Source organism: Mercurialis annua, linkage group LG7, assembly GCF_937616625.2.
Source record: "Mercurialis annua linkage group LG7, ddMerAnnu1.2, whole genome shotgun sequence".
In the NCBI taxonomy this organism is placed as follows: Eukaryota; Viridiplantae; Streptophyta; class Magnoliopsida; order Malpighiales; family Euphorbiaceae; genus Mercurialis; species Mercurialis annua.
In genome coordinates this window covers 47,872,601-48,014,269 of record NC_065576.1, presented here as the reverse complement: position 1 = coordinate 48,014,269, position 141,669 = coordinate 47,872,601, and the positions used below count along the sequence as shown (strand labels likewise).

At 32.9% G+C, this 141,669-nt stretch overlaps 15 protein-coding genes, 1 non-coding gene and 2 pseudogenes across 26 annotated transcripts; 8 read left to right on the top strand and 10 right to left on the bottom strand.

The window, feature by feature from the left end:
• The first annotated feature begins 200 nt into the window (after window positions 1-200).
• LOC126655234 (uncharacterized) lies at window positions 201-3,653 on the top strand. Its single transcript, XM_050349306.2, has 4 exons — window positions 201-831; window positions 1,476-1,907; window positions 2,311-2,617; window positions 3,283-3,653. Exons 1-4 carry the CDS (start codon window positions 331-333, stop codon window positions 3,423-3,425), a joined length of 1,383 nt encoding a protein of 460 aa, XP_050205263.1. The 5' UTR covers window positions 201-330; the 3' UTR covers window positions 3,426-3,653.
• LOC126655233 (serine/threonine protein phosphatase 2A 57 kDa regulatory subunit B' theta isoform-like) lies at window positions 3,645-7,139 on the bottom strand. 4 transcript variants are annotated; one of them, XM_056106488.1, is made up of 3 exons: window positions 7,071-7,139; window positions 5,338-6,843; window positions 3,645-4,284 (listed from the first exon to the last, which is right to left on the bottom strand). In XM_056106488.1, exons 2-3 carry the CDS (start codon window positions 6,556-6,558, stop codon window positions 3,853-3,855), a joined length of 1,653 nt encoding a protein of 550 aa, XP_055962463.1. In that variant the 5' UTR covers window positions 6,559-6,843; window positions 7,071-7,139; the 3' UTR covers window positions 3,645-3,852. The 4 variants fall into 4 exon arrangements, with proteins under 4 accessions (XP_055962463.1, XP_050205262.1, XP_050205259.1 ...); XM_050349305.2 differs by having other exon boundaries at window positions 5,338-6,857; window positions 7,018-7,130; XM_050349302.2 differs by having other exon boundaries at window positions 7,018-7,130.
• Window positions 7,140-10,011: 2,872 nt separating this feature from the next.
• Window positions 10,012-14,623, bottom strand: LOC126655787 (serine/threonine protein phosphatase 2A 57 kDa regulatory subunit B' theta isoform-like). Of its 2 annotated transcripts, none has more exons than XM_050350085.2 (3): window positions 14,386-14,623; window positions 12,541-14,216; window positions 10,012-10,870 (listed from the first exon to the last, which is right to left on the bottom strand). In XM_050350085.2, exons 2-3 carry the CDS (start codon window positions 13,756-13,758, stop codon window positions 10,511-10,513), a joined length of 1,578 nt encoding a protein of 525 aa, XP_050206042.1. In that variant the 5' UTR covers window positions 13,759-14,216; window positions 14,386-14,623; the 3' UTR covers window positions 10,012-10,510. The 2 variants fall into 2 exon arrangements, with proteins under 2 accessions (XP_050206042.1, XP_050206044.1); XM_050350087.2 differs by having other exon boundaries at window positions 12,541-14,204.
• A 2,670-nt stretch (window positions 14,624-17,293) lies between these two features.
• Window positions 17,294-26,591, bottom strand: LOC126656372 (probable thimet oligopeptidase). Of its 2 annotated transcripts, none has more exons than XM_050350926.2 (20): window positions 26,297-26,591; window positions 26,069-26,190; window positions 25,705-25,868; window positions 24,728-24,818; window positions 24,421-24,600; window positions 23,753-23,833; window positions 22,900-22,980; window positions 22,061-22,153; window positions 21,560-21,640; window positions 21,306-21,468; window positions 21,052-21,172; window positions 20,882-20,963; window positions 19,804-19,911; window positions 19,423-19,520; window positions 19,298-19,343; window positions 18,918-19,014; window positions 18,625-18,698; window positions 18,409-18,513; window positions 18,155-18,235; window positions 17,294-17,668 (listed from the first exon to the last, which is right to left on the bottom strand). In XM_050350926.2, exons 1-20 carry the CDS (start codon window positions 26,457-26,459, stop codon window positions 17,558-17,560), a joined length of 2,142 nt encoding a protein of 713 aa, XP_050206883.1. In that variant the 5' UTR covers window positions 26,460-26,591; the 3' UTR covers window positions 17,294-17,557. The 2 variants fall into 2 exon arrangements, with proteins under 2 accessions (XP_050206883.1, XP_050206884.1); XM_050350927.2 differs by having other exon boundaries at window positions 20,891-20,963; window positions 26,297-26,590.
• Window positions 26,592-38,789: 12,198 nt separating this feature from the next.
• LOC126655965 (uncharacterized) lies at window positions 38,790-42,241 on the top strand. Its single transcript, XM_050350386.2, has 6 exons — window positions 38,790-39,001; window positions 39,090-39,226; window positions 39,760-40,112; window positions 40,468-40,564; window positions 40,656-40,934; window positions 41,061-42,241. The coding sequence occupies exons 1-6, from the start codon at window positions 38,866-38,868 to the stop codon at window positions 42,045-42,047; spliced, it is 1,989 nt and encodes a 662-aa protein (XP_050206343.1). The 5' UTR covers window positions 38,790-38,865; the 3' UTR covers window positions 42,048-42,241.
• Window positions 42,242-48,889: 6,648 nt separating this feature from the next.
• Window positions 48,890-52,147, top strand: LOC126655820 (F-box protein SKIP14). The gene is made up of 2 exons (XM_050350129.2): window positions 48,890-50,475; window positions 50,944-52,147. Exons 1-2 carry the CDS (start codon window positions 49,594-49,596, stop codon window positions 51,484-51,486), a joined length of 1,425 nt encoding a protein of 474 aa, XP_050206086.1. The 5' UTR covers window positions 48,890-49,593; the 3' UTR covers window positions 51,487-52,147.
• A 495-nt stretch (window positions 52,148-52,642) lies between these two features.
• LOC126656588 (probable pre-mRNA-splicing factor ATP-dependent RNA helicase DEAH4) lies at window positions 52,643-60,791 on the bottom strand. The gene is made up of 17 exons (XM_050351184.2): window positions 60,527-60,791; window positions 60,339-60,431; window positions 60,129-60,233; window positions 59,563-59,780; window positions 59,042-59,094; window positions 58,821-58,937; window positions 58,401-58,492; window positions 58,143-58,229; window positions 57,074-57,288; window positions 56,760-56,852; window positions 55,755-55,878; window positions 55,167-55,314; window positions 54,779-54,848; window positions 54,031-54,185; window positions 53,412-53,587; window positions 53,057-53,335; window positions 52,643-52,923 (listed from the first exon to the last, which is right to left on the bottom strand). The coding sequence occupies exons 1-16, from the start codon at window positions 60,724-60,726 to the stop codon at window positions 53,179-53,181; spliced, it is 2,103 nt and encodes a 700-aa protein (XP_050207141.1). The 5' UTR covers window positions 60,727-60,791; the 3' UTR covers window positions 52,643-52,923; window positions 53,057-53,178.
• A 591-nt stretch (window positions 60,792-61,382) lies between these two features.
• Window positions 61,383-65,435, bottom strand: LOC126654765 (uncharacterized). Its single transcript, XM_050348737.2, has 4 exons — window positions 64,991-65,435; window positions 63,770-64,045; window positions 63,397-63,534; window positions 61,383-63,302 (listed from the first exon to the last, which is right to left on the bottom strand). Exons 1-4 carry the CDS (start codon window positions 65,300-65,302, stop codon window positions 61,740-61,742), a joined length of 2,289 nt encoding a protein of 762 aa, XP_050204694.1. The 5' UTR covers window positions 65,303-65,435; the 3' UTR covers window positions 61,383-61,739.
• A 3,933-nt stretch (window positions 65,436-69,368) lies between these two features.
• On the top strand, window positions 69,369-72,329 carry LOC126657765 (NADH dehydrogenase [ubiquinone] flavoprotein 1, mitochondrial). Its single transcript, XM_050352534.2, has 3 exons — window positions 69,369-69,536; window positions 69,850-71,313; window positions 72,032-72,329. Exons 1-2 carry the CDS (start codon window positions 69,534-69,536, stop codon window positions 71,299-71,301), a joined length of 1,455 nt encoding a protein of 484 aa, XP_050208491.1. The 5' UTR covers window positions 69,369-69,533; the 3' UTR covers window positions 71,302-71,313; window positions 72,032-72,329.
• Window positions 72,330-75,216: 2,887 nt separating this feature from the next.
• Window positions 75,217-78,357, bottom strand: LOC126657766 (GDP-mannose transporter GONST3-like). Of its 2 annotated transcripts, XM_050352535.2 has the most exons (3): window positions 78,154-78,357; window positions 77,186-77,407; window positions 75,217-76,742 (listed from the first exon to the last, which is right to left on the bottom strand). In XM_050352535.2, the coding sequence occupies exon 3, from the start codon at window positions 76,740-76,742 to the stop codon at window positions 75,636-75,638; it is 1,107 nt and encodes a 368-aa protein (XP_050208492.1). In that variant the 5' UTR covers window positions 77,186-77,407; window positions 78,154-78,357; the 3' UTR covers window positions 75,217-75,635. The 2 variants fall into 2 exon arrangements, with proteins under 2 accessions (XP_050208492.1, XP_050208493.1); XM_050352536.2 differs by lacking the exon at window positions 78,154-78,357 and having other exon boundaries at window positions 77,186-78,140.
• Window positions 78,358-83,500: 5,143 nt separating this feature from the next.
• Window positions 83,501-84,461, bottom strand: LOC126657771 (60S ribosomal protein L9). The gene is made up of 3 exons (XM_050352539.2): window positions 84,028-84,461; window positions 83,815-83,937; window positions 83,501-83,728 (listed from the first exon to the last, which is right to left on the bottom strand). Exons 1-3 carry the CDS (start codon window positions 84,400-84,402, stop codon window positions 83,642-83,644), a joined length of 585 nt encoding a protein of 194 aa, XP_050208496.1. The 5' UTR covers window positions 84,403-84,461; the 3' UTR covers window positions 83,501-83,641.
• A 7,987-nt stretch (window positions 84,462-92,448) lies between these two features.
• On the bottom strand, window positions 92,449-93,370 carry LOC126657772 (60S ribosomal protein L9-like; annotated as a pseudogene).
• Window positions 93,371-93,637: 267 nt separating this feature from the next.
• On the top strand, window positions 93,638-99,706 carry LOC126657762 (uncharacterized). Of its 2 annotated transcripts, XM_050352528.2 has the most exons (9): window positions 93,638-93,982; window positions 94,474-95,241; window positions 95,629-96,848; window positions 97,072-97,333; window positions 97,441-97,647; window positions 97,860-98,033; window positions 98,354-98,536; window positions 98,807-98,920; window positions 99,240-99,706. In XM_050352528.2, exons 2-9 carry the CDS (start codon window positions 94,555-94,557, stop codon window positions 99,570-99,572), a joined length of 3,180 nt encoding a protein of 1,059 aa, XP_050208485.1. In that variant the 5' UTR covers window positions 93,638-93,982; window positions 94,474-94,554; the 3' UTR covers window positions 99,573-99,706. The 2 variants fall into 2 exon arrangements, with proteins under 2 accessions (XP_050208485.1, XP_050208486.1); XM_050352529.2 differs by lacking the exon at window positions 93,638-93,982 and having other exon boundaries at window positions 94,338-95,241.
• Window positions 99,707-99,840: 134 nt separating this feature from the next.
• LOC126657773 (OVARIAN TUMOR DOMAIN-containing deubiquitinating enzyme 4-like) lies at window positions 99,841-102,224 on the bottom strand. Of its 3 annotated transcripts, none has more exons than XM_050352540.2 (6): window positions 102,096-102,203; window positions 101,235-101,356; window positions 100,840-100,880; window positions 100,608-100,706; window positions 100,297-100,461; window positions 99,841-100,119 (listed from the first exon to the last, which is right to left on the bottom strand). In XM_050352540.2, the coding sequence occupies exons 1-6, from the start codon at window positions 102,151-102,153 to the stop codon at window positions 100,104-100,106; spliced, it is 501 nt and encodes a 166-aa protein (XP_050208497.1). In that variant the 5' UTR covers window positions 102,154-102,203; the 3' UTR covers window positions 99,841-100,103. The 3 variants fall into 3 exon arrangements, with proteins under 3 accessions (XP_050208497.1, XP_050208499.1, XP_050208500.1); XM_050352542.2 differs by having other exon boundaries at window positions 99,844-100,119; window positions 102,126-102,224; XM_050352543.2 differs by lacking the exon at window positions 102,096-102,203 and adding an exon at window positions 101,878-101,911 and having other exon boundaries at window positions 99,921-100,119.
• A 2,103-nt stretch (window positions 102,225-104,327) lies between these two features.
• LOC126657767 (uncharacterized) lies at window positions 104,328-106,138 on the top strand. The gene is made up of 2 exons (XM_050352537.2): window positions 104,328-104,437; window positions 104,793-106,138. The coding sequence occupies exons 1-2, from the start codon at window positions 104,435-104,437 to the stop codon at window positions 105,822-105,824; spliced, it is 1,035 nt and encodes a 344-aa protein (XP_050208494.1). The 5' UTR covers window positions 104,328-104,434; the 3' UTR covers window positions 105,825-106,138.
• Window positions 106,139-106,655: 517 nt separating this feature from the next.
• Window positions 106,656-110,961, bottom strand: LOC126657763 (U-box domain-containing protein 6-like). 2 transcript variants are annotated; one of them, XM_050352530.2, is made up of 6 exons: window positions 110,688-110,961; window positions 109,915-110,010; window positions 109,381-109,566; window positions 109,182-109,289; window positions 107,875-109,052; window positions 106,656-107,703 (listed from the first exon to the last, which is right to left on the bottom strand). In XM_050352530.2, exons 2-6 carry the CDS (start codon window positions 109,972-109,974, stop codon window positions 106,905-106,907), a joined length of 2,331 nt encoding a protein of 776 aa, XP_050208487.1. In that variant the 5' UTR covers window positions 109,975-110,010; window positions 110,688-110,961; the 3' UTR covers window positions 106,656-106,904. The 2 variants fall into 2 exon arrangements, with proteins under 2 accessions (XP_050208487.1, XP_050208488.1); XM_050352531.2 differs by having other exon boundaries at window positions 109,915-110,001.
• Window positions 110,962-132,776: 21,815 nt separating this feature from the next.
• TRNAL-UAA (transfer RNA leucine (anticodon UAA)) lies at window positions 132,777-132,859 on the top strand. The gene has a single exon. It is a non-coding gene; the product is annotated as a tRNA-Leu (tRNA).
• A 3,108-nt stretch (window positions 132,860-135,967) lies between these two features.
• On the top strand, window positions 135,968-138,872 carry LOC126657768 (proteasome subunit beta type-5-like; annotated as a pseudogene).
• Window positions 138,873-141,669: the final 2,797 nt, after the last annotated feature.

The following is a 141,669-nucleotide window of genomic DNA, read 5'->3' as shown; positions in this document are numbered from 1 at the left end:
TCGTTTAATTTTCAAACAAGAGGTATCAAACTGTGAATTATGACATACGAGGCCCTTATAATAATTTTAATTTATTCTTTTATTTACAATTATTTTAAAATTTTAAAATATTTATTTATCAAAATATTAAATTATTTCCTTTGAAGCTAACCATAAAGCAATTATTCACATAATGATTAAATTATTGAAGACAGATGGAGAGACAAGAAGGTTGCCACTGAGAATTATTTGATTAGCTTTTGAACCACAATTATTAACCAAACATCATCTCCCACTTTCAAATAATTTTCCATTCTTCATTTAAACACAAACCAACAAACATTATTTTTTATGGCAGATTCTCACACTCAAACACCACACCAACAACCTCAAATTCAGACACCGCTCCTTCCTCCTCCGCCGTCTCCTCCGCCGCCTCCACCACTTCAAAACAACACCAACCACCTCAACCACCACCACAACCACCACCTCCCAGACCAAGAAGCCGACGTTGATCAGTCAATAGCAGGGCTAGAGCTACTGCTTACATTTCTTGGTTTCAGTCAATCTTCTGTCCCAAGTTATCTTATTTCTTGGACAGTTTTTGTTTTGATCGGAGTGTTGCTTCCGGTGATCATTCTAGAGCTGCCGAAATGTTCTGGGTGTGATAAGTATCAGATTAAAGATTTTGAGCTGGAAATTGTTGCATCGCAGGCTTGTTTAGCTGCGGTTTCTTTGGGTTGTATTTCTCGTAATATCCGCAAGTATGGTGTTAGAAAATTTATATTTGTGGACCGCCGTAATTCTCTTATATTGGGGCGGTTTAGTCATCAATATGCTCAGCAAATTAAGGTTTGTTTCTTGGTTTTTCTCTGTTTAAATTTTTAGAATAGTCAATTGATATTAAGAATTAATTACAATAATTGTGCATTTAATTACCTAAATTTAGCTTTTCAAAAGAAAAAATTACCTAAATTTAGAAGTGTAAATAGTCAATATAATAAGATTTAATAAATCTTAGAGGAAACGTGAGCTTTTGTATTTGATAATGAAGTTCGGCTCGAGATTAAATTCGAGTAAGCTTGAGCTCCACTCGAATTTTTTAAGTTGATTATGAATAACTCGCGAGTAACTCAGCTCGTTTACACTCCTATAAATATTGAATGCACTCGAATTTGAATTATATATGCAAACTCCACTAGAAGTAGAATTGGGCCTATTTGCCATTTTTAGTATTATTTGCTTGATTTGATTGCAATATGCTATTTTGGGTAAATTATTTGAACTTTTGGACACCTTATCCTTGAAATTTTGGAATTGAACTGTCTGAATTCAAAACAATGAAGGGAAATCTTACTTTAATGAAGTAAATTAATAACAGTTCAAAAGTGCCTATTATGTAGCTGATATAGATCTCTGAATCAGTTCCGATTATTAAAATTGGTTTCATTCCATCTTTCTGATGCGAAACATTGCTGTTTGGATTTATTTTTCAGAATTCTTTACGTTTACTGATCGTCTGGTCACTGCCATGTTTCATCCTCAAAGTTGTGCGAGAGGTGATTCGTATATCGTACGTAAAACACGAGTCTCGGTGGTTATCTGCTGCTATTTTGTTCGGTTTGATTGTTTCATGGAGTTATGTGAGTACTATAACTTTAACAGCCAGCATTATCTTTCATCTGGTCTGCAATTTGCAAATTATTCACTTCGATGACTATGAAAAGCTCTTGGAAAGAGAATCCGATGTTTTACTATTTATAGAGGAGCATATTCGTCTTCGTTATCACCTGTCAAAGATAAGCCATAGGTTCCGCATTTTTCTTCTTCTGCAGTTCTGTTCTGTCACAGCTAGTCAAATTGTGACTCTTTTTCAAACTACAGGGTATAGCGGAATTATTACCGTGATCAATGGAGGCGATTTTGCAGTTAAGTCTTGCATTTTGTAGCTAATTCTGACAATGTTTTCTTAGTTTTTTTGCAAAACTAAATTTGTGCATTTTAATGATTAAGGTTTACATTTTGCACGAATGTTCCATTGCAGGTTTTAGTTCCTTATGTTGCATGAAACTAGTCGAGTACTAGGTTTCAAAGTTTCTGTTTCCGTTTTGGGAAATGCTTTCGAGGCTCTGAAACTTTATATTTATAACTTATTCTTGTAAAAATGGCATTTCATTGTTTTCCATTTCAGCATTTTCTTGTTTCAATATTTCTGTTTCCGTACAATACAGTTTTAGCATTTTCTTATTTCAGCATTTCCATTAACGTGCAACATATTTGCCTCCTAATGATCTCAATTTCGCTAACTTGGTAATGCCTTGAACTTTTCAGGTATCTTCAGTCGTCCAAGTAGTTGGCATTAGTCTGTGTCTCCATGCTGCTACTAAAATATCGCATAGAGCACAAAGAATCGCTTCAGTAGTTAGTAGATGGCACGCATTAGCGACATGTGGTTCAGGTGATTCATCGCATTTACGAGTTTCATACAGTTCAGGGAGCTTGGAAACTGTAAATTCGCACAACTCGCTAAGCACAACTTATTCTGAAAGTGATTTGGAGTCTATGGATTATGTTGCAATGCCTACTAACACTCAATTGGTATCCTATATGTCATCTTACCACAGAAGACAATCCTTTGGTACGGTTACGTATGATCTTATTTCTACTATTTTTCTAAATCAAACATCAAGAAACAGTGTCGTATATATTAGTTAGATGTCATCTAGTGAACTTCACATGCCGCTCATTCATGTCTAAAGAGAAATGCGGTTATAGGTAGAATTAGGGTTCTGCAATGAAACTTGCTCAAATGCTGTTTAGACAATCACTAGGCATAACCTCTTGCCGAGGGTGGAACTAGGTGGGGGCAGGGTGAGCGGCCATCTCCCGCTATCGGCTTCCTCCTAAGTATTACAGACACTTCATTTAATTAATGTTTCCCGTTTCAGAAATGTGTCGGTCACTTAGCATCTCGGATAAAAGCTTCATTTTTAACATAGGAAACTTTAACATAATATGGTGAGAAGTGCCTGTGTCCAAGTGTCCGTGCTACATATTCCCCTTACGCCTCTCTCGACTATTGACAATATGATATTTTGTTTCTTTTATCTGTCTTAATCTGCCTCCAAACAGTCATTGATCTTTTTTTTTCTCCTCCATCCCACTTCCCAACTAATATTTTTCTATAAGTTTGTCCTCTCTCTTGATTTTATGGTTCCGCCAAATATTGCTAATATTCTGTTAATTATTAGTTTTCATGTTGACCATTTTTTTAATTGTTAGATTTCATGTTGATCTATGCAGTGATGTACTTGCAAAACAATCCTGGAGGAATCACCATATTTGGTTGGACTGTTGATCGTGGCTTAATTAACACAATCTTTTTCATCCAACTCACTCTCATCACTTTCGTGCTCGGAAAGACTATAGTCTTTGCTTCTAAATGAGAGTTTCCGAACAAAAAGTTTTTCTATACGCTCGGCAGTTGCAAGAGCTTAGAGAGCAACAGTCTTTCTACAGAATCATTGTAATGAAAATGAGTTTAGGCACAGCAACTGTGAATATATACAATCTGTAACAGAGAATGAAGAAACCGAGAGTTCTATTTACTTCTACGATACAAATTTATAGATCGGAATAACATTTTCTAAATTAATCTCAATGTATTTGCACAAGCATTAATCTTTTTTATTCACTAAACCATAAATATCACACCAACAAGAGTTTTGCTATCTTTTTGTACAATGCGTATCAAACACATGAGAAATGAAGTCAAAACTAGCATCTTCAATGATGAGCGCTTAAAGGCACCACTAATTTATAGTTCCTTTTGAGACATTACACTATCAACTACAAAGTGACCAAACTGACTAATTATAAATCCGGAATGTCTCCTGCTCCAACTGTATCATTGTTGTTCTCGCGGGCAAACGTCTCTGATGCTATCGGAAGTTTACGTTGATTGTCAGGACTTCGACAAGGTACTTCTTCAAGATCCGAGTTGGAAGCTTTAGTTGCTGCCATTTCTTCTAAGCGCTTCCATGTGGCTTCGTGTTGCATTTTCACATCCTCTGCCTTCGCTTCATTGTCTTGAAATTTCTTTAAACAGTCTTCGAACAGTTCAGGATCGACATCACCGGATATTTTGCGAACGCTAAGAGTTAGGGTCTGTACAGCCTGATTCCAGTGGTTTCTTCCGTTCTTTTCCAAGGCAGGAAAGATTACGGGCAGTATAACTTTCTGGTTTTGTCTGATTAGGTTCTCAATGTGATCATTGTTCCACAAGTACAAAGCCCTTTCTGCAACCTGAATAACAGTTAAGTGGAACTTTGTAACTACTAAATGGAATCACATGGATGATACATTAGAAATAGTGCAATTACATAGCAATAACTTCACTATCTCAATCACATCCCCTTTTTTTGTATGACACCGTATGCGGTATGACACCAACTACACACCATGTAGTCAATGCCAGGTCTTTAACAAGAATAATAACCTCTATGATCAACAATCAACTATAATTCACTTCAATATCCATGTCTACATATCAATTGCACAATGGAAACACTTAACACGATTTCTACGGTATAAATGACTAAAGTTACTTCATGCACGATCTTTTAAAATCCAAGAATTAACCAGCCAATGGATTCCAACTTTCTAAATACAGCACAATAAAGTCGGTTTCGTCATGCTAATTACACAAATCTAGACATTTATAGCTACATAATCTGCCGTAATCCATGTCGTCTCAGATCGTAATCAAGTAAAACTAACAGTTTTATCCTCTCAGCATGCAGTTCATCCAATAAATGTTTCACAATTTGCCACCAAAGAATCGACATTTTCACACTAGCTAATTTTTTAATATTAGAATAGTAAAAAGTAGGACGACCATAGGGCAGCCTAAGTTTTTTCCAGTCATTCCAAACTCAGGATCCATATTTATATGAACCTCCAAGCCAGACAAAGGTATATTTTTCTTGCTTTATTTACATTTCAGACATGCTGCATCAAATGTAAATATCAATATATCTATTTAAGTCGGTGAACCAATCCAAGAAAAAATGACTAAGCCAAGTCTTTTTAATCATACTGACTCAACATATCCAATTGCCAATAGCTAGATAAAAACTGAAAATATTATCAAAAACTTCCGTTGGCTGATGAGACTCAGCATCTCAGCAATATTAAGTGTAACATATAACAGCTACACAGAGAAGCTGAACTGAAAATCTGGTTTTCAATTTCTAATATGCGAGAAATTCAAAAAGGAACCAACCAAGACGATACATGGTAAAATTTTGATGCATGCAACTCGAGATTAAATTTTGCTGAATCTGTATGGTTTATTACCTGGAAATGCGAACTGCTCAAGCAACGAGCTATCTGATGGAACAGTGGTACCATACATCTTTGAAATTCTGCTGGCTGGGTTGCTTCCAAAACCTCCTCCAACTCACTTAAGAGCATCACTTCCTTAGAACTATTAGTAATTGACCAGTACTTTAATAGACCCCTAATAACAGTATCAGCAAGCCTGCAGTCCTTCTCCACAAACTGTGTTATACAGAATGATAACTGCTGATGGTACATTGGTAAGCATTTTGGTTTGTGCAGGGGGATTAGTGCCCGAATGAGGAATAATTTATGTTCTTCTTTTAGCGGCACAGCAAACCCGTTGATTATACTCCCTAAAACCTCTAAAAGCTCTGGAATACCATTATGTTTCTCTGTTTCAAAAATAAATCGGAAGAAGATGTTATTGATAGCTTTCCGGATAAATGGACGATGCACCATAAATTTTCCATAGACGCGGTGTAGAACTGTTTTAAGATACTCCCTCTCCCTCGGATCCTCAGAGTCAAAAAGATCTAACAACTTGAGAATAAAAGAATGATCAATATACCTCTTAGCCAACTTTGCATCTGTCTCAGGAGATGCGACAAATCTCAAAAAGAATTCATAAACAATTTGCAAGTGAGGCCACGCTAGATCCATCAGAGGTTCATCCTCCTCCAAATCAAAGGCTTCTAAAACTTTATTCTCACGGGGCTGCGGAATAAGTGGCCTAAACAAATTCACTGACAACATCTTTATAGCTTCTTTCATGACAGTTTCCGTAAATTTCCCATTTGCAGAAGCAACATAATCCACAAGCTCAACCAACGTTTTCCGCTTGATTTCCTTTTCTTTCAAATGCTCAGTTGGATTAGTGAAATCAAACATGACACAGCACATGTTCACCTTTCTAATAAACAAATTCTGCTTCTCCGAGCTGGGAACATCCCTAAACCCCGGTAAAGCCTCGTAAGAAGCAACCCCTGAATCTCCATTCAGTTCCGAGTTTACTATCTGGTTAGTGTTACTTCCATAACTATAACCTAAACCCGAAACACACGTATCAAACACCGGAACGGACGTATTGCTTAAACTTACAGGACTATTAATCACAAGATCACTACTCCTAGAACTAGTATAAGTATCCGAAGAAGGCGGAGACGAATCACCAGATTCGCGATTATCCGATGATTTCGACGGCTTCCGAGGAAGCCTACCGAGTATTTGTTTAATCATAACTCAATCTCTATACATACAATGATTAAAACTCCTACAAAAATCAGTTGTGCTTATTTCTAAACCACAGTTTAGTCCATTAAAAGGACAACTACTCTTACAAACCATATAAACAAATCCAATCCAATACTGTGAATCAAACACAGTTATACACATAAATCACTACCTGGCTAGAACTAAGAGAACACAGAAAGATTCTGTCTTTTGAAGAGCCCAGATGCAGAAACAGCAGAAAGATTCTATCTTTTGAGTTACAGATAGAAATAGGATCTGGGTGGGTGTAATCTGAAACAATAAAACTGTGTTATTATCAGACAATATCTGACACCAAAATTACATGAAATTTATTAAAATGAACACACAAATAAAATTACTTGAAATAAAAGAAACAATTGAAATGATATGAAACAAATCTAAGAAAAGATTTAAAAAGGAAATAAGAATGTTTGATATACTAACATAAACAGACTTGAAACACAAGCACACAGATATAAAGTGGCTAAAGCAGACACCTTTTTCACTCTTCACACTAAGTAAATGGAACCCATTAGAAGAGTTTTACACCAGAAAAGCCGACAACAAAAAATTAAGAGTGTTTATCCCACACAACGGATGTGCCGCGTCAATTTTACAACAAGCCAATAATCATTTGCGATAGGGAATCTTTATTTATTACTTACTCCCTCCGTCCCGTTTAAGAAGTCCCATATTCCATTTTGGGATGTCCCATTTAAAAAGTCTCATTATTATTTTTAGGATATTTTTCCATTGAATATCCTATTTTACCCTTATTTTAGTTATCTTAAAAGAGTTCTATGGAAAATTCCACTATCATTAATAGGGGCAAAACATGAAAAAACATGAAAAGACAAGAATAATTAATGTTTTCTTAATCTGTGTGTAAAGTCAAATGGGACTTCTAAAGTGGGACGGAGGGAGTATTTTTTTTATCATTAAACATTTGCACATGACTAACGCCTTATTGGTTTGTTGCACGAATGACGTGGCGCAACCGTTGCGTTGTATAATTATTCAAAAATTAAACATCAGCTTATGAACTTGGAGAAAGGTTCTACACGACCCGCAAACTTGTATATCGGGTTCAAATAAGTTCATTTTAATTTTTCTAAGGTCAATTAAATTTTTAAATTTGTGCTTTTCTGGTCAATAAGTCACCTTTTATTTTATCAGTTAATTAGATCCAAAATAAATCACGCATATGAAGAAATTGCTTGATTTAAATTAAGAGATTTTGAGGATCTAACTGAGAAAAAAAGTTTGAATAATAAATTGACCTAAAAAAGTTAATATAAATTTATTTTATTTCGAGATATAAATTTAAGAGGCGCGTCATTTTTTATTCTTAAAAATTTTGTTTGTTGAAAGAATTTTTTTTTATTATTGTGTCCTTTTCCTTATCTTCTTTAACTATTTTTTGGATAGGTACAGTGCAATAATTCAAAACTTCAAATTGTGCTTAAAAAGGGTATATTTTGATTTGGTTTAATGTTTTTATCTAGTGTTAATTACTAAAAATTTCAGAAAAGGTCAAGCTAATTAAATCTCTCATAACTTTGACAAATATAGATTTTATTAAATTTAGTAATTTACTAATAGCTTTTCCATTAGTTGACTCTTTTAATTGATTTACCAATAAACTATAATTTAAATGGTGTAAAAATTGGATAATTTTCTACTAAACTGGGGAGTTCATTTTTTTCTACAAGCGCTTAAATAAAATTTTATTAATTGTATTTTTATTAAAAATTTATCATATAAATAAAAAAATTATTTATACAAATATCATGCTAATTGTAATCATTTTTTATTCATTACATTTTAGAAGAAATGTTTTAATTTTCATTTAATTTTGGAAGAAATTTCATGAAAAATTAGTTCATAAGTTAGACTGAATTTTATTTTTACCAATTAAACCTCTTATAGTGTTAATATATTTAATTTTGGACGATTTTTCATAAAAAATTAGTTCATAAGTTATTTCTATCAATTATCTTATAAAAATGGATAAGTTGAAGGATCGAATAAATAGAAAAGTTCTTTCAAAAAAAAAAAGAATTAATGGAAAAGTTAAAATTGAGTTAATTGTCATGCTTGCAAATTGAATGGCAAATTTCTACTTATGGGATATACTACAATCGAGCAATTTTGGTAAGTCGTACAGTATTACATAGAAAATGCCCCAAACTAATTTATTTTTGCTGTATAAATTTTGGAATTATTTAAAAGACTTTATGTTGTCTTTTGCAAGGTCAACTAGACATTTAGAACAATTAAAGTATTTTATGTAATATCCATCAAATTTATCTAATTAGTACATTTGAAAACATTTCAAATATTAACCATCATATTAATTTGACTTTATTCACAAGAATTTAAAAAAAAAAAAGCTTAATGATCTCTGGATTATATCCAAAATCATATTGTATTATTTCAATTTAATGTAACTCTTGAAATTGAATTAAAGATGAGATATTTTATATAAGGACATGGATCGATTTGATTAAATATAATCATGTAGTCGATGTTAATTACAATCGAGATTTTTTGACTCGCCACCTCATCATAAACATGCATTTTAAATCATTTTCAGGGATTGATTAAAATGGAAATGATATAATGCGATATTAATTATATTTGATTTTAAAAAAAAACATAGTTTTTTTTATCAAAGATGGAAATCGACTCTTTTTATTTTTATGGTAGCCCCCAATCCAGCCATGCTAGGCAGGTGAAGTTGGTGCTAAGCTTGTGTAGGAATAGACAATAAAGCATGGACATCATCATTGGAAGTGAAATAATCCCCAAATCCAATCATCACTTAAATCACACAACTTTTTGAACATATAGTAGAAGCACAATCATACTACTTATGTAGATTGAGTAATTTTCAACCACAATCGCCGAACTTTCATTTTTTTTCAATTTGTAGCCGTTAAATCCATGACTTTTAAATGATATAACAAAAAAAATCAGTATCATCCATTTTATAGCTTTTATATCAAAAAAAATATTGACCTACACATCTATAATATAGCCGGTCTGATAAATGGAAGTCACGGATACAAAAAAAATATACTTAGCGACCATCAATGGTGTTTGGTAACAAAAACAATATCACCAGCGTACATGTTTTTTACATTCGTGACTTCCATTGGCTAGACGGTTGCATTGTAGACGTCCATGTCTTTTTTTTTTTGGACGGAAAAGCTATACAATAGGCAACATGGAACTTTTTTTTCTTCATATCATTGAAAAATGAAATTTTTTACGATTACAAATTGAAATAAAAAGACATGGTGGAAAAAAAGACGAAAGTTCAGGGACTGTAGATGAAAATTACCCATGTATAAGCTGACATCAAGCACCTTCATGAGGAACCCTTTTGCAATAAAACTTATCTATATGAGAGCAATAAACCAAGTAAGTCCACAATTTCATCATAGAGAAGTAATTTGATATTAAAACTCCAAGCCATAATATTTCAATCTACATTTCCAGGCTGCCTTTTTGATCCAAAACACAAACATCGGTTTACAATAAAACTTACGCAAATTTACACCCCAAGGAGATCGAAACAAAAGGAACATACCAATCATGGAAGAAGATTTTGTAAATTTGATCCTTCTGCAAAAAGAAACTAAGATTTCGGCAACATTAACTAATGCTCGACTTCAACCATTTGATTTCTAGTTTACTTAACGCTCTGAAATCATTCGCCCTCATTGAACTATATAATAGAGAGATTGTCTATGAAATTCTTTCTAAAAACTGAAAAGCATCTCTCTATGTAGAAATATAGCACGGGGATCCATTTACAAAATGCTTATTGGGATCTAGTAATCGGCCCAGGACTGAACATAGGGTGTGCGCATTCAAGCACCTTAATAAATTTGCGGTCCATGGTAATACAAATAAAAGCATCCACTTTTTGCTAACCTGAAGAGGCTAGAGAGGCTGATTTGTTAGGAATAAAGACCGGTTTGTTGCTCGGAGCTTTCTGGGCAGCAAGCTCTTCTAAACGTCGCCATCTGGCTTCACCTCTTGCTTTAGTTTCATCCTCTTTCTTTTCTGCTTCTTGAAACTTAAGCAAGCATTCGTTGAACAACTCAGCATCAAGATCATCAAAAATCTTGCGGACATTCAAAGTCAAGCTACGGACGGCTTGATTCCAGTGATTTCTAGCGTTTTTTTCCAAAGAAGGGAAGATAATAGGCAGAATAACCTTACGGTTCTGTACAATTAAGCTCTCAATATGATCATTATTCCACAAGAATAATGCTCTCTCTGCCACCTGAAATAGCAACCATCAATTACATATGTGGTTTAGACATTGAGAAGGTAAAAGAAGAAAGCTATCATCTAATGATATAACCAAGTAAATACCACAGTGAAAACAAAATATTAGCTGCATAAAGTAGGGAACTTCTCATTCATATGGGAGATATTTCCATAATAATTACTTCACATCTCAAAGTAGCGAACATAAAATCTAAAAATTCATCTGAATATAGAAAAATATGTGATTATATTCTACTTGCCTTTATTTTGGCCTTTATGGTCCACCATATAGCACAGACACGGACACGGCAAAACGATGTTATTTTAAGGTTTCCATGTAAATAATGAAGTTTCGTGTCCAAAACATTTCTGAAACGGGACACGTTGATTTAACAAAGTGTCCGTGCTACCTAACATACGGGACAAAAAAAGTCTCATTTGGTTTCTTGGAAATGTAATTATCAAGATTTCTGTTTTAGTTTCAACCATCTAGCGAATATAAACCAAAAAACTTGTACAGAAAAAGCAAAAGCCATTTAAGTCTTTGCACGCCATATAGCCTCTTTCTGTTCCACCAGAAAGGCCTATATTCTCGACTTTGTCATATAGTTGTTCTTACTACTGGTAGTGCCACACATATATTACCAGGAATAAAAAGAAAAGGAAAAAGATGACAACTGGATGTGAATATAAACAGGATATGTCTCCAGTTCTGACTACCATGTAAAGAATTTTCAAGTTCCCTTACCATTTAATGGCAGCCTAAACTATAGCTTCAGTGAGAAGCTCATTTTTTTGGTCTCTATGTATGTTCCTAAGAAGACATTCTTATAAATATAGCTTCAAGACTCATGAACCAAGACCATCATTTTGCCCGTAGATCAATTTAGCTTGATACTAAAGCATTTCTCCTCTGGGCTTTGTAGCACGAGATCGCAATCAATGAGTAGCTCAACATGATGACACATCTTTTTTAAATTCTATACAAAGAGAAGCATCAAAATATTCAGCTTTGAACTATTCTGATGCTCTCCAACAATGTGATAATGAAGCTTTCCACCAGTCGACTTCACTGATGATATAGAAAATTGTATATGGAATACTTGTATTTATTCAAGAACTCCATTGCTGTTTCAAGAGAGAAAAACATAGATAACTTTGTGCTTTCGTCTCTCTTCCACGAGAACTCAATAAACATGAATTCCCGCACAAGAATGCTAATATGGAGACTTGAATGTACACCAAACACATAAATGCACACACGCACAAAAATAATCTTGCAAATCCCAAATATTTAAGACTTAGTAATAATACTTTCACATGACTTAAAATCAATCATCCATATAGATAAAAATAAGTGCAGGATTAGGAAGAACATATCAGATCACGACAGACATACAAGAGCAAGCATACATTACAAATTTGTCAAAACTTCAGACGTACAGAAAAGAGAGGAAAAAATGTAGTAATAAAAAGATGTCGGACTTAAAATTGCAGACTTCTCTTTGCAGTCAGAACAAGTGAACAAGAATAGCAATTTCAAATAATATTATCAATTAAGTACGGTTCTAAGATAGTTTACTTTACATAAGAGTTTAACTTTAAGTTTAAACAAGTTAAGGCAGAGAAATGTCTCAAGTGCAAACTTTAAAGCAAAAGTAGCTAATTTTTTTAAAACAATACCTGAAAATGTGAACTGTTCAAACACCGAGCAATTTGCTGAAACAGGGGCACCATACAACGTTGAAATTCTGATGGCTGGGTTGCTTCCAATACTTCCTCCAGCTCATTTAGGAACATGACTTCCTTTGAGCTATTAGTGAGAGGCCAGTACTTTAACAGACCCCTTATGACTGTATCGGCAAGCTTGCAGTCTTTCTCCACAAACTGCGTAATACAGTATGACAATGGCTGATGGTACATTGCCAAGCATCTCGGTTTATGCAAGGGGATTAGAGAACGAACCAGGAACATTTTGTGTTCCTCTTTCAGCGGCAAAGCAAACCCATTAATAATGCTACCCAAAATCTCTAAAAATTCAGCAATACCATTATGCTTTTCTGTCTCAAAAACAAATTGATAGAAAATGTTATTGATTGCTTTCCTAATAAATGGGCGATGCACCATAAATTTTCCATAGATGCGATGGAGAATCGTTTTCACATACTCTCTTTCCCTGGGATCTTCAGAGTCAAATAAATCCAGCAATTTGATAATGAAAAACTGATCAATAAATCTTTTAGCTGGTTTTACATCCGTCTCAGATGATGCAATAAACCTCAAGAAAAGCTCATACACAAGCTGTAAATGTGGCCATGCAAGATCCATAGAAGGTTCCTCCTCCTCCAAATCAACACCATCTACAACTTTATTATCACGCTGTTGAGGAGTAAGAACCCTAAATAAATTGAGAGATACCATTTTTATAACCTCTTGCATGACAATTTCTGTAAATTTCCCATTTGCAGAAGTTACATAATCAACCAGCTCTAGCAACGTCTGACGCTTGATATCCTTTTCTTTGAGATTCTTCGTAGGATCAGTGAAGTCAAACACAAAACAACACAGGTTCAGCTTTCTTATAAACAGATTCTGCTTCTCGGAATTCGGAACATCCTTGAATCCAGGCAATCCTTCAAACGAAGAAAACCCAAGATTCCCATTCACCTTAGAGTTCACACCCTGTTGAATCTTGCTGCCATTAACATTTCCTACATCTGAAGCCGAATTAGCTGGTACAGAAGCGACATTCAACTTTCCTGCCTTATTACCTCCTAAACCACTGCTTTTCGCGCCAGCAGCAGCATTCACAGTCGCTACGAGATTTCCATTTCGACCATTTTCACGACTTTCAGTCGATTTTGACTTTTTCGGTAGCTTACTAAGAATCTGTTTTAACATAATTTATCCAAACAAACAAAAATCCACAACCGATCCTGATTTTATACGCTTCCACTTCCTAATCCGACAATATTCACAATTTCATCAAGAGAAACTGAATTCCAACTTCCCCATGTCCATAAAATCACCTTGAAGTAAAGTACTTTAGCAAAACAAGGATCAAAATCTATGCCTTCACTCCACACAAAGTCAAAATCAAACAGAAAACCCTAATTTCTCCAATCTCAGTCAACCCAAAAAGCAAAACTTTTCTCACTCTTCAGCAACAAAGAAAAATACCCAACATTAAAAATCCAAACTTTTCAACAAGAATCAAAAACCCAATTACAAGATCAACCAAAAACTTGCTAAATCAAATTCCAAAAACCAAAATCAAAAATTTCTTCCCCACTTCAACTTAAATTTTCCAATCACCACATTGAATTAATTCCCTTTACCAAATGGTCCTGCAAACAAGACTGACAGAACATAACAATCCAATCAGAAAATTAAAATTAAAATTAAAAAATCAGAAAAAAAACACATGCAAGTTGAATTGAAAATTCGTGAGAAATTAAAAAAAATTAAGCAAACCCAGAGATCAAATAAGTAAAATTAAAGCATAATTGAAGATGGGTATGGACTTACATGGTCAAATTTTCAAATTTGCTGTTCTTGTTTTTCTCGTTGGTGTTTGTTGACTGAGAAAGTTTTTTTATTTTGTTTTAATTATCTGTGAGATGGTTTATATCATTGTCTTGTTGAGGATGATTAATTACTAAACAGAGAGAGAGCTGATTCAAATATGCGAAATAATGTTAAAATTATGGCCGGTAGATTTATTAATGAACTTCAATTTTTTGATCTCATAACTCGATTACGAGTAAAATAATCGTTTATACTCGTCATCTCCGGTAGACTTGTTAATTTGAAATACAATTACTGAATTTAATCTATTTTATAATAATGATGTTAATTTTTAATTTTAATAGTTTTAAATATTAATTTTTAATGTTTATTAATTTGAAACACGTATTAAATTTAGATATATTTTTGCTAATATAAATGTTAGTAACATGAAAATATGTGAATATTAGTCCCTAAAAAAGATATTAGAGTTAATTACGAATAATTACTGAATTTGATGTATTTTGCAATTCCATTAACAATTTTTAGTTTTAATAATTTCAAATGCTAATTTTTAAAATATATTAATTCAAAATATATATATTAAATTTCGAAGTTTTTTTTTGTGCTAATATGGATGTCGAAATATGTTAAGAAAATATATTTTTGATTTACACATCAGCAAAATATATTAAACATTTAATTTGTATTTTAAACTATCAAAAATTAAAAATTAGTGTTTGAAATCTTTAAAATTAAACGTTGGTGCTTTTTTAAATGTAATACACACTAAACTTTGTAAATTTTTCTACAATTAATGTCAAAACTTTACGTCTTGTGTCAGTTATAGTCAAATCTTTCGATCTCACCAAATTTAGCTAATTTTGCTATATTCTGTTTCTTTTTCAGCTATTTTTAAATAGAACCGGATTTGTTGTCTACGTGTCATCCATGTCACTTCCAACTCAGCAAACATCCCAAAAAAATGCCAAATTAGCTATAATTTTTAATATATATATAGTAAATAAAATATCAATTAATAAATAAAAAATGAGTGTTTGATATGTTAAACATCATAAAAGTTAAACTCTTAGTTTACATATTTTTTATTTAACTCGGCTTTAAAATCAAATAAAAATATATATTCATCACCCATGTGCCCAGATAGTTTATCAAATGAAATGATATTAAAAAATTATTTTACATCAATACCAAGTTTTGAAATGATCAAAGTATATATTTTGAAGGAAATGTCAATTTATGTGACCACACACAATTTATATAAAAACCAATTGATAAGTTAAACATTAATTTAAGGCTAAGACAATGGTGGTGGAAGACATATTCATGATAGTCCATATCTGAAACCTACTTTGATGATGGTCCACGATTCCACATCAGCAGCCTCTACTAACCAAGTAGAATTAACTCGTGAACTATTTGAAATCAATTTAAAAATTACTCAAGATCGACTCGTTTAATATCGAGTAAAACTCGAGTTTATACTCCTCAACTTAATTGTCAAATTAAATTCAGCTTTAATCAACTTACTTTTTTATCCTAAAAATATTTGTATTTCAACTAATAATTTTACTTTTATTTTGAAACCTATTTTATAAATACAAATAATAGAAGTGAGCAGAGTTCTAATTTTAAGCATATCAAGTTCGAGTCGAGTTCTAGACTTTAAAGTCCGAATTGATCTCGGTTTTGACATCATTTTGACTCAATTCGAGTACACTCCTATCCTCTTACTTTACTCTGTTCCTTTTGTAATATACATTTCTTGCCATTACAGATATGCATCTTTTTAGGAATTGTTCAAAATCTGCCAACAAGCATAAACAGCGGATGTAGAAAAAACTTTACTTCTCAGTCCTCATTCAATAACGCTTAACTACAGCAACCCCGTCATTCTAGGAAGTAAAACATTTTACAAGAAGTTTATTAAGATTGTTAATGAACCGAGTCCCTCACAAGCGGTTTAGTATTCAGCTCGATAAAAGCTCGATTCAAGTTCGTTCGTTAGTTAGACTAACGAGCTCGAATTTTAAATTTGTTTGTTATTATATTTTGAATAATAAGTATGCATTTGAAAAATGAATTATTATGTATTATTCTTCTTTATTTGTTAACAAATTTACATAAATTTAAATTTAGCTCATATCTGTTATTTTAATGCTAAACGAGCTTTACTCATGTACTTTTTATATGTTTAACGAGTTTGGATCATGTTTGTTCATTTAAGTGCTAAATGAGCTGAGTTCGAACTCACTTTATTTCAACACTTAAATGGACAATCTCAAACTCGAATCATTTTGCACCTAAATGAATGAACAAAAATAGGACATGAATATTGTAAATTTAAATGAACCAAGCTCAATCCAAACATGAACACCTCAAAATTCAATTCAATTCGGGTTTTTTATAGCCCCAAAGTTTATAGACCAGAATCAATATTGAAACGCACTGCCAATTCAACCAATTTGAACATGAACCGATAGTTCAAACTATTTAAACCGTAAAACACTGCAAAACTCAAATTAATATATCATATAAAAATCACCTTATTCGATTTACTAGTTAGAATAAAATCCGCTTAGCAGTTTTTCAATCCATTTGCAAGTTAAAATTATATGTTTAAATGTTAAATATGTAAAAACTTATTCTAAGAAAAGAATATGACATTTATTATACGTTATATAAATACATTTATTTTTTATTAGACTATTTGAACTAATAGTTGAATCAGTCAAACCAATTGAATCAATGATCGGTTCGGCCACCGGTTCACTTCTTAAAAAACTGACCGGAATGACTGGAAATAACATAGATATATATAAAGAGTCGAACCATCGAAGCAATCAGAATGAAACAATGTCCCCAAATAAGAAATCAGAGTCAACCACCAAACACGGTAAATCAGACATTTGATTTTGAAAACTAGCAAATTAATGATGGCAAATCGAACAAAATAGCAACAGCTTCTTGCAAGTTTCAAACCGCTAGTGTTTGTCAGGAAATGTTAGCTGCAAATTTGACCCTCATAACTACCAAAATTTTATATACAAGTGATAGCAAGAAAGAACATCAATAGAAGACTAGATTTCTTTTTGCAGGCAACTAAAAAAACAGAAGCCGTGAAATGTTTTTGATTGCAAACCTTAGCTCATTTTACTATGAACATTTAAAATCACAAACCGTAGTCCGCTCTGCTGTCAAGAAAAGCTTGAGTTGATGGTTCTCTTCCAAGAAAATCCGATAAAATTTCAATGGGGTCTTTAGTTCCTCCTGGAGACAATACCTGCCATAAATTAAGATGAAGGTAGAAAGAAACAAAATAGAGGGATCAAATATTATTCATCCATAAAAGACTTCTTTAGTAATTAGAGGAAGAGCTCATTTGTACATAATAAAGAAAAAACAAATAAATCTGCATATATTTTATTGTGAATATGAAATATTTATATCATAGAAAAAAGTACTCAAATTATTACACGAATAAATACAAAACAAATAAAAATATGGTGATAAAACAAGACCTAAGATTTGATAACAATAACAAGTTTTCGTGCAGAATTGACTATGTTGCATGGAAACTCAGTGAGTCCTAGTATAGGCATTTCTTGTCCATTTCTGAAAACACTTCTGAAATTCCAAACTTTATATTTATAACCTATTTTTGAAAATAATATCATCGCTTCCATTTCAACATTACCATTTCTGTGCAGCACAAAGAAAATGGCTCTATGTAAAGGATACATAAAAGTGGACATAAAAAAGTATTTACCTTGTCTCTAAACTGCATGCCGACATTGTGGTTCAAGAGATCACTACGAAATTTTGAGGTAAATAGATCAGCTGCAAAGACCTAAAAAAGCATTTAAAGGATCAGCAATAATTTTATGAAGATCATAGCTGATGAGAAAATGAAGTAAAGGTAGCACTCAGTACGTGAATGAGTAATTTAAGAATCAGTGGTTAGCTAGTTACAGATGAGAAATTTTACGGTCACTGTAGGAAAATCACAGAAGAGTTACAAACCTCACTCCAAATACGACTATAACAAGCAGCTTCATATCCGATGACACTACGTGGGAAACATGAAGCTGGGTTGACCCCTTCTAACTTTGGCAGACCTAACATCACCTGGAGAAACAGAGTTAAAAAGGTTCTAATTTGATTTACACTGGATCCATTTAAGAGAGGAATAAATAGAAAATTTTCTGTGTATTGTGGTAACAACCATGTTGCTTTTACCTTCGGATGGAGATGCTTGAATAACTCGACAATATCAACATTGTCAACAGAATGTATAATCTGATCAAAAAGACCTAATAAGAAAACACTTTTCAGCTACACTGAACAACACGAAGGAAAAATGTACATAATGCATAAAATCACTTTGGCAATAGTGGTTAAATAATAACAGTAGTTCAAAAACCTTGACTTTACAGAACTTTTAGATGATCTAAATGAAAATTTCAAGCATGATTTGTTAGGGAATTTTGTAGAATCACTATTTCACAAAAGAATGAAGTAGTGAGACTTACAGTAAAGAATTTCCTGCTTTATTTTAAGTGCAGAAAAGAAATATCGCCATCTTTTGAGTGACTTGCAAATTTCATCATTAATGGGCTTTGTTATGTCCTGTGGACAATAAACATCTCGTGAATTTCAAAACTGTACCGATAAAAAGATGAGATCCGTCTGGAGAGAACATTTCTAATAATTTAATAGCATATTTCAATGTCTTTGCATAGAAATCATAAAACATTTCATTTCTCTCATGCACTCATGAGAGTGAGGGAGGGAATGAGGGCGTGAGGGGACCATATGCCCACTACCCTGCTATATAGAACCTTTTTTTATTGGTATAAGGAAGACCATCCTATGTCTAGTTAGGAAAGAGAATGAGAAAAGCATGCAATACCTGATGGAAACCGGATATCAACTTTAGAGAGAGGCTCTCATAGCACCTAAAGAACAGAACAAGCATAACAAGGTAAGGTTGCATGTAATTAATAAGAAAAAAGTGAGCTATTATAAATTACTTGCCAGTTTTCTAGCACCAGAGCAGGGATCTCCACAAAGTCAGGATCAACACGCAACCCAGAGAATCTGGCAAAGCATGCCCGGTTGCATATGTGTTGTACCTAAGAGATCATTTTATTAATGATAATTTGAGTGATTTATCCCAATGATACCTTAATAACCAGAACTGTTTATCAGTTCACCTCAGTCAGTTCTTTTGAAAAGTAGCCAAAACCAAATTTACAAAAGCACTCAAAAATAGTAACCTAGTAAAACCAAACTGTAAACCAACAGCAAAAATAGACTAAATTGACCCTAGTCAACCCTATTATTAACTACTATAAAATGGCATCACAATTGCTCATAAACAATGACATGAATCAACATCAACTGAACAAAACATACCACATGGCCAAACTCGTGGAAAAGGCTGACCACTTCAGAGAATCTCAATAAACTAGGACAGCCGCCAATATCCTTTTTCAACTGAGAAATAAGTAATGCCACCGGAACCTAGTTATAGAAAATCAAACATTAGTCAATTAGCAAAGAAACCAGAAATTACAGTGTCAAGTCAAGACACATGAAGCAGGGGGCGACCCTTACTGATCAAATTGGAAACACAGATAAAACAACAAAAGAACTGGTCCTGCTACATGTGAAGTGTTATATAACTCCTTTGGTTACTATGATAAACAGAAGACAGGCCGATAGGAGACGAAGAGGGGCAAGGGTAGCAAACTAAAAGTAGACTGTAATTATTGTCAATAAGCCTTGATGAATTAAATTAAATTAAGGCTTAATCACCAAAAAAAAACCACCTTTTAGCCCCTTTTCAAATGCACCCTGACGTTGCAATTTTGTCAGTTGCACTCTAATTTGCACTTTTGGTTTTCAATTCCACCCTCTAGTATTAAATTGATCTCTTTTTCATTTGAAAAAAGTTAAAATAAGTCATCCATTTTTAACTTTTTATGTGGAAAAGAGTTCAAACAAGTACTTTATAAGGGTTTTTATGAATTTTTCCCGAGTGAAAAAGAGTCCAATTTGATTTTGAGGGTGGAATTGAAACCCAAAGGTGCGAATTAGGGTACAACTGACAAAATTGCAACGTCAGGGTGCAACTGAAAAGGGGTTAAAAGGTGAGGGTTTTTTGATGATTAAGCCTTATTAAACTAATGCTCCTATTTTTCAAAACCAGAAAATGTACTAGTAATGAGTGTTTGTCCACACAAGAGGATTTACACATGTATTGCAAATATTGAGTTGGTCAAACTCAAACCAACAAGAAGAAGATTTATTGCCTCAAAGAATCAAAAGAACAATTTTGAAGAGCTAGCAATATTGAGTTGGTCAAACCAACAAGAAGAAGATTTATCCTCCAGGAAACAACATGAAATGTCCCATATGGAGATTGGAGCTCCATGCAGCAACAAAAGTAAGATAATTATGTTGAGGAATAGGTCCAGCAATTAAGATATACCAAAGTTACCTTCCGTGCACCATTACTTGATAATGCACAATTTTGAAGAGCTAGCACACAAGTATGGCCATATTTCCCTTCCCTGTTATGTAACAAAAATAGCATAAATATCATGCTTTCAAGTAGAAAAAAAACTCAGACAACTGAAGTTTTCAATGACAAGTACATACCTTTTGTATAAATCAAGGTAGAAATAGCCCAAGAGTTCAGCAGATTTCAAGTCAAATACTGAAATGACGGAAACATCATTATGCCAAACCTCAGCTTCTGCAATTACCTGAAATCTTAATCCTGTTGGAAGCCAACATAGGTTGATAATTCTGATCATTAGTCACATATTTATAATTACTTAACAATAAACCAACAATTCAGAAACAAAAATATAAGTTCTATCATGAAATAATTAACGGACATGATTGATTACCAAAAAGATCTTGCACTATTTTGAAGATCCCAGATAGAACTAAATCAACTGGGAAGTATTGCTTAAGAGCACCAAAGTCCAGATCAAACTGCTTTTCTTCAGCCCTTTTCACATAGTATTGTAGGTCCTCAATTCCAAATGGGAGCTCTCCTTCCTCTTTCGTCTGATGTATCATGACAAAAGAAATTACATGCAAGAAAGATAAGAAACATGAATATTCCTTTCAGGGGAAAATAGGCCAGGCATAATCAAACCTTCAAGTCTTTCAACATGGTGAGTTCCCTAGACGCCGTGTCAGTTAAACTGGCAGAGATATCCTCCAAGAACTCAAATACCTGATTTAAAAGGACAATGAGTATTTAAAAAGAAAATCACAGCATAAAGCATATAACCAGACAAGATGCTTTATTTATCCTCATAGAAAGACTTGCACGTACTAAGACTCTATTCAAACTAAGAACAATTCATCAAGCCACAATTTTATGCGAAGAAGATTTAGCATGTAGGCCTGACTTGATGAAAAGCCTTAGGGTTTGCCTCATTTTCAACTTCAGAAAGCTTAATTACTTATTTAATCGAGAATTTTATTATTACTGTGATTTTTTTTTTTTGGTCAAATTATTATTGTGATTTGATCCTAGCTAGATAAAAAGTAACTGGAGGATAAACATAACTTGTAAAATTGCTCTTAACCTTTACATCTTACCTTAATATGGAAAAGCATAAATAAACTGCTTTGATTAAAATGAACGAACCTTAGAGGATGTCTTTGCCATTCTGAGATCAACAGCATAGTCTGCGTAGTTAGAATAGCCAAATAAGCGAGCATATTTGTGGCGCAAGTCAACCTACAATCCATTAAGCCAACTGGTTAAATTATGCTTGTAGCATACGAACAATGTTTAGTAAAAAAAACCTCCATAGAATGAGTCTAACATCTTGCAGAAATCAGTTTGAAGATTAATATGACCAAAATGGAAGTATAGCCAGTAGTTTGAGCCACTAAGTGATTGCATACTTGACATCTTTTGTGAGATGCATGAGGTTTTGCTGGCCTTAACTTATTTTAGTGCCGCTTGGTAACCCATTATATAAATCTTTGGGGATTTGATGAAAGTAGTACCTTTTCTTAAGGAGAGAGTATCTCTCTTGAGCTTGTCTATCAAGCATTCTCTGCATTACGATACTTTTTTTTCAAGCTCATATGAAAGGTGATTCTAAGATACTGACCCTAGGAATTATCAAACATGATTGCAGGATACAGTTAATAGTTTTTTTGGTTTTCTCGTCATATTTTCATCTGTTTCATGCTTTGACTTTGCAGGATATCCTTATACTCCATCACCAATTAATAATATTAATATTATAGCTGTTCAAACTTGTCGAAATGTGGTGCATTTAAAGTAGCTATAATCATCACAGTTAAACATGAAATATCAAAAGGAAGCAAGACAGGTGATTTAATAATTATCTCTAAGAAAATTTGACATCAAGACAAAGGGCTCAGTCCTAACTTACTGGACCAAGTCAGTCATCTTTTGGTAACAATTAACATTATTAAACATTTCTAAATATCAAAAGGGACAATGATTACCAAACGTTCTAAGACAGAAAGATTCACTTCACCACACCTCTTCCCATATGCTGTTGCAACAATCTTCCTTGTTGTTCCCACCTTCACAAGCTCAAATAAATAGCATACTTATAAATTTATCTTATACTGTAACCAGGTTAAAACTGCATTGGAGGGAAAAAATAAAAGGCAGAAAGTACAGTTGCAAGGCTCTCCTTATGCCATGGCTATCAGTCAAAAATATGAAACCTGTATATGGTTCTAGTTAGTGTATCTATTTATTTATCCAGTGCTAAATGCATGTAGTAGATTCTAAGTGCACTAGTCTTGCAGCTCTTCCGCTTCTATTATTCCCACTATAATTATGCAACAGGTTTATGAAGAGTGAGTAGAATTTCACTCTTGGTTATATGTCATTTTACACTTTAAAAGCTAAAGCAACTTAGATCATGTTTGGTTCGTGTAATTGAATACACATGGAAAAGAATATGTGTTTCTAAAAAATAGAATAGCTATTCTTTACTTTTTTGAGCGGATATTTATTCCACAAAATCGTGGAATAACAACTCCATGGAACTACTATTACTTATTTAAATATGAACCAAAGCAATGAATAACCATTCCATTTGAAATAGCTATTCTATTCCTTACATATCCTATGCATCAAACATTCCATGATGCCATTGTTTCCCTTCCTACATCAATAAATATTGACTTATTAATAATCCATGAATTAAGGCCTTTCTGTTTTCAAAAGTATGCCAACAAATATTCTCCTAATCCAAACTTATATAGCATGCAGCAGGACATGCACCGAGTAATAACAAGTCAGACCCATCTCAAGGTGCAAATCCAAAAAATGGAAAAAGTGTACCTTGCAAAGCTCCAGAAGTGCCTGAACATGATGACTTTTCATAGTAACCTTAAATTTACCATCTTCAGCCTTATCCAAACTCTGCAAAAAAGAAAATTCATTCCAGCAAAAGAAAACAATATAAATCAAAAGTCAACAGTACATATAGAAAATATAAATAAACATCAACAGCTTTTCTCTGACATTTCCTTTGGTAATTATAAAACACATGTATACAGTATTCAATACTAATCAAACTAAAATAGCAAGTCTTCAAAGAGGAATGTTTGACCACTTCAACTATGGATCAGTTTAAAAAGCATCATCCCACTCAGGAACTCATACTGTATCTGGGCTTTTTTAGTTTGAGAACTTTGTTTGAAGCACATGTCTGATCTATCATAATCTACAAGTAATTAATTAAAATCTCCAAATCAAATTTCCAGAATATTCATTATTCAAATGGACTAAATCATAAAATAAGAAGAAGAGAAGAACAATCTGACCAGCATCCTGAACACTCAACATGCAGGAATAGAGATAATGTTTCCCAAGAAAAAGTTTTCCCATAAAGAAAATGAGGTTTTACTATCCGGAATTGGCAGAAGATAAACAAGGAGCAATTACATTTTATAAGAATAGCAAAGAAACTTCAAGTTAGGGTCGGCATAAAGAGACTGAAAACTTACTTTCAGGTACTCTGGTGGCAATCCAACCAGCTCTGTTTCACTAAAAAGAACAAAAGTGCTGTCATCATTCAAATTTTGGACATATCGCAAACTTAGCTCATCAATTTGAGCTCTCAGCCGCTGAGCTTCTTCTCTCTTGGTAATAGTAAGGTTTAGACCATTTCGCTCAAACTCTGTGACCTGTCACTGATTATGAAAAGAATTAACACTTGAACTAATTGATCTTTTCACATATACAAGCAAGCGTAATAGTAGATAGTAAACCATGTTCCGAACAAGGAAAAGGTTGAAACCACAATTTCCTTACCAGGCACTTAACATAGTGTTTAGCTTCAGAGTTCATCCACTCTCCTTTGACAGAAAAAGCTTTAACCACGCGATATACATCTTCCCTTTTACTGATCAGCTTGTATGAATTAAGAACTAGTCAGTTGCATATTTCATGAGGCCATTGGACATTCTATCTTCAATTCAGTAATAAGTGGAATTGCAATAGACAAAAGATGTTTACGATAATGTTGACTGCATATAGCATATTAGCATGAAAGTTAAAAAGGAAGTTCCTTAGGTAACCAAGCATCACATTCATTCATTTCCATCCTTCCCTTATTTTTGAGCATTTAGCTATTAGATATTCCCATGTGGAAGAGCTTGCTCCATGTAAAACACCATTGTAGTTAAACTTGCTCCATTTTAAACACTATTGTAGTTTTCCTACAAACTTCAATCGCATATTTACCTACGCTGGATTCAGAACAGAGCTTAGCAGCCCTTAGATATCTTTCGCCCATAAAAGGGCTTAGCCTGCCTTTCACCCGCTATCAAACTAAACTGACTTGTTTTACACCATCATAACTTTTACAACTCCTTTTCTTTTAATAGTTTTCAAGGAAAGAAATGTTATCTTTCAAACAATTAGTATTACTGCCATGTAATGTTATCTATCTGTCGCAATAGCCTAACCATCGCGCAATTGCACTTTATCACTCAATGGTTATAACATTATTTGGGTACTATAACTCAGTTCCACAAATGGAATCCATGTGTAAAAAGTTTTATGCATCATTTTTTATTCACTTTCTCAAACTATGTTTCAAACTAAAGAATTCTATCTACTAATCAACCACCTAATAATCTCCCAATTAAATGCTGCAATCTCTAAATGCTAAATTAACCAAGTAGGGACAAGGTATTCATAGATTGTTTCTATTCAATATTTAAAAAAATGCTAAATGTACCGTATATAAGCACATCAAACTCGAAAAAGTAAATAATTAATACAACCTGCACGTTGCAATGTGAGCATCAATTCTCCGCTCAGCTTCTATGCTTGCTTTCCTTGCATCTTCTGATGTAGACACAAGCTTCGGTATCACACAAGTCTGGATTAACGGGAACTGTTCTGCCTCTAAATCCGCTAGAGGCGCAATAACATTTGCATAACTAACCTACATTTATCATTTAAACCACAAATTAATTACAATAAAAATATCAAGACAACAATAAACAATTATTTACGCCTTTTTCGGAAACTCTAAAATTACAAGAATAAACTAAATTTGTAATTAAGTAAATCAACTCTTATAATTAACCTAAGGACTTCAATTTCACAGTAAAAATTCAAAATGCAGAATGCGCTCAAAATTACCTTATCAATAGGAACAGAAGCAATTGAATCATGAACCTCCTTAGACTTCGCAATGATTCGATTAGCTAATTTGAGAATCTCATTGGGAGAAATATTAATGCGAACAGTGGAACCTTCAATACCTAATTTCAAGACAAATGCACACAAAAATCTAGTGAGATATTAGGTTAGATTATTAAAAAAGTACAGCAGTGTTTGACCGGAGTTAATAATACAGATAAACAAAACCTTTGTTCTTTGACTTTCTCCGGCGAGAATTGAAGGCGGAGATAGCAAAAGAAGCGGTGAGAGCAATAATAGCAGCAGCTCCGGTCAAGGTGACTAAATTCCGGTCCCTTTTCTTGTGTGTTCTGACCGTCATTCTCTCGGCGGTTGCTTCACTTTCCGCCATAATTTTTAGAGGAATTGGATTTTGGGAGGGAAAATGAAATTAAATTAAAATTGATGCTTACGATAAAAATCATAACCGGATTTTTAATTTTCAATTTTGAACTAGTACGATCCCTTGCTTAGCTTTGGAATTAACAGTTTTCAATTTTAAAAAGTTAGAATAAATAAATAAAAAAATTAAATTAAATATTTTAATGTAGTATTAAAATATCGCTTTAATACCCCAACCAAACGCAAAAGTACGGATGCAGATTCAAGCCGTATTCATGTATGCAATCAATTAAAATTGGAGTTAGAACTTTACCTTTCGCAAATGAGCTATCTGGCTCCCATGAAAATTTATTTGTTTGTGCAATATTTAAAAATGTCATTTCATAATTGAATTCATTCAGGGCATTTTATATACTAAAAATATATATTGATTAATTTTTTAAATATTATGTAATTTTGTTATTAACAATAAAAGTAGCATTTTAAAAAGGTTTAAATGTAACAAAAATCACCAACTTATGCGTGTTTTTGATATTTAACATAATCTTTTAATTTTGGCAAAAAAGTACATGAACTTTCAAAATTTTGCAATTAAAGACACGGGCACCATTTTGGATGTAAAACGACACCGTTTTAAATTAAAACGGAGCCGTTTTTGATGTAAAAATACACTATTTTTCAAAGAAAACACACACGTGCTCTTAATTGCAAAATTTTAAAAGTTCATGTACCTTTTTGCCAAAATTAAAAGATTATGTTAAATATCCAAAACACGCGAAAGTTTGTGATTTTTGGTGCATTTAAACCTTTTAAAAAAAAGGTACAAAAGGAAATGCTATTTTAGCTTTTTTTTTTAATCTAATTATTTGCATATATTTATATACATAATATTTAATCGCATTTGATAAAAAAATTATTAAAAATATTTATCACTTTATAATATTACAAGAGCATTAATAGTTTATTTTTTAAATTTGTTCTCTATTAATTTATTAAAAAATACAATAAAAATGGTAATAATGTTAATCAAAATTCAAAGTAGGATTAACTTAGTAAAGTTGTTTATAAATTTAGGCTTACTGATTATTTTCATCTTTTGTCAAATCCAAATACGATAAATACTATGGACCATACACAAGGAGTAAATTTTTTATTTAATTTCTCTGTCTGTCTAGTCGATGCCTAATTATGTTGTTTCACACTCCATACCGAAAATAGTCCATACAAAAAAATAATGATAAAAATACAATAAATTTTATGGGTGTCAAAATAGATCATGACACGATAATGCAATTCGCATATATAATACGTAAATTTGGCGAATTCAAATTGATGCTTAGCGGGTTAGTGTCGAAAACGTATCAACCCGTTTATGACATGAAATAAATAGATCGTGTCAAAAATTGACTCATAAATCCATTTAACCAGTTTACAAATTATATAATTTATATACTATACAAATAAAACACTTATACTTTCATAAAATAAAAACTGATATTATTACATTAATTCAATATAATTTTATTGTCGTATAAATTAAATAAATTATATACTTGTTTTATAATTTGAGTATTAATTGATAAATTAAAGTTAAAATTATATTTATATAGTTTAAATATTTTTAAATGTTAATTGGGTTGTGATTAAGGCTGAGCAGAAACCAAACCATACCGAAAAACCGGACCGAATCGAACCGAAGTTCAAAGTGTGGGGCGGTTTTTCGGTTGAAATGGTTTGGTTTGGTTTTTAAATATTAAAAAAGTATGTAGTTTGGTGTTTGGTTTGGATTTGATGGTTTATAAATCGAACCAACCGAAAAACCGATGTAACCGAAGTTACAAAACCGTGTCGTTTTGGTAGGCACGTGTGGTACGTATGGAGGCTCTAACCCTGGGTGCATCCGACACCGTTTTGTAAGACTTTATAAACTCCCTTAACTTTTTTTAACCTAATTTCCTAACCCTAAACACTCGCCTCTCTTCCATAATTTTCTTCACTCCTCTCTCTGACCCTCTCTCTCATCAAAAACCTCTACCCTCTCTCTAAAAGTGCAAATGTTCTTCGCTCAAACTATAATTTATCTACTCTTTCTTTCTGATTTACTCTAGATAATACTATAACTAAGCCACTTACTCAGTTTAGTGCTCTGAATATGAGTCGATAGAGATCCAACCTGTCGTTTGATGGTAATCATGCGATTAATCGCTCAACTTCTTTTGTAATTCGTGAGTTTGGTTCTTTTTCTGTGTTTTCCATCTTCTATGAGTTATGTGGTTGTATTATTTCTTTTTGATGTTGGTTTTTCTACCTTGCATGTGTTCTCTGTGTTTGAAAATGGAGGCTTATGAAGGATGTGGAAGCATGGTTTGATTTCTAAAAAGGTAAAAATAAAGGGTTCTTCGATCTATTATTGTTTATGTGTTCTGATTTCTATCCTTTCGTTTCGTATTCTTATTTGTCCTTCTATGTTTGATGGTTTTTTGTTTCTCCTTTTCATGATTTACATTTGCAAATGGAGGCTTGGTGGAAGCCCTAAACTAGATCTCTATCATACGAGGTGAATATTGTGTCCTTCATTTTTGTGTTCTGATTCGTTGTTTCTTTATTTACTTTCTGTGTTTGATGGTTTGTTGGTTCTGCTTTTCATGCTTGGTGTGTTGGACTGGAAGCCCTAAACAGGATCTTTAAGATTCATAATCATTTAAACAAGGTAATTATGGATCTCTAAACTTTCTGTGTTTTATTGATGGTTTTTGTGACTGAGTCTGTGATTTTGTGAGTTTATGACTCTGTCTGTATGGCAACCTAATCACGAATGTATGTTTTTTTGTCATGTATCATTTGGTTGGAGAAGATTCACAGTCTTTGTGAATCATTGGTGGGAGCTTTAAGGACCCTTTTGTTGATCAGTTCATTTATTTTGATCTGATAATCACTAATCTGCTTTTAATTTTGGAAGTTTGTTGCATCATTTCCCTTGGTGAGTTCCTTTTCCTTGTGTTTGTAGTTTGTGTTTAGTTCATTAGTTGATTGAGTAGCATTTGATTCTGTTTTGTTTTGTCTTACACTTTGCAGATGTCTGACTCTGGACAACTTGGTGCTCCTGCTACTGGTGCTAATGATCCACTCTTTGGCCTGCTTGATCCATTGCCCTTCCCTAGTGAGCCGCAACCTGTTGTTGTTGATGATGATGATGAGGGCTCACCTCAGCCCAGTTTGCAGCAGGAGAAGGATGTAGCTGTGACTGGCAACAAGCCAGTGGATAAAAAACGAAAGCAGATAGTGGTAAGATCAAAGTTATGGGAGCATTATGAGCATATTGTTGATGAATCAACTGGAAAATTGCTTATGGTTAAGTGTTTATACTGTGCTAGAGTATATCATTCTGACACTAAACTTAATGGTACTTCAACACTTAGAGCACATAATGTTGCATGTCTTAAAAAACCACATAGTAAAGAAACTAGGCAAGCTTTGCTTACTTTGCAACCTGTGATTAAATGTGAGGAGGGGGATGAGGGAAAGGGGCAGTTAAGAACATGGAATTTTTCACAAGCAGATGTTAGGAATGCACGTGCTTATATGATTATAATTAATGAACTTCCATTTATATTTGTGGAAGGAAAGGGTTTTAGAAAACTGATGAATATGGCTTGCCCTATATTTAACATCCCCTCTAGCTGGACTGTTAACATAGATTGTTATCAAATGTATCTAGATGAGAGGTTAAAGCTAAAAACTTTTTTAAAAAATCAAAGCCAAAGGGTATGCATAACCACTGATACTTGGACCAGTATTCAAAGGGTTAATTATATGTGTGTAACCTGTCATTGGATTGACAAAGAGTGGAAGCTACATAAGAGAATTTTATCCCTTGTTCCTGTTTGTGGTCACAAAGGTGATTATATTAGCAAAATTTTAGAAAATTGTTTGCTTGCTTGGGGTTTAAAGAATATTTTCACTGTGACTATGGATAATGCTGGAAATAATAATACTGCCATTGCTACATTTAAGAAAAAAATGATTTCATGGGGCATTGATGTTTCTAAGTGTCAGTATTTGCATATGATGTGTATTGCTCACGTAATTAATTTGGTAGTTTCTGATGGATTGAAAGAAATGAATTCATATGTAAAAAAGATTAGGGACTGCATAAGATATATAAGAAATAATCCATCTAGGCTTAAACAATTTATAGATCTTGCTTTAGAGACCAAACTTGGGACCAAAAAATCTCTTTGTCTTGATGTTGCTACCAGATGGAATTCCACCTATCTTATGTTGGATACTGCATGTTTATTCAAGTCTATGTTTGATTCTTATGAGGAAGTAAATGAGAAATCTAGGAATGACCTGATAGATAACATTCCTAACATTCTTGATCGGCAAACTGCAAAGAAGTTTACCACTTGCTTATCTTATTTTTACATCACTACTTTACAGATATCTAGATGCTTATATGTTACCTCTAACATGCATTATTTAGAGATTTGTGATCTGTCTATTATGTTGGATGAAATGATTGCTAGTGAGGATGTGAAGATTAAACAGATGGGTAAGAAAATGAGAGAAAAGTTTAACAAGTACTGGGGTGATCCTTTAAAAATGAACAAATCATATTTTTGATCCTACTTCTAAACTCAATGATCTTTTTTTTTTCTCTATGCAATTTGTTTGGTAAGGAGCATGGTTCTGTGTTGTTTGATAGTGTTAAGTTTGAGCTGAATATGTTATTTGATAAGTACCAAAGTGCATATTTGAGTGGGTTATCTGGAAGTGGAAGTTTTCAGTTCAGCTTCAGTCAACCTGAGGGGCTTGTTTCTAATCATGTGTCAATCCTATTTGTGCCTCCTGCTGCTAAGAGGCATACATCATTGATGAAAGCCAAATCAGCTGAGCACAATAAAGAGCAAGCAGAAACTGGGCCAAGGAAATCTGGGCTGGAAACATATTTGAGTGAGGCATGTGTTGAGAATGATGATGCCTTTGATATATTAAAATGGTGGAAGCTCAATTGTGCAAGATTTCTAATCCTTTTAAGGATGGCTCGTGATATCCTTGCAGTCCTAATTTCTACAGTTGCTTATGAATCTTCCTTCAGTACCTCAGGCAAAGTGCTTGATTGTTTTAGGAGTTCTTTAACTCCAAAAATTGTCGAAGCTTTGGTGTGCACTCAGATTTGGCTCAGAGCAGAAACCAGCCCTCTTGTGGTTGAGGAATGCCTTGATGAGTTAGAACCTTTTGAGCAAGGTTATGCACTCTACTATGTTTTTTAATTTTTAATATTTTCAGTTGTTTAGTTTGTGTTTGTGTGGTTGCTAATCTGTATCTATTTTTTGATCCAGACTTGCCAAATTGAGGGAGTCTCTTGGACTCTTCATGAGTTCCATTTTAGTTTTGATGGTGGAAGCAAATGACCATTTGTGCATGTGCTGTTTTGTCCCTTCTAAAGTATCTTTGTCCCTTCTGAAGTCTTTGTCCCTTCTGAAGTATCATTTTGAGAGACTATTGAGTACTGGCAAACTGAAAAAGGTGAAAGCTAAAATCTTTTCTATTCCTACTCTTTTTGTTCAATCTTTTTACCTTATCTTTTTTTTTTCCTGTTTTAATAGTTCATTAAAACTTTTAATAGTTGTTTTTCAATCATTTTCAAACTTCTCTTTATTATGATTTCTTTAATAATTCATTAAAACATATCATTGTTGCTATTAATTCTGGTTGGTTATAATACATCATTAAAAACTTCATGTTGTTGTTTTCAATTCAATTTGAAACTCATTGCTTGCTTTGCTATTTATCCTCTGCAATTTTTTGCCAATTTGAACAGCTTCATGTAAATTTTAACATCTCCTTTTCAATTTTAAGATCTTCTTTTGAGCTATGATGATGCTTCCACCTTAACTAACACATAAGGCCTTTTGATTTGCATGATGAGGCTAATTGCAACCATGCAAATCAGATCACCTTATATTGATTAGAAAAAACTATATCTGAGCCCCATTTTTCAAATTGTTGTAGTGGTAAATAGTAAAACATAGTAGATATTAAACCTGAAAAGGGACATATTTAAATTTCAGGACTTAAGTCTTGTATTTAGCTGCTGCTGATGGTTGCCTAATGCCTACATTTTGGATGGCAATGCTTGATTTCTGCAAGCAATGAAACTGTTGGATATTTTAGTATTCAGTTTCAGTATTTTTTTTACATATAAGTTAACTTATTAACTTGTAAATTTCAGGACACAAATTGTATGTAATAGTAATTATAGATTATTATTTTTTGTATACAAGTTCATTTTTGAGACTTGTATTCCATTTGCTTCCTCGGGTCTGTAATTTGTTAATAGATATTCAGATTAGATATCATTACTGTTATTTAATTGCTTAAATCAAGTCTGTAATTTATTAAGTAGCAGGTTTATACTTGTTATATTTAGTGTATCATATTGTTTTTATATACTCAATTCAAGTTGATTTAAAATCTTAAAAGACTTTTTTTACAATTTGGGCTTTTATAAAATGGGCTTCGGTATAAGCCCAAACCGAGATAAAAAAACCGACACCGAACCGAACCGACAAATTATTTCAGTGAAAATTATTTTCGGTTTTTGGTCAATTTTAAAACGGTTTGGTTTCAAATATAATATAGTATGGCATCGTCGGTTTTGGACTTTTGAAAACCGAACCGAACCGAACAATTGATGCTCTCCCCTAGTCGTGATAATCGTGTAATTGTGTTACTTTGTTACCAATATATCTTAACGTGTTAATCGTGTTGGGTCACGTCCTGCTACTCGTTTAAAATTCATGTTGTGCTAGAGTTAAAGATTTTGACATGACTAGTTAAATGGGTCCTGTTCGTATTGACCCTAATCGTGTTAGCATAGCGGATCTACACGATACGAACACGATGCCACTCGAAAATATAAAATATCCATGAATATGATAAAATGATACAAATAAAAATGATCAAAAAATCCACTTCTACTACTTCTTTCACTTATAGAATTGTTACGAATATTTACGGAGCTAATTAGGTGATTTTACTGTTTTTTATTAACTCGTGCGAGAGATGGATGACTCGTGGTGACAATGGAATTAATTTAAGATATCGAATTATGATTAATAAGTCCCCAACGTCTAGAAATAAAGAGTCATCAAAATTCGATATGTTTACCAATTAACATTTATTGATATTTAGAATTTAAGAATTTACACAAAACAATATTCTAAATTATTTGTCATTATTTTTTTATTTTTTTATGATTTTATTAGTTTGCAACTAAAATACAAATTAAAATATAAAAATTATTTACTTAAATACTGTGTAATAATAAATTCAATTCCCATAGGATCGAACTAATATTAAGACAAGTGTGTAAATGCAATAACTTTATTTATTTTGCATTTTTTGTAAACTCATCTCGAGAAAAAAATGCATTGATCATGAGAGATCTTCTTCACTGACTTCAGTTTTTTTGTTGGTTTCAAATTTATTTTCGTTACTTTTTATTTACATGTAATGCATTTGTAATCTGCATTGGACTTGCAAATATTTTCAAATTCGAGTCATAACTGAGTTTAAAACTGGAAACTTGTCACGACCCAATTTATTGAGCCGAGACCGGCGCTAGGGAATGGGAGTGGTAGCTCCGAAACCCGTAGCAAGCCTAAAACTACTAATAAATTTTCGCATTTAAAAATACAATATTATATATAAAACATTTTCGGAAAAACTCTTTCGGATAAAGCATTTATAAATATTAAAATATTATACTAGCGTTTACAATATAAAATATTGTTTGAAGTCAAAATGTCTATCTAATACCGACACCTACTGACTACTGCAGCTTTAGGAACCTATACTTGTGCAAGTCCAATGACTTCTGGCACAGTGGAGATGGTTTGTCTGATCCGACTCTGTCTACCTGCAAACATCAGAGTGAGGGGTCAGTATTTGAAAAATACTGAGTGAGTATGCAACTTATTATCGGTATTATGAAAATACACATCGCATACTCAACATATGCATAATTATTCCAATATAATATGAAAATAATATAATATTCGCAAGTGGCACACCCGACCGAAATCCTAATCTTAAACTCTTAATTTATCTTACTCGGAATATTCAAATCAAACTGATCCAAATGGTCCGACCCGGGAGTGTTCACACTCAACCACGTCAGCCGCGACCAATCTCTTAATCTCCAAGTGTGAGTCCAACTCACTGGTGGGTCCAACCCACTAGATACGGGGTTCAGGTTACACCGTAACCGAGTTCTCACGCGTATCGCATTCATAACATATGCGCATCTCATAATCTCATAGACAATCTAGACACGCTAGACTGACTCAAATACTGGTGATCACACAGCCTATTGACACCCAATAGGTAGTTGATTTCTTCGGATCGCACACTAGATATTTATATTCAAAACAATGAATATAACAGCATTCATATAATCAAATTCACCAAACATAACATCTTATACGAGCAAATCATTTAAATGCGATAGATTAATAATAATATTCATAATATATGAAAATAGCTTTAATAATTATAACACGCGAAAGTAAATTGCCACTCACTGTGACCGCTATCCGAAGCTGCACTATTATAATCCCGCAAGCGTAAGCTCCATGCGTTGTCCAATTACGTAACCACTCCAGCTAACTGGCTTGGTAGCTTGTCGGTACGTCAGTTACTTAATCAAGTTACCTATACGTTAAATCTGTAAACGTAGGTTTAGTATCAAAACCCTAAGTTATAAACTTAGGTTATCACGATCGTATCTCAAATACGACTCTCAACTTTCTCTTAATCACACCTCTCTTTTAAACGTCCTAGTTTAAGTTTTGATATTCAATCGAATCGTGATTGTTTATGCGACTTGAAACTGTTTGAAATCAAGTTTTCGCGTCGCGTCGGGGCCCAGAAGGCTCGATTCGAAAATCCCCCCTTTTGGCGAAGGACTGCACGTTCGTGCAGCAGGGTACTGCACGTTCGTGCAGTACGCTGCACGTTCGTGCAGTGTACTACACGTTCGTGTGCTGCACGTTCGTGCAGTGTACTACACGTTCGTGTGCTGCACGTTCGTGCAGTGTACTACACGTTCGTGTGCTGCACGTTCGTGCAGTGTACTACACGTTCGTGTGCTGCACGTACGTGCAGTCTGCTACACGAACGTGTGCTGCACGTACGTGCAGTCTGCTACACGAACGTGTGCTGCACGTACGTGCAGTCTGCTACACGAACGTGTGCTGCACGTACGTGCAGTCTGCTACACGAACGTGTGCTGCACGTACGTGCAGTCTGCTACACGAACGTGTGCTGCACGTACGTGCAGTCTGCTACACGAACGTGTACTGCACGTTCGTGCAGCAAATGGCTGCCGATGTGCAGCCCCGGGGTTCATTCCCCGGGCCAATTCCGACGTGCTTAAACGTCCAAAGTCGATTCTAACATGATTTCCATTAATAACCACTTCAAATATCATCAAAAACGCCAATAGAAACGCGATTACGATTCGTTTAATTCGTTAAAACGAAATAACCCTTATTTATCAATTCTCATATTAAAAACGTCAAGCTTACCTCGATTTGAAGCTTAGCGATGATAGAGAATCGAATTTTGAACGAATCGATATAAAGAACTCGCGATTTGAGCGAGAAACGGCTAAACGGCGACGGAACGTATCGATCGCCATTTCCTTCTGCTCCTTCCCCTTTCATCTGGAATCATCTGATTCCTTGGCTAATTGTCCATTTTGATCCTTCATTTCATTAGCTTAAACCAATTCTCCTTTTAACTTTCTAATTTAACCCAATGGTTAAATTATCCTTTTAACTTAATTACTTATGTATTATTTATATTCAAATAAATAATACTAACCCAAAATTATTATTATTCCGTCAATAATCCTTTAATTGCTATTCTCGAAGCTTAATTGGCTAATTTACACTTTCGCCCTTAAACTTCTCAAAAGTTGCAATTTAGCCCAAAACGCACCCGCGTCCAAATTTTAAAAGGTCTCCGATTGACCCGAAACTTTTACCACATATACTATACAACATTTCGCAGATCTAGGAAAAATAATTTCCCTTCGGAATTTATATGGCTGAATTACCACTTTAGTCCCTATACTTTATTTTGCAACTTTCTTAGCATTCTTCCTTTTCTAATTCCAATTCCAACTTTAGAATTGGAATATAACATTAAATTCTTTGCTATAATCTCTTTCAAACCGATCTACTAAAACTTATTTATTTTACTTTTATCGGAAGACTTTCCGATATTGCCACTCTGACGACTCAAAACTGGACACGTGGCCCAATTAGATAATTAAATATTTTGGGGTATTACAAAACTGTTTCAAACCGATTAAGAATTTAATAACTGATGGATACCGAACCTCTATATCCGGACTCGGATTCATAAGTCTGAACCTTATCACACACAACAAAGTACTGATCAAATTGAAGACCGAATCCCTAAAAATTCGCATGTTTAGGCTAAACTTTTATTATCCGTCACTAGTATTTTCTGAATAACTAAGTATATTCTAGTCAAACTTATCTTATCCAACTAGAAACTCCTTATCTTAATATGACTCGTACCTAGAAAGTGATCTAGATCTAGAAAATTCTTACATCTTCCAGAAAATAATACAAGAAGGATTTCTAATCATATTCAACTACAAATCCTCTATGAAACATAAATTTTATTCCTATTAAAATTCTACTGAATATACCCTAAACTCACCACAATATAAAGAGTTTGTAATCTATTTGTAAAGTTTAAATTGATTTTATTATTAAAAGTGTATGTTAGAAAACCACCGTCCGATTAACGTTCTAATTCTCGTTTTATACCGAAATACCGAATCCAACTGTAACTCATTACCATGACGTTTCCGACCAAATTAAATGTCTACCCTATATGCCTTCTGCTTACATTATTTCTAAAAGAAATTACACCATATACCATAAAAGTACAAAATAACTACCAAAATACTATTTTTAATTTTTATTCACATTTTAACTTTTCAAATTTACAAAAATATAAAATCTTTCTTTTTATTTACACAAATACAATATTTGATTAAAAAGATGTTTCTTCATCGTGCTGTTAGTCTGAACCAAAACTGCATCTAAAAATAAAATAAAAATAGCCTCTTCTTTTCATCTTCTCCCTTTTCCATGGCTTCCTTCAATATCATTAATTGCTTGAATCTTCCATATTTCTTTCCTCTGCACAAACCTCCATTTCACACTACTTCCATTTTCTCTCCACTCGCCAAGAGTTGCAAAGTTAACTTGCACTTTTAAAACGGCGGCAACAAAAAACCGCCGTGTTACTCTTCTAAGAACGAACAACAGCAATAGGGCTCCCTCGCCTTAAAGAGCGACCACCAGCAGATTCGATCGCGCCGCCGCCGCCGCCGCCCTCACTCGTCGCCATTGTTGAATTTTCTCGGAGTAAGTTGAGAACGCCTGTTCTTCTTTGTGGGAATTGTTGTGTTTCTCAGAATCAAAACAGTCATAACACCTCTGGCTGTTTCTAGACCCTGCGAAAGAGGGGTGACATCCAAAAGCAAGAGATTTTGCACCTTCTCATTACCCTCACCACTCAAGATTGCAGCTCCTCCCCGTTGAAGAAATCCTGCAACAACTGATCTAATTTTTAGATCTATTTTTTCTTTAAAAAACGTATATAAATTATATGTGAATTATATACGAAATTAATAAATTGTATATATTATTTGATAATAGACGAAATTTGTATTAAATGTATATACGAATTATATATTATAAGTATATTCTAGTGTTTTTACTGAAAGGTTGTCATATTTGGTTTGCAAATTTATCATTTCCACTTGCAGCGTTAACTTTTGTCGAATAATCAGTGTGTTATTTGAAAATTATAGTGTTTTTCTCATTAATTTTATGGTATATACTGTGTTTTATATATAATTTTTGGTATGTTCCGAAAAATTATGAGGTGGTGTGAGTTTCCAGGAAAAAAAATCCGGATCTACAATTTTAATGAACTGTTTTGTTTTAAAGAGATATATCATACATGTAGTATATTTAAATAAGTTTAAATGTGCGGTACTTTTGCAAATAAGTTTATGTTTAATATTGTAATGTTGTAAATATTTTAAGCGTTCCTGATATTTATGTAAAAATCTCTTATCTCTATTCTTTTTGTCTAACGTTACTTCTACTAATACGACGTCGTTTCCATTCAGCGACGTGGAATTAAATAAAGGCCCACGTTTGGCCCAAATAAGACATAGGCCCATAATAGATGAGGAAAACTACCCAGATCGTATCATCTCTCTCCTCTTCTCTCACTATTTTTCGATTTTCCCCGTTTTTCTCGTTTGTGTTTGGTTACTGAGAAAATCAACAATGGCTCCGAAGCCTAAAGGAAAACCGGCTGCGGCACCGTCACAACCTCCTCCGGCGATTGAAGATCTCTTCACTACCCTCAATAAACACATCCAGCGATCTGACTACGAGCAAGCCGTCAAAGCCGCAAATCAAGGTTTAGTTTGGAACTTTTAATTCAATTTTTTGTTTATTTTTGCCCTTGAAAAATTAATCAATGTGTTGTTGTAATTGCTGTTTTGAAGTTCTGACGGTTGCTCCCGGTGACGAAGACGCGCTTCGATGTAAACTGGTTGCGTTAATCAAGGCTGATAATATTGATGCTGCTCTTACTACAATTCAGTCAACTCAAAAACTGAACTTCAATTTCAGTTTCTACAAGGTAATTGAAGCGCCTATTTTATGGTAATTTGTTTGTGTTGGTGATTGCCGGTGACGGAGCCATGATTTTAATATTAGGGGCTAAATTGCAATATGTAATATATGGAGAGGCAATTTTTACAAAGAGTTGGGGCCAAATCGTAAAACATAAAGATTTATGTACTAATTCTAATATTTTTGGAAAGTTTCCGTCAATGGTGATTGCTAGACATTATATTTGATTAAATAAATGTAATGTAGCTTTCAAATTGTGTTTTTGTCAGTGATGGAGCTAGGATTTTAATATTAGGGGCCGAATTGCAATATGTATCAGATGGAGGAGGCAATTTTTACAAATAGGAGGGGCCAAATCGTAAAACATAAAAGATTTATGTACTAATTTTAATATTTTTGGCAAGTTGGAGCGGACCATGGCCATCCCATGCCCCCCTCTCCCTTTATTGCTAGACATTTTCTTTGATTAAATAACTGTAATGTAGTTCTCAAATTGTGTTTTTAATCGAAGTGAACGGCTTATTTTTTTTATCTGGATAGGCATACTGTTATTACAGACAGAACAAGTTGGATGAAGCTTTGGAGTTGTTGAAAGGCCCCGAGAAAAACTCTGAAGCAATGCTGTTAGAATCTCAGATTCATTATCGTCTTGGAAATATGGATGCTTGTATAGATATTTATCAGAAGCTTCAAAAGTCCAACATTGAGTCGCTGGAAATTAACCTTGTTGCTAGTTTGATTTTGGCTGGAAGGGTTTCTGAAGTTCAAGGTATGATTGATGCTAACCGAATTAAAGCAACAGGCACCTTTGAGTTGGCATACAACGTTGCGTGCTCTTTAATTGAAATGAATAAGTACAATGAAGCTGAACAACTTTTGCTGACAGCCCGAAGGTGATGTACAGTTTTTTTGCTTGCTTATTGAATGGTATTATTTTTGTCCTTCATGTTTGCTTTGGTGCATTTTTTCACCACACTTTGATCATTAGTTAGTGGTGCTGATTAATTGCTTGCTTAGAAGTAAGAAATAGTGCGATGTTGCTATGGTGAAGACTCGAGGGTCCACAAGCTAGTCATAGGTTTTTCAATACTTTTGATTTCTGTCGTATGAAATATATTTGTTCATTTGCGACAAGCTGCTGCATAGAAACTGCTTCTATTTGTAGAAGTTGTTCTTTGAGATATTAATTATTCTCCTTTGATGTGATTATGGTGAATTAACATGACATTTCTTTCCATATTGTATCAGAGTTGGTCAGGAAACATTGATGGAGGATAACTTGGCTGAGGATGATATCGAGATAGAATTAGCTCCTATATATGTGCAATTGGCATATGTTCAGCAGGTAACGATATTGATGTTATGCAATTAGCTTATCATCTTTTAGTGATTTTGTTTAATTAATTGCCAATAATGCACATAGCTTATTGCATCAGCTATTAGGAAGACCACAAGAAGCAACGGTGGCCTACACAGATTTCATTAACCGAAATCAGGCAGACGAGTCATCTCTTGCTGTTGCGGTTAACAACCTTGTTGCTGCGAAGGGAACAAAGGATGTTTCTGATAACTTGAGGAAACTTGATCGGCTCAAAGATAAAGATGCTCAAGGTTTCCAGCTTTCTCGTGGACTTGAAAAGCTTTCTCTAAAGCAAAGGGAGACAATATATGCAAATCGTGTGCTTTTACTTCTCCATGCTAATAAGATGGAGCAGGTTCTACTGATATTTTTTGCATTTTGTAGTTTGCAACTGTATCCCCATCTTCGTGTTTTATGAAGAATGAGTTTATAGTTTCTCAGCATTTGCTTATGACTGGTGTTTTTTGTTAATGTCAACCAGGCACGGGAAATTGTTGCTACTCTGCCAGACATGTTTGCTGACAGTGTGATGCCAGTGCTGTTTCAATCTGCAGTCTTGGTCAGGGAAAATAAGGCTAATAGAGCAGAAGAATTAATGGGACAGTTTGCTGAAAAGTACCCCGAGAAGTCCAAGATTGTTCTTCTTTTAAGGGCACAAGTTGCTGCTGCTGCCGGCCATCCTCAAGTTGCAGCCGACTCCCTTTCTAAGATTACTGATATTCAGCACAAGCCTGCCACTGTTGCTACTATTGTAGCTCTTAAAGAACGAGCTGGAGATATCGACGGTGCCTCCGCTGTATTCGATGCCGCTATTACATGGTGGTCAAACGCCATGAACGAAGACAACTACAAAAACAAGCTGGATGTCATAATGCATCAAGCTGCTTCCTTCAAAATCAGGCATGGACGGGATGAAGAGGCAGCCCATCTATACGAGCAGCTTGTTAAAACCCATGGGACCATTGAGGCATTTGCCGGGTTGGTAAGTACTGTCGCGCACATTGATGTTGACAAGGCAGAAACTTACGAGAAGCGGCTGAAACCTTTACCAGGTTTGAAAGGGATCGATGTGGATAGTTTGGAGAAGACTTCCGGAGCGAAACATGTTGAAGGTCCACATGTGTCCGTTGCTGAGGATGGCAAGAAAGAGAAACCAAAGAAAAAGAGAAAGAGAAAGCCAAGGTACCCTAAAGGATTTGATCCTGCTAATCCGGGTCCTCTTCCAGACCCGGAAAGGTGGCTGCCCAAGAGAGAGAGATCAAGTTACAGACCAAAGCGAAAAGATAAGAGAGCAGCTCAGGTGAGAGGATCTCAGGGTGCTGTATCTAGAGAAAAGCAGGAAGCTGGTTCTAGCGCCACCACTTCTAACACAGCCAATTCGAAATCAAGCCAAGCTACTACTTCCAAAGCATCTGCAGAACAGTCGAAGCCTTCATCCAAGTCGTCGAGAAAGAAGTCAAGGAATTGATACGAAGGCACAGGTCTATCTCTCGTGTTATAGAATTAATTAATACAAATTAAAACAAAGAGATCCTTTTTGGCTTAATTTTTCCAATTGTTTGTTATTTTGCTTTTAGTTAGAGCTGAGATTTTGGTTGTTTATTGTTGGCGGGTAGATTTAAATTTAAAGTAATTGCAAAATTCAGTAGGTGTTGTTCTTTTAAGTTTTTACATTATTTTTCTCATGAACTAGTTTATTTCTGTTGTAGCATTGATGTTGTGTTCTTGCTATTGCTTGTAGGCGCGTATAAAAAAACAAATCAAACCGCTATGACTGAATTTAACTGTTTTCGGTTCAGTTTCAGAAAAAAAGTTACATATTTTAGAGCTGGTTTGTTTCTGTTTCTGTCCGAACCTGTGGGAACTAGACAGGTCTAATTAAAATGTGCTAGAAAAATTTGATGCAAAGCCGTTTTCTTTTTTATCACGTCGACTTTTAATTCTATATTTATACATAAATTATTGTTACATATATTCGAGCTGGTTGCTTCTGCTACAAAAAAATTGGTTTGTAAATTTTCTGCAGTTTTTTGGGGTAGCAACACATCTTTAATGGTGATTTTTTTCTTCTGATCCCTATACTTTTTCTTTCGCGTCAAATTTGATGCGAAATTTATGGGCTAAATCTGAATGGCATTGAATTGATGAGTCTTCTGCAGTTTTTTATAGTTTTCTTCTTCACTGCAATTTTCTGAGATACTGTTAGTTGTATGCAAAGCAGTTTTTTTTTTATATACTAGAAAGTATATGGCTTATTAAGGGAATAAGCATGCGATACATAAAGTGTTTTTCTGATTCTAGTTTGAGATGGTTATATCATTTTCTTTTTCAAATATTTTTAATTATGACAAAAAAATATTGAAAAATTTAGGCCTCACTTGATTCGTTTACTAGCAATTTTCGGGAAGTTAACTTTCCGAAAAGTATAATTCCTGAAAAGTTGACTTTCCAGGAAGTTGATAGAGGTTGCTTGTTTTGATTTTTATTTTTTAGTAAGTATGAAATTGATTTTAATATGATATACTATAATTTTAATTAAAAGATAAAAACGTCCTTTGATAATTTTTATATTGTTAAACAAACAAGTATTGTCTTTTTTAAATAGAGCAATAAATATTTTAATTATCGTTTATTAGCTCGTCTCTTATGATTCAATTACTATTTAAAAGAGTTTTAAATATTAAAATTAAAAAAATTAAAATTTTATAATTTAATTTCACATAATATAAAGATTATCGATAATAATATTAAATAATTTTTTTAATTTGATTATAAATAGTAATTATAAACTAAGACAAGTATATTTTTTGAACAAATACAAATATCTTTTATACGAGTTTTAGAAAAAAAAAGGAATAGCTAAGGATAAATTAGAAAAATACTATAAAAATGCTAGGAAAATTATATTTACCTAGGTTTTGCTAGGGAAGTTACTTTTCTATTTAAAAAGAAGTCAAATATCCAACTTTCCGAAAAGTAAAGTTCATAATTAGAACCAAGTAAAAAAATTGATACTTCCCGACAATTGCAACTTCACTAATTTATTTACCCCCAACCAGGCCTAAGTTTTATAAAGTCAAAACAACATTAAAAGATACTCCCTCCATTTTTTTTAATTGTCACTTTTGAATAAATTGTTAGGATTAAGAAAGTGAGTTTTTGTCTTAAATTATAAGCATAAAGACTAGTTTAACCCTATTTATAAACTCCACTATTGAAAAATTTAATTTTAAAAATAAAATTCTTAATTACACAATTGGATGATTTAGTTTTGAAAATTGAACTTACATTTAATGAAGTGATTTAATAAGAAGGTTAGACTTGGAAGATTATTGTAAAAGTCACATAGAAAACCTAAAGTGACAACTATTAATGGATAAATATATTAGTCTAAAGTGACAACTAAAAATGGATTGCAGCCGTTTAAAACTTGGGGACAGAGTTTACCTCCCGCAAGGGACCTACACAGCTCGAGTGGGGATTAGTCCGAATGTAGAAGGTTTAAAGGTGTCGTCTCATAGTTGAGATCCGTTCAGAACACCTTATGTATCCTGTACCAAAAAAAAATGGATGGATGGAGGGAGTAGATGTTTTCAAATTTACTATTTCAGTGCGACTTTTATTTATTTTATACAGTATTAAAGTTTTACCTTTTAAAAAATAAATCAAGAGAGTGACTTTGACCATTTTTAGATCACCGTACTACAAGTAAAGTTAAAAATAAATTTTAAATTTATTGATATAATTTGTCAATTTAATTTTTATGTATATAAATGTATCATTGCACACACATAAGCACCATTTTTTTTACTAACATCACTCATAAATTTAAATAAAAATGGGAATTATTTTGCATTTTAGCATATATAACTTTTTGCCGAAAAATGAGATTTCATTAAAAAAAATGACTTAAAAAAGGCTCGATTCTAGCCACAAACGTTGAGCTAGAGGATTATATCAATGATTAAAAAATGACTAATAATATTGTTCGATACATTTTAAAAAAGCTAGAACACTGATATTAACAAAATAAAAAAAAAACACAAACACTAAAACAGAAAAATTAGAAATATTAAGACACCAATAATGTAGTTTTTCCTTTTTATAAACTTAGTTTGGCTGTTTGTTTGAGTTGCTAAGGTGTCAAATATAGGAAGAGAAATTTGCCACTCATCACAAAAAGATAGAAGCTGGGTGCTTTGGCATAGCTATGGTGCTTATACCAATCCACTTGTACCATAGTTTCAATTTGGTTGCATATTAGTTTCTTCTGGTCTTGTCTTTTTTTGGAGTAGGGGGAAATCACATGGACACTTCGACCAAGGGGCCCTCACCTTTGTATTTTGATGTTTTCCATCTCGACGATACTCAAATTCCAACACAATTTCTATGGGGTTAATTTTATAAAAAATCATGAAATTTATACGAAGTTTCATTTTAATCATGACTTTTAAAAGTTGTCAATATAAAACCATAACTTTTTTTTTTAAAATCTATCACCGATTATTTTCCGGTATATTTTTACCTTTCAATTTTTTTTCAAATCAGCCGGATTCCGGTTGCCACGTCAGCAAATATACACTGAAAATTAATTTGGTGATAGATTTGAAAAAAAAAATGAAAGTTTATAGTTTTATATGACAACTTTTAAAATTCGTGATTAAAATGAAATTTCGTGTAAAAGTTATGATTTTTTTATGGAATTAACCCATTTATATATTACTAAATGGTAAACTAGCTAGAGCTAACATATTTCTCATTAAATTGAGAATATTTTAGTTGTGATATTTTCTTTTTGAAAATATATCATATTTAGATAAACATCAATGTATAACAAAAAAGCAATAAGTGACATAAATGTACACTAAATTATGAATTTTACAAAACACTTTAAATCTTAGCAATGTCTGACACGGATTATTAATTATTTGCGATTTGAAACACAAATAATTTTTTGATAAAAATATGTTGACATGGACACAAAAAAATACATAAAATATTGTCCAATGTTTCGAATTGTAAAAAAACAACAGTTCAAATTTTACATTGTCAAAATTTAAAATTTATATATAATTATTAAATACACTGAAATTTATAAATATTTTCTAACTAATCCTAATTTACAATTACAAATTTAACCGAAAGAGAGAAGAAAATTCTGATATCCTTATAAATTAAATCAATTTAGTTGAAATGTTGTATTGATAATCCAAGGTTTGGTCAGGATAGTTATTGATTAGTCTGAATGCTTATTTGTCTCATTATCATTTCTTGTCAACCACACCCAACAAACAAATAACAGTCATTTAAAAATATGAAGCAAATTCTTTATATATGTCGGAGAATCAATGGATGGTAAAGTACATAATAAAAAATAATTTATATTTAAGCATATATAAATATAATCTTCTGAAATATTAAATTTAACTTTATAACCTTTTTTTTTATATATATATATATATATATATATATATATATATATATATATATATATATATATATATATATATATATATGAAAAAAAGCTCGTTCTTGCTTCCATATGTAACAATTAAAGATAAAACTATCTTAAATTAGAATAGATAGCCCAAACTGACAACTAATTTTTCTAATAGATATTTTTTTTAATAATATAAGCAAATTTATAGTAAATTTAGTGCTGGGTAGATATTAAGTTTGAAATGCCGGAAAATCACATGTGACTCAAAAGTTTAAACTTGACAAAATTATTATTTCGCGACTAATTAAAATACTAAGGATATTGTAGCAGCTTATTTTATTATATAAATACAATATTGACCAATGTTAATTTAATTAGGGTTAATTCCTTAAAAAACCCCCACCTTGCACTTTTTCTTCGTTTATACCCTGACCTTGTAAAAACACCATTTGTACCCAATTTTGGGTTTTTATGTTTCATCTCTACCCAAAAGCATTAAATTGTACTTTTTTCATTTGGAAAAGAGTTTAAAACATACTTTTTTCTATTTTAAAATATACAAATAAATCCTTAAACTTAAAAAATAATCAAATACATCCAAATAATTAATTAATTTTTTTAATTTGATAAAATAATAAAAAAATTAAAAAAATTATTATTATTTTTAATTTTTTTTTGTCGGAAATATTTTTAAAAAAGTTGAAAAAATTAAAAAAAAATCGAAATATTTTTTAAAAAAACTAAAAAAAATTATTATTATTTTTAATTTTTTTTGTCGGAAATATTTTTAAAAAAGTTGAAAAAATTAAAAAAAAATCGAAATATTTTTTAAAAAAACTAAAAAAAATTATTATTATTTTTAATTTTTTGAAAAAGATGGTATTTTTGTACTATTAATAACATTAATATCTAATTCGTATATAAGTTAAAAATGAAGGATTGTTTTAAACTTTTTTCAAATGAAAAGAGTACAATTTAATGCTTTTGGGTAGAGATGAAACATAAAAACTCAAAATTGGGTACAAATGGTGTTTTTACAAGGTCAGGGTATAAACGAAAAAAAAATGTAAGGTGGGTATTTTTTAAGAAATTAAGCCATTTAATTATTATGCAACTAATTAGTTTATTTAAGTAGTTAAGTATGTAATTATGATAGAAAAGCTAAATATTTTAGCATTTTTTATGAGTGTCATGAAGCCACGTAAAAGGGTGACAGTAACTCTAAGAATGGATGCTTACCTTTACGTACAAGGAGATCTAACTTCTTAATCAAGGAGTTTACTTGAATGTTCAGCCAAACATTTTTCCAATTTTTAATGTGATGGAATATTTTTTTTAATTGTTTTGATAACTTCCTGGAGAAGTAGTTGTTTTTACTTTTACTATTTATTTTAATAATTGATCATATTTTTAAAAGAAATTAAGGTTTAACAGTGGTTTAAAATAACTGTTTGGCGAATATTAAACTTAGGAGGATACTAAACTATGCGGAAGTTTTAAAATAGGCATTAAACTTTTTTTTTTGGTTATAAAATAAGTATTAAACTAAACGAAACGTTAAAAAATGGATTCTCAACCACTTTTTACTGACGTGACTTCTTTTTTCGTCCAATCAATAATGAACACATGGCTGAAAGTATTTATTTTATAACGTTTCGTATAATTAAGTATCCATTATATAAAAAAAAATCATTATCCATTTTAAAATTTTCATATAGTGCAGTACTCTCATATTAATATCCATTGTTTGGCTAAGCAAATTGTTTAATCGTAAAATTTCATCTCAATGGATAAGTTTATTGACATGTAGGAAAAAAAAAATTTAAACAATTTAAGCAATGTTTATTAGCTACCGAATCCAAAAGATTCCATAATCAAGAGCATCATTGAGTTGTTAATCAACTTTCGAATTATTTTATATATAATCTTTGAATTCAAAGTTTGATGCTATATCAACAATTAATAAAAAAAGGAGAAGAAAGGGAACGATAATTAAACTCTCCAGTTAGGAAGGAAATAAATTTGAATAGAATGAACGCATTTTCTGAATTTGCAACATATGATTACTGAATTTATTTTTTATTTTTTTTGAACGACTAACCTTAAAACTCTTTATTTTTAGGTCATGTTACCCCATAATTTATATTTTGATTGCAAAAAACATTTAGAAAATTTTTTAATTTATTTTTCGCATCCCTCACCTCCGATTTGTATTTCACGCGTTTTAAAGTACAATTATGAGATAATCTGACAAAAAATAAAAAATTTTGGAATTAATTGCTAAAAAAATAAAAAATGGATTAAATGACCCTAATCATAAATTTAAGAGCGCGTTAATTTTTTGTTCAAATAAATTTAACATCGGTGGAAACCTTTACAGTTTTTTTTTAAGTTTGTATGCTGAAGATTTTCCGTTGCTTGTATGGAGTAAAATTTTATTTTTTTTAATTAAATTGAGGGATTTTAATCAACGTTTTATAATTATTCTTGCATATAGTAGATTCTTGAACAAGTTTGGATAAACTAATGAGCTTTTCTTAAAATATCTAAGTTTTTTTATTAAAAGTATTCAATATGCAACGTCCCTAAAAGATGATTTAAAATTTATTCCTATTATTTAATTTTTTTTATAACAAATATTTTTGACATAAAAAAAAGGAGGGAAGTGAGAAGAGAGAGAAGATCTCCCGCCACAGTTTCCTGCGCAAAGAAAGACTTTCAAAGACAACCGAAAATTCACACCTGACACGTGTCATAGTAAAAAATTATCCCATTAAAGCCACAAATTTATTTTTCACCGTTACTTTTAATATTTACCCTTCTCAAAATTTTAACCCTCCTTTTTATTATTTATTACAATTCTTATTATTATTAATCTTTTATTTCTCCCTCAAAGATTTGTTCTTGTTTCTATTTTCTCGCGTTTTTTCTCATTCGTCTCTCTTTTTTCCAATCTTGGATCGAATTCCTTCCAATTTTTCACAACCCATTATCCCCAATCACCTCCCAATCCAAACCCAGATTTTAGTTTCTTTCAATTCCCACTAATTTTCGTTTTCTAATTCAAGAATTCGATTCCAAGAAGAGCATAATTTGTTCTTGTTCTTGACGTTATCTGTCGATTTCAGTCGGTAAATTCAATTAGGGTTTCTTTAATTTTGCTCTGTTATCGCTTTCTTTGATTACCCAGATTCTAATTTTTTTTGTTTCGATCTTTGTTTGGTTTTTTCTTGTTTTTACAAACCCTAAAAAATTATCCAAAATTTGATATCGAGCCTGTTCTGTTCTTATATTGTATAGATGGAAAATTAAAAAAAAAGTGTAATTTGTATCTTTAATTTTTTGTTGTTAGCTGATTTTTTTAGGGTTTTGTTTTAGATAGAATTGGAATTGAACAAGAAAGAAACTCTGTGAAATTTTTGGTTGCGTTGTTTTAGTTTGCTAATCTTAAATTGAGGGCTTTCTTGTTTAGATTAATTAGATCTCGTCGAATTTTTTCGAAATCTTTTTACCCTTATCCGGGTTTTGTTGCTGTGTATATATGTAGGAATTTTTTTTTAGAAAAATCTTAGGAATGGCCTTGAATTTTTCTCGTCGACCCCTGTTTTCGCGGCATTTACCTGAGGAAAATTTGGTTTCTCCAATGAGGATTGCCAATGGTTACCTTGTTGATGACAAGGTTGAGAATTGCTTTGACTATGGCTGTGGCTCACAGGAGTCTGTGCATAAGGACATTCTTGATCTTTTGCCATCAGATCCTTTCGGAATGGATATAAGCACAACGTTTACTGCTATTACGGGTTGGCTTGAGGATTTGGAGGTAGATTATGGTGGGTATAGTAATGATCATGTTGGTTCTAGTGACACGAGTTATCAGTTGTTTGCAGGTTTGAATTATATCTGGAACAATGCAATGCGGTTTCAGACGTTCCCTGGGAACGCGAAGTTTGATTATGGCTTGAATGCAGCTGGTGGTAGATTTGGTGATGAGAATGTAGAGTTCGGGGGTGCTTGTGCATCTGGCCATGGTGCTTTTGATTTGGCCTCTAACATGGAGGACAATTTTAGTATGGGTAATGAATTAATGGCCAGTAACGATGTAGGTAATGATATTTGTGAGAGGAATGGAGGGTCTCATGAGAGTTGTAGTAGTGTTTGTTCTGATGGAGTTGACCATCGACCTTTTGGTTTTGCTCTTCGTTTTCTTGATGTGCAAGATCTTCTTGCTGTGGAATCAGTTTGTAAATCGTGGCGATTAATGGTTCAAACTGATACACTTTTATGGAGGAATTTTCATATAGATAAACCATTGAATGATAAGATTACAGATGATATTCTTTTGCAATTAACTAATAGGGCTCAAGGTACCTTGCAATCTTTGAGCCTGGTAAAGTGTTCACGGATCACGGATGAAGGTTTGAAGCACGTGCTTCAAAATAATCCTACGTTGACCAAGGTGAGTTAATTGTTTTTCATTTGGATATTTAAGAATGTGCTGACTATTCTTGATACTTGTTCTTGAACTGTTTTAACATGCTGTAGAATGAGTTGTAGGTTAATTTTGAATTACACTAATTTACTGTTGGCGTCCTAGTACTCTACAAGCGTTGGGGAGTTTGAAATGTAGTTAGGAGTCTAAAAATCTCATATGTTGTGTTAGTGCAATAAACAGTGCAGCAAACAATTATGAAAGCCGGTTTTAGCATCTTGTCCTTTAGGCTTTATGTTGATTTTGCCTTTGTTACTTACAACATAACAATAATGACAGCCGGTTTTAGAATCTTGTCTTGTAGGCTTTACATTGATAGTTGGATGTGTAAATCATTCTATCTTGTATCTCATTTTGTTTTTATTGAGTTGAATTTGTGATTGTTGCAGTGATTTTTCTATATGATTTGATGCTAATATGTTATCCCATATGCAGCTAAGTCTACCGGCATGTACTAGACTCAGTATTGATGGAATCATAACCAACTTAAAGGAGTTTAAGCCACTGGGCACGGTAGGGGTGAAGCAGTTAAAAATTGGTGAAATCAAGAGTGTGTCAAAGGAGCAGTTTGAAGAACTAAAGTTCTTGTTAGGCACAGATGGCCAGGTGCGGCAGAGTGTCCACAAGCCGCGTTTTTATCACAAAGGGTATTTTTCATGTGAGGATGATCGTGCTATTGATATTGAAATGTGCCCTAGATGCGAGCACTTCAGATTAGTATTTGATTGTCCTGCTGAGGGCTGTCAAAAAAAGGAAAATTCCCCTCAGGCATGCAGAGCATGCATGATTTGTTTATCTCGGTGTGCGCAGTGTGGCTGTTGCATCAATGACGGTGACTTTTTTGAAGAAACATTCTGCCTTCAGTTACTCTGTTCACGTTGCTCACCCAAATATCAAGAGAAGCACGACAACAAGATTTCCCCTCCGAAGTCTGTCGCTCTCCATGAATCTAGCTGCAGCATGCGTCTTCACGGCTAGAGTGAAATACCTGTATGTTTTCTGGTTTCTTATTATGGGGAGAAGATGTGAAGAATCATTATATAGTGGCCATCTAGTATTTTGGTTTCCTTTTGGTTCTCCTTTTTACCTTTACCTTCTGAGATTACTTACTGACTGGGATGCGCATTATTTGTGTAATTCGAGTTCAATTCTTCTAGTTGGCATGTGTCGAGAACGTGTTAGTTGGCCTGTAATGTTCAGAGTGGGATCTGAATCATTTAGTGGTGTGCTAGAGAGAAGTTCATTGGTGACTCGTTCTGGTGTTCCAGAGATGAGTCATTGTCGTAAATGAGCTTGTATGCTGCCCCCGATCTGTTCCTGTATGTTATCTTTGTTTGTGTTCCTGCTTGGGGAGCTGCTTGTGCAATGCGGCTTGAATCATTATCGCTGATGGTTATGGATGAAGCTTTGGGAAGCATGGATTCCTTGCTTCATTGACAGTGAATAAAATTCTTCTAGCTTACTTATAGAAGAGATTACGTGCCGTTATTGTTTGTATTATCTGTTAAAATGTAGAGGCATGTGTTTAGGTTGCTTGTTCCATTTTATGGAAGGTTTTTATGAGCGTCCTTCGGGGCGTTAAGTTTAACTTTTTTTTTCTTCTTTCGAATAAAGAAATAAATAAACTAGCCCTTTAATATGTGCTATTGGTTTGAATCTCTTTGAATATTGATTATGTATATTACAGGTTTGCTAAACTCAAATTATATTTGACAGAACTTGTATTAAGAAAGCATGCATGTACATATTCAGAGAACATGAGTATAGAAGACCATGGTGAATTCAACAGCATTACAAATTTCAATCTTATAATGTGTCAAGTTAATACATTATCACATTAATATTTTTATAAATGCATGAAAATATAATAAGTATTAAACTTGTTCATGTGCACAGTTGTATATTTAATATTCTCGGTTTTGTAAACAGGCAAATAATTAAATTTTCAAAAATTATTAAATAATTGAATTCGTTATACCGAGTTCTAATCGAGTACAATACTTGATGTTTAATTTCAAAAACTCAATTTGAAATCAAACGAGTCAATAATGAGTTGCCAAATTTCATTGGATTCTAATCCTTTGACACTCCCGGCAAATAAAGGAGAGCTGCAAAATTTGAAAAGACAGTCAAGAAACCAAATTATGTACATACTATTGAACATAAGAAACTTTATGGAAACTTTAAACAAACTCAATATTGTGGCCATGAAAACAACAGACTAATTAAGACTTCAGTGATTTTGTTTGCTTCATCTACTGGTAAGCTTGCAGAACTTAATGTAGATTTTTGAAATGTTAATGTTTGGCTCTTTCCTTTAGATACGAGTCAACAAGCATCGCAGCCCGAGTATCGATAATGCGCTTTAAGACCAAACTCCGGCAGAAAACTTCATACCATTTCATATTCCATGACCTGTTTTAAGTAAAAAAATCATACATGTAGCTGAGATCAGGATTCAGGAGTGCCAAAACCCAATCAAACTGAATAACCAAACCGCCAAATTCGGTGAGAGACAACTAGAGAGGGAAATGAAAGAGTCACTGACCCCAAGTTCTGTTTTGGCAGTTCCCTTTCAAGACGTAATTCCAGACGAAGAGGAAACTCAACCCAGAATTTGACAAGCAAATGCTGTCAATCTCTTGTATAAATAACAGATGACGGCCGTGCTCATTTCGTCGCTTTACGTGCAAGAAACCGATTCCTAGCTTCCTGGATTCTACGATCAGCATCATCGGGAACTCCAGAACGAGCAAGATCCTCTACCAATGGCAAGTCTGAGATCTTTCTCTCCGTTCCTTCTGTGACATTTTGGCCAAGACCACCACTGCACAACAAAAAGTGCAATGAGCCTCTGTTGTTCTATGCGCTTTTGACAATAATTAGTCAGTAGGAAAATTTACCTCAACTTGACAACATTTAGTTTCTTCAGCTTTTCCAGGATAGGATAAACCCATGAATTCTCCACAGCGCACACGTTGCGTAAGTATGGACGTGATGTAGCAATGAGCTCATGGTACAAAATGAAATTCGGAAACATTCCATAATCATCAGCTCTCAGAACAGAAGATGGATGCACCTGATACCATGAATAATAAGCTTTTGACTTATTTAAAGACGAAAAGAAAAAAAACTGGACTGCGGAACATTATGATGATGCAATGAACTTCCATTGGCTAATTGGCCACTGTATTAACTAAAATTTAAATGTTCATTTGACTAATTATTTTGTAGTCATATACCTAAAATGACATGCACCTACAAAACCGAAAACGTAGAGACCCGGAAAGCAGATGCAGGAATATAAGTTCTTTACCAGAGTCTCAACTATATATTCTCTAGGCCAAATAAATATTTATAATTATTTTCTCAACATATCTTTAACCGACAGTCCTCCAATCATTCCCTTCTGCAGACCAGCAGATAAGTTCTCTTATTAAAAAAATCAAATCAAACCGTCTGAATTATATTGATGTCCTACAAATAAGATCTTGAGATCAATATAATACAAATTTGTAATACCTGAACCAGTTGATGCTTGAATCCTATAGTTCTATAGCCATTATGATGAACCATCCTCTCAGCAAGTTTATTAGCATAGCCCACACACAAGGCTTTTCTCAAATTCGTATACTCTTTTTCGCCTTTCTTGTAGCCTGCCCTTACGTCTGATGATCCTGCTTGCGTATATAGAAAGAATCATTAGGGAAGTGAACAGAAATGGAAAAATATTGCCAGCAGCTGGAGAAAGCTGAAAATAGAAGGAAAAATTAAAGGAAAGAATACTGTAAACTGTCACAATGAATAAAGAATTCCCGAATCATCTGTTATTTTCACTACAAAGGTCCATAATTAATAATTGATACATCTGAGATGAACATATGAAAAAAAATTAAACTGCGCTGTTCCTGTCATGAAATTAGATATACATGAGGGCGGTAAAACTAAAAGTATTGCCTGGCAAAGAGATTGCTGTGACAAGGAATCAAAAACTCAATAAACATATGGACAAAGATTAAATCACAGTTAAATACCATAGAGGGAAATAAACAAGGGCAAAGCTATAAGGCCATAATATATTATGATCGGAAAATGAAAATACAAGGGGAAAAAAGTTAGATTACATTTGTTTTCTGATGACAAATACCGAAATATAAAACAACAGCACGTGAAAGAGGTTGACAAAAGAAATCAAAGTGGTTCCACTTTGCAAAGTATAAAATACCAGAACTACTTTTTTATAAACTATAAATACAAATAAAATACTGACCTTTAGCTATTTTCTGCATTATCTGACACAACTGTTTCCGAACGTCTTTGACAAACTTCATTCCTCGCCCCTGAAGATGGAAACTGCAATTGAAATTATAGCAGCCAAAAAAGTAGACATCCTATGGATAAAAAAAGGTAATGAGCATGTTTCTTGTCCTCTCCATCACCACCCTAGCAAAATCCTTAATTATCACATTGCTTAACCTTTTGGTCCATAAACAACAAACATCTGGGCTATATGTATCAAATTCATCTAGAATGATGGAGAAGATAGAGCAGCTCATACCATGTTTTGTTTAATTTCACTTTATAAGCTTAATGTAAAATTCCGTTAATGCTAGTGACTAAACTATTTTATATTCTCATGTTGCAAACCAGAAGGTTACCTGCAAACCGATCCTTTTGCACCAATCAATTTCATAGTCATTCAGATCCCAGTTCAGAAAAATCTGCAGCAGTTGGATGTGATCACCCAAACCATAGCCATCGGGAAGATCTAAGGAAGTGTGTTTGCGCTTCTTTTCGGTACTTCGGCTGCAAGAGGAAATGTAAGACTATGCCAAAGGATAATCCTTATAGGAAAAATAATCAGCTGGAAGGGTTCAGAGACAAAATGGAAGATTAAGTTGACCAATGCATGACATTTTGGGTTGCTACAAGAAGCTTTAAATACTAAGAGTCAGCATCAATACTTATTAATAAACAGCATGTGATTCTAGAGACCTGCATATCAGAATTTGGATGATGAAGTTCAAGAAATAGTCAAGACAGAAACCAAAGAACTAAAATGTGAAATATGGGAAACGGAACATCTAAATATTCAATTAGGACTTTACAGACTTGCAATTTTACAGAGATGAAATATTTCATGTCCTAACATTAGAATACATCACACGCAGTTGATCAAATTAGAAAAAGAAACATAAATAGTATCAAATTAAATCCTTCTCACCCTTATTTATGTTTGAACCAACCTTTGACCAGGAAGTAATGACGTTTCTGCTGATAACATCGCAGCCACAGTTAATGCCTGAGACAAGCAACCTTTATCATTTGCCTCCATCAAGGTTCTCGAAAGTGATGGCTCTAATGGAAGTTCTGCATATCGTAGAAAAGAATCAGTGATCTCAGGAAGTGTATTTGTGTATGCCATACAAAAGTTAGAAAGGTACAGCTTAGTCATGTGGTTATTGTTAGGAGACTTTTCAAGTCCCCACAGAAGTAATGGGAGAAAAAGATGAAAAATCATGAAGAACTTCAAGAAAATTAAGTAGAATGATGGTGGGTTGTAGTCTGGTCCTGAAACAGCAGTGCATATATTTTTCTGTGCTCATTATTTTACAATCATGGTTGTCATGGCCGACATAACAGTCTTGGCACGGAAGAAAAAAATCCACATGGCTGCCTCAAGTAGTATGGGAATAACATCTAGTTGATTGAGTCCATTAAACAGCCAGAACAAATTTCCCTAATTAGCTATCAAAGGAATTGTTTGAGAAAAATAAATTTCCATGAATATTTATCTTCAAAGCATGTTTGCTTCTAGTTGATGGGAGGAGATACAGTGTAGCTGAACATGGTGAAGATATTACGAATTGTCCAGCGCCACCAAAAACATAGATTTTTGGAGTATAGTAAGTGGAAATACAGATACATATAGACAAACTGTTTATTCTCATCATGGAAACCTGTTTCACAAGCTTTATGGTGCTTCAAAAGGTTAATGGCCACAACCAGCAAATATTTTAAATGTGAACCATTCAAACAGAAAATCTGCTAAAATGAATGAGATGTGAAGATGAAACATGACTGCTTTGCATACTGATAGTCTGATACAACTAATGGTAGTATCTCGGACCATTAACCAGAAAAGCTTAATTGCTACGATTGGTCTAAGTCACGCTTGAAAGAAGCACACGGTTTCCCTTCAAAATAATAGAGTTTAGGAGCATTATTAGTAAATCAAAGGGGGTGATTACCAGCCATTGTCCGCCCAACACTAGTAATTGATCCATTTTCATCAATAGCATCTATCAGATATAGTTGTTTCAAAGCATCTTCTAGAGATTCATCTGCAATTCAATGCCATTCAGATTTAGCCAATAAATGTCGCATCACATTTGATGATAATGAAAAAGTCTAGGGATCAGAGAACAGATGCATTAAAACAAATTGATCCAGCACATTATATTTAGGTGGTTCGAGAACTTAAGAAACTCATAGTGCAACAGGAAAGGACATGTATTTGATTCTCCACATAAAAAGTAAATAAACACAGAAAAGAAATCCTCACATGAAGGGGCATCAAGAAAATCAAACTTGAGAATATCAATATCCGGAAGATCTAATGACTTCAAGTAAAGGACACAGCCAGCAAGTGAAGATCGCTGTATTTCAGGAACAGTCACATCAAGGAAATCATCTTCGTAAACAAGAGAAGGGTATAATCTGTAGCATTTTCCAGGACGTGTTCTTCCAGCTCGTCCTGCACGCTGATTGGCTTGCACTCTGCACCGATCCAGAATGTAATCCAAAAAATTAAAAATAAAGAAATTGATTTGCATGACAAGTTCTTGTGTTTTATTACTGATAGAGAAAAATGGGAAAGTGATCACTCAACAAAAATTCTATTTTATTCTTTCTCTTTTATTTGCAAATTGTATCACGGAAGAACAATGTGATGGACATCCTAAAACCAAGCTTCCAGGACTTCAATAAATTCAAGTTAAAGAAAAAAAGAGGTCCTCCATTATTCTGAAAAAAAATGTCACCATTAAAGCTGTGTTTCTACCCAAAAATGCAGTATAATCAATAATGATGCCCCTGAAAAATTACTTCATAATTTCTTCCAGTCAAGGGCCTAGAAAATTTGCAAACCTATTTTTTTGTTGCAGAAGAAACCAGCTCGAAAATATGTACTAATGATTTCTGTATAAACCTAGAATTTAAAGTCGACGTGATAAAAAAGAAGGTTTAGCATCAACATTTTCTAGCACATTTTAAGATTTGTCCATTCCTACAGGTTCAAGAAACAGAAACAAAGAAGAGAAGAATATTATTGTTCCAAAGTGAAAATCCCTCTTTATATTTAAGCTAATATTTGGAAGAAAAACACAACGTGCATGCAGGAAGGGTTTCATTAACTTTTTGTCAAACACGGTTAATTCTGTTTGCACATGCTTAATAAGATTGCCCGAAGCTCCATTAAAATAAGGAAACAAAACATTGACTTTATACAAGATAGAGGGATAGCTTGAAATATGACAGCATAAGGATCAACAATAACCAAATATTAGAGCAGCAACGAACATAACATGTATGCCATGTCAAAAACATACATTATGGAAGTACTGAATACTTACTTGCTGATCTGTACAACATCAAGGGAGTACATGCCTGTTGATGGGTTGTACTGCCGCTGCTTCACATACCCAGAATCAATAACATACCTGTTGATCACATATAAAAGAACATAATATAGGATTTCAAAAGGCAAAAGAAGACAAACAAATTAGTAGAACTATCATATTGACATGAAGTTGCAATGATGTAAAACAAATTTTACATGCAAAAGACAATAAATAAAAACACAGCTTTTAAGCAATTACAGGTTTCCTTACACAACGCCATCAACAGTCAAAGAAGTTTCAGCAATATTTGTTGCAACAATTATTCGCCTACAATTAGGAGGTGGAGGAGTAAACACACGCACCTGTTGTGTCATAGGAAAGGTTAAGCCATCAATTAGAAAACTGAAAAAGTATAGAAAAAGTTGAAGGCGTCATGGTTACTTCGTCATGCTCACAGAGCATGGGAAGATAATTCAAGACAGATACAAAAAGTACCAGACTACAATAACATGTCTTCAGAATATTTCCATAAAGCATGTTTTCATCTGAACTTAGTCTATAGGATGTGAAAAAAATGCAACTTGGAACAACCCAAACATCGGATATCTTCGTAGCATGCATTTAATTGTAGAAACAAGCTCATTCTATCACAGCATGGAAAATGTATAAGAAAAGAAAAGGGCGACATGCCTGATGTTCAGGTGGCAAGGAACCATGGAGTGGAAGGATTATTGCATCCATGCAGGACCCTTCCTCTAGGCTTCGGACTCTATCCTCCAGCTTTGCCACCAACTTCTCTATATCATCCTGCAATTGCACCAAGTCCACTTTAAGAGTCCCTTAAGCATCAAGTGATCCGCATTTAAACTCAATACGCAAACAGAAGTTCAGATAGGCAAACTTGACATCACCTGTCCAGTCATGAATATCAAAATGTCACCTTCAGGTTCACGAGCCTGTATATCTGCAAGGAACAGCAAACAAAAACAATCTCATAAACAAATTGAGTCATGTTAACGTATCGGAGAACAGATGGAATATGCTTACATCAATTTCAATCCTTGAAAAGGTGTTCAAAAGTTCATAATGAAATAGAACATAGCATGCATGTAGAAGAAGTGCTTCAACTATTTCAGTATATTCCATTTGATGTACAAATACTGACAGCCAAAGGTAAAAAAAGCACAAACTAAATCCCGTTGGACAAACATAAACATCCACCCAAACAGACAATTGATTAAAAAGGAACTCAATGTTTATCTGAACTTAAAAGTAAATTTCACCTTCGGTCCCTAATGCATGATAAAAGTTTCCAGCTCAAAAGAATATTGTTCAGCATTGGTTTGATATTCCAAATGAACAGCTAGAGATTATAGGACTGAAACATGATACTTATTTGAAGCCAAACACTTAAAATGATATTAAATCATACCAATAGCTGTTTTCAAACAAGACTCAATGTAGTTTGTAGGACGCTCATTGCTGTACTTTATCTCCACAGGGTATAACTTTCCAGGAACATTCAGTACGGGGCAACCCGAAAAGAATTCTGATACTTTTACACCATCTAGAGTAGCTGATGTTATGAGAACCTTTAAATTGGAGGCACGCAATTTAACCAAGCGTTTCATCAATCCCAACAAAATGTCCCTGATAAACGAGATACCAAAGCAAATCAATAAACTTAAAACATCAAAAGGCACATGTTAAAGTTCCCAAACTCTTAAACTCGATAACATCACTCTAGAATATAGAAACATTACATGTTGTAGATAATGACAACGTAAAAGACATAGAATCAAGCCTTAGTTTTAAATTTGATTGAGCTATCGCGAAATTGCAAAATCGTGTAGCGTGGATTCATTTAAGTTTAAAAACAATCCAAGAAATGAATTCAACAAACTATAACTTGTAACCTCCAACATATTTATCAAATAGAAATCAATTAACTTAGGTTATTGCATATCTAGACTTTTCTCGATATAATCCCAATCTTACGTGTTCAGACTCCTCTCATGAGCTTCATCCAATATAATGACAGAATACTGATTAAGCTCCGGATTCGACAAACTTTCTCGAAGAAGAACTCCATCAGTTAGATACCTAAACAATTAAAAACCCTAAAATAAGAACCAATGAACTTCCAACACATTATAAACATAAGCAAGCATAATAACAGCAAATGATCACTAAAGACGGCAGTATTACTTAATTCGAGTTAAATCCGACGTTCTATCTTCAAACCGAATCGCATAACCTACTTCCTCTCCAAGTGTAACCCCAAGCTCTTGCGCAACTCGTCTATAAGAACAAAATTAAGCAATAAGTTAGTAATCCAGTCATAATTCATTTAATCGAAGCAAAAAATAAATAGTATAATTGAAAAACTTGTTGACCTAGCAACAGTGACGGCAGCAACTCGGCGCGGTTGAGTGACGCCGATGACTCCGGCTTTGCTGTAGCCTCGGCGGTGAAGCATTTGCGAGAGCTGTGTGCTCTTGCCGGAGCCGGTTTCGCCGACGATAACGACTACTGGATTGTCTTCGATAGTTTTCAGAATCAGATCTTCGAATTGAACAATTGGAAGTTTAGCCATTGCTATTACAGAGCAAATTGCAGAGAGAGTGTTGATATACAACTGATTCACTGAAAGTCTGTTAATTAAAATTTTAGGCGGCTTCTGTAGACTGTAGCTAATTTCACATAAAACGGGGTCGTTTATGTAAGTAGAGCTTTTTTTTTGTGATGAAAATGTTTCTATTCAATTGGACTAGAAATATAATTGCATGACTATAATTCTTACAATATAATCGCACAAAAGTGAATACTCGATCATTTTATCTTTCTAATCAAATATGCTCGAATGATGGATTTTAACCGAAATGAATTTAGCTAAATTGATCAAAATTGTAAAAACATAAAGCCAAACTGACTATATAGTCAGTTAATTTAATTTAATCAATAAAAATATAAAAAATGTAAAAATGTAAACTGAACTTTTAAAACTATTAACCATCAAACATAGTTTTTATATTAATTGAACCGAATTAATCAAATTTAACCAAAATATATTGATTGAACAGGTTAATTCAGTTTCACTAGCCATTTGCTCTTTCAAAAAAAAAAATAGCCATTTGCTCACTCCTAAGTACAACTAGACACGGGGGGTGAATTCGTTTCAAATCGAGCCGAACAACATTATAGTTTTAGTTTTCTTAAAATCAAACTGTATAAAAAATAAAAAATCAAATCAAACTGAACCAAATTAGTAAGCTCGGTATGCACAAAAAGTGAACTAATATTTTTCTACTGCCAAATCAAACCAAACCGAGAAATATAATTTGTTCGATAATCTTTTTGTCAGTTAAATTTGATTTGGCTTTTCGCACACCTCTATAACTAAATGGAGTATTAACTTAAGTATCGCCTTCTTTGCATAAATTACTAGTACACTGCAAACAAACTGATTTTCTATCCTATATTTTTGGTATAGATACTGCCAGATGTGTCCGGAGCCATTGCCTGGACTAATCCGGACCGAGCCGGATAGGATCCGTTAAGATGACAAAGCTCTCCTCGAAGGTTTATCCTATTATTATTATTAACCATTCACCAATCCTTCTGTTTCTTGCCAAAGATAGCTTCTCTAGTCACTAGCTTGATTCCTCTTACCCACAATTCAGCCATTTCAACTCCACCTTCACACACAAAATGCACTTCCTTATTTTTCATAGTAATAACATGAAACATTCCCGGATCTTCAACATCGTATTTCCTCCGTCGATTCCAACCAAATTTCTCGGTTGGACCGACCTCAGCCCCTTTGCAAATCACATTTCGTTTTCTCGACTTACCCCACCGCAACACTCCAGCACCACCTATCATCTTCAGTAGTTTATAATGAGGAGATCCTTTACCGCGTTTTGTATGCTTCTTTACCCGAGTTCCTTGCAGAACAAGCTGTCTAGCTAGCTCGTCGAGGATCACATTTTCCGCTTCATTTGAATCACGTCCACACCCGTTATACTTTCTTGCAAGTGACAATGCAGTTTCATTTCTTGAATTTTCAATCTCACAGCTTGCTCCATGTGAGATTAGTAGCTGACATACTGAACTATGACCTCCTCTTGCAGCTAACATTAATGGAGTATATCCATCATTGTCAAATTCATTCACATCATAATCTCTTTTAGTTAGCATGAAAACTAAATTTAAGTCTCCGCGACGCGCTACGCGATGTAGAGCATGAATTCCAGCTGAATAATTGTAGCCTTCTTCAAGTGCATATTCTAGCATTACCTTTTCAATTACTTCATCATGTTGGTTTAATTCGGATAAACTTATCGCTGTTTCGCCGTATTTGTTCTGTAGCTTTATGTTAGCTCCTGCGTAAACGAGTAGTCTGAATGCTTCGACATGACCACCTGCTGCAGCTATCATAGCAGCAGAGAATCCATCATCGTCCTGTTCGTCAAGATCAATATCAGGTCGCTCGATGAGTTTCTTCAAGGCCTCGTTATCATTTGCTTGTATTACGAACATTACCGGCGAAAAAACCGAGGCATTGCTGGATTTTATGCTCTTGCCAGCTTGAATCACACTTACCACAACTTCTTGGAAGCTAAGTGCCCATCTGTTTGACATTGCAATTGAGCTAGCAGACTGACCGGCTGAATCAACTAAACCAAAATCAGCACCAGAAGCTGTCAGGATTTTTAGACATTCTTTTTGCTTATATCTGGCACATAGCATTACAGCAGTTTCTCCAGAATTCGTCCTAGAGTCGAGATTGCAGCCGGAAACTATCAGTTTTTCGAGAACTTTATCTGATCCGAGCCGCGCGGCCAAATGAATCGGGTGAGTGCCATTTCTTGAAGCTGTTTGAATTGGTAATTCTTTATCTGCACCCCAATTTAGTAACACATCTGCTGCTCTAGGATTGTTACATAAGATAGCATGATGTATAAGAGTTCTTCCGAAGTGAAGCGTATTAGGAGAGAAATTCTTTAGGAGCATCCGCAGTATTGCACCACTAGCTTCGAAATACTCTACAGCACACCAGACAATAAAGTAGGCCTCGGCTAAGCCAGCACCAACTCGAAATTCTTCGCCTGTATCCATGTCCCAAGACCAGGCTCCCAGCCTCACCTTGATGTCCATCCTGACACCGACCTGTTTCAGATTCCGATATGTAAATGGCATAGTAATAGCTAATGCTTACACCACATCTAAAGAATCATTTCTAAATCAGACAAGATATATTTACCTGAAGCAGCAATTTAACGACAGATATCTGTCTGCTAACGACGGCTGCAGCAAGTGCATTGCAGTCAACATTGGCATGTAAAGATGGCTTGGAAGAACGAAGAAGGACTCTGTCAATTGCATTGGCATCTACACCACACTGCATCAGTTGACATGGTCAAACCCAATCAGCAATACAAATCAATGCTCTTTAAATCTCTTATTAGTAAAAATCTATATTGCACGGGAACTTATCGAGTCCTACATTTCTTCATTTCCGTTTTTCTGAAAACTCTTCTGAGAAACTCATTTTTTTTAATCTATTTTTATCATTTTTCATTTATATTTTTCAAACGGAAAGAGAACACGTGTCGTTAAAAATATTGAGAACTTACCTTAATCAGAGTATCTACTAAATTGACAAACCCTCTGCAGCAAGCAGAGACCAAAGCATGCACAGCAACTTGAGGGCGAATCAAGTCGGACCCAATGAGCACCTCTGCATGCCTCGCTTGTCCGAAATAACTTGCCTCCAATAAAGCTTCCTCACATGCCTCCTGAGATGCTCCAGATTTTACAAGCACTTCTAATACATCTAAATGCCCCTCCCTTACTGCTGCTGTGGTGGCATATCCTCTAAACAGCTTCTGATTCACATTTGCTCCAACACTCTGCCAAACAAATATAAAAATTACTAATCGCTAATTCCACGCCCAGTAAAGTTACACGGAAACTTCTCGAGTCCTACATTTAGGAGTTTTATTTTCTTTACTAGAAACACTCCGAAATTCTATATTTTTAACCTATACTTGCAAAAACACGTTGTTTTGCCTAATTTTTAATTTTGTATTTACTACAAAAACATGTCAGGTCGGCATGATAATAATTGAACCCAAATTTTAGATAACTAAAATTTTGATTTTTTGATGCTATTGAGCAGTTATATTCAGAGAGATACTACTATATATAGAAATAATTAATAAACTTCAATTGAAAAGGGGGAAAATAACAAAATCTGAATTGTCACGTATTATCTCTCATTTTATCTGTCAGATTCCGTGTTGGCAAGTATCACGCTGGCTGGCGTACAAAAACTGTACTGGGCAAAAGATATTAAGAAAATATTTTCTTTCAGTTACATAATCATTTCAATATAACACCAGATGATACTAATCAAACTTCTACATTAAATCTACTCAATTATAGCACGAAAACAGAACAGAATGAGAAATTTTTGGATAAACTCAGTCCACCTGCCGTGAACCGAATCTATCATATTATAACATGTCGTCAAAATTATTGAGTATTGTAATATTACTACTAAAATTTGTATAAAATAATTTAAGGACGTGTTATTATATAATCGGCTCAGTACACACAGATGGCGTGGCAGACTGAAATAAATATAACAGTTATGAAATTTCAGAATTGTTCTAATACAACATATAATTAAATTATCTTTGATCACATTACTTTCAAATTAAAAAAAAATCAAATTGAAGCATCCTAACAAGACTCTATTAGACCGTTCATTTTCATTTCTTCAAGCTGAGAAAATTTCAAATTCTCGCAATTAACCAAAAATAATTCAAAAACGACGATCAGTTACTACGTACCAGTAATTTTCTGACGAGTGTTAAATTTCCATTATGAGAAGCAAGAAACAGAGCAGTAACATCAGTTTTAAACTCCTCATACTCAACTCGAACTTCACTCGGCGATTCATCGCGCAACAAAATCTCAGTCTTCTTCGCTTTCAAGCTCACCGTGCCAATAAAATTAACGTCCAGAAACGGCTCGCCGAGTAATTCACTCGCCACCTTCAAGTCATTTGCATGTGAGGCGTCAACTAGACGCTGTGAAGCTTCTGCCTGATAATCAATCGGAAAAACCTGTTTTCCGGTACCGGAGTTGCTAAACACCGTCATTTTGTTGTTGTGTAAGAGAGGAAGGGAGAACAGAGAGACAGAGGAGGGAAAATTTAGTTGAGGAGCGGTTTATTTAGCTGAGGAAAATGAAAGTTGACCCGGTCTGGTTGGCGTTAGGATTCAAGAAAAATAAAATAAAAGAGAAGGAGCTTAAGATTTGGGGGCCACTTTTAAAACGTCTTAATATGATCGTTGGGTATTTTCGGATAATAATAATAAAGATATTGATTTTGTAATTATTGGACGTGAAAGATTTTATCCAAAATATTTAAATTGCAAGTGAATTTATAAAACGCTTTTCTAACTTAAATGAGATCTCGCGTTCAAACTATATCATATATATATATATGACCGTTTAAAATTTGAGATTTCGACTTTGCATTCCGTAAAGGATTTATTCAGCTCGAATAAAATAAGTTTGTATGAGAAGACTTAAAAATGTCTTATTATAGTTGAGATCAGTTATAACACCTCATGTACTGTGCGTAAAGAAAAAAATTATTTAAAAATTAATTTAACTAAACGTCGTTATGATTTCTGAATTTAAATATCATAATCAACTATTTCATATTTATTTAATTTAATCAACTATGACGATTTTTTTTTAAATTTTAGATCAATTAATTTTTAAATTAAAATATGGCGTTTGTAAATGGGGTTTTTTCCCAAATAATTCCTACTTAAAAAACAATTTCCCATTTAGTGCCTCCCGCTTGAATCCGCAAGTCATACTTGCGGATTCAAGCAAAAACCTCCTTAATTACAATTAAGGAGGTCATTAACTGATTCCCGCATGGGAATCAGACTAAATGTATCCGCAAGTTTGACTTGCGGATACATTTAGCTATATAAGCACTCCGGGTACCAATCATTAATTCCAATCATTGGTGTCAGCCCTTAATCACTCGATTAAGGGTTAATCACCCTTAATCGGGTGATTAAGGGTTTCTTGCTTGAATCCGCAAGTGTGACTTGCGGATTCATGGGTCAATCCGCAAGTATGACTTGCGAATTCAAGCAAGAGACACCATTTGGGAATTTTGTTTTTATAGGGCAATTATTTGGGAAAAAACCCTTGTAAATGCGTTCATTTTAAATTGGGGGTTGGTTGTGAAATGTGAAAAAATTACTCTCTTGATTCTTAAAACAGAAAATGTGAAATAATTTAAGCAAGAATCTCTTCATATTGGCTATTATTAGCAAGTTAAACCCAAGGATTTTGTGTACTTACCATGCAAGGATCACGGCCATAATTGACATGAGACAAATTATACTTTTGGTGCGTTAACCAACTTATATAAAATTAAATCTTATTTATAAATGAGTTTATGTGCATCAAAAGAGCTTCTTAAACATTTTCTATAAAAAAAAAAGTGCTGCTTATATATGTGAAATTGGCCAAATAAATAAATATAGAGATTCAAAATTTAATGATAAAATTCTTTTTTATTCTGTTGTAATAAATTGAACATGCGAAACTTTGGATTATGCAATGTGAATTCAAAATAATGTATAAAATTGTGCATGCGGTTGTAATCGAATTAATTTTGTTCTTAAAAATGGACTAAACCGAATTACTTATTAAGGTCTAAAATTTCTCATACCGAAAAATTCATTTGATTCAGTTGATATTTTTGATTTGGTTTAATTTTTTAGTTCAAACTTGTATTAAAACTAACTAAATTTTGTTTATTTTAAAATCAAACTGTACCAAAAGTTAATAAAAAATAATTTATGTCAAACTACATTTAACCAAATTTATCGATTTAATTTGGTTAGGTGTGTATGTTATAAAGGAATAAATTTTATCAGTAATTTATTCTGAATAATTAAAAGAAGACAAAGTTAGTTAATTAATTAAATTGACTGATTTTGCTATGTTGGTCGGAGTAGGACAAATAAATTTCTCCAGTTAATTATATCAACCGGATTTGGCCTGCATTTTTATTTCTTTTAGATAATGTTGAGCCTGACACTGAATTAGATTAATATATAATTCATCATTATTGAATATTGACAAGCCGAAATACTTAGACCAAGATATAATTAGTCTATCATTTAGCTGTCAGCTTATTTAAGTGAACTTTTTTTTTCTTTGCCAAATTTAAGTGAACGTTTTGATACAATATAAATTTTAGTTTTGAACCTTCATTTTCTTTATAATAAATGAATAATATATATGATCATGATAAATTAACATTTTCACATTAAATTACCGAGCTTTTCATTTTAATGAAGAGGAGAAAAATGTTTGAAATACGCTCCAGATCTTTCTACATTAGTTACTCCTCCCGTATTTTATTAAAAAATGTTATTTTCAAGTACATTCATTTCAAATTATAAAGCACTCCATTATTATTTTAATAAATAATTGTTGCATATACTTTCACTTATTATAATAAAATAAATTAAAAGATAAAATTATTACGTAAATGTGATGTTTTTTTTTTATAAATTAACTCATTTTTCCTTAAAAATATATATTTTTTTATATTTAAAATGTCTATCAATTTGGAACGAAAGATGTATTTGCTAATGCAAGATATATGTATAGTTGGTTGCCAAAAATAAAAAAAGATGAATGTAAAAGGAAGAAAATTATGGTAATTAAAGAAGTGGCGAAATGGAATTTATGGTATAATACTAACTACATGATTTATAATTCATGATTTTGATAAGGATTTATAAACAATCGGTTAAATTAAGAATTACTAATTTAACTAAAATCATATTAGTAATATTATATTATTACTTAATTTAAAGCAACATAATAATCAACTTAAATTAAATTAATTTTATCATATTAACTAATATTTAAAATGCAAAATCAAACAAAGTGAATTAGTCGATTTAATCAGTAAAAATATCAATTGATATGTGAAAAAACAATAATTAAAATATGTAAATATTATATTAAATTGGTTAATTAAAGCTTTAAAACTTTCAAATGTAATCGAACTATGTTTTATCGATCAAATTAAATTAATTCAATTAAATTAGTTTAATTAACTAACTTAATCAAATGTTTGATCACCCCTTAATTGGAGGATATGAAAACATATAAAAAAACAAGTAGGGACAACAATTTTTTGTTATATTGTAAAACTTAATTGGAGGGGCCTTTCTCTTTATTGCATGTAACCATTGAAACAAGACCAACAAACTCAAAGTTGAGAATTTAAGAAACTAAAATGGCCATAGACTAACATACCAAGTTAGATTTGAGTCTCATTGTTCAAATTTTGGACATTGGATCCTTATCTATGGCCAATTTCTTAGGGAAAATAAGTAGGTCCACTATTATTATGTTATGGGAATTATATCAACAAAAATAATACATAAAAAACCATACAACAATTCAAACACATTACATGTTCCTAAAACACATATAATTTGTCAATATGCTCCAAATAATGCCACCACATTCCATGTATTTTCAATTATTTGTGCATCATTTTTCACCAATGTTTTTGTTTCATAGAGTTAAAGTAGAGTGTAAACTTTTGATTTTAGAGTTTGCATAAATTCCGTAAAAAATTAAATTAATATAGGTTTTAGTCTTTTCATATACAAAAATAACATTTATATAAAATTCAATGGCTTAAAAAATCAAATTTATTTTTTTTATTTTTTTACATTCAGTTTTTTTATTTTTTATTTTTTAAAATTATCTTACTTCATTTACTTTTTAAAACTTAAAAATTTTAAAATTATTTTTTCCAAACAAATTAAAATGTTAATAATATTTTAAAAGTAAACTTTATGAAGACAATGACTAACTCATTAATGGAAATGAAAAATGAAAGTATATATTATTTAATTTTTAAATAAAAATAATAAAAGTGTACATTATATATGCGAAATTCGAAAATAATTTACTCTAAAATAAATGATAAAAATAAGAAAAAATTGTTACAGGCTCGAGCCCACAGTTAAGCTAATGCAAGTATGCAACTTAGTCCGGCCCAATAACTAAAACGCATAGCACAGCATCGATATCGCGGCACCATAGTAGAATCTTAACGTGTTCTCATGATAATCACAACCATTAATCAATCATCACCGTTCATTTAGCATACCATCACCCAATCGCCTGAAGAACTTACCATACACCTTACTCCAATCTCTACATTCCCAGTTCTCTCTGTTTCTCTCACATTTCTCCTTTTGCCTGTCCCGATTCAGCTCAAAATCGCCGATTCATAGAAGCTAATCGGCCATCTGATCGCCAATGGTACGCTCTCACTTGCCTAGGGTTTTCGCAAAATTTCCCGTTCAATTATGCTGTTTATGATCCACTTTTTATTCATTCATTTACAAATCTACGTCGTTTTAGGTTAAATGATTATATTAGCTGAATAGGTATCTAGGCAATTAATTGTATTCTTTGCAATTTTTTTATTTGTAAGTTTATTTCAATTTTTAGGGTTTTGCATTGATTGAAGTGAAAATTTTACCCTAATGATAGGTTGATTTCGAATTGAATAATTGATAGTTTTGTTTAATGTAATTAGTAACTAATTGTTATTGTTTTGCGGTTTTTATAGGCACCCATTAGGGGTATTTTAAACTTGCAAAGAAGTGCGTTGATTCGGCGTCAAAGTGATAGGTTGGATGTAGGCATCAGATCATTCAGTTCCCAAGCTACAACAAATGTCACTACCCCGCCGCCCCCTCCTCCACCTCCGGAGAAAACGCATTTTGGTGGCTTGAAAGATGAGGATCGGATTTTTACTAACTTGTATGGGTTGCATGATATTTTTCTTAAAGGTGCTATGAAACGGGGTGATTGGTATAGAACTAAGGATTTGGTGCTCAAGGGTGCTGATTGGATTGTTAATGAAGTGAAGAAGTCGGGGCTTCGTGGACGTGGTGGTGCTGGTTTTCCATCTGGGCTTAAGTGGTCGTTTATGCCAAAAGTGTCTGATGGACGTCCCTCTTATCTTGTTGTTAATGCTGATGAGAGTGAGCCTGGAACTTGTAAAGATAGGGAAATTATGAGGCACGATCCGCATAAGCTATTGGAAGGCTGTTTAATTGCTGGGGTGGGAATGAGAGCGTCTGCCGCTTATATTTATATTAGGGGTGAATATGTGAATGAACGTATTAACCTGGAAAAGGCACGACTGGAAGCTTATGAAGCTGGGTTGTTAGGCAAGAATGCATGTGGATCTGGCTATGATTTTGATGTTCATATTCACTATGGTGCTGGTGCTTATATCTGTGGTGAAGAGACTGCACTTTTAGAAAGTCTAGAAGGAAAACAAGGGAAACCAAGGTTGAAGCCTCCCTTTCCTGCTAATGTAGGATTGTATGGCTGTCCTACTACAGTTACAAATGTGGAAACAGTGGCTGTCTCTCCTACCATTTTAAGGCGTGGACCAGAGTGGTTTGCTAGTTTTGGCCGGAAGAACAATTCTGGGACAAAATTGTTTTGTGTGTCAGGCCATGTGAATAAGCCTTGCACAGTTGAAGAGGAAATGAGTATACCACTAAAAGAGTTAATAGAAAAGCATTGTGGAGGAGTTAGAGGTGGATGGGACAATCTGCTTGCTGTGATACCAGGGGGGTCTTCTGTTCCTTTGCTTCCAAAGAACATATGTGATGATGTTCTCATGGATTATGATGCCCTCAAGGCTGTACAGTCAGGACTGGGGACTGCTGCTGTGATCGTGATGGACAAATCTACTGATGTGGTGGATGCAATTGCTAGGCTGTCTTACTTCTATAAGCATGAGAGTTGTGGACAGTGCACACCATGCAGGGAGGGGACGCCATGGCTTTGGATGATAATGGAAAGGATGAAAGTTGGAAATGCAAAGTTGGAAGAGATAGATATGCTTCAAGAAGTCACAAAACAGATTGAAGGGCACACTATTTGTGCTTTGGGTGATGCTGCAGCTTGGCCCGTGCAGGGTCTCATAAGGCATTTTAGGCCAGAACTCGAGAGAAGGATTAAGGAGCGAGCAGAGAGGGAGCTGCTGGAGGCTGCTGCTTAAGGATTTTTACAGGTTCCGTATCATGTCTTATACTTTAATAGTACTGTAGACTTAAAGGGAATGCATTAGTTCTATCATTAATGTATTTGGCCTGTGGTGATTAATATTATGACATTGATTTTTGTCCATGATAGATGCTTGTAATTTGTAAAATATTATGGATAAGTGGTCATGGGTAGCTTGGATTGTTTCCATTGGTCAGTAATTTCATGAATAAAAGAATATGTTTTCTTTTGCCATCTTGCTTAGGGTCCAACATCTGTGATGATTACTAAAATGCCCGCATCATGCTCATTCATATTCTAATGTTACAATGCTTTCTCTTAGCTTTGTTTCAGTTTTTTTTTTTGGGTATTTCTAATGGTATAGAGATGATGTAGGTAGCTTAATCTACTAGCCCAAATAGTGTTATGGTCAGCAAATTGTTTAGATTTAGGGATAAGTTTTACACCTTTACTAGAAGAGGGAGATTAGGGTTGGTTAGTTTGAATATACGGATATTAGTTTGATAATTTGGAGGATTTGGATATTAGTAGATAAAATGTTGTTGCTCCTTAGTCTACGAGTAATCATTTGGCACCTTTGAGTGGAATAATACTCAATAAGCTCACTTTCTTTGAGGTGCAAACAAAACAACTCTTTATTTCTGCTGAACTAGCCTTTATAAACTAAAACAGCTTACTAAATTTATCCTATATGAGCAATAATTTCTTTGCCTTATTGCGTGTAGGAAAATGGCAGCTGTGGTGGATATTGTGGAATAAGTCGAGTACACTGTTAGTATGGCCGATCTTTGACTCTGGCTTTATGAGTTCTTTTATATGTTTTTGAAGCTGTATCAAATGACTTAGTCTTACTGCCTAGAGAAACCATGAATTTTTCTGGGAATCGTCAATATCTTGTTAGTTAAATGTGTTTTTAAAATCTCTAAACATTATTTAGAGAGGATCAAACATGGAAGAAGCATTGTTAATAATTTCCTATTTATTTCATAATAACATGAACAAATTTTTGGGTTTCCAATAAAATTAGGAGTTGTATGCAGTATGCTCGTCACATTAGATGCTTTCTATCACAAAAGTTGATAAATTCGAGGGTGTGATGCCAAATTGATATGATGAGGCAATTTATACTTTAGATTTGATGAAGTTGAGCTTGTATTAGTATTGTGGGTCATTGGCTGCTGAATAGTCTTTGAGTCGCAAGCTAGTTAAAACGAATTGAGACCATTATCTTTCGCAAACGTGAAGTTTCAACGAGATTGTTCCCAGAAAAATCGATACCTTTTGCAATTTATCGGCATAGTCATACTTGACTATTCTTCCATTCATCACTGTTATAGCATTATCTAAGATGAACGAATGTCTCCAGTATTGTAACGGTACATTTCCCTGACAGGCCCAGAACGGAGAATAATACCCTTTGTTTAACAGAAATTTCTGTCTTTTACCTCACTGATATCGGGAAATATAAAGTAAAGGTAGAACTGAACCTGAAAAAAAATCGTCGGTCAGAAAGATCCGATGAATTTGCATTGGGGGCTGGGGACTAAACAGTGCCTGAGAGGTCCTAAATGATTTCATATGTTTGATGTATTTAAGCAAGAAATTGGATTAATTTTCACCCTTAGTCCCTAACATTCATCTATTTCTAACCAAACTTGTTCTGTCTTATTCTATAATCTGAAAATTTCCAGTATTTGAATGGCTATAATGAAAAAGTCTATTTCATCAAATTTCCACTATTCTAAAAGTGCTAATACACAAAAAAAAAAGTTTGATGGCATGGTATTGAATCAAAGGAGTCCATATCAGCATTTTTGAGTGAAAAATATGCAAAGCTGATGGTAATAAATTTTTTTGTCACACATTCAAAAGTTAGAGATGTCTGGTTACAAAGTAAAATAAAAAGGTTTTTAATGGAAATAGGTAAAAAGTGAAAATTACCCAAGAATTTATGATGATGAGTTTCTAGGGTTTTTGATTTTTGTGTGCCTATAAACCATTGAAATTTCCGGTTTAGTGCCTCTTTGGAATTTAATTCCAAAAGAGTGTTTGGGCCCATGCGTTCCGCATTGTGGGAATGTGGAACACGTGGCGTTCCGCATTCCTACAATACGGAACGCATTAATTAGCTGATTAAATCAATAATCAGCTAATTAAGCAACTTTAATATTTAGGCACTTTAACAATTTTAAAAAATGATATAATATTAATAAACGATTTTAAATTAATATTAACAAATGATATAATTTTAAAAAATAATATAATATTAATTTTATTTAAACAACGATTTTTAAAATAAATAATATATTAAAAATACAACATCTACTACAAATGACAAAAAGCAAATCTAGTGTACTAATATTATCTAAATAAAAATTTAATCTAAAAATTATATATCCATTTCGTCTCAATAAAGTTTGATCACTTAAAAAAAATTATAATAAAAACCAACTTGACATTTATAAATTTAAAAAATTTGTATGGTATTGATAAAAAAAAATTAAAACGCAGTATGATATTTTTAACTCATATTAAATTGGGTTGTTTCAATTTTTTTATTAATATTATCATACTAATTTTTTGAATCTTACAAATGTCAATCGATTTTTTCAATAGTATATTTTTTTAAGTGATCGAATTTTATTGAGGCGAAATGAATATATAATTTTTAGATAAAATTGTATGTAAATAATATTGGTACACAGGGAGACAAAAGTACTCCCCAATCATTAGGGAGTAATTAATCAACTGATTAAGTAATTAATCAGTTGATTAATGCGTTCCGCATTGTAGGAATGCGGAACGCCACGTGTTCCGCATTCTCACAATGCGGAACGCGTGGGCCCAGACACTCTTTCGGAATTAAATTCCAAAGAGGCACTAAACCAAAAATTTCAATGCCTTATAGTCACACAAAAATCAAAAACCCGAGTTTCTAACCAGAATCTCAACATGTCATTTGAAATTGAAACACATTGTTGTAAAATAATCATTTCGGTATTAAAGAATCAAAATTGATCAAAGAGAGGTCAAATTCTCAAGTGAAATATGTTATCTTTACAAAATCTTCAGGGATTGGTACTTGCATTGCAATATTCGTTTTGTGCTAAGTTAAGAGATTTGAGAGTTGTATTCGATGAAAGCAATTCCATGACTGATAGACAAAATTAACACTTTACCACTAATTCAAATTAGGGTTAATTATGAAAAAAAAATGTCCAACGTTTAGCACTTTAATTCTAATAGTTGGTAAAATAAACTCCGACGTTTGTATATACTGCAAAAGTATGCATAAAACTAATCGACGTTCTGTTTTGCGGATGTGGCACGTTTTGAATCATTCCTATGTAAACATGTTCTAAACTTCTAATGTTATGCTCAACTCCTTCAAATAATTTGCATTTCATTTCATATCAGTTCTACTCAACGTTGTTGGATTTTTAAGATTTTCTAAACTTTTTGGATTTTCCGGGCAACTTTTTATATGCTGGAGGTAAGAAATTTGCATAAGAATGATCCTAAAAATGCCACATTAAAAAAAAAAGAACGCCGATTAGTTTCCCATGCATATTTTCGCAAAATATGCAAAAATGTTGGGCATTTGTTTTGTAATTAACTCATCAAATTTATTATTAATATTAACTTTTCATACTACATCATTAAGAAAAATTAACACAGGAATGAATGAAGAAATACAAAATTTTTTGACATCAAAATTATAAACAAATTCGGAAAAAAAAAACAATGAGACTAATTTAACTCAAACACGAAAGGATGCCAAAGGTCAAAGATGAATGATAAAAATAAAATATTGAAACTCCAACCAAGACAAATGCACACAAATGCAACGAACTAAGAAAGAAGCAAAATGCCAATAATCTATTACTACTATATATTTGGAAACCACAAATAATCAACCTAAAATTGAACTGATTAAAGAAAGAATACATGGAAATCCTTGTGAAAGAATACATGAAACATTTATAACCAATGAAAGACACTAATGTTAAGACTTTTCAGATAAATCATGACATTCTGACAATAGAAGTTACTACACATTGTTATACGTAGAAGAGATTGTGGTACCACTCGCGGGATCTCTGTGAGTCATTCCAAGTGATCTGTATTTTTTCTCGGTCTACTAAAATGTATAGTATGTGTAAGGAAAAAAACCATATTTCCTGCTCAGATATTCCATTCAAGCACTTCTACAAGTGTCGATGAAATTAGATCGACTGAAAGGTATATAAACGCTCGGACTTTAACCGGAAAATTTCATTGTAACCTGATATTTAACCAAAAGAATGATCACATTGCTCTAAGAAAGCCTCATTTTTGGTTATGAGATTCAATCTCATTACTACTTTGCATTTCTAGTAGCTTCTGCTGTTCTTCGTTGTCGCTCTCCTCTGTTTCTACTGCCGGAGAAGGCTTAGGTTTACTTGTGGATTGCTGATACATAATACCACCTACCATACATATGAGAAGCCCTACCGTTCCAATAAATGTTGAATGCTTATCCCAAATTACGAGATTGATTACCACTGTTAGTAACTTATTTACTACGCCAAGAACGGTATATCCTGTCGCGGAAATTGCCCTCCGGCAGGAAAATCCGAAAAAGGAGATTGATAAACCAAACAGGCAAGATAATCCAACAGGCAGAATCACCCCAAAAGAATACCAATCTGTCTCATCTGTAATTTCATGCTTTATCTTCTTTAGTTCACCCATAATCAGCAATTCCAAGGGAAATAGTAGGAGGGCCTCGAGATTGTTGTACAGCACGAGACCCCATGTATTTAAACCTATGGTCATCACGACATGCTTAATATATACAAAATCGACAGTCATGCTTACCAAATATGCGAGAGCCCAACTGTAAGCTGCGACTGTGAATTGGTAATCTGTTAGAACGTAAAGTACACTTCCACCAAATATGGTAGCAAGTGAAATCCATGTCTTTATCGCTGGCCAGGGCTGGTGCAGGAACATGGTTTCACCTATTGCAACAAATATCGGGACTACAGAACGGAAGACAATGAAGGTATCGACATTTGCATGGAGTAAGAGCTCACTGTTAGTGAAGAGCGATAGGTAGAACATAATTGCCGCAGGTAGGAAACGCCACATTGTCAAAAGGTCAAGTCTGTCGTGCTCCACGAGTTTCAACCCGCCGCATACAAGGACGCCTGCAGCACTAGTGAAGTACTGTAGAGCAGTCAGAGCGCCAGGATATGGGAATTTCATTATCGCCCACTTGTTGATGATCGAGAGCAGAGATGCCGAAAGGCAATATCCAGCAGCGACACCATAGACAGATGTTTGACGGACTAAGCCAGTGTACCAGGTTGTCTTAATATCATTATCAGGAGACAATTCTCCTGGATCTTTCTGGCTCTCACCAACTTTAAGATTTTCCACATCACCAGACATCTGCAAATGAATATCTTATGAATAGTTTGAAAAGATAGCTTACTAGCATTTTCCAGATCAATTGGATATCATATAGTGAGTTTAGAAAAAGCACAATAGCAAAAACACAGGTATATGCAAATTTTCCTTTTTACGTTCAGAAAAAATCAAGTCCAACTTCTTGCCACTCATTGACTGTGTAATAGAAAGCAAATCTAAAGTTTCTCGTCCAAGCTTTGATTTGTTCTTCTCAGCCAGGGATCCAATCTTAGAAACGTTAAACAAGTTAATCTATCCGCATTATTCAATCAACAGATCACTGTCTGTATTAAAAAGATGGATTCTGTCCAAATCATTTTGTTATTTCACCTAATTCAACACAGATATTCCCCTCCAACAGACAGAAAATCAGAAAATCATTTGTATAATTAATAAATAAAATACTTAAAATGATAAAAGCTAACCCGAGTTTAGAGAGTCTTCAAAGATAAGCGTGAGCACGCGGCCTCTATCTCTCTCAAAACTTGAGATGATGATCGTAAAATACCTAGCCTCAAGAAAAAGTAGAGCTTCAGCGTGCCAGTGACGAAGTGATCAACGCCCTTTTACCTTCACCTAGAGACTAAATGATCAAAAGATGAGATCTCTAATGAATCAAGATATAAGCAGTAATTCTTATCCGGTCCCTGCCATATAAATATCAAAATAACTCTTAAAAATCGCTCAACTAAATAAAACGAAAATAGAAGCAAAAATCCCTTAAACATTCCAGGTATTCAAGAATCAATACATTCACCAGTCTGCTCATTAAAAGAGAGGTCTGAAGGAATGCAAGAAAATCAGTAAACTTGGCAGTTACAATTCCAAATATTTATTAAATTTTCGACAGTTGCAAGAACACAATCACAGTGAGACAGTGACAGCATCTTTAAGCTTATATTATCAGATCCATTATATACAATAAAATCACACACACATACAGTTGCTTACTTCAGACATATACCAGCAATATACTAATTTCTCCTTAAATAAACATTCACATCCAATACAAAACCAAAATCTATAAAAATCACAGTACAAGATTATGCAAATTAAAAGTACTGAAAAAAAAAGAGAGACATTTAGCGGAATGCTGCCCTGCGTTTAAAGGGCTCAAATGATATAAACATCGGGCAGCATTCCGCTAAGGCTGAAGTCGTGGGTTCATTTCCTCCTACAAATGCTGTCCTATCCAATTATTATAAAAAAGAAACATAGAAGCTAGTAATCGATTAATTAACATTCAAAAACCAGAAAATAGACAAAACAATCCACAGAAAATCAAAGCTACTTCCAATTCAAATGTCAATTTTCTCAGCAACCAAACAGAAAATAAAATTAATGAAAATACAAAAAAAAAATGCATTAATGAAAAACTAGAAAAATAACTGACTGTTATGGATCTAGCGACAGTCTCTGTGTACGCGCTTTTGCTTTGGTTCTGGCAGTGAATCTAAGAGTTTGAAGTGACGTCGTTTAATAGGGAATTAGCAGCTAAAAATGAGAGTTAAATTTCAAATTAGGCAAGCTATTAGCCATGTTAGGCAAGCTATTAGTAAGCTAACTAAATTAGCAAGTTTCTTTCTAAGTGCATTGCTACTTTCTTTTTTAAAAAATTGCAATTTGATTTTGTTTATATCCATTAGTATGTAAAAATCGAACCAATCCGAATAGAATCGATAAATCCGGTTTGCTTTAATTTGATATTATAGAAAAAAGGTTGGTTCAGTTTACTATTAGATATAACAACATTATATTTAATGTGTACCGAACTGATTAACTAAATCAAATTGAAAAAAATATAAACTGACTAATTTTCAGTTCGGTTTAACAAAATTACCTTTTTAGAACTTTGGTTCGATCTAATTTTGGAAAACTTCTGTTTGATTTAGTTTGATTTTTTCTCTCTCTCAAACTAAATCCACATTTCAATAATGAATTAGTTATGTAGATGAATTGTTTTCATACAAAATTGTTTAAGTTTAATTGAAAGAATTGAATTCAAATTCTTAATTTGTAATAATGTTAAACTTTATTATAGTCTTTTTATTGCTCATGTATTTATGCTTAATTATACTAACAATGGATTGTCTTTTTTTCTTTGAAGAATATGAGACCTTGTTATGTTTTTTCTTTTTTTTATATATAGATAGAATTTAATTATGTTAGATTATGTTAGCGAGAGTCGCAGTCGAACCCCCGACCTCAGAATGGCAGGATGCGCTTGGAAGGACTTAACCATTATGCCAAACCTGCGACCTTGTTATGTTTCAAATATATGTTTCCGTATTAGAAAAAAGAATACTAATGTAAAGTATTAATGTTGATGTTAAAACAAAAGGTAAGAAATCCCAAATCTATTTGTTTAGGTGAAATTTATTGCATGTTTTATGAATGCAAGAGAATAGTCTATTTTATATTAAACCAATACTCCTTCCGTTCTATTTTTAGAATATTTTTATATTGAATTTTTCTCTTTACCTTTCATTTAGACATTTAGTCATTTCAAATAAAATCTATAGAAAATTCTATTATTATCAATAGGGCAAAATATAAAAAAAAATATAAAAAGACAAAGATAATAAATATTTTTGTAATCTGTATGTAAAAGCAAACGAGACTTCTAAAATGTAACGGTGGAAATAATATATTAATAATTTAATAAAAAATAGCGGACAAATAAATACCATTATGAGTAATTTTTTACATTTCTTTACTATATCTAGTTAAGGAAGTCAATGCCATATTAATTAGATTTGCTTGTTAAAGAATCAAAGGGAAACCACAAGTTTTGAGTCTTAAACAATACTTCCTTCCTACATCTGATCCAACTGATAAACTTATTAAAATAATCTTTTAAATTTAAATGTTTAGTTCATTCACCATTTTAATTAGAAATGTTCAAATTTGGATTATAAACTTCGAAATGAGATAATATTTTTAATTCAATATTGACAATTTTATTTTCTGATATTAGTTCACTAAAAATTGAGCTATTACAAATTCATAACTCACATAAATTAATTTTGAACACCTCTAATTTCAATGCACCTTTATTGAATAATAATTTAAAATGACTCATAAACTCCCTCTATTTTCCAATTGTTCATTTAACAAAATTATTAATATTAGAATTATCAAAAATTGTTAATTATTAATATTATCAAAGTTATAATTGATTTAAGGTAGCAAGCTATAACTATGTTAATGAAAAGTATTATGAATATTTATCTAGCAATCAACTTTTAAAAACAAAAAATTTATAATTTGTGCCGTTAAAAAATAAGAACTCAAAATACAAAAATATCAAATTTTATAGCAAAAGTGTACAATTTGAGGCAGAATAGCAGGAAAATTAAGTCATCAAAGCGTACGCCTAAAGGAAATGCTTAGACAGGCTAAATTGCATAATTTGAGTCCGAGCAATTTAAACAGTTGAAATTATGGTCTTGACGTGTTTTCAATTTCTAGCTTCCTTATCATTTTAAAAGGCTGAATACATAGTTTGACCCCTGAACTTGCACTTTTTTACTCATCTAACATCTAAATTTAACGTCTCACCTATCAAACTTCTGAATTTGTTAAATAATCCGATTTGACCACTGAATGTGTACGGAGGGGTTCAATGTTTACGTATTCATCAAGTTCAGGGGTCAAATTAGATTATTTAACAAGTTTAGAGATTCGATAGGTGAGACGTTAAGTTTTGGGGTTAGATGGGTAAAAGGGTACAAGTTCAGGGGTTAAACTATATATTAAGCCATTTTAAAACCTAATATCGAATAACACATCACATTTTTCTATTATATTTCCAACTTTTCAAAATCATAATTTAATTTTGGGTTAATCTCAATAAATTACCAAATCTTTACGGATTTTATCAATTATAATCAAAACTTTAAAAATTGTCTATTTTAGCCAATTTTGGGATATTTGAAACTTTTTTTAACCATTCGTAAATAAAACCGAAAATTTTGTCATACGTCAATGAACTAAACTAACCGATTTTGAATGATACAAGATATTTGAAACTTTTTCTATTGAAATCATTCAAAATCGGTTAGTTTATCCCATTGGCGAATAGCAAATATTTCGGTTTTATTCATGAATGGCTAGAAAAGGTTTCAAATATCCCAAAATTGGCTAGAATATACAATTTTTAAAGGTTTGGTTATAACTGACAAAATCCATAAAGATTTGGTATTTTATTGGAATTAACCCTTTAATTTTTATATTTTTAATTAAATTGTATTAATTTTTACTAATCACAGTAAAACAAATATATAAATATATATATTTTTATATTTAACGCATAATTGAAATGAACCTTAATATTTAAAAAAAGCTTAATAACTAAAATTTACCAAACTTGTACTGATTTTACAAGTTATATTTAAACTTTTAAAAATTGGCACATTTAACCCGTTTTTGTATATTTTGTACCTTTTATAGCTATTTTTTGAATCGAATTGATTTTCAACATATATGCCGCGCCTTAACCCCGAAGTGCAACAGGCCCAGGGTACATCGCTTGACTCTCTCAAATGGAAGGAGATTTGGGACCTCAACATTCCCCCCCCCCCCCCCAAATTTCGACATTTCATTTGGAGATTGGTTAACCGAGCTTTTCCTACTTTTGAATCTCTGAGAAAAAGAGGTCCCTCTTATCATATGTTATGTGACTCCTGCAGTGACGTGGAGGTTGATACTCATATTTTTAGAGATTGCAAAGTGGCTGCAACTTTCTGGTCCTCCATGCCTATTTCTCTCTATCCTTTTGCGCTCACTAGCAATGACTTTGGGAACTAGTTTCATGAAGTCTTTTCGCAGCTGTCCAAGGTCCATAAAGAAGTATTTTGTGTTGGGTTATGGAACATATGGAATTTTAGAAATAAAGTGCATGTAAAGTCACCTAATGGGAGGGTTAATATGTCAGTGGTCATCGCTATAAATCATTTGCTAGACTACCAAACTGCCTACCTTCACTGTACAGCTCAAAACAGACCCTCACAATCTCGTTGAAACCCCCTCAAGCGAATATGCTCAAGATGAACACCGATGCAATAGTGTGCGTTGAATCTGGTAAAATGGGTCTTGGTGTCATCATCAGAGATTCTTCTAAATTGGTGGTAATGGCAGCTGGTTTTGGAACAGCAGCCTTCTGGCCAGTTGATGTAGATGAAGCTATTGCTATTAAGTTTGGACTGAATCCAGCCGTCCGCTTTGGCCTCTCGAAGTTAATTGTCGAATCAGACTAGGTTTTATTTTGTAATTACAATTTGGAATTTTAGATTAGGGTTTATTTTTATTGTTTTGAATTTAGGGTTTCAGTTTGGATCAAGTTTGAGAGAAATTCTTAGGTAGACTCAGTCCACCACGTCATCCGTAGACTAAACCTATCATATTATAACACGTCATTAAAATAATGGCACTATCGTAATATTACTATCCCAAAGTGTAAATAAGTAATAAACAAAATTATGATAGTGCCACTATTTTAATGATGTGTCATAATATGATAGATTAGTCTACGGATGACGTGGTAGACTGAGTCTACCTAAGAATCTCTCCAAGTTTGAATTCTGGATGTTAATTGGATGTAAAAAAATCTGATTTAAAATTTGGGAAAATTTTATTTTTTATAGTTAGAAATAAGTACCTAAAATGTGAAAAGATTTTATTTTTTTAGATTTTTTTTTTGATTTAGAGCATATATTTGAAAGTTAAGTGATTTTTGGGTAGTTTTGTGGTTAACCCTTAATGTTGTATGATTTGGAACAGGCAACTAGATGAATCAACAGTACAAAATGATGAAATGGATGATTTTTTATTGCACCTGCAGAATGAACAGAGAAGCTATTATTAAAGAGGAACCTAATTTGCATATTTACTCTAGCAAAGATGTCGACATGTATGATTTTGTTTAGTATTTTCCGCTCCCTCAATTTGCGTATTGTCTATTGATGTTAATTTTGATTGCATATTGAAGTTATTTTGAATTATTCATTTGATTGGTTGGGATGAAAGTATTCAAGTTCATGTTGCTGATAAACTTTCACCACTCTTACATGATGACGGAGAAGAAAAAAATGAGGAAGTTCCTGGCACTCCAACAGATGAATCTTTTGAACTAAATTCAGAACCATTTGATTTAGCTACGAAGTCTGCTGGAAAGGGTTATTCTTCTGGAAAACTATCGAACTCCATTTGGACGACGAACTGATAAGTTTGTGGTGATATTTAGCATCAATAATTTGTCTGATATGGAGAATGGTGACAATGAGCATGTTCATGAGAATATGGAGTTGATATTATCACTGTGGTTACAGCTTTGGGTTTAGATGCAATGCCGAGAAAGGAGACGATGAGGCAAAATCTAAGGAGATTAGAACGGCATGAAGTCGGAAACAGTGACCAAAGCACGATGATGAGGATAAGGATGCAGACCTGGGAAGATTTTACCCACAACTCTAATATCTGTTTCTGTTGCATTCATTTTAGTACATTATTATGAATCAAAATATTACTATTTCTAATACTTACGTATGTAAAAGCCTACTAGACTTGGTTAATAATCTCATAACTTTCAGTTTTAACTTTAAATTTTAGCTCCTTATTAGATTATTTAAACATTTTCTAGTCCTGAAATGTCCTGGATGGAAGCTAACATAACAAGAATTCTAACTGCAAAAATAAAAATAAATCATTTTAACTAATACTAGCTATGAAACCCAAAAAGATTATAAAATCCTAACATTCTCAACCAATTATAAAAACCAAGATTCATACCAATTATAAAAACCAAACAGCTTAACAAAACCTGACAGAAAACCAAAGTCTGAAGTTGCATAACCTAAACCAAAAATGCATAGAGAAGAAACTCATTCCTCCGCAACAATGGCGCCTTTCTCGCTGACATATATACCGTCGAGGAATTTCCTGATATCTTTCTTCTTCACATGACATTTCTACAAGTCAAAAGGGATTGAATCAGAGGACTTAAAACAGCAGATGCTATTGACATAAAAAAATTCAAGCGAATACGAGAGAGGACCTGGTTAATGAGCGCACACGAACGAGAAACGAGTTCAATATCATTTCCATCCAAAACAAGCTCGTCCTTAACCTTCTCGGAACGGAGCACGGTTACGCCTTCCAACAGATCAACTTTCCTTACCTACATAAACCGAAATCAATACCATCTCTTAGATAAAAGTAAATCATTGCCTTATATTTATAGTACAAGCAGAGCAGAGTAATTCATTACCTTCTTCTCGCCAAGAAAGTTACGGATCTCAATAGCAGTGTTGGAGTTCGTAATCGAGGCGTTGATGGGAAAGTGAGCGTACACGAATCTCATCTTATAGCGGTACCCTTTGGTGACGCCGGTGATGAGATTCTCGACGTGGCTGAGAGCGGTTCTGATGGCGGCGCTGGTCTTCCGGGTGCCGAACCAAGCCTCGATCTTCAGCTTGCGTTTTCCGGTGGAGTCGTCCTTGATCAGCTGGAAATCGAGGTTCAGGTGCTTGAAGTTGCGGATCAGCTTCCCTCGAGGTCCCTCCACCTCTATCACCTTGGCGTTCACCTTTATCTTAACGCCGTCCGGAATATCCATCGTCTCCGACGACAATATGGTCTTCATTTTTTAATCGCCGCCTGCTATTTCTGTCTCTCCGTCTCACTAAAACCCTAACTCTGCATTTATACTGTTTGATGCCTAATTATTCTTTCAATCCCAACCGTCCCCTTCTCTTAAACAATAGGGCAAAAATAAGATGAAAAACTAACTCTTAAGCCCTAAATTTAATCAAAAAGACAATTAATATGCAATAGTTTAAAGAGAAAACTAAAGATATTTTTCATTTTAAATAATCAAAATAAATTGTGCATAATAATAAAAGTTTCATGATAAATGTTTTTCTAAATTTTTCATACTACACTTTCCATAATTGTATTTATTTATTTAATATGAGCGTTTTAAATTTGTTATTTATTTTAAAATATTAGTCTGTATATGTCATTCCCATCGCCACCAAATCATTTTCACAAATTACAATTTAAATTACGGGATTACTATACTTTTAGTGTTTCAACTTTTTACAAAATGACGATATGGTGTTTGAACTTTATTTTGTATCAAACTGGTGTTGCAACTTGTTGAATAATTACGAAGCAGTGTATTTGCCAGTTTCTGACTTTAACCATTATTCAAACTTTTTCGTTATTTCAGTTTTAATCCTTCATCTTTAAAAACGTTCAAATAAACCCTAAATAAAAAATTAATTAATTATTTTTAATTTTTTTAATCTTTTTTAAATAAAAAAAATTAAAATACAGAGTTATGTTTTCGGACCCACGAAGATCCGCCGGAAAAAGAGCAGCCTGCTCCTTTAAGAAGGAGCAAGAGCGCCGCTCCTTCTCATTTTGAGAAGGAGCAGCTCGCTCCTACTCATTTGAGAGGGAGCAGCTCGCTCCTACTCATTTGAGAGGGAGCTGCTTGCTCCTTCATGAGAAGGAGCTTCTCCTTCTCAAACCCCGGAGAAGGAGCTCTGTTGGGTCCTAGTGGGTCCAAATTTTGGGCCCATCCGTAATTCGGAGGGTCTGTAATTCGGCTTTTAATATTTTTATTATAAATTGAAAAAATTAATTTTTTATTTATTTTTCGCGGTGTATCCGTAAATCGGATAATGGTAGATCCGTGAAACAGTAGACGATGTTGAGTCGCATTGAATATTTTTAATTATAGTAATTAATATTAATTAAATAAAAAAATATTTAAGTGTTTAATTTTGTGATGAAAATGGTTTTTTTGTACAATTAATAACATAAATATCTAATTTATATATAGGATAAAAATAAAGAATTTTTTTGAATTTTTTTCCAAATGAAAAAATGTCAATTCAATACATTAGGATAACCTGTAACTTGTTGGTGACCTGCTAAAAACACCAATTTATAATTTTCTAATAAGTTCACACACCGATTCGTGATAAATTTTTGTTCAAAAACTAACTTGTTATTTTGTAAAAAGTTCACACACCAAAAGTATAGTAATCCCTTTAAATTACTAACTTTTTTTTCTAGAGTCTTGATTTTTAAAAATAAGAAAAATAAATTATGGTGGATAATATTAATAAAACTGCCATCATATGTTATAAAAAAATTTAATAATTATATTTGTAATAAATTGTAAAAGATTTTCATAATAATTTTATAAAGAAAATGGCATAATAAACTTAAATGATATAATTAATATTAAATTTGATAAATAATATTATTATTAAATTTATAATAACAAAATAAATTATGATATTCCGCTACATCGCGCAGATTATATGCTAATTTTACTATTAAAATTTTAAAACCTAATATCCAGTAACTCATCACATATTTCTTTTATATTCCTAATTTTTCAAAATCATAACTTAATTTTTGTATTTTTAATTAAATTGTATTAATTTTTACTAAACACACTTAAACAAATATTTAAATATATATTTTTTATATTTAACGCATAATTAAAATGAACCTTAATATTTAAAAAAGGTTTAATAACTAAAAATTACCAAACTTTTACTGATTTTACAAGTTATATTTAAACTTTTAAAAATTGGCACATTTAACCCGTTTTTGTATAGTTTGTACCTTTTATAGCTATTTTTAAATCGAATTGAACACTACGCATTCAACGAATTGATAATATAGTAACGGTCCCAATTCAACCAAACCACATGACAAACCATATGATAATTTAACCAAAATCAAAATGATTACTTATATTATATTATTATAAATTTTGTATATATTTAAAAATAATTAATATTTTTTAATTAACTCATTAAAATCCAAATTAATTTAATTAATTCTTACTAAACTTAAATCTAAATCAAACAAATTTATTTAGAATTATAATTAATTTAATTAACACCATTTTATCTCAAAATTTCATATTTATCCGGAGAAAAAATTCATCTCGAAATTTTAGGCTCCGCCATCTTTCACTCCCGCCGCCACATATTTAAAAATAATTAATATTTTTAATCAACCTTAATTAACACTAACTAAAACTAATTTAAAATCATGATTAATTTAATGAAACAAAATTCTAATAAATTAATTTTATAATTAATTTTAAATTGGGGTATTCCTATTAAATAGCACCACCTTTAGCATTTTTTGCAATTTAAGCACATACTACAAAGTGTCTCAATTATTAGCCCAAACTTTCCGATCCTTTTAATTATTAGCACAGGTCGCATTTCCGGCATCTGAAATTCCACATGGCTCGCCGGATTGCCTCGTCAGCGCCAGCGTGGCTTTCTTTAGCGACGTCGTTTTGGATTATTCCTACCAAATAACACGAATTACCATTTTATCTCAAATATTAGCACAACCTTTCAAATATTTTTAAATTTTAGCCTAAAACCTGTTTAGGCTATATTGAGATAATTATTAGAAAAAGAGTACTAACTAAAATAAACTACTATGCTAAGCTAATTTAGAGTACTAATTAAATTAAACTACTATATTAAAATAAACTATTTTAAATATTTAACAATTACTATTTTAATTATATGTAAATCATATAAAATTCTAAATAAGTTAAACTACTTTTAATAAATTAATATTTTAATTATTATTTGATTTTTTTATTTAAATTCTTTATAATTATAAAATTTTATTATCAATTTAAAACGTTAAACTATTAAATTAATCATCCAAAGTATTATATATGATAAACTATTCCTAATTAACTATTATTTTAAATATTATTTAATAATTTGACGAATCACACTGCGAGCCACGTGTGAAACACGTGAAACGACACTAATTATTCTTAAATGTGCGCATATGATACCAATAGCCGGAAACAGGTTTTAGGCTAAAATTTAAAAATATTTGAAAGGTTGTGCTAATATTTGAGACAAAATGGTAGTTCGTGTTATTTGGTAGGAATAATCCAAAATGACGTCACATAAAGAATGCCACGCTGGCGCTGACGAGGCAATCCGGCGAGTCACGTGGGATTTCAGATGCCGGAAATACGACATGTGCTAATAATTAAAAGGATTGGAAAGTTTGGGTTAACAATTGAGACACTTTGTAGTATGTGCTTAAATTGCAAAAAACGCTAAAGGTGATGCTATTTAATAGAAATACCCCTTTTAAATTTTACAATAAATAAAAAATTAGATAAACCTAAATTTAAAAGATTGATCAAGGCGCGGTACTTTCCTAGGCAAGACATCTTCTCTGCTCCTTTGGGATTCAACCCAAGAATTACTTAGGTAGCATTTGAGGGTCCCTGCCAACTCTGAATTCTGGGCTGCAATAGAGAGTTATAACCGGTAACTCTATTCGTATTTAGGAAGATAAATGGAACTATCCTATAGGCAAGCTCCTTCCACCCACCCCTCCGATTACTTGGGTTGTCGATGCTTCAGTTGATAATATATTGCTTCCGAACGAGATAAAATGGAACGAAGGCTTGATTAGTCACTTATTCCCTGCCTGTGAGGTGGACCGGATCATAAGCATGCCTTTAAGCTTCGTAGGGCCTCTAGATTCCTTATTCTGGACGGGTTCGAGGGACGGTTGTTATAAAGTGAACTCTAGATATCCCATTGCTTCCAACTTACTTAACCCCGAAGTGTGACAGGGCCAGGGTACATTGCTTGACTCTCTCAAATGAAAGCAGATTTGGGACCTCAACATCCCCATAAAATTTCGAAAATTCATTTGGAGATTGGTTAATCGAGCTTTTCCTACCTTTGAATCTCTGAAAAAAGAGGTGTCTCTTATCATATGTTATATGACTCTAGCGGTGATGTGGAGGTTGATACTCATATTCTTAGAGATTGCAAAGTGGATGCAACTTTCTGATCCTCCATGTCTATTTCTCACTGTCCTTGTGCGCTCACTGGCAATGACTTTGGGAACTAGTTTCATGAAGTCTTTTAGCAGTTGTCCAAGGTACACAAGGAAGTCTTTTGTGCTGGGTTATGGAATATATGGAATTTCAGAAACAAAGTGCATGTAAAGTCGCCTAATGGGAGGGTTAATATGTCAATGGTCAATGCTATAAACAGGGACGGGCTTACAAAGAGTTTATGGTGGGCAGTTGACCATCTTATTTTTAAAATCTCTAAAAAAATATAAATATATACCTTAGTAGTATAATTTTTCGACCTTAAAGCTAAGGTGCATCAGTCAACTAAAGCTAACATAAGTAGCATATATTTGAGGTTTCATCCCATAAAACACACAATCATTACTCCAAACCATACAATAGAAATACATCAAAACAGCAGCAGCATCAGCAAATCATATGCAAGCCATTTTATTTTCCATCAACTATAGGAGACTCCTAAAGCAATTCACACTGAAACACACATATAAAAATAACCTCACAACCAATGAGTTATAACTCAAATAATATGCACAGTGCACAACATTTTGCTAAGATATATTTTCCTTCCCCAATGTTAAAAGAAAAATAGCCTTATAAAATAGGGAATTTATTGGAAATCATGCCTTGTGCCATACATGATCATTAAATCTCCCAATTTCATGACCACAAATCAGAACCAAATATATCTAAAAAAATAAATATGAACTAATATATCGTGTGTGTATGTGCGTGTTAAACTAACATGCAAATTTTATTTGCCAAATAAACAAATATAACATGTCTAAAGAAAAAAAAGTTAAGCGTGGGAGCCATATTGTCACGACCCAAATTATTGAGCCGCGACCGGCGCTAGGGAACGGGAGTGGTAACTCCGGAACCCGTAGCAAGCCTAAAATCACTGTAAATTTTTTCGCGATTAAAACATATTATTATATATAATACGTTATCAGAAATCTTCTTTAAATAATATAATCTAATTATTAAAATATCGTATTCCTTTTCTGAAAACATTCGCGAAACAATTCTTAGAAACCAGGGTCTTACCGAGCGATATCTCATATCCAGCACCGCCCTGTTTCGGATCACAAACATCACCAATTCCACTCACAGCAATTGGTATCAAATTCAAACGGATTAACGCCATCTTTCCAAATAACTTATTTATAAAATTTATATCAGAGTTCACATTTTAATATCGTTTGAAATCAAATCATAAATCTTATACTGACACCTACTGACTACTGCAGCTCTAAACAAACTCGTACTTTGTGTAAGCCAAAAAGGCTTCCGACACAAAGGAGATGGTCTGTCTGATCCGACTCCGGTCACCTGAAAGGAAACACTGTGAGGGGGTCAGTATTTTGGGAAATACTGAGTGAGCTTGCAAGTTATTAACGGTATTAATAAAAATATCACATCGCATCTTAAGAAGATAATAATATAAAACATATAAACAGGTATTTGATCCGTACGAAACTAATATCCTAGCATGCGACACATCTCTTGAATAATCATATATCATTCAACCCACTCATAAATATCAATTGCGAGTCCAACTCGCTGGTGGCCCAGCCACTAGATACGGGGACTTCCAGGCTACACCGTAGCCGAGTTCACTCTCGTATCGAAATCATATACCCAATCGTAAATTTCATATTCATCAACAGCTCCCAGCTGTGTCAAGTCATTTCTCAATGCAAACATACTAGACTGACTCGATACTGGTGATCACACAGCCTATTGACACCCAATAGGTAGCTAGTTTCTTCGGATCGCATACTAGTTCTCGCATATAGAAAATTAAGTAAACATATAACATTTCAATCAATTATATGTAATGCGATGCGTATAAACAGTATATAAATTTATATAAAATAACTTTAATATATAATACACGAAAGTAAAGTGCAACTCACAGTGACCGCCATCCCAAAATTGCATTATCGTCAACTCATCACGTAGGTTCCATGTGTCATATGATCTCGTAACTATTCCAGCTAGACGACTTGGTAGCTTGTCAGTATGACAGTTACTTAGTCGAGTTACCTGTACGTTTAATTCATAAACGTAGGTTTAGTACTTAAACCCTAAGTTATAAACTTAGGTTATTGCAATCGTATTTCAAATACGACTCTCAATTTCAATAATCTCTTAATCATATTTCTTTTATCGATCTTCAACTATAGGTTTCTTATATAATAAAACCCTAGTTGTATACGTCATGTCCTATATCCAAATTTCGTGTTTTCAGAGTCCGTGATCCATTTTCAATATCCGACATACTTGAATTCGGGAGGCTAGGTCAAAACGATTCAAGGTACTCAAACAGGTGTGATAGCCTGCAGTGCGAGCGCACAAAAGGGTCCCGTGCGTTCGCACGGTCTGGTGTGCGTCCGCACACAAGCAGGTGTGCGTTCGCACACTGGTGTGCGTTCGCACACCATGTGTGCGTCCGCACACTACGGTGTGCGTTCTCACACCCGCGGCAGCTCCCGGAAAATCCATTTTCCGGGCGCTTCACCGCTCACCAGCACTCCCGACATGCTCCCACCTTATTATAACACATATTCCAATCCAATTCATACCAAAAACGACTATAGAAACGCGATTACAATTCGTTTAATTCGTTAAAACGAAATAACCCTAATCCAATAATTTCAATATCAAAAATCATCAAATTACCTTGATTTGATGCTCGTGGTAGATAGAGAATTGAATTCTGAAGAAATCGATATAAAGAACTCGTGATTTGTGCGAGAAACGGCGAAACCGCGGCGAATCGTAATCGTTCGTCACTTTCTCTCTTTTCTCTGAACGTTTCTTCTGATCTTCCAATTTCCTTAACCTTAGGGGAATGTATATATAACTTGGCAAATTTGCCACTTCCATCCTTCCTTTCTTTATCTTAAACCAATTCTCCTTTTAACTTTCTAATTTAACCAAACGGTTAAATTATCCTTTTAACTCGAGCCGATACGTATTATTTATATTCATATAAATAATATTAACTTAATATTATTATTTTCCGTCAAAATCTTTTAATTACTATTCTCGAGATTTAATTGGCTAATTTACACTTTAGCCCTTAAACTTCTCAAAAGTGACAATTTAGCCCAAAACGCATCCGCGTCCAAATTTTAAAAGGTCTCCGATTGACCCAAAACTTTTACCACATATACTATAAAACATTTCGCGAACCTTGGCGAAATAATATCCCTTCGGGTTTTATATGGTTAAATTACCATTTTAGTCCCTGTACTTTATTTTGCGACTTTCTTAATATTTTTCTTTTCCAATTCTAATTCTGTCTTTAGAATTGAAATACATTATTAAATTTCTCACATATAATCCTTTGCAAAACCGACCTACTAAAACTTATTTATCGGAAAACTTTCCGATTTTACCACTCTAGCAAATCCAGACTTGACACGTGGTCCAATTAAATAATTTAATATTTTGGGGTATTACACATATGAACCAATAATTTAACAAACAAAAAAAACTCCATGCTTTGGCAAAAAAGGAAGCAACAATGAGATATAATGAGAAAATAAGGCCAGAGAAGAACTAGATAATTTAACAAGATATATAACAATTACAAAAACCTAACATTTTCTTTCAAATTGCCATGACATGTAATAAGTTACAGTTAAACATAAGCTGTATAACCACTAAACCAAAGTAAAAAACATATGAAGTTGCATCACATAAAAATCTTTGATAACATTAACCAAAAATGCATACTCAAAATCAGAGAATAAATTAAATCTATTATCCTCATGCCTCTGCAACAATAGCTCCTTTCTCGCGGACACAAAAACTATCAAAAAAATTCCTGATATCTTTCTTCTTCACGTGTCATTTGTACAAGTCAAAATGAAAATTGGATTGTATGAGAACACTTTAAACAGCATATGGTGTATAAATCATTGACATAAAAGATCAAGACAAGTTGCAATACGGGAGAACAAAAAAACACACGGTTAATGAGGGCACAAGAACGAGAAACAAGTTCAATATTGTTTCCATCCAAAACAAGCTCATCCTAAACCCTCTCAGACCGAAATACGGTTACAACTTCCAACATATCAACTTTCTTAACTTGGAAGGACCCATAAACCAAAAGCATCTAAAAAGCATCTGTTGAATATCTAGATTTCAAGAATAAATTAATACAAGGATCTACAAGTTATGTAATGAGTGATCCAAGTAGCAAAAATTATATGATAAAAGTAAATCATTTTATTATATATCTATTGTATAAGCAGAGTGATTCAATAGCAAAATTCATAAACAAAATACATTCTTCTCGCCAATAAAATTACGGATCTCAATAGTAGTGTTGAAATTGGTAATAGAGGCGTTGATGGGACAGTGAGCGTCGGCAAATCTCATCTTATAGCAATATCGCCGGTGATGAGATTCTCGACGTGGCTGAGAGGAGTCTTCATGGCAGCAGTGGTCTCCCTGGTACCGAACCAAGCCTCGATCTTCAGCTTGCGTTTGGCGGTGGAGTCGTCCTAGATGAGCTGAAAATCGAGGTTAAGGTGCTTGAAGTTGCGGATCAGCTTCCCTTAAGGTCCCTCCACCTCTATCACCTTGGCGTTCACCTTTATCTTAACGTCGTTTGGTATGTCTGTTGTCTCTGACGACAGTATAGTCTTCATTTTTTGATTTTTTTTCTTACGCGCCGCCTGCTGCTATCTCTCTCTCATTAAAATCACACCAATGAATGAGTCATGTTAATATATTATGAGCTCATATATTGAATTGAGAAAAAATGTAACTCCCTATATACATTTGACACACTTTAAAGTCGGTGATTAGTTTTAAAAACAAATATAATTTATATATTTATTTAATATTATCCAAATATAAATACTACTCTTTCTCAAACAATAAAAATAAAAAAATATGAATACTACTCGGTTAAATTAACTTTATTTGGTTTTGAAGTTCAAACAAAATAGTTAAAAAAAAACGAATCTTTCAGTTGAAAAAAAGAAAACAGAAGAAAGAAAAAAGAAACATGATTCACTTAACGCGGTGTTGTTGGCTGTTTTTAGTTCAGCCAGTTTTGTTTAGATTTATACAATCTTTTCAAAAAAATTCACATAAAATTACTAAAACAAATGATAATTTTTTTTAATCATATCAAAAACATCACCACTGTACAAAATTTTATATAAAAAAATGCATTGATTTTTACCATTGTTCTTAGCTTTAGCAGCTGATTATCTTTGCTTTTCAACATTCTTTTCTTTCATTGATTACTTTACAGTTTACAGTACCAAAAATAGTCTCCATTTAGGTAAATTTTTTAAGGTTAATTTCAATTATTTGGGTTTAAACTTATTGCATTAGTGCATTGAATTTGGATCTGATGGTGTGTTGATTGTGATTATTTTTATTTATTTTAATGATTTGATTGAACTGTATTTGTTTTGTCTGTTTCTGCAATTTTCTTGGATTCTTTATCTTTTTTGTTATCTGATGCTTAATTACAATTCAATGTGCTCCTCTTGTTTTTATTTGAATTTAGGGTTTAATTTAAAGATTAGGTATCTGATTTCATTTGAATTAATTGCATTTTCCTTTTATCAACAATGACGTAATCAGTTGAATTGGGATTATTTTTGTTCAATGTTCGTTTCATTATAGAGTCATTTTCATGATAATAGAATATTTTATAGTATATGATTTGGTTATTTAAAACTAATATAATGCATGAATAACAGTGCAGCACTTTTTCATTTCTGCCCCAGTTATATGCTGATGTTTTTCTGTATTGACTTCAATTAGGTTTGATCAACAATGAGCATATAGACATTGTATTTGATTGATCATACCCGCCGAGGACAAGACCGGGATTTTCTCATAAAGATGGTTCTTGGGCTAAGATCGAAGAATCGAAAAGGCGCTTCGGTGCAGGTTGATTACCTGATTAATGTACAAGAAATCAAGCCTTGGCCCTTATCACAGAATCTGAAATCTGCAGAATCTGTATCGTTTCTGTGGGAGAATGGCGAGCAGAGTTCTGGTTCGTTCACTTCCGTTGTCGGAGATGGGAAAATCGAGATAAACGAGTCGTTTAGGCTGCCTGTCACGTTTTATAAAGAAGTATCCAAAAGAGGCAGTGTTCGCGATAGTTTTCAGAAGAACTACTTAGAGTTTAGCTTGTATGAGCCTCGAAAGGACAAGCCAATGAAAAGTCAACTCTTGGGATCAGCAGTTATAAACCTGGCAGATTATGGTATCATCCATGGTTCCATAATCATAAGCGCTCTGATTAACTTCAAGAAGAGTTCTAAGAGTACAGTGGAGTCAGTTCTTTATGTTAATATCCAACAATTTGAAAGACATAACGTGAGCTTGTCTAAAGAGGTATCACTAGACAGGGATGGAAGTGAATCTGTTTCAGAAGTGACTTATGACGGGAATGACGACGAAAGGGAGATTGCCTCCTTCACCGATGATGACATTGATGATAATGTTTCTTCACATTCATCGAGGACAGTGTCCTCTTTTGCTATGGAGTCTAACAGAGGCTCACCTGGTCAAGATGAAAAGGTATACTTTCCATTATAGTCATTCTGTTTGTGTTTCCTTCACGATATCATAGGATATGCGATCATATTGGATATATATATCAATATCAGCTGAGTGAATTGAGTACAACATTAAAGTGCATGACATGTTGAGAACATACCGGTTATGCATTCCAAATCAAATGCCATTGCCTGAACTTCCTGTAACCAAAATTTCACCATTTTTATATTCATTTATGCAGCTTTTGGTGTTATTGATCAAATTGATGACTTCTTTGTGCATAAATTTTCATGTTTTGCATCCTATATGTAGAGCTATACCTGATACCTGATGGTAGACAGCTTAAATGTCTCGATGAAATTTTGCTCTCTTTGTAGACTGTAATGTTGAATTTCACTCAATCTATAGATCTTACAAGGATCAGAAAATGGTGGAAGACGGAGGATCAATGAGGAGCATACTGAGCATACTCTGCCGTCAGGTGCAGCATCTTCAAATCCAGCAGTGAAATCTACAACCGGGGCTTTCAAACAACTGAATGGAGCTTCATCCCCTCCACCATCAAAGAGTGTATCATCTAATTCACGGGGTCCTGTGAATGATAATTTATGCAAAGCGGCATCATCAGATGACTGTGTTCAGGTTAAGAATTCAAACCATGTAGAGAATGAAACTTATCAAACCAATCAACAGACTGGTAGAAAAGGTCGAAAAGTTGACGTAAGTGTGTCAGAAATGACTGCAACTAGTAATTTACATGTTGGTATTATGGAAAATAAATTGAAAAAGGAGCAATATGACAATGAACGCGATTTGAAGTTTTTAGAGGAAAAGCAACATACTTTAGAAGAAAAAGAGCCAGTTGTTAACTTACCTCGAGAAGCAACGGGAAGGCAAGGCAAACTAAGGAGTAATACCCTTGCTAACAACAGGGCATCAAATGGAGTACAGGGCAATACACGCCGAGATAAACTAAAACATTTACAATCTGTTCAGTTACAGTTTGATGTAGATGAAAGTGACGAGCCTGTCAGCAATATCCAGTTTATCAAGAAAGCAAAGAAAATTGATATTCCAGAAATTGTTCGTAGAAGTGTCATAAGCGACAGGAAAGAAACAGCCAACAACCGCCCCGGAAATAAAGTCCAATTGAAACCTGAAATTGAAATTCAAGAGGAAGAGTTACTTATGGCTGGTGATGCTGAAGAGACTGGTCATGTCTCAGCTATTGCTGAGCCTGAAAACTTTAAAAAGAAGGTCCAGCTCATAGAAAAGACCGAGATAATTAATATCCCCGAAAATATCCGTAAACCTGGTTTGAATTGTCCACCAAGTGAGATAGAACAGCAGAAAAATAGCTTTTCTGGAAACAATATAGAATTGGAGTCCGAAGTTGAAATGCTCAAGGAAGAGTTGATTGAAGCTGCTGCTGTTGAAGTCGGCCTTTACTCAGTTGTTGCTGAACATGGGAGTTCTATAAACAAAGTCCATGCGCCGGCTAGGCGTCTTTCAAGGTTTTATCTGCATGCTTGTAAAGCGAGTTCACGAGCTAAGAAGGCAAATGCAGCTAGAGCTATTGTCTCAGGATTAGTTTTGGTTTCTAAAGCATGTGGAAATGATGTTTCTAGGTACGTAAAAGTACTTTTGTATTTAACTCTGCACGGGAAGCTTATTATTACTACTAGATATTTGTCGACAATTTGCTTCCAAATGCTTGTCCATGTTTACAATTTTAAAGAAGACATGCCAGTAACCATGGCACTGACATCTCTATTTAATCCATCATGATAAAACTCATTCATGCAAGGGTCAATGCGGAAAAATTATTAATCATTTAATGTCCCTAATCAGGTTAACTTTCTGGCTGTCAAATTCCATTGTTCTGAGAGCAATTTTATGCCAGAATGTTGAGAAAATGCAAGTTCCAGCAGCAACATCTGTCAATAAAACTGATAATCAAAAGGGCAGCCCAAAGTCCTCTTCTTGTGAAGATAATGTAACTCTTAAAGTAGAAGGTTGTGATGAGTGCGAGGAAGACAAAACATTTATTGGAGTGTTGGAAAGACTTGAAGCTTGGATTTTCTCTCGAATTATCGAATCAGTTTGGTGGCAGGTGAGATCCTACTTCTTGAAGTACTATACAGCTGAATGATCCTGTTTCTGAAAATTTTAACATTAATTTGAATATGCCCGTGGTGGTTTTTGCTTTGTGCATTGTAGACCCTGATTCCACATATGCAGTCCACAGCAGTGAAGGGCTCAGAGACAAAGAAAAGTCATGCAAGAAGGTACGGATTGGGTGACCAAGATCAGGGAAATTTTGCTATTGATCTATGGAAGAAAGCCTTCAGGGATGCATGTGAGCGTCTCTGCCCAATTCGATCTGGGGGGCATGAATGCGGTTGTTTGCCTCTGCTAGCTAGATTGGTATGTTTTAAGTAATGCAAGCTTCTTCCAAAGCATTATATAGTTATTTTATTGCCATCCAGTGGGAAACCGTTGTTGAACTTGTCGATTTTCTTTTGCATTCGTTTAGCTTATTATCAGTCGCTCTTGCTGGACTGATGGTCATGTTTCACCCTGTAATGCATTTAGAAAATATTCTAATAGAGACATGACACTTTCAAATCTGTTTTCAGGTAATGGAGCAATTGGTGCACAGATTGGATGTGGCTATGTTCAATGCCATTCTTCGTGAATCAGCTGAAGAGATGCCAACCGATCCCGTCTCTGATCCCATTAGTGATCCGAAGGTCCTTCCAATACCAGCTGGAAAATCAAGCTTTGGTGCCGGCGCACAGCTGAAAAATGCTGTGAGTATCATAAACATTCTCTCAGGCTTTGTGCATTTCATAAATTAATTTTTATGTGAACTGTGTTCGTCAATCATTATCTATGTTGCACGGAAACCGAATTTCTTAAATAAGAAACTATATTTTTATAAGATTAGGTAAATATAAATTGTTTGAAATTCAAAAGCGTTTCTGAAAACGAAAACGAAATGCTGACACATAAAATTCAATTTGTTTCCTTGCAATATAGATTATTATGATGATAAAGAGTGCTTTAGTAGTTTTATGATGACCAGATGGCTCTCCTGGTTTTTCTTGACCTAAATATTTTTTTCTAACAGGTAGGAAATTGGTCCATGTGGCTCACAGATTTATTTGGAATTGATGATAAAGATGAACTTGTTGAAAGCAGCAACAGACCAGACTCTGAGACTTCATTCAAGATTTTCCATCTTCTCAATGGATTGAGTGATCTCATGATGCTTCCGTTTGAAATGCTTGCAGACAGATCAATAAGAATAGAGGTTAGCACCTTATCTGAACTTTTCCTTCTCTCCAATCAGACACATGCCGGTATACATATATTTCTCCTCTGTATAGCACGGAAACTTTTCTGAGTCCTGCAAACACTTCCGAAACTTCAAAATCCTATATTTATAATATCGTTTCCCGTTTCCAATTCGTTTCAGCGTTCTGATTTCCGTGTTATATATCTATTCCTTTCTTTATCTCATTGTGTTTCCAATAATTTTGACGTTTCACATGTTTTTTTTTTTCAATTTATTTACTTGCAGGTTTGTCCTATCTTTGGTGCTCAGATTGTTAAGAGGGTTCTTAGCAATTTCGTCCCGGATGAATTCAACCCAGACCCTATTCCAGATTCAGTTTTCAGCTCCCTAGATTCTGAGGTTAGTCCAATTCTAACTAAGATGCCTCATGTTTTAAAAAAGTAGAGGAGTGAGCAAAAATTCAATTATACCGAATTAACCAATCAATTTTGGTTAATTTGGTTAAAGGTTTTCGGTTAATTCGATTAGTTTGGTTAGCTCGATCAATAATAAGATTGATTCGGTTACAGTAACCGAATAAAAAAGAAATAGTATATCTTTTTATTTTAATGGTTATATTTATACTTTTATTGGTTTAACTGAATTAACTGGCTAATGCGATCAGTTCGGTTTTGTATTTTTAAGATTTCGGTTAATTTTATTTTTTTGTCAATTTTAGAACCAACCTGAAGATGGGAAGGAGTCTATCACAAGCTTCCCATGCATAGCCACTCCTACAATATACTCACCACCTTCCACAGCTTCACTAATAAACATCATAGGAGAAGTCGGAACTGAAACTTTGCAGAGAAGCGGATCATCATTGCTTAAGAAATCTTACGCCAGCGATGATGAGCTTGACGAGTTGGATTCACCTTTGGCTTCTATCATTGTTGACAATTCCAGATCTTTTCCTGCTTCAACGCCGTCCTATCGGACGCCAAAGGGTAATGGTGGCAGGAACGTTGTTAGATATGAACTACTCCGGCAAATATGGAAGGATGACGAATAGCATTTTTCATTTGTTTTCCTCGTCTGTTGTCTCTCTCTGTCACGTGTATATAGAAACGTGTAACTTTTTCTGTGGCCTACTTTTGAGCTGTAAATTTTTCGATTCTATAAGAGTTAAATCCGGAGTTGATATTTCGCTGGAGAGGGCTTTGGTTCAAGTGTAACAGAAGCAGATTCATCTATTCTTTAATAAGAAAAGTACCCTACAAGTAAGGGTGTGCAAAAACAGAACTAAACTGATAAATTCTGTTAGACGCAGTTAAAAAAAGATTCAGTTGTTCAACTCGGTTTGGAAATAGAAATAAAATGAACAGTACGAGTTTAAAAGTTACATTATTACAAATTCAATTCAAATAGAAGAAAACCAAACTGATCCAGTTTTTTCTTTATATATATTGGTATTGATGATCTGAATTTGTACAAGTAGTTGTGTAGTGAAATGAAATCATTAGAAGAAAAAAAAGGAATAATCAGATATTGATACATCAGAAGAGGATTATATTAACATTGTTAGACAATGAAACAATTTTCTTCATCTTGTTTTGCTCCTGCGCCAAAACCAAATTAGAAGTCCATTAGAAATGGATATAGTAATTTGCATTTAACCCTAAATTCAACTGAGACATCAATTTTGAGGGCATTCATGGACCCAGAGTATTGTAACGCGATAAATTTAATGATCAAGCTAAAGTTCGAAAAAAAATGGCGAAAACGAGGTATCATACTGCTTGGATTGTCCATTGTTAGTCTGACTCTGCAATGCATCATAGTGCCCATAACCATGATACAGAACACATATGGGATTTTCTTTGCCATACTCTTGACCATATTCAGCTATGATCTTCAGGCTACCAGAATTTCCGCCTCGCATGTAAACTGAGATTGGCATCCTACAAATGGAAATTGAATGAACATCTAATAATGAGAAATTATTGTAACAAACAAAGTAGTGATAAGCGAAAAAGTTCTAGTAAAACAAGAGAAAGGACTTGCACAAGACTATAATGTTTGAAAGAGTAGATCATTGGGAGCTTACCGTAATACATGCGAGGACATGAGCAGCTCAGGCTCCCCTCCCCAAACATGGGGCTGTCTCATCCGTCCAACATACGTGTCGAAGTCGTCTTCAAGAAACCTACCAAATGCACAAACCTTGATTTCCTTTGATTACTCATGTTTTACAAAGGTGGCTATCCTTAAACATATCAGTGGATGCTTCCACAATGATGTCTCCTAAACGAATACCAAAAATCTTCGAGCATACTTACCATTCAGTGTCCTTGCGTCTCTTAATAAATTCATCCGCTACCTAGGCGAACCATAAGCTTTTTCAGCAAGGAAGTCGAGAAAGGCTATGAAATAAACCAACAATATAAGCATGAAGACGTGCAAGGAACATATGCATCTACATTCAATCATCCCCCTACCTAGTCCCCATACGCATCCAATCAAAATTCAAAAACCCTCCTTGTCGCATAGCGAGGAAATCATTAGTCGTAAAAATAGTTCAAGGAATTCGAAACTCGTAGCCTAGGCACTTACTTGAGGCAATGCAATGGCATACGTAATAGATCCGAAAAATTATACATTCAGAATCGAAACATGGAAAAATAAATGATCAAATTTCGACTTCAGAAGCAATAATAATGGATTGATTAAGTACTTTAGCTCTAAGCTCATCTGCAAGTTCTTTCTCGAGACTCTCGGTTGGGGATGGTTTCCCTGATCTGAGGCAAGCTCCATGAACTACGGACCGGAACAAACACCTTCCATCTCCAGGTATCCCTGTACCACACACCAAATGTAATCAATCCAATCCAGTCATCAAAATCAAGAGACTTTCAAAAACAATGAATTATAGGTAGCATGATAGCATCATCAAAAGGATGTTCAGATAATAATTCCACAAAAGTAAAGCTATAAAAGGGCATCATACAAAGACTTATTTGCTTTAAGAATTACGAAGTTTAGCATGTTTCCCAATTTTGACACAAACTTTTAGTTTTGGAAATTTAATGCATTAACTATTATTTTTTGCAATTCGAAACACCGAGTAATTTTATGTTTAAAAAAATACCGATATAAACACTCCGGTATACATTGTTCCGGCATCCACATCATTGATCTTTTTAACAAAAAACTGTTCAATATTCCAAATTGGGAGAATTCAAAAGTTGGTGTCCGATATTACAAAAATTAAAGATTAATACTAAATTTAAAATTTGTGGTTTTAAAGCAATTAAGCCTTATATAAATGCTAAATGAACGAAAAAAAATAACAAAAATATAATAAAGATCGAACAAACCTAACCCGTCGACCATTTTTTTAATAAAATCTATCTTTAGAGAATGAAAAACTAAAAGAAAATAAAATATAAACAATTAATATATGAAGAAACAAAGTTATGGATACTAAGCTACGCAAAAAGAAATCAATACGGCAAGTAAAGAATGAAGCTCAAACCAACTTTCATAGCAAAGGTACAATTAAATTGAGTAACCAACAAATTCAATTAAAACATACGAATTTGTTGAAATCGAACCGAGTTGTTACCAAGCGGAGTCGAATCCAATCTAAGCATTTTACAGATAATCCAAACACTGACTCGAACATCCAAGATCTAGTTCACCATTTTCATCGAATTCAATTCAATAATAAAAAAAACAGTATCATTGCAATTATTATTATTATTACTACTATTAGGTGAAAATGAACTATTTTTTTCTTGCAAATGAAAAATGGCAATGAGAATCTAAGAATAAGTATTTGATACGATTCTTGTATGAGAATTACAGTGTGATTTGATTGTTGGCGATAGGCATGGATATTATCAGAATACTGTGACTGTAAAGGAGCGCCAGTTTTTTATATTATCGTTGCCTAGTTTAGATTCCATTAACTAACTGGCGGTTAATTGTTATCGGACCGGGCCGAATTCTCGTGCGGGTGTCTATGGCTTCTAATAGTGAACATTGGCCCATTTCCAAATACCAGGCCCACACCTTATTTCGTACTAGGGCTATAAAAGAACTGAGTAGCTTGGCGTTCGGCTTGATAAGAGCTCGATTCATGTTTGTTTATGTCATAAATGAATCGAGCTCGCATTTTATTTTATGTCCATTTATTTTAACGACTTGAACATGAATATAGTGGTGTTTGCCTCGTTTGTATTCACGAACATCTCGTATACGAGCTCGTTTAATTGTTCGTGAATGGGTCCGTATATAAATTCAACTAAGAGTTCGTGAGCTGGCTCATATATGAGCTTGATATAGAGTTCGTGAAGCGACTCGTATACAAGCTCGATTAAGAGTTCGCGAACTAATTAGTAGCTATATAAATATAAAATATTTTTAAAATATATTAATACAACACAATTTTTCCCCGAGGGTTTACCCAGGTGGTCGGTCTCTGCCTGGGGTTCCTTTGTCACTAAAAAAAACACAGTTTTAAACAAAATTTCTATCACTATTTTTTAAAATTGTACTTGACAAAATAATATATAAATATCATCTAATGAAATAACTATTTGTATATTTATTATCGATCAATAAATATTATATTTCTATAATATTAAGATATTATATTAATAAAATGTAATAATTCATAATATAAAATATTTTTTATTTATTAGTCATTATTATAGTTTGTTATATAAATATAACATTTATTGTTATGATGAGTAAATATTTTTAAATTTTAGATATTTTTATTTTAGATGATAAATAAATAATTTTTTGATGATGGTTTAAATTGGTTTCAAAGAAAAAATTATCAAATTAAACCAAATCAATTTTGCTGGTTTATAATGTGTGTGGTTTGATTTTGGTTTGGAAATTTTCAAACCAGTATAATTAATTGGTTTGGACTAAAATATCAACGATAAACCAGTCAAACCAAACCATGTATACCTGCGGCTTAATGTCATCCATGATTAATACGAACAACATTACCTGCATTCTGATACATTATGAAATTAACTTTTACTTAGATATATAAAAAAATGGCATAAATTAGCTATATAGAAAATTCACTTGATTTTATCCACGAGTACATTTTTTTTTAACAAAGGCTAAAATTTCCATTAATAATAACGAAAATTACATGAACGGTTTCTCAACATATTGAGTCAACTATTCTAAAAAAGATGATGAGAGCTGTAAAAATACAATCATCGATTAGGGCTAAATTTACTTGTAAAGAGTTATCTATCTTTTATTATTATTCTTAAGGTATAAATTACAATCATTTATCATTTATATTTATTATTGGAGAAATTCGTTCTTTTGAATAATTAGAGTAAATCTTTTGATTTTCATTAATGGATAAGGTATTATCATTATATCACAAACATTATTTAGATCAACTACATTTTTAAATTTCCTTTGAATTTCATGGAGAGGGTTTGAAAAACTTACGAAAATCTCATTTAAACTATTTAAAGATACAATTATTGAGGTAGAAAAATTGAAGAAAGGATAAAACGAAAAGCTTTTTTTTTGCCAAAATAGCTCAAAACCACCTTTAAAGAAATGTGGATTTTTTAAAGTAGTTTAAAACTATTTAGAGACAAGCTAAAGAAAATATAACTTAATGGAAGAACATAAATTTTTAGTAATTTAACCAAAAAAGAAATTGTGACTGTAAATAGTTTGCTAAATTTATGGCAGCCGTACATTAAAAATTACCCACTTTTGGAGTCAAAAAATCTAGAAAATTAAGGATAAAGCATATTGTAAATCACCTGAATCTATTTATTCTTCCTACTTTTTCTGTTTCTATAAATCAGTCATTTGTAATTTTGTTTTTTACTAGTTAAAGTTCTTGCAAGATTGCAGGTATCATCGAACAGATTCTTCTTCATGGTATGAGTTCTAAAATTTTATGTGTCAAAAATTGTTTATTCTTTTTAACATCAACTAATTATTAAGCGGATTTTATGTTCATATCTCCAAATTAAAATCATATATACATTGCTTAGACGGAAGCAAAAAATAGAAATTATCAGTATGGTTGAGTCGGAAAACGTTTAGAATCCTATGTTTCGTTATTTTCTTACTTCCGATACTCTGAAATGTTAGATTTATAACCTTAATTTGGCAAAAAGATATATGTTTTATAATTTTTCATTTCAACATTTCTCATTTCAATATTTTCCTTGTTTTCGCGTTTACAGTGATATCATTCTTGTTGATACATATCTGCTTTTGAATTCCTCAGGAATCAACACCGATAAATAAAATGAGTTCAAGACGGCCACCATTCTATACCTGTGGACTCTCTTTCATGGTAATAGCAGACCATGCTTGCAGCAATGTGCAACAATTTAATGGACCATTAGGTTTCGTAACAAAGAAGATTGCGAAGATCGTCTTATTCGCCTCCCCTTTTGTCTACGCCCTCGAATCTCAGCTTCTGCTCGTCTTTTCCTTGTTGGATAACTGGATTTTTGCATTTGAACGCGCAGTTGAAGCTATTTTTCCATCTTCAGGATACGCCTTCGACAAGATCGATCAACTTGTCGGGATAGCTGAAATCCTGCCAGGAAAATATGATGAAGTTGTGAGCAAGTTTCCAGAAATCATTCATCAAATTCCATTTCTTGATTACGTGTTGAGTCGTGCCATCTCATTCCTGAGTTTCTTCGTGTCTGCATTGTCAAAGTGGGGATCAGGAAACATTAAAGAGAAAGAAATTGAGATGGATATGATATGTAATGACAGAGATATTAATGAAAAGTTTGTTCGCAAAGGATTTGAATCAGAAAAAGACGGAATTAAGGAAGAAGATGGTAGTCTTACGTCGACATCACCACGAGGAGAAAACGAAACAACTACGACATGTTCATATAAGGATGCACTAGAAAAAGCTGTAAAAGTGACATACAAGGATATACTAGAGAAGGGAAGCAAAGAGAACACACCCAGCAAAGCGAATAGCGAAACGGAAGAGACAGAGATCAAATACGACGAAAATAAGGAAGCAACTACAAAAGGAGAGATGGAAAAAATCGAAAAGAGAGAAGATAATGTTAAGAAGAAAAGGAAAAAATCCAAGTCTGGAAAGAAAGGAGCAAAACAGAAGATAGAAAAACAAGAAAAGAGCGAAAAAGACGTGACTGAAGAACCCAATGCTTGTAAGGAAGTAAATGGGGATGGAAACTGTAACAAAATGGAGGAAAAGGTAAGCAATGGTGAGGAGCTTTTAGATCTTTTCGAGTCCGCTTGGCTTGCAAGCCCTCGAAATAACTAAATTTCGGATTCAGTTTCGTTCCAATAATGAAGGAAACTATTCCTTTGAAATGGGTTTTGACAGAAGGGAAACAATCTGTTTACTTGACATTCTTCAAGTTCAATCTTTGGTGTTATAGCCAAGGAATCTTTATACATAGTTTAGTTGAAATTTTTAATGTAAATATTAGTTGGCTGAAATTGTCTGTACGTTAGATTATTAGTACATGACTTTCCGCATTATGTGCAGAAATATCAGAGTGATACTTGCTGCATTATAGATTGTATATCATATTAAGTGCATCAGATAATGAAAATAAATTCTGTAATTAAATCTGTTAAGCAACCATTGTGTTTATAAACATTTTATTAAATTGAGTATGTCAATAGAAGGTGCAAAGTGAAGTATATGCAGAAGGCAAGAATTTGCACTATAAATCAAAAATCCAAAACTGACTGCTCAAAAGGTGGATGAGCTGAAGGTTTCAATAAGCAACCAATCTAGCTTAATCAATACTGGAATACTATAAGTCTCGAGTGCAAAACCAAATCTTACAGCAGCAAAAGGAGAGCAAAACGGTATTTACCTTTCACCGTGACGAGGATGAAGATTTCGGAAATCGGTATCACAGTGTCTGATCCTTCGCCACGAGGAAAAGCTCCTTCAAAGGCAAAGCACCAAACAGAAACTCAAGTTGAACTAGATAGACAAGTGACCGAAGATGAGCAACAAATCCCAATTAATACAAACTAAGGAGAAGAAAAAAAACTGTTCACCTTTGTGAACTTCTGAATCTTCTGATTGCTCAATTTGTACTTTATTTACTAGAAAAGCAAAAGACTAATGGCAAGCTTGTTGCATAATGAAGGTTAATAATCACTAAAGCTTCAATTACAATGAAATTTAGGGTACACGTATTCCTAACAAAATATAGAGAAGGCAAAGGAAAACAAGAAGAGGAAAAAATAAATTCCATTGCTAACATGGGCCTGTACATCTCTTTTTTCTCTATGAAAAAACAAAAATTAAAAAACGCCCATGGAGAGTGGATAAAAGAAAAGAGGGATATAGTAGATACAGTGGAAATTTACAATATCGCGTTTAGCACTGGTAAACGGAATAGCTCTTGCTCTTCCAAAAGAAGCTTAAAGCCTTTCCCATCTTCCTTCGTGAAACCGATTTACATAGTGGATTTGATTCCGGAGGCGGCATGGCCTTGGAACTGCTTTCGGCACGCTGAAATCGCACCTCACCACATGATTGAGGAGCTGGATCTCTTTGCCTTTGCTCACGGAACAGCATCAAAAGTTTTTGGGCTTTCTCTTTCCCTCTCGTGGTCCCGTTCACGGAAATGGAGACTAGGGCAGGGATTACCCCTTCTTGTAGGACCAACTGACTGCAGTTTTCACTCCCATTGCACAAAATGTAAAGGCATGAGGCCGCCTGCTCTTGCTCAATAGGCTCTCCCATGTCCAATATGGTTGCTAAACCGCCAATAAGGCCAGGGGTAGATACCATTTCTTCTTTTCCTGATTTACTTGAAGCTAAATTTATCAACACTGCTATCAATTTTTCCGTCCAAGAAAGATCACCAGGGGCTGCAAGAAGAGATTGGAGACCGCTGGTGATGCCAGCTGAAAGGAGGTTCTGTATATTGGAGGCTTGGGAGGAGATATTGTAGAGGGTATGGAGGGCATCCATTTTGCATTGGGGTTCATCTTCCCCTTGAAGGATCTTGACTAGAAATGGAACAGCCTCGCTTGACCCTATGATGGACTTCGCTTCTTCGAGGCATGAAAGATTCAAATAGAGGGCTGTTGCTGCTCCATGGGACTCGGAGCTGGAGATCATCATCTCCAGCATTGGGATAACGCCAGACGCCAATAGCATTTCCTTATTTCTGAAATTAAGATATAGAAAAAGGTCATCAACAAGCAGAATTTTAAAGTTAATTAATTAAAATGTTACAAATTTCTATCAATTCTGGCAGGTACTAGCTACTGCCAGTCTTGCTGAAAATTCTATGTTACTAGCACCAGATGTTAATTTGCAGGTTAGAGGATCCCCGTACCTATTATTGTTGACAGCAAGATTAAAGAGAGCCATGGCTCCTATTTCCTGAGCAATTGCATTCTTTGCATGAACAGCTGACTCGAGGTAGCGCAACAGCGCTTCGCCGAATCCATTGGCTCCCATACAAATCCTGGCCTCCTCATCATCTTTCAGCAGAAGCCTTATCTTTTCCACTACCTTACACTTTTTTCTCAAGTTTCCCTCTTTGTTCAGAATGGTTAAAAAAATTTGAAACCTCTGAAACATATCCTCCTCATGGTTTTCCTCTAAAGGAACTTCTTCCTGCTCTGGATTTGAATTTTCCATTTCATTATGTTCAGACTCCTCAATAGTACAGTTCTCCTCTAAAGGAACAACCTTGATCCCTTTTCCAGAGCTTATGCTCTCTACTGATCTCGAATTTGCAGATTCTGACTGGCACAATGACAACCTAAAATAATTGAGGTCAAGAGAATCTGGTGGGCCATCAGGAACAGGAACTCCATTCTGTTCACACCAACTAGTAACAAGACCTTTGACACAATAATTAGGTGTCAAACAAAGATGGCAGAGCTTCTGTTGAGTCTTTGGGCAGGTGTCATGGCCATCACTGAACCATTTCTCAATGCAGATTCTCTCATATGTTTGACCGGATGCAATTATGACTGGATCATACATCAGCTGCAAAGATATTGGGCACCTTAATTCTTCTGGTGGAACAGATATATTTCCAGATTTCCTATTATTGGGCTTGAAATTGAAAGAACCGAGCTTTGACAGCTGCCGGTCGAAGGCATGGCCGTTGACAGCCTCGTCAAAAGAATTGAGAACAGTGGGTGAACAAGGCGTTGAACCCTGTGAATCATTGTCATCTGTGAGCTCGCTTCTAAATAATTTTGAATACTTTCTCATCAGATGTAAGAGATAAGCCACAATTGATTCCTTCCGTTTGTCTTCCTCCACCCGAGCTCTTTCTATGAGTTTCTTAAGAGCTCTTCTCTCAGTAAGAGCTGCCCTGGAGGAGGTAATACCAAGTTTTGTGGCTGCCTGATGAAAAGATTCTAGCTCATTATTGTCAGGACAATCATCAAATTTTCTCCCCTGCTGAAGCAATGAAATTATTTCATCGCCAACTTGCTTCTCTGATGGAGCAAGCAAGAAGATAATACCCTCCAATTCACTTACAATCTCCAAAATCTGAGACATTTAAATCATAAAGGAGTCAGCAATACTTCCGAGTGCGAAAACCAGATAATGGAAAACATTCATCATGAATTCCAACGAACGTAAATGCAGATGAATAGACTTGAGAAGGAAATCTATTACCTGACAACCAATTGATTGTGGGACAATATCTTCAACGCGCCTAAGACTATCTACAAGAGCAGATCTTGCCTTCTCAAATTTTAAAAGCACAGAATCGCAAGTTATAGCCTGTAGCATAAACATTGGTCCATTAGCAAAAATTCAAAAAAATAAAACGAAAAATGAAGAAAGAAGAAAGAAAATGCTGAGAAAATCATACCAAATAAAGTTTGCTGCATTCTGAGCAGTGCTGAAGAATGTTCTTGGCTTTTTCAAGAGCTATATGCAATGAACATAATGCCTGGATTCCTGATTTACTCCTGGGTCGTGCACCTTCCAGAGAAGGGAAAATTGACAAGATTTTGCAATAGATTGCAGACAGTGCCTTACACATCTCTCCATGTAACTGAAAACAATACGAATAGGTCAATGAATCAACATAATTATACCACATGAACTCTTAACTAAAAAGCATTCACTATCCCAAAACAGTTAAGGAGGAGAACTTCAAATAACAATGTAACAGAGACACACCCCAAGTAAACAAGGAAAACAAGGTCTAATTCATCCAACCCCATTGACAAATTTCCCTCGCTAACCAAAGCTACGCAATATCAAAGCCTCAAAGTTCGAAAAAGTTTAAACCACGCTTTTCTATGGGCATACCAGCAAATGACATACATATACATAGAACTTAGCAAAGAAAATTTGCAAAACTTAAAACTTATATTATACCAAATAGCATAGGTCATACCTTGGCATCACTTGCTGCAAATAGATTCTCTTCAACCTCAGTAATATCCATAATCCACATTCACCGCGTAAAAATCAGACAGAAAATCTATAACAGCTGAAAATATAAACAAAATCAGCTAAAACTAAACACGGAAGCCACCATTCGGCGATAAATTTCAGCAAAAAAAGTTAAAAAAACTAGACCAATCCCCTCCTCTAGGCAACAAACCCAATCAATACACAAGGATCATGAAAATAAAAACAAAGTTTTGCCACATTAACACAAACAATAAGCTACTACCATAGAAATCAAAAACTTTAATTCTATACTACCATTCAAAAAACTAATCTAATAAATAATTAAAAATTAAAAAAAAACTGATGATTGAGACATTTATCAAACGCGGCAAACTAAAAACCCAAAAAGGAAAAAAAATAAACTGATTCAGACATTTCATCAAACACCTATAAGCTTAATAAATTCCAGTAGAATAGAAAAAAAAAATAACCTACCAAGCTAAGATCTTTTACTCTTACAAGAAAAAATAAAACAACCCCAGTAATTATAATTATAAAGGGTACCAAAATTTGCAATCAAAAACGCGAATTTCCTACGGAATCCAAAAATTCATCAAAACGGAACAAAACAGCACAAAAGAAAATCCAAAAATTACCTTTAATTAATAATAATTAATAAAAAAACAAATCATCTCTCACTATTTTCGACCCAAATAACAAACAAAATCGGCTAAAAAAAGTTAGGGTTTCGTTCAAAAAAACAATTAAACTTACCGCTATAATCGGAATTTGCCAGGGAGGCTTCATAAACGAGCATTTACAAAATTAACCCAAAAATTAAAACTTATGATCTGTACAATCCAATCTGATATAACTGAGTTAGTTTTAGATTTTTCCCGAGTCGCGACTCGTTTATATGAGCGAGTTTCTCGCAGTTATCAAGAGAGAGAAACAGAGTGAGAAGTGGAAGAATTTAAGAAGAAGAAGAGGGGAAATGGGGACTGTTATTTTGGTTAAATTGGGAATGAAATGATAATAAAATCAGTTAATTGTGGTTATTTTTTAATTATTTAGATTCTTAGGGGATATTTATATAATTAAAGTATTTAAAATAATTTAGAATTGGCGTGTGGGGGGTTTTTCCTCTTATTGTGTTTCCCCGGTTGGCCGGCCGACAGTTGCCGACCTCCTTGTTTGTCGGTTAACAGATCTGTCAATAAATGCTTAAATTACTTTGCTGTCCTTCATAACCATTTCTTGCAAAATTAAATTATAAATTACATTTAAAATATTTATTCAATTAATATGATTTTCATAGATTCTATAGTGCAAAAAGTAATACAAAGTATATAATTATTAAAAAACAATTATTTATGAAAATATAAAGTAATTAAAAATATAAAAAAACAATATTTCATTACTGTATTACTAAATTTTAGGAAACAAATATAAAAATAACAAAAAATCGGTAAAAACTGACTTATACTTATTATTATTATTAATTTTTATTATTGTTGTACGCTTCATGTTGACTTTATATCTAAAAAATTTGCTTTGTTTGCTTTGTAGCTAAGAACGATGTACTTTTAAGATAATATGTATTTGCAGTAAATTTTTTGTGTATAAAATAGAAATGTAAAAAATATAAAATATGTGTTTATAAATAGAAAAAAAATTGAGTACTTCTTATATGGCATGCCACATTATTTTATTTCAAAAAGCTGTTAATGCTTTATTTGTAATTTATAAGATTTTAAAAATATTAAATTTTAGATTCTAAACTGTAAATTTTAAATTTTAAATTTCTAAATCATAAATTTTAAATTCCAAAATTATGTTAAATAAATAAAGTGAAACAAAATAATGTGTATATTTCACACCAGGAGATTAATAAAAGGCAGTGTAATTTCATGGATTATAAAACATTTTTCAAAATTAAAGCTTAAATATGCTTTTGAAAATCAAAATATTTGTTAGCTTCGTAATTTTTTCGATGTTTTACGATAAATCGTAATTTGTTAAATTTTTATGTCAAGGTAGTATCGTACTATACAATAATGTATATTCTTTTTATTTAATAAATATATAGTATGTCGTTTATATCATTTGAATTGTAGTTTATTGCTGAAAGTAAAAATAATTAAACATGAAATATTATTATCACCTTTTTGAAATTCGGTGGTAACTATTTTGTGAATTTCTCTTGAGTCTTATGCATTCTATTAAAAAGAGACATCAATTTTACAAATGTGAAGTATTATTAGAGATAATAGAATTTTAAAATTTAAAGAGAAAGTAACAATCTAATATTAGATGATGGTGCTATATTATTCAAGAAACTATTTGAGGGTAGCCATTTTAATATTATTTTTATTGGTGTAATATCTAATAAATATTTCATAATCCTACATACAACTATAATTAGCAAGTGCATGAGCTGATAATATATAACATAAATTATACGAGAGCAGGGGAGAGAAAAAAACCGGCCGATCCAATTGACCGAACTGATGAGTTTTGGTTTGATTAAAATGGTTAATCCGATCAATTCGGTTTTTATATAAAGAATCTGGTTATTTAGTTATTGGTTTGGTTTGAGTTTAAAATCACCCTAATTAACCGAATTGTCTGAATTGACTAAATTTTTTATATATATATTTTTATCGGTTTTAACTAGACCTGTTCATGGGTTTAGGCACCCGGTCCGCCCGCCCAATCCCATCCTCTTAGGGCGGTCTTGGATACCAATTTTTGTCCCAAGCCCGGCCCGAGCTCGAGCCCAAAAAAATCCGATTTTTTATGAGCGGGCTCGGGCTTCTAGTATTGTAAAAAAACAACATAAGCCCGCCCAAATCCGGCCCTATCCCGTAAAAATAGTGTATTAAGGCCGGGTTTGGATAGAATATTTAAAGCCCGAACCGGGCTTGGGTTTGCCTTTAAAAAGGTGTCCGTTTGTTTTCAACCAAACCGACCAAATACTCACCTGTATATAAGAGTTCCAAAATATTATTTGTGTTCTGCTCGTAATATATTAATGACAAAAGATATAAACAATTTTCGAATTTTTTTTTCTAAAAGGAAAATTCATTTTCGAAGTTTTTTTAAAAATACAGACCAACTTTTATATCAACAATGTTTAAATAAATATCTCAAGGACATAATAGTGAAAGCCAAAAAAATTAATTTGATTTCGATTTTTGAGTGGCAGCGGATGTCTCCAAGCTGGAGTACGGAGTGAGGAATCACCTCTTCTGTTTTTATTATAATAATATGCATTGTGGGTCTCACAATTACACGTTGTCATGTTCACTACCGTCAATTTTAACTAATTACTCCCCTTGTAAATTAGCTTCATTTTTATCTAAAGAAAAAAAATTAACTTCATTTCCAATTGGCCAAACTTAAATTTTAAAAAGCCCTTAATTATTTGTCTTGTCTTTTTTATATACTTTTGTCTAACGAATTTCTGCATTTAATCTATTATGAATTTCTAAATCCTTTTTAATTGGAAAAACAGTGTGCATTATACTCGTCATGGAACACGTGTAAAACAAAACCTAAAAAGAGACCTAATTATAAAAATACAAAAACCAGATAAACAAAAATTATAATATACTGATTGTTTTTTATAAATAAAATACACTGAAATTAAATAAATAAAAATTTAAAAATATATAGATCTATTAAATAAAAACTCGTTACTCATTAACTCAAATTTATTTTATTAATTTTTTACGTGATAATGCTAACAACAACTGAGAACATACATACAAATTCCATTCTAAAAAAACCTATCAAATTAAACTCCTAAAGCAAGGACCTAATGAATTTAGTTGTTTTAAAAAAAATCAGTTAAATAAAACGGCAAAAATACGGGGGCTTTAAAATGGATTTCGCCTCCAATTTTTACTCTTTCGAGATCCATAATTCACGGAAATTCTTCTGTTGTTTTCCCCAAAATCAACGGTGGAAAAATTATCTTATCATACACATAAGTGATATCATATCATTTCCACAATTATACCACGTGAGTCAAACTACACATGTCGCTTTTACAATGAAACCCTGCATGCCACTGGGTCCCATTTTTACATCATCCTCCCTTCATAGAGCGCCACGTTGCTACCTTATCCACCTCTCATTATTTTCTTACGGGAAAAGGGTCATTCATGCCCCTAAGGTTTAGGGTCTGGATCAAGTAAGCCCTCAACGTCCGGAAAGGTTCATCCATGCCCCCAACGTTTGTAAAAATTGACAATCAGGCCCCTTAGTTTAACGCCGTTTCATTGCTCCTAAGACTCCGTTAGTGTGATCCTACGTGGCAGAGATAAAAGGATCATTTATGCCCCTAAGGTTTTGGTTCGTGATCAGATGAGCCCTCAACGTTTGAAAAAGGTTCACTTATGCTCCTAACGTTTGAAAAGGTTCATTTTTACCCTCAACGTTTGAAAAAATGAACAGTTAGGCCCTAATTTAACGCTGTGTCATTGCTTTCCAAACTCTACTAGTGTGTTCCTACATGGCTAATTTTTAGTGTTTTCCATTAATCGAACCGTAAGCAACCAGCATCGAACATTTAATCGGTAATAATTCTCCGATATCATTGAAGACGATTAAACATAATTAATAATGAAACGTAATTATAAAAAAATAATCAATTTATTCATCTTCTTCATGTGTTTCGATTCGACAATTACATTCCTGCAAAAATTAGAAACCCAACAATTATATAAAAAGTTAACTAAAAAGATAAAAATTGTATTATTTTTCATTTGGCGTTCCATCTCATGCACTGCCTCCTTCTACCTCACCAAACATTTCTTTTTTTCCGTCTCTGGCATTGCGAGTTTCGTCAAACAAGATACCGATTAATGAAGAGAATTCTTTATTCGATTGTTGGAGAAGGATAGTCTATCGAGTTAGCTCGGTCTTGTAATAAACTGACTTTGCAACGACAAACTATTGTTGCTGAGAGAAAGACTGTCACCATAGAGAAAAATTTGACGGTAAAAATTAGCTACGTAGGATCACACTAACGGAGTCTAGAAAGCAATGTGACTGTGTTAAACTGGGGGCCTAACTGTTCATTTTTCAAACGTTGGGGGGCATAAGTGAACCTTTTCAAACGTCGGGGGCATAAGTGAACCTTTTTCAAACGTTGAGGGCTCATTTGATCCTGGACTCAAACCTTAGGTGCATAAATGATCCTTTTATCTTTGCCACGTAGGATCACATTAACGGAGTTTTAGGAGCAATGAAACGGCGTTAAACCGAGGGGCCTGATTGTCCATTTTTACAAACGTTGGGGGCGTAGATGAACCTTTCTGAACGTTGAGGGCTTACTTGATCCAGACCCCAAACGTTAGGGGCATGAATGACCCTTTTCCCTTTTCTTACAGTACTTGCCCTATAATTGATTTTTGATGCCAATTTAATCAAAATTATTTTGTACATCTTATTTCCTTACATTATTTTCAGAAAATATCAGTTTACTATAGAAATACTGTAAACAAAAATAATAGTAATATGTTTTTTTCTATATTATTTATATATTAAATTTGAAATATATTGGTTCGTGACATTTATATTAAGTATTTTTATGACTATTTATGATATTTATGAAAGTAAATCGAATGATTTTTAAAATATTATTATTTTATAGAACGAGCTAATTTATATCTTAATTTATAGTCTTTTGATGAGTATATTTTTTTGTCAAAGTTTTGATGAGTATATTCAAAAGGGTAGCTTGTCAACAAAAATATTCAAAAGGGTAGAAAAGTACACATACAATTTTCAAATAAAAGGATATTTTTGTCTTGTCATCTGAAAATAAATGTAGGATATGAATATACTTAAGAATCTAAAGATATTCCTAAGAAGACTGCTATTTGAAAGCTTGCCTATGGTAGCTATTCAAATTCGATTTATGTTAATTATAGATTATATATATTAATGTATAACAAAAAATAATATATTAGAACTATTTAATTTAAACTATTAAGTCATTTAAAATAGACAATCTGCATAAATTAAATTTAAACACTCTTACTTGTGGCTTTAAAGTCTTGATTAAAACAATATTTATCTATACTATATTTTTATTTTTATAATCACTTAATTTTACAAAATACGATTTTATTTATTCTTTTATTTTTAGATATATTAATATTCAAAGTTGATTAAACTTGCAACATCTTAGAATCTCGTAATAACTCAGAAAAAAAGTGTTCGGCGAGGTTAATAATCTCTACATGTGCGGTAATAAGTATGAGCTAACTCGTCAGTTGTTCGAGATTGATTCAAAATTTACCTGGTTAATATCAAATCCAGCTCGAGTCTGAATTTTAAAGGGAAAAGGGTTATTTATGTCCTTAAAATTGACTTGAGGATCAAGTAAGCACTTACATCTGGAAAGGTTCAAATATGCCCGTAACGTTTTAATATGTGAACAATCAGGCCCCCGATTTTGACAACCAGGCCCCCCAACGTCTCATTGTTTTAGTCAAAATCAAGGCCTGATTGTTCACTTCTTAAGACGTTAGGGGCATATTTGAGCCTTTCCGGACGTTAGGGGCCCATTTGATCCTTTAAACAAATTTTAGGGGCATAAATGACCCTTTTCCTAATTTTAAAATACTCGACTCGATAAACTCGTGAGTCTAATCGAACTTTTAATAAGTTGCTAGATCGTGGATTCAATTACTCTTATAAGTGCTTCTCCTTCCCCAATTATAAAAATATAATTGTTTTTTAAATTTTTAATTATAATTATTTATATATATATATATATATATATATAATAATAAAATTATTATTTTTATATTAAAATTTGATTTTGAAATATTACACAAATAATCAAGTTGGTTTGAGTCGAGTCGAACTCGAGTCTCATGTATTATAACAAGTTAGAATTCAAACTTCTAAAATTAAATCCAATCGAATTCGTGTTGAATTTTGAACTTTAAATGTTAAAAAAAATTATCAAAAAAAAATTAAATGTTAAATTCGAATTGAGCACGAATTTAACAATATTCGACTCGATTCAACTTGGTTACGCCTGATCAGCATGTTCATTTTTGTATTTATATTTGAAAAGTTAGAAACGTTAATGTTTGGAAAGTAGGCCCTCATCTCAATATAGCATCATTGCACAAGCTCTTAGTTCAACTAAACCAAATTAATTAAATAATATTAGTGTCTAATGTTAATTGCAAAATCTACGTGGCACCAATTCTGCACCCAATATATATTATCCACCATTTAATATATTTAATATATATTTGTGCTCAATTAAAATACTCTATATAAAAACAGATATTGTTGATAAAATTGTATCTTTGCAAGTCAATTTGATGCAGCCTTTACAAAACTTTGATTTCTTTAATTATTTAAATTCTGCATGGTACAGTAAATAGAGTAAATGGCATCACCATCAATAAAGAAGTTTCTATAAATTTTTATAAAATGAATAAAACTATACTGAAAATTTTAAAAATGAATAAAATTAGTAACATATAAACAATAAAAGTGGACAACTTATATATTTGAAAGTGATAAAATTATAATTTTTAAAGAATTTTTTTGACAATTTTTTTTAAAAGAATTTAAAAGTATAAGATGAATAATTGTCCACCATATACTATTTCTAGATCCGCCTCTATATAATATAAAATTTACTAAATAATAAATCACTTACCTTATCTCAAGAAAAAGCCTAATTAGAAAATAATCATTAACTGATATGTTATGTATCTTTCAATTTCACCATCAATTACTAAATTTAGCAAAATTGATAAATTACATTGTCAAAAATAACATTTCAATGTGAAAACAAATAGTATAACACTGAATTTCTTTTAAAGAAGACAAATGAATAAATAAATGATAGATGACTAAATAATCAAATTTATAATACTTGTTTTTAAAAATCAATTTAATTGTATTTTTTTTTTATTTTCAATATTTAATAGAATCTTCCATTGCCGATATATTCAATTTAAATTTAAATTACTAGCTCAGCTATTGTAAGAAAATTGAAAAATAATAATTTTAGTGCTTATTTTTTTATCAGCATAATATGTTTGAAGATATAATTAGAACTTAATACTAATTTTGTTAAACGTGAAAGTTACTTTTTTTAAAATTAAAAAACATGCAAAAAAAATTACTTCATAAAAATGTGTTTAAAATGAATTAAAAGTAAGGATTATTTCGTGTGGTCGAGCATCCACCGAATATCCCTTGGACACGCATAAAGACAGTGTACAAAATTGTCTTTTGACGCTATTACAGTACCTGGAGTACATAAATACGTACATGTTAAACATCGTATTCAGCGTTACATGTGTCAATTAACTACTGGATGTTCCCTTTGCCCAATCAGATAAGCATATGACCGTTTCGTATCTATATATAGCTCAATACCTGTCAACTTTCTGCTAAAATACTTATTTAATGAGTTATGGATAATTTAAGAAATTTTATTTGAATTATTCATATCTATTTTCGATTGTAAACTTTTATTTAATCATTTTTTCATTGATGCTAACACTATTTGTATTAATTTTAATGACATAATGTAAAATTTATATAGATTAAAATAGATATTATCGTCTGACGATTTCAGAGGTCTATATAAAACTCCAATTAGATTGTGGTATTATTAAATTATATATATATATATTTAACTATATAAATAAATAATAGTAAGTTGTCAAATATTAGACAAAAATTAAAAAAATAGTTGGACTTTCACTTAATATTTAAGAACGGTTGGGGAAAATGTGATTGTTGAAAGACAATTACTGTTGATTTTGCTTATATATAAAACAAATTGCCTTAATTAAATTAATAATTACCAATATTATAGTTTTAATGAAAGTATAGAAGAAAATATTCTGTTAAAGTTGTAGAATTAAATTTTTTCACATGTGTAAGATCTTTTTACCTTACAAATTATAAAAAAATCAGTAACTTAATAATTTTATTTATATTATTTGTCAATTAATTTTTTTTCATGCATAAATATTTGAGTTCCTAATTTAGCTTACGTAATTGAATACTGTTTTTTTTAATATTACTATAGATGAGTCCAATATTTAAAACTAGTGGACGGTCGTGGCACCACTATTACTCTCCACCTTATCTTAGTGATAGTTTGACTAAGCTTCTGCTTGCCACTTGCTTTTAATTTAGGCCATCTATCCCATAACTTTTCTTGAGGGACCAAAATTCAATATTTTGAGGTTGAAATTGGCACAAAAGTTTCAAATTGACCAATTTGTTATAGCTTCAACAACATCTTCATGTGTTTAGATTTCACCAATTTGCTTCTTAAAAGTTTCAAGTTGCTATCTGTCTTATATTTGTATTGTAGTTATTACTCTTTTCCTAAAAGAAAATCAAAACAAGGAATTTAATTATGAGTTGATAGTATTATTTATTATCTGACTTAAAAGTGATTTAAAATTTAATTTGGATTCAGTTAAATTTTATTTTTGAATTTGACTTTGAACTTGATAAAATAAATAAAAATCAAAATTGACCAAGTTTGGTTTGATTATATAAATAAAAAATATTTAAACTTATTTTTAGTATATAAATAAATGTATTAGTGTATATATGTGTATTTGTACGAACTGATGATCAAGCTAATATATCCATCAATTCACATTCCAACTTATTAAATAAAAAATAAATATATGCAAAAGTTAAACACACATGCAACATTTTAATTCGAAAAATAACTTAAAAATTTAATAAATTTAATTACATTCTAACTAATAAAAAAAATCATATGAATTTTACTGTTAATCAATTCAATAATTTTTTTAGCTTACATTTTTTATAAAGCTTGAACCAAATAATTTTTCAGACAGAATCAAACTGTGCTGACTTTTAATTAGCGGTCAAACCACTTGAACTAAAATGTTGACCCCTCCCCCTATATATAAAATAGGATTTGATTATATTTATGAATCGAGTAGAGTATTGGATGTTCGAACTCGATTCAACAATTAATTCAAATAATTTGAACTCTAACTTGATTCAATTAACATCAAAAAATTTATCTTATTTTTCAAACAAATTTTGATAAGTTTATAAATTAATTCAACTGGATTACACCTCTCAACGGTGAAATGAAAATAATGCAGAGAGATTGTGGTTAGAGTATTTGTTTTGATGTGATATTTAACGAGAAGTATAGTACTCCCCAATTGGATGTAGTAGCAATATCAAGTTTAATGTGATTGAAAGTCACATGCAATGGGCCATAAAGAATGGTGTGTCTATCTTACCTGAGAAGTCAGGCATCTCAATATTTACCCAAAAAAACCAAAAATATTTGCCACTTTTGTTTTATGAATATAGATACCGATTGATGTTCGGAGTCACTGTTTAATTTAAACACAGTCGGATAAAAACCTACGATTGCACCTAAAACTTATGATTAAGAGACTTATATATAGTCGAATTATTTGTTTAGATTTAAACTTTTATATCTTTTATTAATTACCATCAAATTTTTGAATTTTATAATTATATTCAATTTGAAAGTTTTTTAATTATGTTCGAAATTTTGAATTTTATATGTTAAATTCAATTTTTTGCGTATTTGTGAATTATGACCGAATTTATTTTTGGAAATTAGAAAACGTTGTTTAAATTTGATCATAATTGATAAAAAAAATTGAATCTAAAATATGAAGTTTAAAGTTTTGGATATAATTATATAAAAAAACCTTTTTAATTAGAAAAAATTATAAAACTTAAAAAACTTAATCATAATTGATAAAAAATATAGATATATATATATACATATTATATGTATATATATATACATGTATATATATACGTATATATATATATATATATGTATATACATGTATATATATATATACATGTATATATATATGTACATGTATATATATACATGTATATATATATGTACATGTATATATATACATATATATATATATATATATATATACATATATATATATATATATATATATATATATATACATATATATATATATATATATATATATATATATATATATATATATATATATATATATATATACACACACTTACTTTTGTACATCTACATCTTTTCCTCTCAAGCAAGTCATCAAATATACTTTTTGCAGATTGAGACCATCAATCGATTGCCTCTATTTAGTTGGTTGCTTTCATTGCTTTCACTTCACCACTATACATTTGCACACTACTTTTTCATACCTTTTTTTTCCTTTGAAAACGATTCAATAAGCAACTTTTTTTTGTCGGTATAACATTTAGATGATATGCATAATTTCACAATTATGTAATGAATAATAAAAATAGCATATAATTTTAATGGTAAAAATGAATTTTATAAAAATTATAAAAATTAGTTGCAAATCAAAGAAATTCGTTATACTTTATTTAAATTTTATCAAAATTTATGGAACTTCAAAGAAAATCTTAAAGTATAAAAAATGTTTTTAATAATAATAAATAAATTTCAAACAATGATAAATTAAAAGCATATATAAATTATTTTTGATATTTTCGATAAAAAAGATTTATTTTCGTCATAAAAAATAGGAGGTAAAACTAATAAAAAAATTATCTAATAAAGGAGACCCATGGGCCGTATTCCTATCCAATCTTAATCTTGCTCACGTCTCGTCAAAAATATGTTCAAAGAAATTATGACTGCCAATCGTAACGGTTTGCGGATTCCGGACAACTACAATAATTGAACCTAATAAGATAGCAATTACTACAATTTTTGTTCTCTCGTTAACTTTCAATAATTCTGAGAGTTATTTTTTTATTTTTTTATCTCTTCTAAACTTTTAAATAATGTATTTAAATTTTATATTTTTATTTAATTGATTGAACCGTGAATCAATAGCCATACTGATTCGGACCGTGATTCGGACCGTGATTCGGTTTTTAAAAACTACTTAATAGTTAATACAACACATTGATAACTGCAAAAGTTTCTGATTCGTTTATTCCATACACATTTGATGCTGAAATTATATGATTTTTCAATGAAAATGACAACAGAACTTGTAATCCAAGGGACCTCAAATTACAGACTTAAATTACAGATACCAATAAGTACTATCTGCATCCAAATTCAATGTACTGTATAGATTATTAGATTATGTTATCTCATACTGTAAAATTGTAAAGAATATGTAAATTTATTATTAATTAATGTGCAGAAAGTACGTAATCCTTATAATAGGACGTTTAAAGATGTGATAGAATTATTGGATTAAGATCAAAGTTAGCAAGTTTTAAAATAAGTTTTTAATTGGTCGGATTAAAATATTCATCCCCAATAGTATTCAGTAACTGACTAATTGTTTAAAAACCAACAACTTCATTTTACCCTTTTCTTTTTGGCAAATAATTTAAGATTAAATTCATAGTTTTAGAAAGAAAAAAACACCCTCAAACTTGATATTTTGGCCCGTTTTACCCTTTAAGTTCCAAATTGCTCAATAGTTTTCCGTCATCTCGGCTTCAATTATTTTCTGTTATATCGTTTGAGGGGGTAAAATAGGTCATAATGTCAAATGTGGAAGTGTTATTTTTTTAGTTACGAATTTGACTTTATTTGATCTTTTATATAAGTTTGAGGGGCAAAATATTTTTTTATTGGTTTAAAAACATAGATTTTTTATTTACCCAATTGAAGTAAATTAAGATATAGTTTGAAACAATATTATAACTATATGAATATTAAAAAGTTAAATAAAGAATGATTAGATGTCATTAAAATAATATTATAAATACACATGTTAGCATATAAACATGTTAGTATGTATAAGATTCTAAATGCTTCAAACTAAAAGCATAATGTTGGTTTGTAACAGAATCATGAAGGTGGTTGAGGACACTTTTGACTTTTAAAATATAAACAAAAAATATTAAAATTTGTAGGACCACAAAAGATATAATTATATATGTTAATTAAGGTAATTAAAATGTTGATGGTCTTGGTTGAAGGGAGCAAAATGAACATATACCATTATTTGCTATTATTATTAATTGTCTTGTTTGGGTCAAAATTGAAGTTTTTTGGGTCTAAACGCATCTTTCTAATATTGGTGCTCCATCATTCCATGATGTGAGGAACTCAGGCTCATGACCTACAATTATATATGAACGTTATTTTTCTTTGTTAAGAGAGGGAAAAAATTATGATCACAAAATTTAAATTAATGAGAAAAGAAGAAGAAATTTGTAATGTTTTTGTTAGATTTGATTTCAAAATTGATTGAATGTAATTAAGTAGATAGGTCCAATCGGGTTATTACAATTTCATTTAATGCTCCATTGTGATTGTAATTTGTAAACATAGCGGAATTTAAAAATAATCAAAATCGAAATGCAAATAAAAAAAATACTCTTACAAAACGATAAAACCTTAGCAAATGCGGACGTATAATAACATCATTTAGATCATTTTTAGTTTGAGGTAAGTGTTATGAAAATAGGTTTGATATTTCAATTTGAAACGAGAGTCATATTTTAAATATAATGTTATCTAAATATAAAAAATTAACTAATGAATATAATTCTATTAGGAATCATTCTCCCAAAAATAGATAAAATTTCAATATATAGAAAAAAAAAGGTTTTCAGATTTCCCCCTTTTTATTAGTCTCAACAAAGACTAAAATTGTACTTTGCATCAATTTTAAAAAAATTATAATATAAAATTAAACAAACATTGGTTAACGGGTTGGATTTGGGTTAGGAATGAAATTTTTGGTCGGGGAACCAGTTTGGCTCGAGACTCGGGTTCATATCATGACTTTGTTTGGTTTAGGCTGAACTCGGGTCGGAGTCGGGATCGAGACTTACGCTCGGTTTGATTTGGGATCGGTACTCGAGTTCCATTCAATTTGATGTCAGGACTCAAATATGGTTCACGACGGGGTTCCAATTTGGTTTGTAATCAGGAAGAGTCAGATCTCGGTTTCAATTTGGCTCGGGTTCGCAATCAGGTCAAGACGCGTTTAAGGTCGACGACAGATCAAGTCATGACGTGTGTTCGATTGAGTTGGAGCGGGACTTTACCCAAGATTGGGGGGTTGGAATTAGAAGTCGGGTCAGGACTCAAATTGGGTTAAAGGTTTGGGCCAAAAGTTGGTTCGTTTTGGGTCAAGACTCGATTTAAAACCCGATGGACTCAGGTTGGAGTTATGGTGGGGGGGTCCGAAGATTCGAATCCATGGTCGGTCTCATATCAAAATTGACAATTTTTTTAATAATAAAATTGTATTTTCACATATAAAGAAATTAAAATAAAATCTAGATCTATTGTTACGAATTTACTAAATTAAAATTTTAATTTAGGGATGAGATTTCATTTCTCATTCCTATTCCAAGACTATGGCAACACATGCGTCCTAATAATAAGTTGATTCAGGAGTCTATCAATAATTTGCTCGATTTTGAAAAATTGTTTAAACTAACATTTATTTTTGATTTAGAGAGAGGGAAAGAGGAGGGAAATATATGTTTAAATTCTTAATAATTGATTTTCGAAAAGCAAATCTTAATAATAATTACTATAATTAGAAGACAAAACTCAATCATTGGATTATAAACATGGCACCATCAATTAAACCAACACAACACAAGTAGTAACATGCACAAATTCAACTACTTAAAACTTAGTATGCATAATTGAGGCTTAGCTTTAAGAAACCAAGCACAACCACTTTTAAAAAAGCTCCACTAGATTTTAGTTGTGTATTAATGTTAGATTTGATATTATTTTTTGGAATTTTTTTATACGCTAAATATTTATAAAAATACAAAAAAAAATTATATACTTTATTAATTAGATTATACTCTAAATATTCAACGAAAATCTGATATTTTACTGTGTTTTAGAAACCAAACTGGCAACTGAAACCGGTAAAATTACTAGTTCGATTTAATCGATCGAACTGATTTAATCACATGTTTAACTAGTTAAATAAAAAATTAAAATAGTAAAAAGAATGAAAAATCTGGTTCCATATCATTAGTAGCATTAATTGGCATTGGCTATCACCAGCTCACATCCAATGGTACAAAATCTAGATTAAGAGTGGACAAAGTCATAATTAATGTAAAACAAAACATACATATCATCATCTCATGCATTTTCTAGTGCTACAACATCATTTGATTATGAGCCCTACCCTCTTAATTCTTCCATTGACCACTCTAATTGATTTCAAATATAGATGTGGACTTTGGATTTTAACATTCTTTACCTACTTTGTTTGCATCTATTGATTTAACCTGAAAATTTTAGATGAAGAAGGGGATATAATTACACTCTTATTTTCTTATTAAATAAATTGTTTTCTTCAAATAATTATTATTAATGTAATTTAATCGAATAGCGAAGTTGATGTGTTTCGGTTGTTGGTCCATTTTATGTTGCATTAGGCTTTTAAAATGCCTAAACTAAGTAACTCAAATGTTGGATTCAGGGATGAAGTCGGGATTTATTTTTGCAGGGGTAAAAAAAGAAGTCTAGACAGCTGGATAGGTATAAAAGTTTAAAGAAAAACTTTAACCCCTGGTTCCGTCCATGGTTGGATTAATTATGAAAATGCCGGCTATGGGTGATTTTTCATGTTTACATGTGTATGAAAGTACAAAATTATTTGCTTGTGCATCCTCCGTCACATATTGAGTTGTAAAAATATAATATATGGGAGAAAAAAGTGGCATAAAATAAAAACAGTTAGGAACTAGAAAAACAAAAGAAAGAGCTTATAATGAATGAAGTGCAAAATAAATAGAGACGATTGGCATTTATAAAAAAAAATAGCGATGATTAGTGATTGAGTGTCATTCATTTTAACCCTAATTTTCATTTGCAGTTATTTAATTAGTTTTTCATATTTTTCACAATTTTTTTCTTAATTATAAACTTTACGTGCTAATAAATATATAATACGGCGCGTTAATGATTATTTATATCATTTATAAAATAGCACTACGATATAAATTAAACATTTATCATACCATTTAAAATATACCGATACGTAATGTTGGAACAGTTTATGAAATGGAACGAAATTACCAAACAATGTTTCTGGCTGAGTCGCGGACTAGGTCGCTCTCTTTAAGACGTTTCGCGGCTCTGCCTCTGATTGTGCAAGCAGTCGTACGTACCACGTCGCCCCCAGGATAAAACAGCCGAACTCCGATGAATACTGCACTGTATTCAGCGGTCAATTACACCTTTCTGTCTATTGCTCAAGAACTCAGTTTTTTTGTTTTAGAAAATAGCTGTTCTGTTTAAACTTTTTTTTTATCTGATGGGGAAGACAGCAGTTTTATAGCAATAATAAAACTGAAACGGTAAAATTAAATCAAAACGTTTTCCTTTATTAAAACAATCAGTCAAAACGTGGGAGACAAATCAGGGATTGTGTTTTATTCAAAAATAAAACCGTTACAAAAAGATTTCAGAAATAAAAAATTTATTAAGTGCTAAAACCGAACCGAACCGAACCGAACCTGACCTGACCAGACCAGCCGGCCGGCCGACCGGACGGACGGCGCGCGTGTGGTAAATCGGGTAGGATGTAACTCCTAGCCGGTTCACAAAACTGGGTACCCCTTGGGGCCCAAACCCAAGTGTGAGAGATCACCCTTATAAGCTCAATTAAATGAGCTCTCCTAAGCAATGTGGGATTTCCACAATACTCTCTTTACTCTCACTTAGCACTTTTCTTTTTCTTATCTTTTCAAATTCAATTTTTGTACCAACAATCCCCCACTTTGAATTTTAAAAATAATTTCTCGAGCAATTTCTGATCCAGTAAGATTGCGCTTAAGCAGAGGTATCTTTCGATTTGAACCTTTGCGTAGTGTGTTAGATTCTGATTCAACAAGAGTGACTCGTAGTCTTGAACTCTATCTCGGACATCTAACCACACACAACCTTTTCTAAGAGTGTATTCAAAAGCCCGTGCGTTTATGGCCATGCACGTCTATCCCAGTTTAGTGAACGCTCTAGAAATTTTGCCTCAAATTTCATAGAAAGCGGCCCCACTTTCACATTCACAAAGGTGAAGCTATCAAGAGTACTCCCGTAGCTAGGTACTCCACTCCAAATGGAGTATAGACTTCATTAAGAGATTCTATTAACTCATCCTCTAATCGCTTCAGGAATCATGCCTCAATTTTGCATGTTCTGGCTCATATCATTCATAACTTGTTATTACCCATTGAACCTATTTCTTGGGATCTCCAGTCAGTTAGGTCGGGTTACCATTATGAATGATTCATTCTATAGGCAATAGTCCCATTCCCTTGGAAGTTTTATGGACTTTCTCTCTAGCTAATCCTTTCGTCAAAGGATCTGCTAAGTTATCATCAGTGCGTACATGATCCACTCTAACAGCCCCTGTTGAGATAAATTCTCTAACAGTGCTGTGCTTACGACGTATCTGTCGTTTCTTACCATTATAATAACGGTTCTCAATTTTTGCAATAGCCGCGGTACTATCGCAATGGATCAACACAGCTGGTATCGGTCTTTCCCATAAAGGAATCTCAGCTAGCAGGCTTCTTAGCCACCCTGCTTCTTCACTAGCAGCAGCTAGTGCTATCATTTCTGACTCCATCGTAGATTGAGCCAGAATCGTCTGTTTCTTTGACTTCCAAGAAACAGCTCCACCAGCTATACTAAAAATATAGCCGCTCGTTGCTTTGGAATCATCTGACAATGTATTCCAATCTGCATCACTGTACCCTTCAAGTACAGCAGGATGCTTCAAATAATGTAGTCCAAGATTCATGGTTCTTTTAAGGTATCTCATTACCCTTTCAATAGCATGCCAGTGCTCAATACTAGGTCTACTAGTAAACCTGCACAGTAATCCAACGACATATGCAATGTCGGGTCTAGTACAATCAGTGGCATATCGAAGGCTGCCAATGATGCTCGCATATTCAGACTGTCGTACACTATCACCAGTGTTCTTAAAAAGTTTTACACTTGGATCATAAGGTGTACATGCAGGTTTACAGTCGAAGTAGTTATATTTCTTTAGAATCTTCTCAACATAGTGAGATTGATCTAAAGAAATTCCTTTTTCAGATCTAGTTATTTTTATGCCAAGAATGACATTCGCTTCACCTAGATCTTTCATATCAAAGTTGGCACCCAACATTGATTTCACAGCATTCACGACATGAATATTTGATCCAAAAATCAACAAGTCATCAACATATAAACATATGAAAGTACAAAGCTCATTCTCAGATTTATAATATATACATTTGTCACTTTCATTCACTTTAAAACCATTTGAGATGACAAGATTATCAAATTTCTCATGCCATTGTTTAGGTGCCTGTTTTAGACCATACAAGGATTTGTCTAACTTGCACACTTTCTGTTCCTGTCCATGTATCACAAAACCTTCAGGTTGGTCCATGTAAATTTCTTCCTCCAATTCACCATTCAAAAAAGCGGTCATAACATCCATTTGGTGTACTACCAAATCATAAAGTGCAGCGATCGAAATCAGCACTCTAATGGATGTTATTCTAGTAACTGGTGAATAGGTATCAAAGAAATCAACGTTTTCACGTTGTCTATAACCCTTAGCCACTAGTCGAGCTTTATATTTATCAACTGTGCCATCAGGTTTCATTTTCTTTTTCAAAATCCACTTACAACCTATGGTCTTGCAACCGGGGGGTAAATCAGTCAAATGCCAAGTCTTATTGGACTCCAAAGATTCCATCTCATCATTTATGGCTTCTTGCCAAAGATCAGCATCTAAAGAAGTTAGAGCTTCCTGGAGGTTTGCAGGATCCTCCTCTAAAGAATAGACTTGGAAATCTGGACCAAAGTCTTTCGAGATTCTAGCTCTTTTACTCCTTCTGATCTCTGGTTCTATATCATCTGTAATCTCATTATTCCTGACAACAGGAATGCTACTAGATGATTCGCCCCCACTATTTCCTAATTTAAAAGGAAATTTCTGTTCATAAAAATCAGCATCTACGGATTCAATAATCACTCGTGCAGTCAAGTCATAAAATCTGTATGCCTTGCTATTGACTGCATACCCAATGAACACACATTCATAGGCTCTACTTGCTAATTTTATTCGTTTTGGATCAGGAATCCTAACATAGGCTAAACAGCCCCATGTTCTCAAATAAGACAAATTTGGTTGTCTTTTCTTTAAAATCTCATAAGGTGAAATTTTATTGTTCGATTTTGGTACTCTGTTTAGCACGTAGCAAACAGTCAATAATATTTCACCCCACCAATAAGAAGCAGCACCTGAGTTTAATAAAATAGACACTACAGCTTCTGTAAATGTTCTATTTTTTCTTTCGGCTTTACCGTTCATTTCAGGAGAATAAGGTGCAGTTCTTTCATGTACTATACCATGCGAGTTATAGAAATCTATAAACAAGCTTGATTCATATTCAGTACCTCTATCACTGCGAAATCTTTTGATTTTCTTATTAAATTGATTTTCAATTTCTGTAACAAATAACTTGAACATATCAAGTGCATCACTCTTATTTTTCATCAAGTACACAAAAGTAAAATCAGAACAATCATCAATAAAAGTGATAAAATAACGTTTGTCATTTCTAGTCAAAGTTCCATCAAGTTCACATATATCAGAATGAATTAAATCTAATGGTTCAGATTCTCTAATTACTGATCTATGTGACGTTTTTGTTATTTTAGCCTGACTGCAAAATTCACATTTTTCAAAATCATTTAAAGTCATTTTAGGAATTAATCCTAGATTACTCATATTATTAATTATCCGTTTATTCACGTGACAAAGTCTAGCATGCCAAACATTAAAATCAGACAACAAGTAAACTGAAGCAGATACTTTATTAATTTCAACATTCATCTTGAACATATTCTCACAAGCATAACCCTTTCCCACAAAAATACCATTCTTAGTGATGGTGTACAAATCACCCCCAATAGTTTGAAAAAACCCAGCCTTGTTGAGAAGATAGCCAGACACCAGATTCTTCCTCATCATAGGAGTATGCATTACATCCTTCAAGATCAATGTCTTCCCTGAAGTGAACTTCAGTTCGACACTTCCAATTCCAGCAACAGTAGTGGTGTGAGTGTCACCCAACAGCACTTTCTTGTCTTCAACAGCAGTGTATGTCTTAAACATAGCACGATCATGACAAACATGGCGAGATGCGCCCGTGTCTACCCACCACCCTTCTGATCCACCAACAAGGTTGATCTCAGCCATCACCTCAGTGATCATAGCCACAAACGGCTCTTCAGTCAGGTTAGCCTGAGGGGCTGCCCCTGGTCTGTTCCGACACTTGCGTGCCATATGACCCGGTTTTCCACAGTTGAAACACAGAAACTGTGGCGGATCATTTCTGACAGGTGGTTGCTGTCTCACGTTATGGTTCCGAGCAGGATTACCATTCTGATTATTTCTGTTACGGTTCACATTTTGGTTCGAGTTCCCATTGCGATTCTGATTCTTAAAATTTTTGCCAGTTGGCTTCAGAACCGCAGAACTGAACTTTCTGGTGTTGTTAGAAACAACAAGCACCTCATCTTTCTGGTCCTGTTTTCTCGCCTCTTCCTCAATACGAAGGCGAGTAATCAAACTTTCCAGCAAAAATTCTTTGGTTTTATGCCTGAGAGAATTCTTAAAATCCTTCCACGAAGGGGGCAATTTATCAATCAATACAGCAACTTGAAACTGTTCATCAAGGACCATACCTTCAGATATTATCTCATGTGCAATTTTCTGCAATTCATGTGACTGAGCCTCGACTGATTTTTCATCCGTCATCTGATATTTCAGATAGCGACTGACAGCATACTTCTTTGTTCCAGCCTCCTCCGTATCATACTTCCTTTGCAGCGCCTCCCATATTTCAGTAGCTGACTTATAATTATCTGAATTATAATAGTCATACAAATCATCACACAAAGCATTCAGAATATAATTTTTGCATAAATAGTCATTGTTAAGCCACTGTTGAACATCAGCAGTTTGTTTATCCAGTTCATCACCATCGGCAGTATCAGCAACAACAGGTAAAGGACTAGTAAGAACAGCAGCAACATTTTTCATAGTAAGGAAAAATAAAGTTTTCTGCCTCCATCTTTTGAAATGGAGACCCTCAAAACGGAACGGTTTGTTAACATCAAAGCGACCAGAATCTAAACCAGAAACATCATCATTAGCCATCGCAGAAACTGTATACGTCTTAAAAATGTTGGAACAGTTTATGAAATGGAACGAAATTACCAAACAATGTTTCTGGCTGAGTCGCGGACTAGGTCGCTCTCTTTAAGACGTTTCGCGGCTCTGCCTCTGATTGTGCAAGCAGTCGTACGTAACAGCCGAACTCCGATGAATACTGCACTGTATTCAGCGGTCAATTACACCTTTCTGTCTATTGCTCAAGAACTCAGTTTTTTTTTTTTAGAAAATAGCTGTTCTGTTTAAACTTTTTTTTTATCTGATGGGGAAGACAGCAGTTTTATAGCAATAATAAAACTGAAACGGTAAAATTAAATCAAAACGTTTTCCTTTATTAAAACAATCAGTCAAAACGTGGGAGACAAATCAGGGATTGTGTTTTATTCAAAAATAAAACCGTTACAAAAAGATTTCAGAAATAAAAAATTTATTAAGTGCTAAAACCGAACCGAACCGAACCGAACCTGACCTGACGCGCGCGTGGTAAATCAGGTAGGATGTAACTCCTAGCCGGTTCACAAAACTGGGTACCCCTTGGGGCCCAAACCCAAGTGTGAGAGATCACCCTTATAAGCTCAATTAAATGAGCTCTCCTAAGCAATGTGGGATTTCCACAATACTCTCTTTACTCTCACTTAGCACTTTTCTTTTTCTTATCTTTTCAAATTCAATTTTTGTACCAACACGTAAATAAGATTGTTGGTGATGTAGGAATAACAATACACAATTTTCATTAACTTTGCCCTAACATTTTCTCATGAAAACGAAATTAACAGTAAATTGTGTTGATTTTAGCCATGGCAATGAAATTAAATCCATCGTACTAATTACATTACAAGTTTCATAAATTTGTAAAATATGTTAAGAGTTCAAATCCTTGCTTTTATGTGACTAACATTAAAAAGGGTAAAAGGAAATTAATTGACAATAAGCTTATACTACAATGATAGACCAAAATGATGACAAAATTCATGGTCCCATAAGAGGGAAAATGTGGGGTAAAATAATTGAAATTAATGAAGTTTTTGGGTGTTGTCCAAGTTCTATGCATGGAAACAAAATAATTAAAGAATACATGCACCATTGTTTTGAATTTGGTTATATTTGGAAAAGGCCCAAAAATATAGCATTGTCTCCTGTTTTCTCCAGCAAACACATGACCTGTTTTAAATTGGGGTGTAAACGGGCCGAAAGTTATATCAAGTTCTAACTAAAGTTCGAGTTCGAACTTGAATGAAATTAATTTTTTAAAATTCGAGCTTGTATTTGAACGATATCTGAAGTATTCGAATTCGACATGAGATCAATAGAAAACTTATCATATTATACATCTAGTTTTTTTATACTAATAAATATAAAATTTAACCAATTAATTTGATACCATTAAAATTTAGAGCTATTAATACTTAATATAATAAAAGAATTAGATTATTATTTTGAATAACTAAGATATTTTTTTAGATTGCAAGCCTCTTTAATTGACATCGGAGTGCCAATAATTCGCCAGCGAGTAGTTGAACATGTTTACAGCCTTTGTTTAAAATATTAAACTAACTTTCTTTAGTTAGATTTTGACACTCTGAAACAACAAGCTGGTTTGCCCGAGAGGTTAAGGGGGAAGACTTAAGATCTTCTGCACATAAGTGCGCATGGGTTCGAACCCCATAGCCAGCAATTCTGTTTTATTTTTTCCTCTAATTTGAACATTTCATTTTTGCAATAGCATGTATGATAACTTTTTCATTAACTTCATGGGTTTTTTTGACACAAAAGTGCCTATTAAATTAGAAAATAAAATTTTTGTGTGCTTATTGAAAATTTTATTCCGATTTTGTGTTTGAACCCACCCATTCCGCAATGGTGCATTGCGGAATTGACACCATTCTGTAATGTACCATAGCGGGATGGTTAATTATGTGTTTAAACGCATAAATAAGGGCATTCCGCAATGGTATATTGCAGAATGCCTTCGCAAGGATGGCAAGATTCCCTGTGTAGCCCCATGAAGAATTAAGGTCTTTCTTATGTCATGTTACTCTATTTATATGGTAATGATCCAATAGGAAACTAAGATACTACTATTAGGATTGTCCAAGATTAATTTAATATCAATATTCAAGAAAATTACAGGAATGGACTAAATAAGATCCTTTCTTACAAAAATGTTAAGGCTTCCAAATTCTTTCATCAATGCTAATTTTTTCTTTACTTTTTTGAGCTAATAACTGATTAATATTATATTGCATACCTAATTGATCTCAGCCTTACATGTGGCACATAATTGGGAAAAAAATCACTTGCTTTTTGGATGCCCAATTATTCATCACTTGCCACCGCCCGGAATCCCTTGCCGCTGCTGCCCGGAAAGTCATTTTCAGACAAGAACGATCGTTCTCAGTCTGAGAACAGTCGTTCTCGTCTGAGAAATTGTTCTCAGACGAGAACGACGTGTTCTCGTCTGAGAAAAATCGTCCTCAGACGAGAACGAATCTGTTCTCGTCTGAGAACAGGTTTGTTCTCAGACTGAGAACGGCACCGGCGGCATAGAATCCATGGCGGAGGGAAAGGAAAAAAAAAAGAAGAAGAAGGGAAAAAAAGATCCCTAAATTTTTATTAAGTAATAAAAAAAATTAAAATTATAAATTATAAAGATACATTACAGATACATCATAAATACATTAATAATAAATTACCGATACATCGTTGATACATCGATCGATTTTATACTAGTGAATTAGCCCGTACAAGTGATAGTTATATGCTAACGCGAGTACATATTTTGATCACAAGTCGATGTAGTTATTTAGCTCGAGAGAGTGTTAGAAAATGAGACCATCATTAAAGCATCCACTCGATACATTGCAAACTGATTTTTTTTAAAATTATAATTATTTTTATAAAATAAGTGTTAAGTTATGATACATTATACATACATCTCTAATATATAATTGTAATTGTCATATTAAAATAGATGGATTATAAAAATTATATTTAGTATGTGTTGTTTATGTATCGTAGATGTATTAGTAAATTTATATTTAATATATATTATTTTTATATTTTAATATGTATCGTGTATAAATAATATATTAAAAACGTATCAATTATGTATTTTGTACTACATGATATCTATTAACACATTATTATTTGCTGATTTTTTTTCTCTATCGTTATTTTTGTATAATTGATGGCTCAATAGTGTATTTAAGTTTTTTTAAATGTATCAAATATGTATTAGAGCTATTTTTTAAATTGATTTTCATATATAAATCAAAAAAATTGTAAATAATTTATACTTTTTCTTATAAATATGTTTCTGATATGTCACAGATACATAAATGATATATGTGAATAATTTTTATACATGACATATATTTTTAATATGATATATGTATTTGTTAGATAAATCTCTAATATTTAATTTATATATGGCATTTATTTTTCAATATGATATATGTTCTAGATACATTTCAGATATACGTCATATATTTTGATAGATATATCGGAAAAAATAATGCTTAAAATAAGTTAGAAATATCTTCTACATACATACAAAATACACATAATTTTTAAGTGTTAGGCAACTGAGTTAAAAAAATGCAACAAAAAAAACCTAAATTATAAAAATGTTTATATCGAGTAACAAATTAAAATGTTATTGATGCATGAATTTCCATTAAAGTATATGATAGATGTAGTTTTAATTTAAAATAGGGTTAATTGCAAATTAAATCACGAATTTTACCCTAATTTGCAATTACAACAAGAACTTTGAAACTTGGCAATGTTAGTAACCAACTTTCATTCTTTGGCAAATTGATACACCGACCAATCATGCAACGACAAATGGCGGTACATTACAATGTCCATGTCAGTGTTTTTTTATATTGGTGTATTGATTTGTCAAAATTGCAAAGTTCGTTAATGACATTGTCAAGTTTGAAAGTTTATGTTGTAATTGCAAATTAGACCAAAGTTGGTAAATTTATTTGCAATTAACCCTTTAAAATATGTTATGCAAAGAACAAGGCGGTCATCAAACATGTAATAGGAAGAACATTTTTTATGGGTATTCTTTTATAATATAATTTATGTATTTTTAAAGTATGTGATACATGTTTATTTTAATTTTAATTAAAGCACGTGATACATATATTTTTTAATTTAAAATATATTATACATGCACCTTAGAGACACATAAATAATACATATTAATAATATATTTATTTATTTATTTTTGTTTTAGAAATATAAAAATAATAATAATCAAATATGTCCTTTATACATATCAGATATATCACGGATACATAAATGATACATGTGAATAATTTTGACAAATTGACGCGTGACCGACGCGCGTCAAACGCTTGTCAGACGCGTTTCTGACGCGTTTTTGACCAATTCTAACGCGTTTTGACTTTTTTTATTTGTTTCGAGTGTGCCATGTGTTACATTCTCATTGGGAATGTATTTAATATAAACTTTTAGTTTTTTTTAGGTGCTCATGTAATTTTTCAGTAAATTTAGCATTTTTGTTATTTTCTTCCTTTTTTTTTGAATATTTTTGTTATTTTCTCTATAGATTTAAGCACTGGATCAAGCAAACAAAGGGCCTAAATAGCCCATAACCTTAAAAATGAAGCCCAATTCAAAACTTAGTAACCTTTCTTGCCCGGGGAACAAGAAACAGTTATTTTCACTATATACAATTCTTGATTTCCTTTTTAATTACCAAACAAATTAACGGTACTCTACTCTACAATCTCATCTGATTTGTTTTTAATTCTTAAATTTAGCTTAGATTTTAATTTATGGATTTTCATGTCTTCAATTGAGTATTTAGGGTTTAACATTTCTTCCATCACACGTTATATTGTAACATTTCTGATTAGTTTGTTTGCTTTTACTTTTAGGTTTTGGAATAATTACAGTGGACTAGATCATGAAGCTTGATACTAGTGGGTTTGAATCAACTGCACTCTATGGAGCGAGCAGCAATGGGTTTGCGGCGGCTGCCCCATCTTTTGAGCTTCCGGTTACTACTGATGTGAGTGTTGGTTTCAATTTTTTGTTTTTTGAATTTTTTGTGATTGAGAAAATTTATATGTTTGAGCTGAATTGGGTTTGTTTTTGTTTGTTAGTTTGATGGGTTTCAGAGTGAAGCTAAATTAATGTTGAAGCATGCTAAGGGGACAACTACACTTGCTTTTATTTTTAAACATGGTGTTATGGTTGCTGCGGATTCTCGAGCGAGCATGGGCGGCTATATCTGTATGTGATTGTTTTCTTTTGTTCCGTAATTTGGTATTATTTCTTTTGCAGAATGATATGATATGTGTTTTGTTCGGTGTTATATGTGGTGTAATTTATTAGTGATTTGTTAATTGTAATTATTATAGCATTATTTGAGCTAAGATTATAAGCTTTTTGTTATGTGATACATGCTTTTTTAATTTTTGATTTAGCTCATTTTCGGTAATTTTAGTATAAATGTTACTTTTCTGTGTCCAAATTAACAGTAGCGTAGATGTTCAAGCACTTATATTTATGATTATATTTTGAAAGTAATAATTTCTGCGTGTTGTTTCAGCATCTCAGTCAGTGAAGAAAATTATCGAAATCAATCCATATATGCTTGGTACAATGGCTGGTGGGGCTGCTGACTGTCAGTTTTGGCATAGAAATCTGGGAATTAAGGTAACTAACTTCTTTTCTTTCCTTGTGTCTTCCTATGCTATGTGCATGTTGGCTACATTAGAAAGTAAATGAAGAGAATCGAGATTATATTTAGAAATTACTTTGGTAGACCTTTAATTGTAGCTAGTATTCTCAACCAAAACTTATTTGCTGTATGCTTTCTGCGTTTGTTGATCCGGCAACTGCAGATGTGGTCACTGTTTTTACTTTGATAGATTTAATTGATATAACTGCTGCATGTGTTATTGCCATCATTTATATGCCTATTCATGTCACATTAGTAATAATACTGAGAGCACACTAGACCTCTTGGGACAGAGTTGCTTCTTGAACAGTCTTTAACTTACGATTACGCCGTGAAGTCATAAGACAAATATGTACGTGTTATCTAACTGTTGTGTAATGTGTACACTAGCATTCACGTGATTTGGTCAAGTTTTAGACCTTAGACAACTGCTTTGTCCATTTCATCATACAGGCATGCTTCCAGAACCCTTAAATTATTGATTAGTTTAGTTGCTGAAGGAGTTGCTCTTGCTTTTAGGATTACCTTTTCATTTCCCTTCCTTCTTAAGGTCAAATTTTTTCTTTTGAGAGAATGTTATACTTGCTGCCTGATAATCTAGTAATGGTATGCAGACTAGTATAGTGCTTTCATATGCTTGCTACTAGCTTTTAAACTTTTTTGGGATATCTTTGATGTTCATTCTTATCTGTTACCCAAGTGTTAATGATAATTTTTAACATTAGTCAGTGTCGGCTTCATGAATTGGCAAACAAACGTAGAATTTCCGTCACAGGAGCATCAAAGCTTCTGGCCAACATATTATACTCCTACCGTGGGATGGGTCTGTCTGTTGGCACCATGATTGCTGGATGGGATGAAACGGTAATTAAGTTCAAATTTTAATCTATAATCATGTTTCTCAAATGCTCGTTATATAAGCTCTGTCTTCTTGCTGTAGGGTCCTGGACTATATTATGTTGACAATGAAGGAGGAAGGCTGAAAGGAACAAGATTCTCTGTTGGATCTGGTTCCCCATATGCTTACGGTGTACTAGATAGTGGGTGAGTGCTTATAGTTGTTCATAATATATGATTTTGAGCCTTTTTTATGGCTAATAATATTCAAGCATCTAATTTAGTCGTTTTTCAATGAAATAACTGACGAGCCAACGTGCGTTGTTTGAGATTCCTGATGGCTATGACAAAAGTTCTAAATATGACAAATTTGGAAATGGCAAGATAAATGTCTAGACTAGATCTTATTACATCTTGTATTAACGAACTAATTTCCAATTTTGCTTTATAAAACAAAATTCTGCCACCTCTTTGAAAATGATATTCTTGATCTCGTGTTATAATTTGAGGTGATGTGATTAATATTTCTTTGCTTACCAAAATATGATACTTTAGGTACAACTTTGATATGCCTGTTGAAGAGGCTGCAGAGTTGGCTAGAAGAGCTATTTATCACGCCATTCCGAGATGGAGCCAGTGGTGGTGTTGCTAGCGGTATATTTTTCTCTCTCATTGTGCATTAGTGTGCATACAGCCTGCTTTAATGAGCTAATCTAAACTAAAAGATGTATTTGGAATCAGTTTATTATGTTGGACCAAATGGATGGAAGAAGCTGTCTGGCGATGATGTTGGAGAACTCCATTACATGTACTATCCAGTTATGCCCAGTACAGTTGAACAGGAAATGGTTGAAGTTGCTGCGGCATAAAGAAACTTCATCTGATGGCTTTGCCTGCAGTAGCTACAAGCTATCGGTGCTTTTCAGTTTATTGCCGGAATAATTCGTGGGTTGCTGTTGTTTATAGTCAACGCCACGAATACAATGTCTATTTGTTTCACCCTTTAAGTTTAAAGAATGTATAACAAAGGAGAATTTTAGTATTTTCATGCAAATGTTTCAGATCATTACTGAACTTTCTTATGGTCTTCTTGTTTTAATCTTGCATGGAGGATATATTGGCTTCGTATATTGCAGGTGATGACGAGAAATCAGATATTAATTAGGCAAAATGATTTTATATTTATAATTTTTTAACTGTTTTTAAAAGTAAAGGAATTGACTTTGAGAACTTAGCCAAATATGTTTTGAACGTATCTAATGCGACGTGAATTGTTTATTTGGATATATTTAATTTGTTTGGTTAGGATTAATGAATTTTACGATTTTGATTGTATTGAGATTTGAATATGATTGTTTCAATTCATAAAAAATAAATAATAATACCGCATTGTTCGATTTTTTTAAACAGTGGTCGAAGTTATAAATAAGTAATGGCCTCTTTCATTTTTTCTCGTTGCAAAATTAATTTAATTTTGTCAATGTGTGTAATATAAATGACAATTTTATTAAGTTATGTGGCATTCCAGTCAACGACCTAATAATGCTAAAATTTTAAATTAATTTGACTTTTTATAGAACTTCTAAAATTTATAAGTTTATTTAATTTGACAATTTTATTATAATTTTATCTATTTGTTTCAATTAGTTTAATTATATCAATTTTTCGCCTATTTGCTTTATTTACCTTTTTTTAGTCATTGTTAATTTTAAATTTGGTTCTTTTTTTCTTCAGCCACCAAAAATTAGAAAATCTAGAATTAGATTTTGACACTGTTTTTGATTTTATTTTTAGATTAGAAATTAAATTTTGGAATTCCAAAGATTTTGCTAATTATAGAGTTAATATATAAGTTCAATTGAAAATTTAGACAATTAAATTGATTAGAATTTTTTAAAAATAAAATTGTAATAAATTTATCAATTTAGGTTAAATTTACAAAATATAAAAAAAATTGGCTTTGTGACACCATTAAGCCATCTAATTAGATAAATCATCATTTAAAATATAATTCCAGCATGACATTTTTTTTTTCAAAGGCTAAAATTTTCATTAATAATAACGAAAGTTACATGAACGGTTTCTCAACACATTGAGTCAACTATTCTAGAAAAGATGATGAGAGCTGTAAATATACAGTCATCGAATAGGGCTAAACTAACCACCAAAGGTCACCCAAATTTATAGGCTAAAATAATTAGATCTAATAATTAAATCTAAATTTCTTAAACGTTCTAAGGGAGCCCAAATCCTGAACGTTGCATCAAAGAGTACTCATTGATCTCGGCAATCCTGCCTAGCAGAGACCGTAAGAGTAAGCTCCCTGTTAATTCCATTTGCACAATCCCCAGTTTGGGAAAATGCAATTGGCACCGCCTTCACAAAGTTTCCATTGACTTTATCTCTTCCAACGGTAGCTTTTGAAGTTTGCTTTTAAAAATAGATTTGATCTTTCCATGAGGCTTTTTAACTCCTTTTTCTTTGCCTAAAATTTTAAGCCCACTTCTCAGCCCACCATCTATTTTGGGCTTAGCATTCATCCTTATCATCAATTCTTTTCCTCTAGGTTCAGTATCGTTGTTGATATTAACTTCCACCAAATCCGTAACAGACATATTCATTTTATTGACTTTCCAATTTGAGATTGGCTGCTCATGATTTTCCTCCTTATTACTCTCATCTATAATTAAATTTGAACTTCCAATCCCCTTATCTTCTCCATCATATCTTTTTGTTCCTATGATTCCTCCATTATTATCTCTAACTTCCTTAGATACAACACTTTCCATATTCCTTCTCCCCATTGACAATGAGTTTTGACTTCCTCCATCATCATCTTCTCTGACCTCACCATTGTTTCTGGCTCTTTTACTTTTGACATTCGAAAGTTGGACAGGTCCTGCCCTAATGAGTTCATTATACCTCAAACTTCCTTCAGCTCCCCTATGTTTTGAACATTCAGATATTGGATGTCCAATAAGACCACAGTTCATACATAACTCCGGTAACCTTTCATATCTCAACAAAGTAGTAATAATAGTACCTTGTGAATCCACTTTAACCTTTAAGCCCCGCTTCAAAGGTCTGGTAATATTAATTTTGATTCTAACACGCATATATCTTCCAATACAATCTCCAGAAGCACCAGGATCAACATTCTCCACCACACCTATTTGTGATCCTAAGGAACGTCCAGCCTCCATATTCATGCAAACCAGAGGCAAGTTGTGAAATTGTACCCAGAATGATACCATTGCAAAACTCATCTGTGTATGATCACCTACCCCAACTGGATTTTCCAACGCAATTAAGCTTTCTTGAAATTTCCATGGACCACCTCCGAGGACCCTTCTCTTATCCTCCAACGAACCAAACTGAAAAACGAAAACATTTGGTCCCACCATTTCTACCACCAGATTTTCCTTTGTTCGCCACATATAATTCACAGATTGGATTAATCCCTCCCTGTTAACTTTTTTAGTCGACCACACTTTGCCGATTAAAGAATTAGCCACCTTCTTCTCGCCCACTGTCCTTGCCTCTTCTCCAAGATCACAGACCACCACATCTTCCTCATCATCAGAAAGAGATAGTAAATCACATAAAGTATTGATATCCTTAACAGACATATCGATTTCACTCTAAATAAAAAGTTCAAAGAGAAAAAAACTGCTCTATATTTCAGAGAGAAAAAAACTGCTCTCTATTTCAGAGAGAAAAACTGATATGGTAATAGTTTGTTTTCTCCAGCATGACATTTCTATGTGGGCAAAATTAAGAAAAATTATCAAACAAACACATGCTACTGAAGAGTATAGCTATTATCGTCTACAACAGAATAAATAAAAGTGAAGCTGGAGAACCAGATTATAAAATTCAAAAAAAAAAATAGGGATCTATTATGTGTTTTTCCATAATGTAATTT

What these genes read in the sequence shown, in the direction of transcription:
- LOC126655234 (XM_050349306.2), top strand. Translation starts at nt 331, where the DNA reads ATGGCAGATTCTCACACTCAAACACCACACCAACAACCTCAAATTCAG. An exon ending in AATATGCTCAGCAAATTAAG is followed by an intron (nt 832 to 1,475) that starts GTTTGTTTCTTG and finishes TTTATTTTTCAG; the next exon opens with AATTCTTTACGTTTACTGAT. An exon ending in TCAATGGAGGCGATTTTGCA is followed by an intron (nt 1,908 to 2,310) that starts GTTAAGTCTTGC and finishes TGAACTTTTCAG; the next exon opens with GTATCTTCAGTCGTCCAAGT.
- LOC126655233 (XM_056106488.1), bottom strand. Translation starts at nt 6,558, where the DNA reads ATGATTAAACAAATACTCGGTAGGCTTCCTCGGAAGCCGTCGAAATCA. An exon ending in TGAGCAGTTCGCATTTCCAG is followed by an intron (nt 4,285 to 5,337) that starts GTAATAAACCAT and finishes ACTGTTATTCAG; the next exon opens with GTTGCAGAAAGGGCTTTGTA.
- LOC126655787 (XM_050350085.2), bottom strand. Translation starts at nt 13,758, where the DNA reads ATGTTAAAACAGATTCTTAGTAAGCTACCGAAAAAGTCAAAATCGACT. An exon ending in TGAACAGTTCACATTTTCAG is followed by an intron (nt 10,871 to 12,540) that starts GTATTGTTTTAA and finishes TTGCTATTTCAG; the next exon opens with GTGGCAGAGAGAGCATTATT.
- LOC126656372 (XM_050350926.2), bottom strand. Translation starts at nt 26,459, where the DNA reads ATGGCGGAAAGTGAAGCAACCGCCGAGAGAATGACGGTCAGAACACAC. An exon ending in GCTCTGGTGCTAGAAAACTG is followed by an intron (nt 19,344 to 19,422) that starts GCAAGTAATTTA and finishes TCTGTTCTTTAG; the next exon opens with GTGCTATGAGAGCCTCTCTC. An exon ending in AAAGCAGGAAATTCTTTACT is followed by an intron (nt 18,699 to 18,917) that starts GTAAGTCTCACT and finishes TTTTCTTATTAG; the next exon opens with GTCTTTTTGATCAGATTATA.
- LOC126655965 (XM_050350386.2), top strand. Translation starts at nt 38,866, where the DNA reads ATGGCTCCGAAGCCTAAAGGAAAACCGGCTGCGGCACCGTCACAACCT. An exon ending in TCAATTTCAGTTTCTACAAG is followed by an intron (nt 39,227 to 39,759) that starts GTAATTGAAGCG and finishes TTATCTGGATAG; the next exon opens with GCATACTGTTATTACAGACA. An exon ending in ATGCTAATAAGATGGAGCAG is followed by an intron (nt 40,935 to 41,060) that starts GTTCTACTGATA and finishes AATGTCAACCAG; the next exon opens with GCACGGGAAATTGTTGCTAC.
- LOC126655820 (XM_050350129.2), top strand. Translation starts at nt 49,594, where the DNA reads ATGGCCTTGAATTTTTCTCGTCGACCCCTGTTTTCGCGGCATTTACCT. An exon ending in ATAATCCTACGTTGACCAAG is followed by an intron (nt 50,476 to 50,943) that starts GTGAGTTAATTG and finishes TCCCATATGCAG; the next exon opens with CTAAGTCTACCGGCATGTAC.
- LOC126656588 (XM_050351184.2), bottom strand. Translation starts at nt 60,726, where the DNA reads ATGGCTAAACTTCCAATTGTTCAATTCGAAGATCTGATTCTGAAAACT. An exon ending in TGATATTCATGACTGGACAG is followed by an intron (nt 58,938 to 59,041) that starts GTGATGTCAAGT and finishes GTGCAATTGCAG; the next exon opens with GATGATATAGAGAAGTTGGT. An exon ending in GATGTTGTACAGATCAGCAA is followed by an intron (nt 57,289 to 58,142) that starts GTAAGTATTCAG and finishes GGATCGGTGCAG; the next exon opens with AGTGCAAGCCAATCAGCGTG.
- LOC126654765 (XM_050348737.2), bottom strand. Translation starts at nt 65,302, where the DNA reads ATGACGGTGTTTAGCAACTCCGGTACCGGAAAACAGGTTTTTCCGATT. An exon ending in CACTCGTCAGAAAATTACTG is followed by an intron (nt 64,046 to 64,990) that starts GTACGTAGTAAC and finishes TTTGTTTGGCAG; the next exon opens with AGTGTTGGAGCAAATGTGAA. An exon ending in TAGTAGATACTCTGATTAAG is followed by an intron (nt 63,535 to 63,769) that starts GTAAGTTCTCAA and finishes CAACTGATGCAG; the next exon opens with TGTGGTGTAGATGCCAATGC.
- LOC126657766 (XM_050352535.2), bottom strand. Translation starts at nt 76,742, where the DNA reads ATGTCTGGTGATGTGGAAAATCTTAAAGTTGGTGAGAGCCAGAAAGAT.
- LOC126657771 (XM_050352539.2), bottom strand. Translation starts at nt 84,402, where the DNA reads ATGAAGACCATATTGTCGTCGGAGACGATGGATATTCCGGACGGCGTT. An exon ending in ACTTTCTTGGCGAGAAGAAG is followed by an intron (nt 83,938 to 84,027) that starts GTAATGAATTAC and finishes CGGTTTATGTAG; the next exon opens with GTAAGGAAAGTTGATCTGTT. An exon ending in CGTGTGCGCTCATTAACCAG is followed by an intron (nt 83,729 to 83,814) that starts GTCCTCTCTCGT and finishes TTTGACTTGTAG; the next exon opens with AAATGTCATGTGAAGAAGAA.
- LOC126657762 (XM_050352528.2), top strand. Translation starts at nt 94,555, where the DNA reads ATGGTTCTTGGGCTAAGATCGAAGAATCGAAAAGGCGCTTCGGTGCAG. An exon ending in CACCTGGTCAAGATGAAAAG is followed by an intron (nt 95,242 to 95,628) that starts GTATACTTTCCA and finishes CTCAATCTATAG; the next exon opens with ATCTTACAAGGATCAGAAAA. An exon ending in TCAGCTCCCTAGATTCTGAG is followed by an intron (nt 98,921 to 99,239) that starts GTTAGTCCAATT and finishes TGTCAATTTTAG; the next exon opens with AACCAACCTGAAGATGGGAA.
- LOC126657773 (XM_050352540.2), bottom strand. Translation starts at nt 102,153, where the DNA reads ATGCTTAGATTGGATTCGACTCCGCTTGGTAACAACTCGGTTCGATTT. An exon ending in CAGATGAGCTTAGAGCTAAA is followed by an intron (nt 100,881 to 101,234) that starts GTACTTAATCAA and finishes TGGTTCGCCTAG; the next exon opens with GTAGCGGATGAATTTATTAA. An exon ending in ATGTCCTCGCATGTATTACG is followed by an intron (nt 100,462 to 100,607) that starts GTAAGCTCCCAA and finishes TTCCATTTGTAG; the next exon opens with GATGCCAATCTCAGTTTACA.
- LOC126657763 (XM_050352530.2), bottom strand. Translation starts at nt 109,974, where the DNA reads ATGTGGATTATGGATATTACTGAGGTTGAAGAGAATCTATTTGCAGCA. An exon ending in TTGCAGCAAGTGATGCCAAG is followed by an intron (nt 109,567 to 109,914) that starts GTATGACCTATG and finishes TATTGTTTTCAG; the next exon opens with TTACATGGAGAGATGTGTAA. An exon ending in CACAATCAATTGGTTGTCAG is followed by an intron (nt 109,053 to 109,181) that starts GTAATAGATTTC and finishes TAAATGTCTCAG; the next exon opens with ATTTTGGAGATTGTAAGTGA.